The 121896-nt window shown below is 44.9% G+C and overlaps 3 protein-coding genes, 1 long non-coding RNA gene and 1 pseudogene across 8 annotated transcripts; 2 read left to right on the top strand and 3 right to left on the bottom strand.

Moving 5' to 3' along the window:
- Positions 1 to 7287: 7287 nt before the first annotated feature.
- On the bottom strand, positions 7288 to 15336 carry LOC123926490. The gene is made up of 3 exons (XR_006815278.1): positions 15205 to 15336; positions 13597 to 13712; positions 7288 to 7400 (listed from the first exon to the last, which is right to left on the bottom strand). It is a non-coding gene; the product is annotated as an uncharacterized LOC123926490 (long non-coding RNA).
- Positions 15337 to 15477: 141 nt separating this feature from the next.
- GSS (glutathione synthetase) lies at positions 15478 to 45229 on the top strand. Of its 2 annotated transcripts, none has more exons than XM_045980377.1 (13): positions 15478 to 15544; positions 18606 to 18740; positions 25228 to 25373; positions 28506 to 28581; positions 28871 to 29010; positions 29692 to 29808; positions 35624 to 35704; positions 35806 to 35883; positions 38434 to 38500; positions 41350 to 41544; positions 42023 to 42104; positions 43512 to 43701; positions 44681 to 45229. In XM_045980377.1, exons 2-13 carry the CDS (start codon positions 18612 to 18614, stop codon positions 44802 to 44804), a joined length of 1425 nt encoding a protein of 474 aa, XP_045836333.1. In that variant the 5' UTR covers positions 15478 to 15544; positions 18606 to 18611; the 3' UTR covers positions 44805 to 45229. The 2 variants fall into 2 exon arrangements, with proteins under 2 accessions (XP_045836333.1, XP_045836334.1); XM_045980378.1 differs by lacking the exon at positions 15478 to 15544 and adding an exon at positions 16639 to 16925.
- A 418-nt stretch (positions 45230 to 45647) lies between these two features.
- Positions 45648 to 92253, bottom strand: ACSS2 (acyl-CoA synthetase short chain family member 2). 2 transcript variants are annotated; one of them, XM_045980375.1, is made up of 19 exons: positions 91976 to 92253; positions 86286 to 86481; positions 59070 to 59161; positions 58759 to 58862; positions 58433 to 58505; positions 58081 to 58156; positions 57805 to 57919; positions 56910 to 56948; positions 52836 to 52973; positions 52359 to 52529; positions 51917 to 52050; positions 51589 to 51721; positions 51451 to 51507; positions 51181 to 51261; positions 49709 to 49817; positions 47864 to 47932; positions 47348 to 47524; positions 46675 to 46749; positions 45648 to 46531 (listed from the first exon to the last, which is right to left on the bottom strand). In XM_045980375.1, exons 1-19 carry the CDS (start codon positions 92151 to 92153, stop codon positions 46404 to 46406), a joined length of 2145 nt encoding a protein of 714 aa, XP_045836331.1. In that variant the 5' UTR covers positions 92154 to 92253; the 3' UTR covers positions 45648 to 46403. The 2 variants fall into 2 exon arrangements, with proteins under 2 accessions (XP_045836331.1, XP_045836332.1); XM_045980376.1 differs by lacking the exon at positions 56910 to 56948 and having other exon boundaries at positions 91976 to 92251.
- On the bottom strand, positions 88498 to 91791 carry LOC123927096 (annotated as a pseudogene).
- Positions 92254 to 95620: 3367 nt separating the features above from the next.
- Positions 95621 to 118338, top strand: GGT7 (gamma-glutamyltransferase 7). Of its 3 annotated transcripts, XM_045981269.1 has the most exons (16): positions 95621 to 95959; positions 101937 to 102172; positions 102553 to 102704; positions 103902 to 104019; positions 104862 to 104929; positions 105141 to 105214; positions 105520 to 105716; positions 107985 to 108072; positions 109640 to 109767; positions 109937 to 110025; positions 111917 to 112066; positions 112185 to 112302; positions 112992 to 113129; positions 114271 to 114370; positions 117418 to 117483; positions 117609 to 118338. In XM_045981269.1, the coding sequence occupies exons 1-16, from the start codon at positions 95791 to 95793 to the stop codon at positions 117770 to 117772; spliced, it is 2055 nt and encodes a 684-aa protein (XP_045837225.1). In that variant the 5' UTR covers positions 95621 to 95790; the 3' UTR covers positions 117773 to 118338. The 3 variants fall into 3 exon arrangements, with proteins under 3 accessions (XP_045837225.1, XP_045837227.1, XP_045837226.1); XM_045981271.1 differs by lacking the exon at positions 117418 to 117483 and having other exon boundaries at positions 95723 to 95959; positions 114271 to 114363; positions 117609 to 117671; XM_045981270.1 differs by lacking the exon at positions 117418 to 117483 and having other exon boundaries at positions 95743 to 95959.
- The last annotated feature ends 3558 nt before the right edge of the window (positions 118339 to 121896 follow it).

The raw sequence follows: 121896 nt of genomic DNA, 5'->3' as shown, positions 1-121896 counted from the left end.
TCACAGCTCAGTAGCAGCCAGAACTGGAGGTAGCTACTGAGCTGGGGCCGTCTGGGGGAGATTTCCATGAGCGATGAGCTGAGGGGGCAAAGCCCAAGAGGGACATCGGACCTCGGGCCTCTCTGGCTTCTGTTCTTCTAGCCATTGGGGGTGTGGAGTGTTAGGAAAAGGAAGGGCAGATACGGAGACCGAGAGGATGTGATTTGGGACCCATCCCCAGCCAGAAATGCATCTGTCACCAACGCACCTCAGTGCCTGGAAATCCTTCTTTGATAAAGATATCGAAAGACTGGGTTAAAATGCTACTTCAGCCAATTCGACATGCGTCTGGCAGCTTCTTTTCTGTGTCCAGGATGGGAACACAATCCTCATTGTCCAGGAAAGAAAACACACCCAGAGGAGGTGTCAGAATGAAGGAGTCTGAAGGACAAGGGCAAGTTTGACACCCAGTCGGGCAAGAAGAGGGGCCTTGACAACGAGGCCCCTTCCCTCACAGAGCAGCCGTCGATAAACAAGCAAGTAATGTTTTCCAAGGGAATTAAGGATCCTGACACGTGCTATGAAGGGCCCACGGTACGCAGTGGAGAGTTCGGAGGTACGCGATTCAGGTTGTCAGGAAGAGTCTCTGAAGAGGGGACATTCAAGGTGAGACCTGAAGGATGGGAAAGAGCCAGAGGAGGAATATTCTGAGCAGAAGGAACAGTTACTACAAAAGCTGTGAGGTGGAAAACGACTTGGTGCGTTTGAGGCCCTGTCACCACGCTAGGGTCCCTGGAGCAGGGATGGGGGAGGGTTTTCTAAGGTGAGATGACACAAGTAGTCAGGGGCTGGGTCGCCGAGAGTCCTCTAGGACTTGGAAGGGACTCGGAACCTTCCAGCAAGTACAACGGAAAGCTGTCCGGACAGGAGAGGAAGTGGTTGGAGGCTGAGTGCTGACCGCTCCTGCCGCCGTCTGGAGAATGGACTAGAAGCAGTAAGGAGGCCCTGGCCGTCCGGGTGAGAGGAGGTCACCGAAGGCAGGGGAGAGGGGATGCAGAACAGGAACCCAGACTCCAAGGCCGGGGCAGCCCCACAGGGAGGGCCTGGGCGGACAGAGCAGTTGGGACTAGACTGTGAAGGGCTTCAGAAGCCAGATCAGGGTTTGGCGCTTTCTCCTGCAGGAGCTGGGAAGCCATCAAAGGCATTTGTATCTTGTGTTTCTCATCAAAGAGCTCTGAGCAAGGACATCTGACAGCGTGGTCAGATTTATGTGTCCACAAGATCCCTGTGGCAGCTGGTGCGGAGGATGGACTGAAGGGGCGACACCGGTGGCAGGAAGACTGACTTAGGAGGCGGCTGCCATAATGGTCCAAACGCGAAGTGGTGAGGCCCTAAAGAGGGGTCTGGGGTGCCCCTGCTTGTCCAAGGCTTGTCCCCTTCCTGGGGCCCTGGGCAGCTGCAGAGGGCCCGAGTGGGCCCCGGCTCTGTTGCTTGCGCAGAAAATAGGATGAGGGCTGCCAAAAGGCATCAGGGCTGTTTATCCGGAGGAGAGATGCCTCAGCGTGGATTTAGGGCTAAAAGGTTACTGGGGGGGGGGGTGGAGGGGGACCAGCTGTCCCCCATCCTCACAAAGGGCAAACAAAGGAGGGGACTGTGGCTTCAGCTGCACCAGGAGGGAGGGAGGTGAGACACATGAGGGGAAATGTCCTAACAGACATCAGAGGAGGAAAGGACGCTTTAGTCATCACGCAAACCAACTCTCGCATGGAACAGCTAGGGAAACTGAGGCACGGAGGAAGAGACAGATCCTTGTCCAAGGTCACACAGTGAATGAGAGCCAGGACTAGACCCAGCAGCCCAAACTCTCCCTTTCACAGACCCCAGGAGCCTCCCAGATCACTCCCAAGAGGATCTCAGACTGCCCTCAAAGAATCTGGGGTACGGCTGTCGCACAGACAAGTGTACATGTGTAGCCTCCTGGAGATAAAGGGATGGACAGAAAGCCCTGTGCTGGACTGAAGTGGTCTGGGGCTCTGATCTGCCACATCCCTGAGTTCAATCGTTGCCTTAGGCCCTCACTGTCTGGATAGTTCTCCGTCTCTGTCCACACTCCCCATCAGTCTCATTGTTGTGAGCATTTGGTGGGAGTCTCTTGTAGCTCTCAAGGGTCTTGGTGCTTCTGTGTCACTCTGTCTTTCTCTGCCTTCTGAGACTCTATTTCTTTGTCTTGGCCCTCTAGAACTGAGCCGGACTGGGCCAACCTCCCACCCACTCTGGGCCCTCGCTGGTAGAGTGCCCCCATGTAGACAATGCTGGGGCCCAGTGCCCAGGCTGCAACAGGTGACAGCAGCTGTGGGGCTATCTATAGCTCCCTTGCCCTTCAATTGTTCCCAAACTTCAAACAAGCGCTGGGGCCTGGATTATAGGCACCGCCCCCCACCACCAGCCTTGCCGAAATGGATCCCAGGGGGCAGGGGATGAGTGAGGCTCACGAGGGCCACGTCGTGATCCCTTGTGAGTAGCTACCTCTGTCTGGACCTCCACGTTCCACCTGCCGCTCAGAGGCTGTGTGAGTAAAGGACCTGTGGGTAAGGGAGAAGAGTGTGTGCAAACAGCGGACCTGTATGTGGGGATGTGGGTGTGCGTGACAGGTGTGTTTCCCTCTTCCTGCTCTGGGGGACGGACGCTCGTGAGCACGGACTGCCCGTTCCAGAAGGGCAGAGACCTCGTCTTTCTCACGGACGGCTGTCTCCCGGCCGGAAAGGGCCACGGCAAGTGTGCAATGTCCATTTCTTTTCTTTTTTTTTTTTTTTTTAATGTGAGAGAGCGGGCATGAGAGGAAAGAGGTCAGGGAGAAGCAGACTCCCTGCTGAGCAGGTAGCCTGATGTGGGACTCGATCCCAGGACTCCAGGATCAAGACCAGAGCGGAAGGCAGTTGCTTAACCAACTGAGCCACCCAGGCGCCCACAATGTCCATTTCTTACCTTGGTCTTTAGGAAGAGCGAGGGCGTGCCACGTAGTGACAGGATTCAAGGGTGACAGGCAGTCTTGGGAAGTGAGAAGAACACTTTACTTAAAGTCTGACTGCCTGGGATTAAATCCTGGCTCGGCCAGTAACCAGCTAGGAAGTCTTGGGAAATTATTTAACCTCATAGCAATGGGAATTTGTTTAAAAAAAAAAAAGCACCTACCACACAGGATTCTTTGAGCCTGAACATCTGAAGTGCTTAGAACAGTGCATGCCACAGAGCAAAGACTCAATGAGTTAGTTATTTCCAAGATATACCATTAAGTGAAAAAAGTGAGGAGAAGAATGGATGGATGGGATGTGCTATCGCTCACGTCAAAAAGGGGGAAGAGGAGAGTCATATATTTTCGGGCCTCCCTACGGAGGGACCACCTTTGCTGGCAAGCGCGGCTGCCTCTGGAGAAGGGAAGAGGTGGCTGAGGGCTCAGGAAAGGAGAGACTAATTTTTTTTCCTTGTTGACCCTTTTATACCTTTGAGTTCTGAATGAGTCTATGTTACCTATTTCTTAAGGATTTGCTACATGAATAAGGGTCACTTCCAACAGGATCCTTGAAAAAGCAAAGCTCCTATTCTCTCCAGTGGGGAGGGCCTGGGTAAGGGCCGGGCCTCAGGGTGTGGGCTTGTTGCCCTCAGCCCTGGGTCTGCGTCTCTGGGCACCCTCACTTCCCCAGCCCAACAGCAGGCAAGACGCATCCATGCCAACCATCCCAGGACAAAAAGTAGACCAGAGGGAGGCTTCCCAGTTTCCAGGCAAAGCAGCAGCAGAGGTGGAAAAAGGCCCCTGCCCTCTTCCCTGGCCCCAGCCCCCAACTCTTCAACCCAGGCTATTCTTAGAGGCCAGATAATGCCAGCAGTTGTTGCTGCTCATATCAGCTTCCAGAACTGCCCAGTGCCGCCCCCATCCCCTGTGGGCTGTGTTGACCTCCCTGCCAGGTGCAGGCCTCCGGCTGACCTACCCTCTGCACCACACAGGCCGCCCATCTCCTGGCCACCCCAGGTGAGGAAGGGGACTGGGCAGTTGGCTCCTCCGAGACTTCTGTTGCCAGGCAGCTGGGTAGAACAGGAAGGGCCAGAGTGCAGGGTATCCCCCTAGGGGTCACCGTGCAGATAGATACTGGGGCCCAAACCCAGGGTCCAAACTGGGCTTAGACTATGAATGAAAGGGGTGGGGTCTATGGATACAGGCTAGACAGGAGAGTTTGGGTGAGGGGAGGGCAAAATTGGTGGTGGTGGTGGGGGTGCTGGGAGAGCCAGTGTATGGAGGAGGGAAAAAGCCAAAAATAGGTCTGGGGAAGAGACAGCACAAGAGGGTCTGATAGCACCGGCTCTGGAATCCAGCTGTCCAGGTCTGCTTCTACTTGCTATGTGTCTACTTGCTTTTCCTCTGGAGCTTCAAGTTCCAACATAAAATGGGCATAACCTTATTTTATGTGGTTGTTATGCAGAGCCGACAACAGAATGTACACGACGAGCTTAGCCTGTGACTGCCATAGCCGAGCACATCTAGATGTCTGGTGACTTTATCATTAGCTCTGTAAGAGCAGGAATGCTTTCTCAGCTCTGCACCTGCAGGGACTAGACTGGCACACATCAGGCCTACCTCAAATCCTTGCTCTGCCATTCATGAGCTAAGTGACCCTGAACAAGTTACTTAACCTCTCTGAGCTTTGGCTTCCTTCTCTGCAAAATGGATAGAGGAAGACTACCTGCCTTATAATGCTGCTGAGAGAAATCAACAAATTGAAGTGCTTACCCCATGCTTAGAGGTCAGAACAATGTGAACATGGGAACCCTGTGGCTATGGGTATGCCGGGGGCGGGGGGGTAAGCCTTGGGTCTCCTACGCTGGGGATGGAATCTGAAGCAGGGCCCAGGGCAGCCAGCATTCTCAAGAGATATCCTAGAGGGACCACCATGTGGAAACAAAGTCCCAGGATCTCATAAGACCATAGCCATGCTACCCCCAAATTCCTGTGCCACAGCCCAGGCCCCCCCTAGGATCTCAGGATCAGAACAAACTTATCTCAGCCAGGGTCAGCTTCCATTTAGTTGAGTCAACAAACATTCTCTGATGCTCCCCCACCCCGCCACCCCACCCCGCCCAAGACTGGGACTGGTTCTGGTCTTGCGTCTCAGAGCCAGGACTTGGGCGCCTGGGTGGCTCAGTGGGTTAAGCCTCGGCTTTCGGCTCGGGTCATGAACTTAGGGTCCTGAGATCCGGCCTACAATGGGCTCTCTGCTCGGCGGGGAGCCTGCTCCCCCCTCTCTCCCTCTGCCTCTCCCTCTGCCTCTTTGTGATCTCGGTCAAATAAACAAACAAACAAACAAACAAAAATAAGAGTCAGGAGTCTGCCTAGTAGAGGAGACAGGCATGGAGGAGGCACAGTTACTAACAACTGGCACAGGGCATCCCAGGGGAGGGGCACTTAGCCCCACCTGGTGGAGTGGAAAATGAGGAAAGAACATATGTCCTTCTCAAAAGACCAGTTAGAGGGGGAGGGGGAGGGGAAGGTAGGGGTGGGCACGGCTTTACCCTTGCCCTTATAATCCTGGTGGGTGAGCTCAGGAGGTGAAGGGCAGAGAGAGTTAAACTCAGAAACCAACCCAGTGGGTTGACCCTGGTTCTCCTGAGGTGTTTAGGGTCACCACGCACTCCTTCACATCTCCAGAGTATACTGCCCATCTCTCCGTGGAGCTGGACTTGGCTAACACAAGGACAAGAGGCCTCCGTGCACGTGGCCTCTGGAATTTTTAACATGCGTTGAAAATGCTGTTGTTACAAATATCTCTACGGTCCTGCCAATGCTTTGGGACTTAAATTACATACTCACAAGCAATTATAAGAAATAATAGAGCGATCGCCTGTACTGATACTGATACAATCCCCCAAGCTTACTCAAGTTTTCCCAGTTTTATGTACACTTGTGTGTGTGTGTGTGCGTGCATTCAGTCATATACAATTTTATCACCTGTGTAGTTTCACGAATTCACCACCACAGTCAATATTCTGAATAATTCCAACAACAGAAAAGTGTTATCCTTTTATAACTACACTGTCCTCCTTAACCCTGGCAACCGCCAATCCGTTCTCCAATTCTAAAATCGCCAAATATGGGGCACCTGGGTGGTTCAGTGGGTTAAAGCCTCTGCCTTCGGCTCAGGTCATGATCCCAGAGTCCTGGGATCTAGCCCTGCATCGGACTCTCTGCTCAGTGGGGAGCCTGCTTCTCCCTCTCCCTCTGCCTGCTTCTCTGCCTACTTGTGATCTCTGTCTGTCAAATAAATAAATAAATAAATAAAATCTTTAAAATAAATAAATAATAAAATAAAATCACCAATTCAAAAATGTTATAAAAATGGGGGCACCTTGGTGGCTCAGTCAGTTGGGCATCTGCCTTCGGCTCAGGTCATGATCCCAGGGTCCTGGGATCGAGTCCTGCATCGGGCTCCCTGCTCAGTGGGGAGTCTGCTTCCCTCTCCCCTTCTGCCTGCCGCTCCGCTTGCTTGTGCTCTCTCTGTCAAATAAATAAAAATCTTTTTAAAAAAAAGTTATAAAAATGAAATCATAAAGTACATAACTCTTTAAGATTGACTTTTTTCACTCAGCATAATTCCCTGGAGACTAATCCAAGTTGTTGCCAACATCAATAATTTATTCCTTTTTTTTACCGAGTAGTAGTCTGTATTATGGATGTACCATAGTTTGTTTAAACTTTCACCTGTTGTGGGTGGCTCAGTAGGTTAAGCCTCTGCTTTTGGCTCAGGTCATGATCTCAGGGTCCTCGGATCGATCCCCGCATTGGGCTCTCTGCTCAGTGGGGAGTCTGCTTCCCTCTCTGTCTCTGCCAGCTTCTCTGCCTACTTGTGATCTCTCTCTCTGTGTCAAATAAATAAATAAAATCTTTAAAAAAAACCACAAAAAAAGTTCACCTGTTGTAAGATATCTGGACAGCTCTCAGTCTGAAGTGCTTGTCTTATCACCCATGTCCTAGAGGGGTCAGGCCACTCACATCTTCCAAATTCTTGTTCATCTGTCTAGGGACTTCTTGAGACCTGGAGATGGGCAGATCCCACTCTGGAGCCCCAGCAGTCAGTATAGAACTTGGCAGAGAAGAGGGACCTGCCAGAGGGACTGTGTCCACTGGGTGGGGGCACCAGCCTCTCAAGAGCCATCTTCTCCAGGGGCCTCTCACTCTGCCCTGGCTCCCCCCTTCACACCATGACTGTGTCTCTCACCCATCCAAGCCTGGGCAAGCCTCTCCTTGATTTGCTCTCCTGGGTTTAGCTGAGTCTGGCTAACAATACAGTGGAGTGCTTACAAGTTCTGCAGCCAGACAGCTGGAGTGAAAGCCTTCAGTTACTCTGTCTCTTTGATGCCTTGTTTGTCATCACCTGGAAAGTAGGAATAATAATAGCACCTACTCCACTGGAATTAAATGAGACAATACTCATAAAAAAACGGCACAAGGCCTCACACATAATAACGATATAATATACAATCATTACTCTTCTTTTTACTATCCTTATCATCACCCCCAAACTCAGTAGAATAAACAAGAGAAATACATACCACCAATATAAAGACAATGAGAAGGTTCTCAAAAAAGGGCCGTTCCCAAGACTGTGGGACTCCATTCTCATTCTTACAATACTCCCTCCTGGCTTCTCTCCCTCCAGCTCCTTCCCTTCTTGGGGAAAGTTTGGGAGCTGGAAGGGCAAGACTATAGCCTCCTCCTGGAGAGAGGTTCCCATCCCTGGTGTCAAGGTGACAAACACCTTCTCCCATATACAGAGTTGTCAGTCTCACCCAACACCTCCAAGCTCCAGAGTCTTCCCATGAACAGCCCGTACGGTGTAGCCCCAGAGCCCTGCCACCATTCTAGCCACAAGCTAGAGTCACAAGGGTCATTCCTCAAAGACCTGCATCCATTCTGCTTTCACACACCTGCCCACGCAACCATGTAACTATTTACTGAAAAATACACTTTGCTATTAAACCGGGACACTCCAATGAAATATCATGTCACACCCACTAGGCTGGTCAAAACAAAAAAGCCTGACAATAACTGAGCCTTAGTGAGGATGGAATTCTAATCCAACAATCCAGCAATTCTAACATACTGCTGGCAGGCGTGCAAATTTATAAAATCACGTAAAAGAGATATTTTGTATTATCTAGGAAACCTGAACATGCTCATGACCTTCAACACATTGCACAAGGAGGCGCATATTAGTTTACCATTTGTAATCATAAAATACTAGAGACAACCCAACAGACCATTTACAGGAGAGAAGGTAATGAAATGTGGCTTTTATGCAGTGAACCTATAGAGCAGTGAAAACGAATGAACTAGTTACCCTTATCAACATGGATGACACTCCCAACGTAAGGCTGAATGAGAAAACAAGCTGCACAAGAATATATACAATGGCTCAGTCAACATTTGATTCAGGTCATGATCCCAGAGTTCTGGGATCCAGCCCCACATTGGGCTCCCTGATGAGCAGGGCCCTGCTCATCAGGGAGCCTGCTTCTGCCTTTCCCATTCCCTCTGCCTGTGATCCCTCTCTTGCTGTATCTCTCTCTGTCAAATAAATAAATAAAATCTTTTTAAAAAGAGCATATACAATGTTACCAGTTAAGGTCCAAAAAACAGGAAAAATAGCATCAAGTATTTAGAAACACACACCTAGTAAGAGGATTAGGAATGCATAGGAAGGACCTACATCACACCATATACAAAAATTAACTAAAAAGAATCAAAGGGCTACATGTAAGAGTGAAAACTATAAAATTCTAAGAAGACATAGGTATAAATCATGGTTTTGCATTAGGTGATAGTTTCTTAGATGTCACACCCAGACCACAAGCAACCAAAGAAAAAGCAGATGAATCGGATTTCCTCAAAAGTAAAAACATTTGTTCTTCAAAGGACACCTGGGTGGCTCAGTGGATTAAGCCGCTGCCTTCGGCTCGGGTCGTGATCTCAGGGTCCTGGGATCGAGCCCCGCGTCGGGCTCTCTGCTCCGCGGGAAGCCTGCTTCCTCCTCTCTCTCTGCCTGCCTATCTGCCTACTTGTGATCTCTCTGTCAAATAAATAAATAAATAAATCTTTAAAAAAAAAAAAAAGAAAAGAAATCGAAAAGACGACCCATAGAATGGGAGAAACTACTTCAAATCATGTACCCGAGAAGGATCTAATGTCCAGAATATATAAAGATTTCTTACAACTCAACAATAAAAAGACAATGTAATTTTGAAATGGACCCTCTCTTTTATGAATTGAAAGAGAAACCGAGTCAAAGAGTAGTCTGGGAGTAGAATGGTGGTTGCCAAGGGCTGGCTGGAAGTGGAGAATGGGGAATTATTGTTTAAAGGATACAGTTTCAGTGGGAAAGCTAAAATAGTTCCAGAGACAGATGGTGGTGATACTTCTACAACAATGTGAACGTACTTAATGCCGCTGACATGTGCCCTTAAATGGTTAAAATGGCAAATTTTATGTACATTTAGCTAGGATACATTTTTAAAAGATTTTTTTTATTTATTTGACAGAGACAGAGATCACAAGTAGGCAGAGAGGCAGGCAGAGAGAGAGGAGGAAGCAGGCTTCCCGCTGAGCAGAGAGCCCGATGCGGGGCTTGATCCCGGAACCCCGGGATCATGACATGAGCCGAAGGCAGAGGCTTTAACCCACTGAGCCACTCAGGGGCCCCTAGGATACATTTTTTAAGTTAAAAAAAAAAAAATAGGTAAAAGACGGGAATAGGGGGCACCTGGGTGGCTCAGTGGGTTAAAGCCTCTGCCTTTGGATCTCGGGGTCGGGGGACGGAGTCCCGCATCGGGCTCTCTGCTCAGCGAGGAGCCTGCTCCCCGTCCTCTCTCTGCCTGCCTCTCTGCCTACTTGTGATATCTCTGTCAAATAAATAAATAAAAATATTAAAAAGACAAAGACGGGAATAGACAAAGGAAATATACAAACAGCCGAGAAGCACTGCTCAACTTATCAGTCATTAGGCAAATACAAGTTGAAACCAAAACGTGACGCTGTTTCACACCCACTGGGATGGTCATAATTAAACAGGCAGATGAGAACAAGAGCTAAGGATGTAAAAATTGGAAGTCTCAGACATTGCTGGTGGGAATGTAAAATAGTGCAGCCCCTTCGGAAACCAGTCTGGCAGCACCTCCAAAAGTTAAACGCAGAATTACCCTGTGAGCCAGCAAGTCCACGCCGAGGTTTATTCCCAAGAGAATTAAATACATCCACACAAAAACCTGTACACAGAGGTTCACAGCAGCATGATTTATAATAACAAAAAGTAGAAACAACCCAAATGTCCGCTGACAGAGGAACAAAATACGGTGTCTCCACACAACAGAATACCGTGCAGGCATAAAAGGAATGAAATACTGGCACATGGATAAACCTTGAAAACATAAGGCTTAAGTGACAGAAGTCAGACACAAAAGGCCACAAACAGGAGTCCATTTACATTAAATATCCAGAATAGGCAAATCCATAGAGACACGAAGCAAAATTAGTTACTGCCAGGGGCTGGAGAGGGGAATGGGAGGGTGCCCATTATAGGTTTCTTTCGGGATGATGGAACAGTTCTGGAACTAGAGAGTGGTACTGGTTGCGCCATCTTGTGATCATATTAAAAACCATTTAACTGTACACTTAAAAAGGTCAGATTGTATAGCCCATGAACTATACCTCAATAAAAAATTACGTAGAAATAATAAATACCGAATTCAGGAGACTCTTTATCCCTGGGAAAGTGCAATTGTGCAGGGGCACGTGAGGCCTTCAGCTGTATTAGCAATGTTTTATTTTGCAAACTGGGTGATGGGAATATGGGTGTTCGTTATACTAATCTTTATACTCTTCCTGATGTTTTCATAATAAATAAAAATTTTTTTAAAGATTTTATTTATTTATTTGACACAGAGAGAGAGATCACAAGTAGGCAGAGAGGCAGGCAGAGAGAGAGAGGAGGAAGCAGGCTTCCCGCTAAGCAGAGAACCCGATGCGGGGCTCGATCCCAGGACCCTGAGATCATGACCCGAGCCAAAGGCAGCGGCTTAACCCACTGAGCCACCCAGGTGCCCCCATAATAAATAAAATTTAAAAGTATTTGCTGAGCATCAACCTGGTCCAGGCATAGGTCTACCTGGGTATTACAGTGGTGGGTAAAATCAGATCCCATCCTGCCCAAAAGTAAATGGATAAGAAGTAAATGGAAAAGAGGGGCTATAAGTCATCTCTCCTTTCTGGGCTTGTTTCTTCATGGATTATTTTATGTTTTTAAAGTAACCTCTATTCCCAGGGTGCCTAGGTGGCTCAGTTGGTTAAGCATCTGTCTTCAGGTCAAGATCTCAGGGTCCTGGGGTGAGGCCCTGTGTCATCATTGTAGGGCTCCCTGCTCAAGGTGGAGTCTGCTTCTCCCTCTCTCTCTGCCCCTCCCACTGCTCATGCTCTCTCTCTCAAATGGATGAATAAAACCTTAAAAAAAAAAAAAATCTCCACACCCAATGTGGGGCTTGAACTCACAACCCTGAAATCAAAAGGTACGTGCTGTACCAACCGAGCCAGCCAGGCGTCCCTCCTTGTGGATGAAATGAGAGCTGGACTAGAAGTTTGTTAGTAAAATGTCTCTGAGGGTACTGGGGGCGGAGGAGTGTGTCTTCCCTTTATCAGCCCAGAGTTTCAAGAATTCCTTATGCACGATGAGAGTACAGGCCTGGAGTCAGCCCTGGTGCCATCAATCATCACAAGTGGGCCTAACGCAAAGCCCAGCTGAGTCTCTATTTCTTCTCAGTAAAACAGGGACAGTAACTTCTCCCTCCCAGGATTACGGTGGGGGTGTAAATGAGATAACACATATAAAGTGTCTGGGACAGGCCTGGCACACAGTAAATCCCTAACACATGGGAGAGCCCTCACTGTGATTCCACAGGCATTTCCTGAGCCGCTCTGCTGGACCAGGCCTGTGCTAGGAGGCTAGAAGACAGAGGAATTCCACTCAATGGCCAGGCGATGGCCCCCAGCCAGGTGGGGAGACAGCCTCATGAACAACAATACCAGGCAGGTGAGGTCACTGCTAAAAAGAGATAGCAGCCACGTGCACAGATGCAGACCACGGGCACTGCAGACCCCAGGACGACAGAGCTGTCCCAATCAAGAGGCCCAGTACAGGCTTGGCGAGAGGCCCGCACCGGCGTTGGGGCAGACACATACAAAGCAAAGGGACTGGCCTCCATGCACACTGCGAGGTAGCCCTCCTGGTCCTCTTTCACCTAATTCAGATTCAAATGTTCCCACAAACCCCAAGAGCAGAGACTTAAAGGCAACTTTGGGAAGACTGAGCTCGCGGTACCTCCCCAGATGCACATGTGGGAGCACAGTGGCCGACAGTGGGAAGCTGCGTGATCTCTGGCAAGTCAGCACACTTCTGCAAGCCTGCAAATCCTCAGCTATAAAATGGAGATAACAGTACTGATGTCACAGGGGTGTGGTAAAAAGAGAGACAACAACTGTAAAGCCATTAACCAAGTACTGGACACAGATGAATAAAGATTCGTTAGAGTTGGGGGGGGGAAACCAGATTCTATTTTCAATGTGAGGGCAGTGGGATTCAGAGAGGTGAGAAGCCTTGCCCTTAGTCACATGGCCACTTTTGGAGTCAGGATTTGAACCCGGGTCTGACACATCAGAGGCTCACTGCATCATAATCTCCCTCTGCTCCAGAATCTTCAGCAGACTCCCTGTAGTCCACTCAGTGGAATCTATCCTTGCCATGGAGTGGGGAACTAGCAAAGGCGTGAGGCCAGAGAAACCTTGGTCAAGTTCCCTAACCCTGGGTCCCTTGATCTGGGACCCTCAAGTGGGCCCAGGGAGGTCTGTGAATTCCTCCACATGGTTTGCAAAAAGCTTGTGTCTAATGGAAATTCAAAGGAGTCTATCACCTCAAAAGTAACCAACCAGTGACTTGACCTCATCTGGCAACTTTTCTTACCTACCCAAAGGAGACACAGTATCTACCTTAAAAGGCTGTGAGGGGATTAAATGAAGTAGTTTATGAAAAGTACCTGAAACATCCTAAACTGTCACCAAATGTTGATTTCCCCTGCATTCCTCTCCCCAGCTAATTTCTATCATTGAGCAAATGTTATTGAACATCTAGGTGGGCAGATTATCATTCCAGGTGTTGGTGATAAAGTGGTAGACAAGACAGATACTGTGCCTGTTCTCATGGAACTCACAAGGTAGAAACAGACAAAACTAATAATTTCACATACTAATAAGTGCTATGAAGAAAATACATAGAATGTGATACTGAAGGGGAGAGGATGGCATCTGAGGAGGAAACATATGAATGATAAGAAGGAACAAGTTATGCCAAGATTTAGGGGCAAAGCATCAAGGCAGAGGGAACAGGAAAGACAAAGCCTCGCTTAAAAGACCCTTGGCCAAGAGCCTCTCACTCCCAGCTGCACCACAAACTGAGTCCCCTTGAACAAGTCACAGAACTTCTGAGGCTCAGCTGTGACATCTACAAAATGGGAAGAAAAACACCTTACCTGCCACAATGTGAGGGGACTCAACCAAACGGCTGTTAAGGTCTGGGATCTTCCCCAAGTCTCACCAATAGACACCTGATACTCGTCATTTGGCACCCATCCTGGAGGTGGGGAACCTGTACAGGGAACCCTGGGTCATGATTTTTTTACTTTTAATTTCATGCTCCACTAGAAATAGTTTCCTTGGTTCCTGGTTAACACAGTAGACTTCTCCTGCCACTTGGGGCCTATTACAGTAACCACTGCTTCCGACTGTCCCCCAGGCACAAAAGCAGACAAAGGAAGGACATCATGGAAACATGTTATGCCTATAACCAGACTACCTATTGTTCCCCTCCCACCAAAAAGATGGAGGACTCAGTCTGTCCTGTAGACAGAGCATGTACAAGCTGTATTTAAAGGGCTGGAAACATCCTGGCCCCTGGGTTAGGCCACTGATTTATGATCATTTGGAGTTCTCCCTCCTGAACCTTTCTTTAATCTGTCCCCTCCTCTGTCACTGCCTCACACCTTAATGCCCTCTGAGCATGCTCTCTGGGCTTCCAAAGCATTTGCCACACTGTAGCCAGCACCTAACACATAAAATAAACCCTATCTTTCCCCAGCTCAAAACCCGTAGACAGCTCCCCATCACTCCCCGGACATATGCCAACCTCAACGTGGAATCCAAGACTCCCTCTCCAAGACTGAGCTCCTAAGCCTGCTCAACCCCCAGGCCCTCCACAGTATCTGTACCAAACTCCTCAACGTCTCTAAAAAGAGTCTAGCCACGCTAAGAATTATTTGCCTTTGCCATTTCTGTTCTTACTACTTGGAACACGGTCCCCCTTCCTAACTCTTACCTCCACACTTACTTCCTTCACTGCTTACACAGTCCTACCTACCCCTTAAAACCCCAAAAGCCTTCCCTGATTCCCCAGAAAAGCACTGTTTACCAGTCTACCTTCTTCATCAGATGTGAAAGCATGACTCTCTTAGTCATGGTTAACTTCCCCGAGCCTAGACTGATAAATTCAGGTTACTTTAATTAAAATTCATACGAGGTGCTTCACATCGAGAAGATCCTGTCATAACCCAGAAAGACGGAACAGTTAAAAGAACTGGAGGGCTGCCAAGAGCTAAGGTGGAAATAAGGAATCAAGAATCTGCATTCTCAAAAAAAATTGCCCTAGATACTGACATAAATGATCTTAAGACATTTTGAGAAATACTGCGCCACCCTCAAACATTCCCAACTTAAAACTGCTGGAAAAGGGGCACCTGGATGGCTCATTTAGTAGAGCCAGCGGCCCCACGTTTGGTATAGAGAATACTTAAAATATTTTCTTAAATTGCTGGAAAAATGAAAATGCTTTTTTTGGTCTCTACCGCTTCTCTGGCAGTTCTCCTGAGGTTCGAGAAATCAGGTGGTCTTTTCTGGGACTCAGCTGCGTGGAAAACAGAAGCCTGGGTTCCAACACTGGCTCAGTCTAGAACGTTCTAAGTTACCCTGCGCTGGTCTCTGCCCCTCTCTGGATCGCCCTTATCACACATATCACACACACACCCCCACAGTGCGTCCCCGAGGTAGTGACTGTCCCATTCTGGGTATCAGTTTCCCCATCTTACAATGGACTTCATCAGCTCTGACGCCCTACAAGCTCTGCAAACCCTTAACTCCGGGCCGACACAGCTTGATTCCGGCCCTCCTTCCCAAGGTCCTGGCCGTCTGGGTCCAGACGATGAACCCCTAAAGCCAAGGCTGCCCTCACACGGACTGACCCTCGCCGGCCGCCGTCCAGCTCCACAGGCACCGGTCTCCTCCCCCACCCTGCCCTTTATCCTCCCCACCCGCCCCTTACTGGAGCGGTCCGCGCATGCGCATTGGGTCGCACGGAGGCCCCGCCCCCTGGACCGCGGGTGACTACGCGAGGGGCTTGAGTACCGCGGAAGGCAGGACGACGAACTAGTAGGTTGGGGAGCGGCAACGGCGGCCGGCAAGGGCCACGTTTCCTAGGGAGGATAGATGTGAGGGAGGGGTCTAGCCAATGATTGGAACCCTGAAGGCAGAGAGTTGTTGCAACTCAAACTCATCGTGGGGAAGGGGAAACTGGTATCCATTGAGGGGGTTGGGCTGGTGCGTGTTGATCCTATATTTCCCAGATCTTCTTACTCCCGATCGGGCCGGTGTCGGAGACAGGGTACTGGTGAGCCAGAGACGGAGTTTAAAAAAAAAAAAAAAAAAAAAATGGAGGGAACTGGGAGCGATTAGAACCAGACTTTGTCTGGTGTGGGAGCGAACGGGCCTATGAAGTGGGGCAAGCCTGGGCAGGACGGGTGAAGTTGCCCCAGGCCTCACGCAGGCACTGGCCTAGCCCTCGGGATAAAGTCTGACTGAATTTTCTCGTGGGCGTTTCAAGACTTTTGTTGAACTGGTCACAGTCTGTCATTCATTCATCATTCATTCATTTCACATTCACTGAATACAGTAGTAGGCGGGCAAGTAGAGAAGTGATTAAGACACACAACTATTCCTATGGTGCAGGGGAAAGTAGTGGTTTGTAGAAGCCCTGGGTGAAAAGCAGGGACAGCTTCTGACCCTGAGTGATGAAGGATAGTCAAGAGTGGTGGGGAGTGTTCCAAAAAGAGAAGCCTGCAGCACATGCCTAGCTTGGGAGCAGGAGAGAGGCATGTGTATCCTGGTCAGTGAAACTAACCTCAGTCCGAGTCTATTCAGTGTCCAGGGAGGAGATGCTGGTAGCGTGAACGAGGCTCCTGACAGCGGAGGTGGAGAGAAATCAAGGAATTCAAAGCATTCTGTATTTAATAGAAACTACAGAATTTGGGGAGACTGCGATTTGGGAGAGAAGTATGTGTAGGCTTGAGTGCTTCGGTGGGATTCATCAGAGGAGGAGCAGATATGTGGGGAGACAACAACAAATTCTATTCTGGTTCCGCAGAGGCTCCCAGTCAGCGGTAGGTCCTGACAGTTTGGAGGTCAGGAAATCACCAGTGTGAAGGTATAGATTAGAGTGGCCTCAGCAAAACAAATAAAGCCCCAAGGTTGAAACTGTAGAATGAGAAAAACAAAGGGCCCAATCAGTACTTTACTTAGTGGTTATCTTTATGTCTTATCTCTCTGTGTCCTCTGTACCTAGTCTAGGGCCTGGCGTTAGATGCTGTTCAGTGTTTACCAAGTAAACAAGAACCCAATGGCAAACAGAGATGTTGGAATCCCAGAGTTGTGAAGAGATGGGGGCTAATGGAGCGTTCTGTTGCTCTAATGCCAGAATCATAGGTTCTTGTCCCGGCTCTGCCACCAGCCTGCCATGTGACCTTCGGACAAGTGGGTAAAGCCTAAAAAGAAGTTCCCATGTTTAGAGCTCCAAACCCTGCTAAGGAACTACACACAGATTTTTTTTTTTTTTTTCTCATTTAATCCACATGGCGACCTTATTTATGGAGGAAGTAGTATTACTATGGGCTCAAACCCAGATCTGACTGGACCCAGAGCTTTATTATGACTCTATGACTGCCCTTATCTCTGTTGTCAGGACCCTCTTGAAATCACGTAGTCATTTTCTTTCGAAATGTGCTGAGGCCAACAGACTTTCGTAATTGGTTTAGTCCCTGTTCTGCTACAGGGAGGGAGAGGTGGAGCTAAATGTGATGGAGGTTCCTTGTTCTCTAGCTCCCTTTTTGGGGACCACTGAGCTGGATAACCATGTTTTTTTCCTAAAATCCAGTAACAATAGGGCAAAACAAAATGAATGAATGACGGGTGTTTCCAGATTTTTATTCAGATCTTCTTAAATCCTTGAGGCCTACTGCAAAATCAGTGAGTATCAAGGTATGAGTTGGTTCATACCCGGATGTCTCTGGACAGCCTGTTGGACTCCTCCTGCTATTATATTGGGCACTTGGGTTTTCGTTGTTTCTATCCTGCTAATGTGATTTCTCAAAAATATTTTGTCTTGGTGCTGTGATTATAGAGATCCATACAAGCGATGTAGTCATGTCCAGCTAGTGAGTTTGCTTCTGGTTAGTATGAGGGAGGAGTTCACCGTAGCTGCATTTCATATTATTCTACAAAGGGCTCCTCCTACCCACCTCTCCCATTTGAGATCTGCCAACATGGGTTGTGAGCTAGAACGGAAAATTAAAAAAAAAAAAAAAATTTTTTAAAGTAGGCTCCATTCTCAGCATAGAACTCAATGCAGGGCTTTAAATCAAGACCTGGCTGAGATCAAGAATCAGTGAGTATCAAGGTATGAGTTGGTTCATACCCGGATGTCTCTGGACAGCCTGTTGGACTCCTCCTGCTATTATATTGGGCACTTGGGTTTTCGTTGTTTCTATCCTGCTAATGTGATTTCTCAAAAATATTTTGTCTTGGTGCTGTGATTATAGATTACCGACTGAGCCACCCAGGTGCCCCAGATGGGAAATGAATAATCTATTGCATGGTTTTAAATTTGTTAAAAATACAGAGCTACAAAACAAAAACAAAAAAACAAAAAACCTTCCCTCCCCTCAAACCTCTTGCATGAGAATCTCTGAATGAGGCCCAGGAATTTGTATTCTTTACCAGGCTCCCCAGAATATTCAGCCAGGTTTGGAAACCTCTGGTCTACTCTGTAGGCCTGGGAATGCACAGGTAGGGAATCTGCAGATACAAGGGGAAGGAACTTGCCCCAATCACATATCACACTAGTGCCTCTTTTTCCAATGAAAAGCACTGGGCTGGGAGTCCTGAGACCTGGGTTCAAATGCAGGTTTTACTAGCCATTACCTTGGACAAGTCATTTCACCTCTGAGATTCCACTTACTATGAGAATCATGCTGCCCTTGTGTTAGGAACCAAAAGAGAGAGCGACAGTGGAAGTGCTTTGTCAAGCTTTGCATTCTGCATTCATGCAAGTTAAGAGCTGCCATCCAGTGTTCACTCCCCTGTACCACACCGCAGGTTTCATCGGTTGCTGGGGCCCCAGGCATCTATCCCCAAGCCTTCCCCTCTCCTTCTGCTGCAGGTTGGGATGGCCACCGGCTGGGGGAGCCTCTTGCAGGATGAACAGCAGCTGGAGGAGCTGGCGCGGCAGGCTGTGGACAGGGCCCTGGCCGAGGGAGTGTTGCTGAGAACCTCGCAGGAGCCCAGCTCCTCTGATGTAAGCCCCTGACTACTCCCCACAGCACCGACCACACCGCTCTGGAGCCTAAAGCTCATTATCTGGTCCCTGCCAGGCTAAAGGCAGCTCCTTTCTTCCAAGACATCGCTTTTCCTTTGTTTAATTTTTTTCAGTAACGCAGTTGATCTGTAAATATATGTAAAAAGTAGCCTGCCAGGGGAATCAAACTTAAGTCTGGGGTTTTGAGTGTGACTTAGATAAGATAACCTCTCTCAGCTGTGGTTTCTTCAAATAACAAAAAAGGGATAATAATGGGACCTGCCCCATCAAGTTGGTAATACAATAAGATCATTCACATGAAGCACTTTGCCCAGTGAACTATTATTTTGTAAGACCCCCCCAATCACAGTGTGGGGTCTACAGCTCTACAGTTGGTTTGTGTATATTCCTCTCTGTGCATTTATATATATATTTGTGTATATAGAGAAATGACGTGCCTTCCTTTTTTGTGTGTGTGCCTTTTTTTTTTTTAAATATTTTATTTATCTGACAGAGAGAAATCACAACTAGGCAGGCAGAGAGAGAGGAGGAAGCAGGATCCCTGCGGAGCAGAGAGCCCGATGTGGGGCTCGATCCCAGAACCCTGGGATCATGGCCTGAGCCGAAGGCAGAGGCTTTAACCCACTGAGCCACCCAGGCGCCCCTGTGCCTTTCTTTTTTAAGTTTCTTTCTTTCTTTTTTTTTTTTTTTTTAGTAACCTCTATACCCCATGCAGGGCTGAAACCCACAATTCCCAGATCAAGATTGGGTGCCCCAAAATACATGGTTTTCTAAAAAACAAATTGGATCATATAGATTATGCAGATTATTGTTTGATGTGTTTTTTATTTTTTTTTGAAGATTTCTGTTTTTTATTTGTTAGAGAGAGAGAGAGCACAAGTAGGGGAAGCGGCAGGCAGAGGGAGAAGCGGCTCCCCATTGAGCAAGGAGCCTATTGCGGGACTCGATGCCAGGACCCTGGGATCATGACCTGAGCTAAAGGCAGAGGCTCAACCAACTGAGCCACCCAGGTGACTCTAAAAATTTTATTTATTTATTTGAGAGAGAGAGAGCACGAAGGGGTAAGGCTTAGAGGGAGAAGCAGACTCCCCACTGAGAGGAGCCTGATGGGGGACTCGATCCTGGAACTCCGGGATCATGACCTAAACCAAAGACAGTCGCTTAACCAACGAAGCCACCTAGGCACCCTGGGATTTTGTTTTTCATTTAACGATCTGTTTTAGACTCTTTGCAACTCCCTCCAATAGGATTAGCTTCGTTCTAATACATGGTGTTCTAGGTGTGGATGGATCACAGTTCAACTTTTCTCTGTTGATGGCTGTTTAGGTGATTCCTGATGTTTTGTGATTATGAACAGCACTCCAGGAACAGCATCCATGGCTGTTGGGTATCTTGATGAGAGCTTCTCTAGGGCTGATACATAAAAGTAGAAATGCTGAGTCCAAACCACATCTTTTAAAAGTCTCATCCTTTAAAAAAAAAAAAATCTTTTATTTTGTGACTAGGTAAGACGTTTTCATGGTTCAGAGGGCAGAGTTTGCAGTTTAACCCTCCCTCCCACATTCCCTAACCACCTGTTCTATCTGAAGGCAGATTCTTATTTATTTTTTCATATAATTTACTCATAACCAAAAATGTATATATTTCTTTTTCCCACTCTTTACACAAAGAAGTGTCCTAGATAAGCTCTTTGGTGCCTTGGTTTTTTTCTTTTTACTTAGTAGTATGCCCTATGACAGTCCCTGTTAGTAATCAGAGAGCTGCCACCATCTTTCTTTCCCAAGTCACATTCGTTTTTACTTGTGTGTGCCCAGAACCTAGTTAAGGATCTGGTGGAGAGTCCAGATTCTGTAAATGTTTGGTGAGGCCTCAGTGAATGAGAATGGCTGTCACCTAAGGTAGGTTCATACTGTGGAAAGTCTGCCTCTGGCTTTAGGAATGTAATTGCTTGGTTTGTGAACCTTACGTTATGGGAACTGCTTGTCTGAACCCAGTATTGAGCATTTTACCTTCCAAGATTTTTTTTTTCTACTCAATAGGTATTGTGTGAAGGTCTGAACTTGGTCTTTTAGAAGTTAATGGATCCTAGAAGAGGCACAGGCCTCAATGAGAGTCCCAGTTCAGAGAAAAAAGACAGGAAATGTGTGAGAGAGTGAGTGTGTGTGTGTGTGTGTGTGTGTGTGTGTGTGTGTGAAAGAGAGGGAGAGATTTCATTCCAAATCTTTACCAGGTGCCTGTTCTATGCCAGACCATTCTAGGCACTGAGGACACAGAGGCTCTGGCCTCTGAAATTCATGGTCGAGTTGGAGAATGTGCCAGAAAACAACATTAAGTAATGTCAGTTCTATGAGGAAACATAGATAGCCTGCTGCACAACATTAGCTATCATTTATTGAGTATTTACTACATGCCAGGCACTATTCTAAACACTTAGGAATCGCTAACTCATTTAAGTCTTACCACAATAGAGATGAGGAAACCAAGGCCCACAGAAGTTAAGTAATTGGCCCAAGGTCATGTGAATGGTGGGGTAATTGGCAAAGCCAGAATTGAAACCCAAAGAATTTACCTCCTGAGTCCATGCTCTGACCTTCCATTCTTTACTGCCTCTCTCAGGAAATTGTATGGGACACCTAGAAAATGGAGCAACTCCTTAGTTGTATTTGAACAGATCTAGATCTTAAAAAATAAATGGAGGTGGGGTGCCTGGGTAGCTCAGTCGGTTGGGCATCTGCCTTCCACTCCAGTCATGATCCCAGGGTCCTATCAAGGCCTGCATCAGGCTCCCTGCTCAGTGGAGAACCTGCTTCTCCCTTCTCTCCCTCTGCCCTTCACCCCCACTGATGCTCGTGTGCCCATGCTCTCTTTCTCTCTCTCAAATAAATAAATAAAATCTTTAAAAAATAATAAAGGGGAAGAGAACAGCTAGCAGAGGCATGCTTGGCTGACTTAGTCAGTAGGGTATGTGACTCTTGATCTCAGGGTTGTGAGTTCAAGCCCCACGTTGGGCATGGAACCTTTTTAAAATAAATAAAAACATTAAAAAAAAACACAGAACTCAGCATGGCAGAGGCCCCAAATTAGGAAAAGGCAAAAAATGTTCAAGAGTGGGAGAGAAGACAGGCCAAAGTCAGATAACACAGAGGCTTTTTTGATACTGGGTGGAAGAGGAACGTGAACTTTATCCTATAGATCGGGGTGACACACTTGCCCTGTGCGGACTGAATAGTAGGCTCCTGCAGATTTAGGGAGTTAATTAAAAAAAAATTTTTTTTAATTTTATTTATTTCTTTGACAGATAGAGATCACAAGTAGGCAGAGGGCAGGCAGAGAGAAAGGAGGAAGCAGGCTCCCTGCTGAGCAGAGAGCCCGATGTGGGGCTTGATCCTAGGACCCTGGGATCATGACCTGAGCCAAAGGCAGAGGCTTTAACCCACTGAGCCACCCAGGTGCCCCAATTAAAAAAATTTTTTAAAAAAGCACATTAACAGGGTACAAAATTTAAAAGGTATTCAGTGTAGAATAAATCTCCCTCTAGCCACTGTTTCCCTCCCCAGAGGCAAGCATTATTAACAGTTTTTTCACCAGAGTGTCTTTAAAAATTCAGAGCTACTGATTCGGTTTTTGTTTTTGTTTTTAATTATGAAATTAAAACAAAACAAAACAAAACAGAACATTAGATATCCAGCTTATCTGGAAAAGTCAGATCCCCCGACAACCCTTCCCACTTTGCTACGTGGCACCAACTGCTGATTGTGGAGTTCTGGCCCCTTAGGTGAGATGGGAACTCTTCTTCCCATCACTCTTTTTGTTTCTCTGACTCTGAATCAGAGTATTTCTTGTCATGCATGTGCTTTGGCTGTCCTTACTACAGCAGAGGACTATTACTCGGTGTCTGTGTCTCTATAAAAAATGAAAATACCGTTTTAGCCTTTGGCCTATGCACAGCAGGAAATAGCTCTATACCATTGATCCTAAATTCAAGCGGGCATGATGAGTCATGGGGACAGAGGAAGAGGAAAGTCTGGTTTTTAGAAGGAGTGTGAGCACGAGCTGGGAGAGACAGAAAGAGATGGAGAATCTTTTTTTTTTTTAGATGTTATTTATTTATTTATTTGTCAGAGAGAGAGAGAGAAAGAGCACACAAGCAGGAGGAGTGGGAGAGAGAAGCGGGCTCCCTGCTGAGCAAGGAGCCCGATGTGGACTTGATCCCAGGACCCTGGGATCATGACCTGAGCCGAAGGCAGTGGCTTAACCGACTGAGCCACCCAGGTGTCCCGAGAAGGACAATCTTAAGCAGTCTCCATGCCCATACAGAGCCTGATACGGGGTTTGATCTCACAACCCTGAGATTATGACCTGAACCCAAACCAAGAGTTGCACGCTTAACTCTACTGAACCACCCTGGCACCCCAGAGGGAACTCTTATTAGAAAAAATATTTTGAGAGTTTTTCAGGCCAAATGAGGCTTGTTGGAAGAAGCAGAGTTCTGAGTTTTAAAGCTAAGGAAACTGGGTGCCTGGGTGGCTCAGTTGGTTGGGCGTCTGCCTTTGACTCTGGTCATGATCTCTGGGTCCTGAGATCGAGCCCCATGTCGGGCTTCCTGCTCAGCAGGCAGTCTGCTTCTTCTCCCTCTGCCCCTCCAGCCCACTCTTGCTCTCTCTCTCTTTCTCTTTCTCTCTCAAATAAAAAAAATAAAATATTTTAAAATAACAAACAAAGCCTAGGAAACACCCTATAGTTGTCACGCATGCACTCAGGGTATGAGATCATCCCTCCTATAGTTGGCAGTAATTCCCAGTCTAACACATAAGAGCTTCAAGCTGGAAAAAACCTTCCTGTCACAAATATCCTTCCTCAGTTTTGTCTTCTGAGTTTCTGAGAAGGGCAATTTGGGAATTATCTACCAAAATTTTAAGTGGATTTATCCTCATTACCTGCTATTTCCACTTTTTAAATTTACAATTTATGGACTTTCTCACACACAAAAGAACTAGAATATATATTCTAGGATATTGGTTGAAGCATTGATTATAAAGGGGTGGGGGAAGGAAGCCACCTAAATGTTCTTAATAGAAAGCTAGGTTCAATAAATTGTTTTCTATCCAAAGAATGGAATACTGTACAGCCATTAAAAAGAATGAGAGTTCTTTATTTGAGCATATATGGAAATGACCCTGAAATATTTATAAAACAAAGGACAGAACTATATATATATATATTATATATCAATGTATATTTTTATATAATATATAAATATAATATATAATATACAATATGATATTATATATATATATATATCTCATGTGCCTCTGTGTGTATAGAAAAAGGCAAAATATGAATGTATACATACAGTCTAAAGGATATGGGAGACAGTAGTATACCACTTGCCTCTGGGGAGAACTGAGCACTGGGGCCAGAGCAGGAGTGAGATATACTTTTCACTCAGCATGAGTGAAAAGTATATCTTCTGTCTATTTTGACTTTTGTATCATGTGTTTGTATTATCTGTTCAAAATAATATTTCTAAATAAATGTATCATGCCAAGTTCTAATGCCATAAACTTGTACTACCATAATGGCAAACGAATATTAACTCCGGTTAAACTCGGAAATGCTTCATAAAATAAGTCATGAAGTCATCTTATCATCTCTTACCCAAATTCCAGTTCACTTGTTGTTGTGAATCTCAGAAGGCACTAACCCTTCTAGAAGTAGTGTTCCAGATGGCATTTGGGTTTCTTGGTTCTGCCCAAGTCCAAGCTTAACGCCCAGCTTGGCAGCGAGAGTCACCATCTCCAACACTGGGGGGAAACCACTCCTAACTTCTACTCTGGGGGCCGGAGTTCACTTCTGCTGCACACCTACCAGCAGGACTGTCTCTCTCCCCCAGCCAGAAGGCAAGGGGACTGGGGCGTGAGCTCCTGGCATGAAGAGGGTCCTGGGTGTAGATAATCAGCTGGCCTGGAGCTGTGAGTATATGTGTGTGTTGTTTATCAACCACCATAGTTCAAATCTTAGTGCCGTGTAACACATGGCACATTATATCATTTTGGGTATGTTACTCAGTCTTTCTGAGACTCAATTCCCATGTCTATTTATTAAGAATAGATAATGCTAATGTCTGCCTCACAGAGATTAATGATACATCCATGTAAGGTATTTAAAACAGTGCCTTGCACCCAGTAAGTGCTCAGTGATTTCTTATTTATTTTTTGTCTTTGTTTTTTGCTGTTTTGCTTCCCACTCTTTTTTAATGTAAAGAGATGAAATATTACAGAGTCTAAAACTTCCCTTTATACCCCTTCATCATCCTGTTTGCTCCCTCCCTTCCCGGAGGGAACTGCTATTTTGCAGTTTGCTTGTCCTCAATAAATGTTGGCTGCACTTTCCATGGGGTTATGTTTGCAGGAAGACAACCCATTCACGGGTGTTCTACCCCTGCCCACTCTTTCTCCTCGATCAGGTGGTAAGCTATGCCCCATTCACGCTCTTCCCCTCACTGGTCCCCAGTGCCCTGCTGGAGCAGGCCTATGCCGTGCAGATGGATTTCAACGCACTGGTGGATGCCGTCAGCCAGAATGCTGCCTTTCTGGAACAGACGCTCTCCAGGTACTGGGTTCTGGGGCCTTAGGGGCTGGGAACTGCTGGAACCAGGGGACTAGACTGGGGAGCCATGAGGTGTTGCTCTGGCAGCTGACTTGGCTGGGTGGGGGACAGGGACCCCCCCCAGAAGAACAAAAAATAGTAGACTAGAAGTCGGGAGGTCTGGCTTCTAATCCTGGCTCTAATCCTCACTTACATGGCCTCAAGAAAGTCCACTTCTTTCTCTGGGCCTCGGTTTCTTCATCTGTGAAGTGGGGAGATGGGCCCACATCTAAGATCCCTTCCAACACTGACATTCCGTGATTCTCTGATCCAGAGTTCTATTTGGAATTAGGGAAGATCAGTGTAGTTTTAGAGAAAATAAAAGACAGAGAAGATTATTAGGTGTGAAGTCAGATTTCCTACTTCTTTTCCTAAGCATTGACTCTTTCTTTCTTTTTTTTTTTTTTTTTTTTTTAGTATATGTGCTGCCGAAGCGAGCACCTTTTTTTTTTTTAAGATTTTATTTATTTATTTGACAGAGATTACAAGTAGGCAGAGAGGCAGGCAGAGAGAGAGGAAGGGAAGCAGGCTCACCGCTGAGCAGAGAGCCCGATGCGGGGCTCGATCCCAGGACTCTGAGACCATGACCTGAGCCGAAGGCAGAGGCTTCAACCCACTGAGCCACCCAGGTGCCCCGCAGTGACTCTTTCTTGTTACCTCAGGCCCCTTATCTCTGGAAGAGTTGGGGTATAGACTGGGCCACACCCAGGGCACTGAGGCTGTGGAAGCCCTGAATGGCTCATCCCACCCGCCCCTCTCTGTCTCTTCTCCCTTGATCCTTTTTTTCTCTTCAGACCCTGAGGCAAGGGAAATTACTTTAGAATTAAATTCTTTATTTTAGAATTAAATATATATACACGTATGTGTATTTGTGTACATATGTACACATACACATATGTACACATGTGTACATATTGTGTATATATGTAGAGAGAGAGACTAGACATACATACTTGCCTATCTGATTAATTTTCCAAAAGAAAACTATTTATTTCATTACAGACAATTTTTTTAATTTTTTTATTATTTATTTATTTATTAAGATTTTATTTATTTATTTGACAGGCAGAGATCACAGGTAGGCAGAGAGACAGGCAGACAGGAAGGGAAGCAGGCTCCCTGCTGAGCAGAGCCCAATGCGGGGCTCGATCCCAGGACCTTGGGATCATGACCTGAGCCAAAGGCAGAGGCTTTAACCCACTGAGCCACCCAGGCGCCCCCAGACAAATTATTTTAAAAGATTTTATTTTTAACCAATCTCTATATCCAATGTGGGGCTCAAACTCACGGCCCTAACACCAAGAGTTGTGTGCTCCACCGACTGAGCCAGCCAGGTGCCCCAGACACAGTCTTTTAAAAATGTGCACATTGTTGGGGCACGTTGGTGGCTCCATCATTTGAGCGTCCAACTCTTGATTTTGGTTCAGTCATGATCTCAGGGTTGTGAGATCAAGCCCCAGATTGGGCTCCATACTGAGCATGGAGTCTGCTTAAGATTCTTTCTCTCCTCCCTCTGAGGCTCACCCCTTGCTCGTGCTCTCTCTCTTTCCTTTAAAAAAAAAGAAAGTGCCCATTGGTGTGAGGGTGAACATGAGAAGGGATCTTAATGGTAAGAAGTTTGAAAACCATTGACTTGGAGCTAAAAACCCAGTGAGTTTAGAAAAACAAACAAACCATGAGTTATGAATGTCCAAACCCTACCACCACCTTCCCCCCAGATCTTTTTCAGGGTGAGCCTGGCTTTTGTACCTGCGAGCAGCCTGATTTATGACCTGTGCCCTAAAGATGCAATGATAATGGAGACCTTCTCTGCCGCCCTTCTCTGCAACCCTGCATTCCCTATTTCCCTGTCTCTGAAGTACACACAAATCCTAGCTTGTAAGGGTACAGAGCCCCAGGATTACACATGCTAAAATTGCAGCGTTGGGTCTGGGCTTAAAGGGGAGCATTTCTTCAGAAAAGGGAAAATGTATCTTAACTTTCCTGGAGGCTGAAGCCCAGCTGGGGGCTGTCCTCACCAAGGGTTGGAAAAAACCCTTGGGAGAGAACTGGCTGGGGAACAGAGGAACTGCAGGGCAGGCCGGAGCTACATGGGCTCAGTGGGGTCCCTGTAACAAGGTGAGCCTGTGAGTCAGGCTTAAGCAGGCATGCAGAGACTGCCCTGAGTTTTGACAGAAAAGTGTGGTGTTGGTTACTGGTGGGTGTCTCTTCCTGAGGTTCCAGAAAAAAACATAGTAGATAGGCTCCTACATTGTGTCACATGTCCCAGCAGCACACTGAGCCAGGATGATTAGCTGGCACAGACAGACACAGGCAGAGCTGGCTCTACCCTCATGTTTATAGTCAAATAGGAGGAATGACACCGCTCATCACAGAAATCAAATGGAAAATTACAACCTAATCTGTGCTATAAGGGAGAGAGGTCCACAGTGCTCTGAGAGCACACAGCAGGGGGATCTGATCCAGACAGGGAAGGCTACCCTGAGGAAGTCACATTATATGGGGACCCGCTGAAGGAAAAAAAAACAGGATATTTAACATGTATCAGAAGAGTCTTTGGGGCACAGGGCATAACTGCTGTCTTTTAACCTCTGAGAGTTGCTGTGTAAGAGATGGAGAAGACTTGTCCTTGGAGGTCCCAGAATGCAGGAGAAGCTATGAGGAGACTTAATGTTAGGTCAACCAGAAGGCTAACCAACTATCTGCCCTATTCAAAGATGGAATGGTTTTATCACCTTCCATTTTTAGTTTCTTTTGGGGCCAGACACTAGGCTCAGTTCTGTACCTGTCACAGCTCATTTACCCTTCACCACAACTCTATAATTCTTTTCCTGTTAATCTTTCACTTTCATTTTTCACAGATGGGCAAACTGAGACCCAGAAATTTGCCTAGTAGTGAGTGGTAGAGCTGGAATTTGAACCCAGCTCATCTGGCTCTCCAGCTGGGTTCTAAACCACTGTTCTCTACCGGGTTGATGTGCGTGTACAAGTTTGGGTCAGTAGACCCAGAAATTTCACAAGGCAATAGACAAGAGTGGAACTCCTTGACCTTTATGGTCCCATATAGCCTAGAAAATGCTCTATTTCCTTCTCCAGCACCATCAAGAGGGACAATTTCACCGCTCATCTCTTCGACATCCACAAGCAAGTCCTGAAAGAGGGCATTGCCCAGGTAACCAGTCCCCATTCCACCCCAATGCAGGACGTGTCCCTCCCTTTTTTGACCAGAAGAATTTGGCCCAGGCCCTGAGCTCAGGGGAATCTGCCTCTCATTGGTCCCCACTGGGTTTATACATTAGTGACCAATCTTGGGATGACCATAAGAATGATTCCACTGGGTTTTGGAACATTAGCCAGCAACTCTGATCTCGATGTAGAATTCATGTTACCTGTCTGTACCAGGGCTAGGCCCTCAGTCAGGCCCTGGGCAAATGTACTCAGCCTTCAGTTTTCCCCCACAGACTGTGTTCCTGGGCCTGAATCGTTCAGACTACATGTTCCAGCGCAACGCAGATGGTTCTGCAGCCCTGAAACAGATTGAAATCAACACCATCTCTGCCAGCTTTGGGGGCCTGGCCTCCCGCACCCCAGCTGTGCACCGGTGCGTTCCTTGGGCAATACTGGGCACACTGGTGGGGTGAAAGACTGGTAGGCCTACAATTACAGGCGGGGGCAGGGATCTCCAATTCTGACTGTGCCTTCTTGGGACCTGGGCCATATGTTTCCCCTCACAGCAGTTTCCACTTGTAATTAGGTCTTAGTATGTCAAGGAGAGAAGGGACCTCGTGATACATCTAGTCCTGTCCCCTCATTGTACAAGGTAGTATTCCAGGCTGAGGAAATAGTATCTGAGGTGAGAAGGAGCTTTGAAGGCCTGAAAAAAGTTCAGGATCTGTGGCAGAGAGGGATCAGTGACTTCCCATTGGAAGGCGGGACCCTAGCAGCAGCCACTTCTGGCCAGCAGTGATACTCCATGTTGCTGTGATTCCAGATGGTCTGCAGCCAGATTCCAGATAGCAAGCACCTGGGGCTCAGGGAAAGGAGTCCCAGCCCAGTGAGAGGCTGGTATAGAGTAGGAACACAGGGTCTCAGGGCTGTGGGCACGTGCACAGGGCCAGGGTGTGAGTGTCCCAGTCTATTCCAGCCTGAGTACAGTGATAATATGCATTCTTAGTGTTCAGCTAATTCTCAAAAGTGATGTTCCTATCAGTGTCTGTGAGTCACAGGCAGAGCGGTCTTCCAGATCCATCCAATTACTGAACAAACATCTCTTTTCCAACAGACATGTTCTCAATGTCCTGAGTAAGACCAAAGAAGCTGCCAAGATCCTCTCCAATAATCCCAGCAAGGGACTGGCCCTGGGGATCGCCAAAGCCTGGGAGCTCTACGGCTCAGCCAAGTAAGGGGGAGAAAAAGTGGCCATACAATCCTGCTTTAGATTCTGTATTTATGACTGCAGCAACTGCTTCTTTGCCCAACATCATTAGGAAAGAAGGGATTTTTTTCGGGAAATAGAAGCTTACACCTTTAAGCGCCAAGATTGTTTTAATGGGGTTTGGGGGCTTTCTTCTTTTTTTTTTTAATTTCTTTTCAGCATAACAGCATTCATTGTTTTTGCACCACACCCAGTGCTCCATGCAGTACGTGCCCTCCCTATTACCCACTACCTGGTTCCCCAACCTCCCACCCCCCATGCCTTCAAAACCCTCAGGTTGTTTTTCAGAGTCCATAGTCTCTCATGGTTTATCTCCCCTTCCAATTTCCCTCAACTCCCTTCTCCTCTCCATCTCCCCATGTCCTCCATGTTATTTATGCTCCACAAAGAAGTGAAACCATGTGATACTTGACTCTCTCTGCTTGACTTATTTCACTCAGCATAATCTCTTCCAGTCTGGGGGCTTTCTTCTTAAATAAGAGATGCAGACTATAATTGAATCTTCTCTTGTTGGCTAGAGGTTCTCATTATCTGTCAGTGACTGCAGTATCCATCAATTATTGCACCTTGATGTAACAGAAGGCAGAGAAGCTACCTAGACTTAGAGGTGTGGGAGGCTGTTTCCTGCATTAATGGTCTCAACTGTTAGGTTTTATGCTCCTGTTCCTTTTCTTCACAGATTTTTTATTTCTCTACTCTCAGCTCTTCATACAGTATGCTCCCTGTCCCCAGACCTCCTTTCTGATTTGCTGAGGTTTGGGAAAGCAGGTGGTCTGGGTTGTTATGTCATGTCTAATGAGTGTGAGAGCCTCTTGATGAGTAAATGCATGAGCTTTGATTTAGGGATTCTGTAGTGTCTGTTTTAGCTGCTTAGAGGCATTTTTTGCTTCCTTCCTATTTCTCAACCATGCTCCAGGTGTATAAGGATGCCAGGTAAGTGACTTCTGGATAAATGAGGGGCCACTGTACCAACAGTTGTTGCGATGTTTACATAGCTTTAATAGTTAACCCTTAATGAGCACTTCCTAGTGCCACACTTTGTGCTAAGTACTTTACACGGATGATCTCATTAGATCCCCCTGTCAAGCACTTGGAGATAGATACCACCCATCTCCCATTTTACAGATGAGGGAACTGGGGTTCAGAGAAGTGAAATGAATTGTTCAAGGTCAAATGGCGGGTTGGTGGTAGGGGGCAGGGGATGGGTTAAATGAGTGATGGGTATTAAGGAGGGCACTTGTGAGCACTGGGTGTTGAATACTATATTCTACACCTGAAACTAATGTTACACCAAATGTCAGAGTCTATCACCTCTAGAATCTTCATTCTTAATCACTTTATTGCCTCTGAGAGAGCCTTTCTGGGCTTGCTAAGCCTCACTAAGACTCAAGACACGTTGGACTCTGAGTATTTAGAAGGCATCAGATGAATACTTTGTCAAGTAGAGCTTTTAGCTAAGTTGTATTTTAAGAGACGGAAGCCAGGAAGGGGTCAGCCGGGGAACTGCTGATGGACAAATGCTGCAGAGGGTTTCTCCGACTAGGCTGTGAATGACATGCAAAGACTCATGTGCCCAGAGCTGGGCTCTGGTGCACAGGAGCTGTGGGCGCCTGAGCCGGGACTGGCTTCTCTCATTTTGAAAATCAGACAGGCACTCCTGCTGACCCAGCATGTGACCTTCACTAAGTCCATTCTTTCCTCCGAGCAGCAGTTTCCTCATTTGTAAAATGGGGATGATAACAACAATACCTAAAAGAGTGGAAGTGACCACTAAATGAAAGCATGGCTTTGAAAAATGCTCTAAAAAAACTTGGTGAGAAATGGAAAAGTCTCTTTAATAAATGGTATGGGGAAAATTGGACAGCAACATGCAGAAGAATGAAACTGGACCACTTTCTTACACCATTCACAAAAATAAATTCAAAATGGATGAAGGACCTGACTGTGAGACAGGAAACCACCAAAATCCTCGAGGAGGACACAGACAGCAACCTCTTTAACCTCAGCTGTAACAACTTCTTAGTAGTCACGTTGCCTGAGGCAAGGAAACAAAAGCAAAAATGAACTATTGGGACTTCATCAAGATAAAAAAGTTCTGCACAAAAAAAAAAAAAAAGTTCTGCACAGCAGAGGAAACAATCAACAAAACTGAAAGGCGCAACCTTTGGAATGGAGAAGATACTTGCAAATAACATATCTGATAAAGGGTTAGTATCCAAAATATATAAAGAACTTATATAACTCAACACCCAGAAAACAAATAATCTAGTTAAAATGGGCAGAAGATGTGAACAGACATTTTTGCAAAGAAGATATTCAGATGGCCAACAGACACATGAAAAGATGTTCAACATCAGTCATCATCACAGAAATACAAATCAAACTATAATGAGATATCACTTCATACCTGTCCGAATGGCTAAAATTAACACAGGAAACAACAGATATTGGCAAGGATGCAGAGAAAGGGGAACCCTCTTGCACTATTTGTGGGAATGCAAACTGGTGCAGCCACTCTGGAAAATAGTATGGAGTTTCCTCCAAAAGTCAAAAATAGAACTACCGTATGACCCAGCAATTGCACTACTAGGTATTTACCCACATGACAGAAAAATACTGATTCAAAGAGATAAATGCACCCCAATGTTTATAGCAGCATTATCAGTAATAGCCAAATTCTGGAAAGTGCCCAAATGTTCAACAACTCATGAATGAATAAAGAATGAAATCTTGTCATTTGCAACAACATGGATGAAGCTAGCATGTGTTATGCTAAGAGAAATAAGTCAAAGACAAATACCATATGATTTTACTCATATATGTCATTTAAGAAAAAAACAGATAAACATAGTCGGGGAAAGAAAAGAGAGGCAAACCAGAAAACTCTTATTTTTTTGTTTTGTTTTTTAAGATTTTTATTTATTTGAGGGATGGGGAGAACAAGAGTAGGGGGAGGGAGAAGCAGACTCCCTGCTGAGCAGGGAGACTCATGCAGGGCTAGATCCCAGGACGATGGGATCATGACCTTAGCCAAAAGCAGACGCTTAACTGACTGAGCCACCCAGGTGCCCCCAGAAAACAGGCTTTTAACTACAGAGAACAAACTGAGGGTTACTGGAGGGGAGGTGGGTAGGGGATGGGTTAAATGAGTGATGGGTATTAAGGAGGGCACTTGTGAGCACTGGGTGTTGAATACTATATTCTACACCTGAAACTAATGTTACACCAAATGTTAACTAGCTGGAATTTTTTTTTTAAGATTTTATTTATTTATTTGACTGAGAGAGAGATCACAAGTAGGCAGAGAGGCAGGCGGGGGGGTGGGCAGGCTCCCTGCTGAGCAGAGAGACCAATGTGGGGCTCAATCCCAGAACCCTGAGATCATGACCTGAGCTGAAGGCAAAGGCTTAACCCACTGAGCCACCCATGTGCCCCAACTAGCTGGAATTTAAGATTTATTATTTATTTTTTTTATTTCACAGAGAGAGAGATCACAAGTAGGCAGAGAGGCAGGCAGAGAGAGAGTGGGGAAGCAGACTCCCTGCTGAGCAGAGAGCCCGATGTGGGGCTCGATCCCAGGTCATGACCTGAGCCGAAGGCAGAGACTTAACTCACTGACCCACCCATGTGCCCCAACTAGCTGGAATTTAAATAAAAGCTTGAAAGACACAAAAACAAAAACAAACCTTGGTGAGGATCATTTTGTGGTACTTCCAGTAATAGCTGTAGTAGTAGTAGCAGCAGCAGCAGCTACGTTCTAAGAGTACTAGTTTCATTTTACAGAAGAGCAAACTGAGGGCTCAAGAGAAGTGGAATAGCTTGCCCAAAGTCACACAGCTAGTAAGTGTAGAATTCATGTCTGTCTGCCTCTAAAGCCTGCTTTCTACTGCATTGTTCTGCCCCTAAGAGGAATGTTCCCATAGTATGGATTGAAAAACTAAGGCTCAAGCGTTTATAGAGCAGGTGAATTTTCATCAGTTATCTCATAACTTTGGAGAATTTTTTAAAAGAAGCCTGGGTATGAATGTATGATTCCTATTCAGATGATAATTATTCAAACTCTTTCAAAATTTATTAGTGCCTGTGGTTAGAATGAGTAAGGATAAGAAAGGACTCTTGGTATAAAATGCTGGGAGCTGTGATCAGGAGTCCTCACTGCCAGCCAGCACACTGCTGCCACTTTACCTTCCTTAGCTGACAACTTTCCTAGCCCTGCTCCCAAAAGACTGTTCAGAACTGAAGGCAGGAGGAGGTAGAATATGTTTTCTCAGGGTGGCTATGATTATTTGTCAGAGGGCAGGCTCACTTAATCATGGAATGCAGTTCTACTTTAACCTACAGCCTACAGCCTCCCTCCTCCTCCTCTTCTTGGAGGTGGGCCAGCCTGGGCTAGGTGCCACCTTCCCACCCATGAGCGGAGCAAATCAGGCTACAATATGAAAAGCAAGGCCATTGGCCCTTGGGACTCTCTCAGGAGAGGATGGCTTATGAGAGCACCATTTCTAGCTTGTCTCTCAGATACCCAACTCAAAGCCAAGACTCAGCTCAATGTCATGTCTGACCTTAAGAGATTTCAGACAAGCCAAGAGAGGAGGCATACTAGGACCTGTATTTCAGCTAAGTGGAAAGGAATCACACAGAATGTAGTCCAGGAAGCTCAGTGGAGTAGAGAAAAGCAGAAACAAACAGACCACAGGCCAAGTACAGGAGGAAGGAATGCATTGCTTAGATTGCTAGGCCAAAATCTAGCCATCCAAGTTTTCCAGCAAATATCCGTGGGCACCCAGCAAAATGGAGTTTGGTACTCCATTACTGCTGAGTATTGTCCCTCAAGATCATCAGGTCAGAGACTGGACCTGTCTTTGATAACTATAAATAGCCTGATTGATGGCCAGATAGTTCTCTGGCATTAGCTTCTCCCTGAAACCTTGAGCTCCTGCTTCTTTAAGAAGTATGAGGATAAACTCAGGGTTGCTGGAGTGGAGAGGGTTGGGAAGGAGGGGTGGCTGGGTGATGGACTTTGGGGAGGGTATGTGCTATGGTGAGTGCTGTGTATTGTTTAAGACTGATGAATCACGGAGCTGTCCCCCTGAAACAAATAATACATTATATGTTAATGTAAAAAAAAAAAAAGTATGTGGATAGCAGAAAGGAAGAGGTCAGGGAAGCCTCAGTGATCCCATTAGTAACTGTGGAACAAAATGTGTCCGTATGTACATCACAGAAATGTTGGAAGGCACCAAGAGATAATGCTTTTATAGTTGGCTCTCTAGGGTTCTGTAGGATTCCACTGAGCTAGTCTAATGTATCATACAAGAACCATATGCTCTTTTAGTATATACTTTATAATCTGGTAATAGGGTCATTAGCCTCCAGCTCCCAGCATTATTCTTCTATAAAATATTCTTCAGTAATTTCACCTATTTATTCTTTTAGAAACATTTAAAAATCATTATTTTTCAGTTCTTAGAAAAAGTCCTCTTGGGTCTTGGGGATGATTTTAAACCTAAATTTTAATTTGCACAGAAAATTAACATCATTGCAATATTTCATCTACCTAATGGAGAAGGAGCAGAGACATCTCCCATTTCTTCAGGTTTACTAGTTTCAGGAAATAATGTGTTAACAGCCTCACATATCGCCTGAGACCCTCCTGATTTGAGAGAATATCTGCTCTTTCAGGGAAGCTGTGTTCTTATTCTCACTCTTGAAAGACGGTCGGATGGAGGGAGGACAACTTTATAGCCACTTCTGCCAACTGTGTTTACTCTTTCCCCAGGGCTCTGGTGCTACTGATTGCTCAAGAGAAGGAAAGGAACATATTTGACCAGCGTGCTGTAGAGAATGAGCTACTAGCCAGGTAGGTAAAGGAGGGGAGACCTCCAGACATGGCCCCGGGATCATGAAGATCCATTCGGAACAGAGCAGCCATTCCTTCTGACCTTTGTCCAACTTTTCCAGGAATATCCATGTAATCCGTCGAAGGTTTGAGGATGTCTCTGAAAAGGGGTCTCTGGACCAAGACCGAAGGCTGTTTATGTAAGTGTTCAGGGAGCATTCCCCAAGGATCCAGTAGAGGGCTGCTTTGGGAAACTCATCCTGTCAACCATTTCCTCCAGTAATCCTTTCTTCTAGGAGATGTGATGGCTTAACTTTCCTCCTCTGAATTTCAGGGGTAAAATACCCCATTACCTCAGGGAAGTTTGGAGAAGGCTGGTCATGTTCTGCTTCTAAGGGGTCATTTGAGAGGTACTGACTTTCTTGACAAGGGCCTTCTTAAAATAACCTTGGTTCGAGTGCCTGGGTGGGTCAGTTGGTTAAGCATTTGCCTTCAGCTCAGGTCATGAACCCAGGGTCCTAGGATTGAGCCCTTTATCAGGCTCCCTGCCCAAGGGGGAGCCTACTTCTCCCTCCGCCCACCTTGCTTGTGCTCTCTCTTGCTACCTCTCTCAAATAAATAAAATATTTTAAAAAATTAAATAACCTTGGTTTTCATATGCCCCTGGGTTCCTAAAAGTTTTCTTTCCCCTCTTCATAGCTGGTCAGTTCAGGCCAGGGCAGTGGGGCTGGGTAGTCAGGGAGGAAGAGGAATAGCTCTTTCATTCTGTGATTGATCTCAGAGCTGTTCTCTGAGCCCAGGCAAGACCTCAAGGGACCTGGATTTGTGTTCCAAGCCAGCCCCTGTGCTTCTCTCCAGGGGGATTCCACTAAGTGACTTTAGTACCACTTAATTGGGTAGCGTTGCTTGCAACATACATATTTAGACCTGGAACTTTATGGTTTTTTTTTTCATTTGTGATTAAAATTAAGAACCTCCATGAATTTCACAATACTACTTACTATTTTCAAAATATGATTTTATAACAAAGTCATTAATTTACTTTCCAGATATACCAGACAATATTAAAGAAATCAAAGGGAAGATATTAAAAAAGAGTCTGGGAAAAAAAGAAGACAGTTTGTGTCTTTTTTTTTTTTTTAGAATAAAACAAAATTTATTTTACTATAGCACAAGATTTACAGCCGTTTCCAGACAAGCCATACAAAATGGTCAGAAGCTTTTTCTTGAAGGAAGGTTTCTACACTTGACAGCAAAATCACAATGTTACTTATGAGGGCTGTGTGTTTAATATTCCCGTATTGGTTTAGAAAGTCAAACTTGTCCAACTACAGTGTCTAAATAAAGTTAAACTTGGCTAAAGAACTAGTTAGCTGCCTCTAACCAATGCAATTAGATCACCATAAAAAGGGGGAGAGGAGCCCATGAAATTAAAATAAAGCTACTTCTCCCCCTCAAAAGAAGAAAAAGAAAAACACTCACACCCTGACAACTACCTTCATTCACAGTGCTTTATACTTAAACCATGATGGGAGAAATAAATAAAAGCAGAGAGGGGCCACTGTTTTTAAACATTTCACAGCAATCCAGATGGTACTTCTAGTCTCTGCTCATGTTTTACAACATGTCTTGCATCAAGACAAGACATAGATTTGTCTTTTAATCATAGATAATGTGCATTTAATCACCAAAGGACTTAAGATGTCTGGGTTTTTATTCTGTAGTATTTCTAAGACTGTGTCCATTAAATGCAAGCAAAAAAGGAAGAAGCCTTGACAGAACAGAAGGATGCACACTTGATGGTCAGATCGATTTTAAATTTTAGTCTGTGCTCTAGCTCTATGACTTGGGCTTCGTTGGTCTTCTGCCGCTCTGCTACACATTTGCTAATGGATTATCCAGATTGGGAGCACTTAACAAAGCCTGGATTGATAATGGAACTGTGCAGATCTACAGCGCTGGGGTACAGTTATCTTTCAAAATATCTAATGATATTTTTCCCACTTACTTACATTAGGATGATAACCTTTGGTCATGAAACATACTTTAGGGGCTGCCTTCAGGTGTTCTTCTACAAAGAATAGTTCAAGTTTAGAAGTCCCTCCCTCAGAGGGGAAATCCTGGGGGCCAGCAATGACCACATGAAAACCGTGGGCATTGTTCTCATCTGGTTCTGCTTTAATGCCAGGAACTGGTTCTGCCAGCAAACACTGGGTTTCCTTGATAATCCTCGGCAAGCCCGGCCATCTTGTCAGATCCCGAGTTTGGCCTCTGGTCTCCACTCAAGGCAGTTTGTGTCTTGACTAGACTCATAATTTTGCATCTCCACACCCTCACATCCACCGTTTCAAAGAATCGCAACCTAGTTTCAGCTATTTTAAGTAGTATGAGTGTGTTTTGCTAGGCATGGCAATATGATTCCAAGACTCAGTAATTTTGGGCCCTTTTTAAAAATTTATTTATCTGGTTTGATTCTAGTTGCCTTCTTATTTCCCTCTGGCCTTCCTAGAATGACTCTAGATCTGGAATATTCTAAAGCATTCCTTACTGCATATCTTCATGTTTTTACTGGAAGAAGTGGTGGTATGGGTAGCTATTTTCATTGCTTCCAATGAACCCCGGTCTAGGCAAACTATGCGGACTGACTTTGAAAGAAACCAAACTCATTTTGATCCATCTTAAAATACACTGAACTGCTGAACATATCAGTTATAATTTAACACAGCAGCTTTCTCCATCCTGTGTTCTAGGGACGGCCAGGAAGTGGCTGTGGTTTACTTCCGGAATGGCTACATGCCGAGTCAGTACAGTCCACAGGTTGGTATTTTGTTAGACCATTCTCTGCCTCTTAGGACCGACCACGTTCCTTAGAGACTGAGCTCAGGCATCACAACAACCTGGGTTTTTCCCTGAGCCCTGGCCTCAGTGATCCTCAGGGAAATTACTGGTGGAATCTCCTGTTCTCCTGTAAGTTTTTTCCTACCTCTCATTCTCTATAAACACACTGTCTTCTAGAATCTGAATCCTCAGGAATCCATGTTGCCTCAGCCTTTCATACTGTTTCTAGGGATATGCTGGCAAATGTCATGTTTCTCAGGGGGAGAGCCCCAATTTGTAGCATTTAGTGATTTCTGTGGTGTACTCCCATTGTGGCCAATTTCAAGCTAACCAACTTAACATTTCTGGGCAGAGTTAGAAGGAGATGGGTACAATCAGCTCTGGCTAGCTAATGCAAACCAGTTCCACTGTACCACTGAACATTTCCTTCCTGCCAACTCTTACTTCTCTTTTATTTGTGTCAGAAACTTTTTCTGTCCATTCATGTTAATGACAATAATGATATCATCACCTTATCTTGCTATCATACCATGTGGCTTCAAAATTACATTCCACATCCATTATTTCCCTTAATCCTTACAACCACTGTGTGAGGTGTATAATTATCCCCATCATACAGATGGAGAAACTAGGGTTTGGAGAGATGCAGAGGCTTATCTAATATCCCACAGATTCCCAGGCTTTCTGATTCTCAGTCCAGAGGCATTTCCAGTATATCATTATTCTCCTCCTGCCCCAAATCCACAGCATGGAGAAGCTAAGAGGCTCTGCTTTCACTTAGGAGAAGTAAGTTAGAAAATACCATGAGCAGCATGATAGGGATCATGAGACTTTGGCTCTGCCTCTGGAACTATAGGCAGGTTCCAGACCCTTTCTGGGCTCAATTTCTGTAAGTTGAGGAACTCAAAAAATTGAGGGAGCTCCTTCCAGATATCTAATTCTTTGAATATAGGATTCTCCCTAAGGCCTGGTTGTATAGGAAGCAACTCCATAGAGGTGCAAGCTCTGTAGAAGGTCCTTTCCTCTAGAAAGTGGTTAGGAGTGGGGGGAACTTGCCAACTAGAGAAGACAAAAACTGTCCATTGGGAAAATGGATCCAGGCTTCAGGAGAGGGCATAGGGGAAAGGGCCAAAGAAAACTTTAAAAAGAGAGAAGAGGTTGAGCGAACAGGGAAAGGAACTTGAGCATAAGGAGGAAGTCATTTTAAGGGAATTGAGAAACTCAGACCAGGTGTAGAACATGAAGATGAAATCTGCAAGGCTTAGTGACTTGCTAGGTGACCTCAGGAAAGCCCCTGCTCATCTATGAATTTTGCTTCCTTGTTCTTAACATAATGGAGTACTTCTTTGGGTTTATCTCTGATGTTCTGGGCACCTGTAACTCTGCCTGGAACATCAAAGGTGGCTGAGATTATTAGTGAAGACCAGGCGAGGGGGTGGAGGTGGACTGATTGGATCAACGGGAGGACAGTGTGGGTGGGGGTGGGTGTTGTTCCTCAGGCCCTGGCCTTTATCCTACTGTGAGCAGTTTGATGTGGTCTGGAGTTGGGGACAGGCTATACCCCACTGTCAGAATGGGGACTACAACTGGAGGCATGGTCCTCTGCTGTTGAACTGCCTCTTTTTGTTTTGTTTTGTTTTTAGATTTTATTTATTTATTTGACAGACAGAAATCACAAGTAGGCAGAGAGGCAGGCAGAGAGAGAGAGGGAAGCAGACTCCCCGCTAAGCAGAAAGCCCGATGTGGGGCTCGATCCCAGAACCCTGGGATCATGACCTGAGCTGAAGGCAGAGGCTTTAACCTGCTGAGCCACCCAGGCGCCCCTGTTAACCTGCCTCTTAAACCCCAAACTCCTAGGAGCCTCAGAGCTTCTTACCTGCCTCTCATGCCCCAAATTCCACAGCACATATAGCCTATGATTATGCACCTGCAGGCCTTTACTCTTATTATTCTGCTAATCTGAGTACGCCTCCCCATTGAGTCTGATCTGCCTACCTGACTACTTAGCTTTCACTTCGGTAAACAATAACAAAAAATTGTTGAGCATTTACAAAGCTCCAAGCACTGTGTTTTAGACACTGTGGATACAATAGGAAATAAGACAGACAACAAGGGCCAGAGCTCACATTTTGGTCGGGGAGATAGTCATCAGAAAGTAAGCAAAAATAGAAAAATAATTTTTCTAGTTGAGGGGAACTCTTTGAATAAAACAGTAGGGTGAAAAGATAGAGAATTATGGGGAAGCCCACATTAAATAGGGTAGTTTCAGCTGAGACTTAAGGATGAGAAGGATCCAGCCATCCACTGGAAAAGCCAAAAGGAAAAGAATTCCATGCAGAAGGAAAAGCAACAAATGCAGAGGTGGAAATGGTATTTGTGTGTTTGGCCTGTGTGACTGGACTACGAGAATGGGATGGAAGGATGTCAAGAAACTGACATGGTTGAAAGGGGGCAGGAGGCAGATCCCGAAGGTTCTTATAGTCTGTGGTAAGGAATTTGGATTTTATTTGGAGTACATTAGGAAGCTAAATTCATACACAAGTGTCCCCCCTCTTTCAAACCTCTTCATCCATTTTTCTATACCCTTATCCCTTTTGTTACTTCCCTTTTAATAGTCACGCACCATTGTGCTAAACTGTGAGCTCCCAGAAGGCAAGAATCCTACATATTGGAAGAATCCACATCTGTCTCCCAAAGATGTTGTGGTGACCCTGGGAGATAATGAATGTGAAAAAAGAAAGCATGATACCTGGCACCTGACAGATGCTCAACAAAGGTCAGCCAAAGTAAAATAAAGTAGAATTCCTTTTGTTTTCTTCCCTTTGCAGAACTGGGAAGCACGCTTGCTACTGGAGAGGTCACGTGCTGTCAAATGCCCAGATATTGCCACCCAGCTGGCTGGGACAAAGAAGGTGCAGCAGGAGCTGAGCAGAATGGGCATACTGGAGATGCTGCTCCCTGGCCAGCCTGAGACTGTGGCTCGCCTCCGTGCCACCTTTGCTGGTCTCTACTCACTGGACATGGTGTGTGGGTAGCCTCTTTCTCCTACCACAGGCTTCCCAGGTGGCAGGAACCCAGAACCCAATGTGTTGGAGAGGCTGGAGCTGGTAGTGGGCTAGACTTGGGTTAGTGATGCTGTGTGAGAACCCCTAGAGCCCTGGGGAGGGGGGCTGGAATCCATCGTGAGCTCATCAGCAAAGGGGAAATGGGGTAGGAGGTGGAAAGGGGAAGGAGCTGGGCTGGACAGCAAGATTTGGGGAGTGTCTATATGGGCTTTCCAGGCCTCCTGCTGCGGAACCATGAACTATCACCAGAGGAAGCTTGTTCTCATTATACTTGCTGCTTTAGGGGTCTTGTTGGGGGGTCACATCCAGACGGTAGCATCTAGTTGGAAGGGGATATCACTCTTCCCTTTCCTGCTCTTCCTCTGATGCTGCTCTGCATAACCAGGACTGCCTCTGGCCTAAAACTGCTGGTGATTGCTCTGTTGTCTCCTGCCAGGGTGAAGAAGGGGACCAGGCCATTGCTGAAGCCCTTGCTGCCCCTAGTCAGTTCGTGCTAAAGCCCCAGAGAGAGGGCGGAGGTAAGTGCTTTCACCTTTGTAGTGCTGCTCAGTGGAAAGGGGGCTAGCAGGCTGTTACAAATGCCAATTGGCACTTGCTATGGACAAAGTCCCAGACTCTGGGGGACACAGGAAGAACTGACACAGGCTCTCATCTTGGACGGTGTCCCAGGAGACCCTGTGATCAAGTGCTATTGAGCACAGGGAAACCTAACCATAATGGGAGGGTTTGGACAAATTTGGTCTGAGATGCCTGTGGCTAGATGGTGGGGAAGTGGGATAGGGCAAATCAGGAGGTTGGATGTCTTCCTGCCTGGTCTGAACTCCTTGAGGGCAGGGATCATGGCTGCCTCACACACCCAGAGAAGATGAGTTCTGATCTTGGTCTTAAAGGATAAGGAGGAGTTGACCAGGTGCGGAAGGAAGGAGAGCATTCCATACAGAAGGAGCAGCCTCAAGCAGAGGCACTGGTCCATGGAAGTGTATGTTTGGGGATTGATGAGTAACTGGTAAGGCTGGGGTGTAGCATAAGAGATGGGAGGAGGCAGAGACTTGGGCTAGGAAAAAATGTTTTGAGACATCGTTATAAAGGATATTGAAAATATATAAGAATTTGGATTTCATCCTGAGGGTGCTGGGAGTCCATTAGAGAGTTTTAAGGAGGGAAGGGACACATGATTGATAGAGGATCCATGTTTCATCCATAGTGGAGCTTATCCTGGATGAGGGGAGACCTTGGTAACAGAGACCACAGAGGAGTATAATTGTCCAGAAGTGAAATGCAGAGGCCTGGGCGAGGGCTATGACATTGTGGAGTACAGACTAAAGAGACATGTCTGAGCTAGTGACATGTAGTGGAGAGGGAGGAGTTAATATGACTCAGGAATGCCTTTCACCTGATTGGCAGTAGGAAGATTCAAGAGGGGGCAGGTTCAGGCAGAAGTAATGAGTTCTATTTGGACACATTGAGTTTGTTTTGGGAGCCCATGGGATATCCGTGCAATGTCTAGAACAGTGAACTTAAGTTAAACATTTGGGAGTTAACAAGTCATTGAATAATAGATGGAGCCTTAGAAGAGATCGTAAAAAAAAAAATATATATATATATATATGTACGTAGAGGAGAAAACAAGGGTGGCAGATGGATTCCTTGGAAATCCCAACAGTTAAGAGGAGCAGGAGTCAGTCAGTTAAGGAAAGCCATAAGCAGGTAGGAAGAGAACTAGGGGAGGATGGTGTGGTGGAAGGTGTGTTTGCTTGTGTAAGGACTCGCCTGTTAAAGTGACATTCCCTCCTTGGGAACCAGGCCTGCCCTGCTTCACTGAGCTGGTGTCAGGAACTAAGGCTGCTGCCTTGACCACAGAAGTGGGGACACAGAGTGGAGAAGGTAGGCAGAGGCTCCAGGGTGACTGGCCAGTGCCATTGCAGGTAACAACCTATACGGAGAGGAGATGGTACAGGTCCTGGAACGGCTGAAGGACAGCGAGGAGAGGGCCTCCTATATCCTCATGGAAAAGATTGAACCTGAGCCTTTTGGAAATTGCCTTCTGCGGCCTGGTAGCCCTGTCCGGGTGGTCCAGTGCATCTCAGAGCTCGGCATCTTTGGGGTCTATGTCAGGTAAGCCAATCAAGAGGGTCCCCTCCTTGTCAGAGGGTCAGCCAAGCGAGCCTAGAGGAAGCAAAGGACAGGGAACAGGAATCCTGGGCTTCAGTCCCAGCTCTGCCAGTCCCTCACCATGTTACCCGTTTCCTTAACTAATAAATGAAGCCAAGCACCCAAGACCAGCCCACATCACAGGGCTATCAAATGGAGCCCAGATGAGAAGTGTTTTGTAACTATAAAAGAAATTGTAAGTAGTATCAAGATGGATGAGAAAGTAGCCTTGGACTAGAAGGAGACCCCAGGGAAGAAGAGAATTTGGGTCCAGTTTCCAGGCCACCAGGGATTCTGGGGAAAGGTAGGTGGGGCCAGCTAGAAGATAATCAGTGCCTTTGAAAGGCTGAGTGGCCTCTGGGTTTGGATTTGAGCACTAAAGAATCAGGAAGCAAAGACTGCTTGGGAATTTGTAAGGAATAGTTCCTGGTCCCTTAAACCACTTCCTGCAAAGTTTGTCCTTCAAGATAAAGCAATGTAGGAATAGCAGATCCTACCATGCTATTGACCATAGCTTTCTCTCTATAATCTTTCCCTCTAACCACTTATAGCAGCTCTGCCCACCACTTCCCCCCAAACCTACCACCACAGCCATCTTAAGAGAGAGGTAGAGAAGGAAACTTACAGCTACAGAACATGAAATGTGAGCCTGGGACCATGCTAAGTGCTTTTCCTGCTTTATTTAATCCTTGCAAAGTGAGAGGTTTTAACTCTATTTTAAATTGAGGAAATTGATATTTAGAAGGGCTGAATGACTTGCTCAAAGTCACAGAGCTAGTAATTTCCCAGCAAGGACACAAATCCAAATCCAATTCTAAAATCCTAGCACTTCCTTGGGTGTAGTCTGTCACTCATACACTGCTCATGTGGGACCAGGGAAGGTTTTGGGTGTGTGGGCTATCTTGGTAATGGAGTTGTGTGTCTCCTGCCCCCATTTCTATAGACAGGGAAAGACACTTGTGATGAACAAGCACGTGGGACATCTGCTTCGAACCAAAGCCATTGAGCATGCAGATGGTGGTGTGGCAGCAGGAGTGGCAGTCCTGGACAACCCATACCCTGTATGAGGGCACAGCCAGGCCTGCCCAGACTTGACTTCACTCAAGAGACCATCTATCCCTTGTATTTGTCATTCCTCTCCTAGCCCCTCTGAGGGGCTTTCCTCCCTGCACCTTGGGAAGGCTGGTCTCTTTAGTTCACAGAAGGGTGAATGCTGAGTACCTTCCCCCAGCTTTCCCATCTGAGGACTAGAAAAGCTGTGTTTCCCTTAGGTGAAATCTAGAGGCTCCTAAATCCTGAGAGTGTGGGTATAGCTGAAAGGAAGCTGATTTGAGGTAAGGGTACATAACCCTGCCACCCTCCTCTCAACCCCTCACCAGCCTTTCCAGCAGGTTCCAGTGTTTGATCTAGAATAGGACTGAGAGGAAGGAGGAGGGCAGCGAAGGGGCATAGACTTTCCCCACTTCTGCCTTAAATAAAAGTACATTGCTGATTCTGTGATTCCTTGGTTTATACATTTGGTGGGGTCGGCACACTTAGAGTGGATTAGAGCAGGAGAAATGATCTGGCTATCATCAGAGTCTCCCTAGACCCAGACTGTAGGATAGAACCCTGAAGTTCCAATCCTCAGTCACTCACTAATGCTCCCACAGGATCATAGAAAATAATGCAGCTGTGATGAGACATCACAGGCATGAACTGGCTTCATTTGCTTTCCTGCTTAGTTCAGGAGCTTGCCAAAGGGCCAATGAATGAAGCCCCCTGCCTGCAGATGCCTAAATCAAAAGTTCTGGAAGGAGGATATTGGGAGTATTCCTGAGGAAAATCACTCCCCTTCCCATCCGCCACACAATTCAGAGCAGCTAGTAAGTATACAGTCTGTAAGATACCTAAGAAAACAAGTTACCACCTTTTTAAGGTCATAGACTTTATTCCTACAATCAGAGCCTGGGCATGACTGGGGCACAAAAAGAAGAGTTTCGTCTGAGAGTATCTCTTATGGGCAGGACTGTTCATGGAAGGGTGGGAATAGAGGACAAGGAAGACAAGTTCTTCTGGCCCTAGGAACAAAACACATTTATTCCAGCAAAGAAGCAGGTAATCTGAAAACCGTCTGGAAACAGCCTGTCTGCACATCCCCTGAAGCAAATGGGTAGACAAACACTGCCATCTGGCACAAAAGAGAATTCGGATCTAGAACAGAAGCAGCAAAGTATTTTAAAAAATAATAATTGTTTTGGGACACACAGACAGGTGTTTTGAAGGGCAAATGCATACCCAAGATAAGTACTGGTGCTTCCTGAGAGAGCTGATGTAGGATTACAGAGCTGCCTCCTTGCTTCAGTCTAGACCTTCACTTGCCCTCTGCATACTTAACTTGGGTAAGGGACATGACCTTCAGGTTCCTGTTCTGGGCTCCAAGGGCTCTTGCAGTTTAGGGGCACAGCAATCTGAGGCTAAGCTGGGCCACATCTCATCTGTCTAGGAGCCACAGGAAGTTGCCTCCACCCAAGGACAAAGCTGGTCCTCGGTCCCAGACGGCTGGTCAAGGGAGATGGTATGGGTTAGCACTGGCCCTCAGCACTCCTGGGCGGGGGCAAGGGGAAGGCGGGCAACACTTTGGAAAGCCAAGCAGGGAGAAGCCTGGGTAAAGGGCAAGGTCTCGTTTACTGGATGGTCAGGCAGCGGTGGTTGAAGAGCTGGCAGATGACAGTTGGGTCAGCCACAGTAGAGGTGTCCCCCAGGTCGTGGTCATTCTGAGCAATCTTCCGAAGCACCCGCCTCATGATTTTCCCTGGGGGACCACAGACTTCTGGTTACCTGGTAATAGCACCGACCCACTCCAGCCCTGCCAAAAAGGCTTCCATCCACACACACTGCACTACCACTAGGCCTTGGCCAATCCCAAACCCAATCCCTTGAGGCCTCTGAACATACCTGAGCGGGTTTTAGGCAAGCCAGGTGCATTCTGGATATAATCCGGAGTGGCGATGGGGCCAATCTTTTCTCTAACTGTAACCAAGAAATCATTAAGCATTTCCTCAGTACCCTTAGCTAGGCTCCCAAAACCAAGGTAGAGATGGTTTTGTTCCCCACCTATTTCCTCTTCAAGGCCCTGCCCACAGAGTAATTTTTACAATCACTGCCTTCCTCTCTTTTTAACACATTGTCTTTTACTATCCCATTTTATTTTAATCTACCTTCATGGAACTCAGACTCTAAGAATCAGCCTGCTAGAGTTTAAAATCCCACTTTACTAGCAGTGTGGCCTTGGGCAAATGATTGAACTTCTCTGAGCCTCAATTTCTTCATCTTTAGGATGAGAGTAACAATTGGATCTATTTCACAGCGCTGATTATAGGGATTCAGTGGATTCATGCATTTAAAGTACTTCGCCCAGTGGTAGCACAGAGAATTCTATAAATGTCAGCCATTAGTATCCTAGTAGAGAGACTAGGGGAGACTGAGTGGGAAGAGGACAATCAGCCCCTAAGGCCCCCTGGGATCCGTTTATAGTTTGCAGCTTGCTCTAGCCTCTCTCCAACACCTTGCTGTGGTAACTGGGTCGTCAGGTCAGACCCTACAGTTCCTGCTTAGGGATGCTCCTCACTCTGCTTCTTGAGCTCCTCGGTGAGGGTGGGGCTGAAGGTGTAGCCATCGCACAGGGTGACAAAGCAGTAGAGGCATTCGCCCTTCACAGGATGAGGGTGGCCGACCACAGCTGCCTCTGCAATAGCCTCATGTTCCACAAGTGCTGATTCCACCTCTGCTGTGCTCAGCAGATGTCCTTGTCAAGGGAAAGCAAGTGCCATGAGAGAGATCCCAGCCTCTACCCCAGCCCCCCGACCCATCTATGCCTCCAGGGCAGTCTTGGTCTGGTCAGATGGGGAAGCCCCTTCATTCGTTCCTCACATGACCTGCTTCAGCAGTCCCACCAACCCAGTTCCCCTCCTCTAGGCACATTCCAGTGTTTATCACTCCTCCTCCAAATCCTGTATCCAGAACTGAATGCTGCTCTCCAAGCACGATCTGTCTAGAGGACATCCTGGCTGGCTCGGAATGCTTTGGCTGGGACTTGCTGGGAGAGTAGTTTTAACAAGAAGAAAAAATGGTCCCTGGTCCTCACCAGATACATTTAGCATGTCATCAATCCTGCCAGTGATCCAGTAATAGCCATCCTGGTCCCGCCGGCAGCCTGGAAAGAGAAGAAATGCACAATGTAATAAATATCCCACAGTAGGATACATGACCCACATCACCAAACTGCTATACTAATAGCCCCCTAACAAGTCTTCCTGCTTCTGAACTTGCCAATGTGGTAGCCAGTTTCCAAGAGAGCTACACAGATTTCCACTTTCTGATATTCGGACTCCTTTGTAGTCCTCTTTCTCATTGTACTAGGGTTAGTCTGTGTAATCAATAGAATTTGGCAGAAGTGATGGTATGTCGTTTCTTAAATTAGATTCTAGAAGACACTGTGGTATTCTCTCATTCTCTCAGATGATCTACTCTGGGGGAAGTCAGCTGCCATGTCATGAGTAGCCCTATGGAGAGGCCCATGTAGTGAAGAACTGAGGGTTCCTGCCAACATCCACATAAGTGAGCTTGGAAGTGTATCCTCCAGGCTCAGTCAAACCTTCAAGTGACTGTAGCCTCAACCAACAGCTTCACTGTAATCCATGAGAGACTCTGCATGAGAACAACTGGCAAAGCCACTCACAAATTCCTGATCCTCAGAAACTGTACGAGATAATATTTGTTGTTTTAAGCTGCCAAGTTTTGGGGTGATTTTTTCCATGGCAATAGATAATTAATACACCCACCTAAAGTCTGTTCTCTATAAATCAAAGTTATTTTCTAAACAATACATCAGTTCTTATCACTTCTCTGCTTACAAGCCCTAAAGATCTCCCCCACTGTACACAGGATAAAATCCAAAGTCCTCCCCGTGACCCACAAGGCCCCACATTATCTACCTCTCCAACTTCATGTAACATTCCTCCCTTTGCTCGCTACACGTCAGCCACACAGGCTTTCAGTCTTTCCTCAGACATTTCAAGCTCGTGTCTCTGCACAGAACACTCACTCACAGATTTTCGCATGCCTGGCCTCCTTCTCACCCTGGAGGTCTCTGGTCAAATATCACTTAAGTGAAGACACCTTCTCTCACCATCCCATGTATGGTAGCCATTCCTTCAGACATTCTTTATCCTGTTACCTATTTGTTTTTCTTCATAGCACTTGTCAGCAAGATAAGCTTATTCACTTGTTTGCTGAATTTATTGTCTGTCTCCCTTTACTAGAATATAAGCCCCATGGGAACAGAGACCTTGCCTACCTTATTCATGGTAATATCCCCTGAACTTAAATCAGTGCCTAGACACAGTACATGCTCAATGAAAAGCTATGGATGAATGGATTGGTGGACAGGGGCGCCTGGGTGGCTCAGTGGGTTAGAGCCTCTGCCTTCGGCTCGGGTCATGGTCCCAGGGTCCTGGGATTGAGCCCCAGGTCGGGCTCTCTCATTGGTGGGGAGCCTGCTTCCCTCTCTCTCTCTGCCTGCCTCTCTGCCTACTTGTGATCTCTGTCTGTCAAATAAATAAATAAAATCTTTAAAAAAAAAAGAATGAATGGATTGGTGGACAGTCATGAGCAAACATGGGCTCCACACACGAGGATGCATTTGACACAGTAATACATGTTGCTACATGCCCCATTTCTTTGAGCACAGGAATGGTGGAAAGAAGAACCTCTTTCCTCATATATCACATCAGGTTGCACCATGGTGAGAGCCTCCATGCAACACTCATTCCTGCTTTTATAGTCTTCTCTATAGCACTCCCTGGATATTAGACACTGACACACAGAATATGTTCCTGTTTTTCTTCCCACCAACCAATTCTTCCTGAAAATGGAAGGGTAAGGTACATGTCAAGGCGGGAGATATGGGAAAGGGATAGCCAAGACTCACCATCTCCTGTCACGTAGTAACCAGGGAACTTCTTAAAGTAGGTGGCCTCAAAGCGTTCATGGTTCCCATAGACCGTGCGCATGATTCCTGGCCAGGGCTGCTTGAACACCTAAGGAGTGGGAAAGGCATAGTAGTACATTGGCTATACTGTCTTAGTTTAAGACTGGAGACACTGTCATACTCACAGGCTGGACAACCACAGTTTTGCCCAACCTGAGGAGAAATGGCCTGAATGTCCTTCCTGAGAAGTAGGACAAAGCACAGACTTTGGAGATAAATAATCCAGACTGAAATCCTCGATCTGCTACTTACTAACTGTGTGACCTCGGGTTAGTAACTTTACCTCTCTAAGCTTCAGATCTTCTGTAAATCACAGAAAATAATCTCAGCCTCCCAAAGCTATTGTGAGGATTGGATTAATGGTATGTGGAAATTGCCTAGTACAATGTTCTGTTAGTGATAAGCATTTAGTAAATTTGAGTCTCCTCAGGAAACCAAGTCCAGTTTGATAAAAATGAAAATAGTCATATAAATGTGAAAATGTGAAAAATGAGGCACCTGGTGGCTCATTTGTTAAGCATCTGCCTTTGGCTCAGGTCATGGGATAGAGCCCTGCATCAGGCTCCCTGCTCAGCAGGAAGCCTGCTTCTCCCTCTCCCACTCCCCCTGCTTGTGTTCCCTCTCTTGTTGCCTGTCAAATAAATAAATGAAATCTTTAAAAAGTGAATAATTATTGCCCCAATCAATAATGTCCTGTGGTAGTAGATTGGAGAGATGGATGACATTCTAAGCTAAGGTCAGAAAGCGTGGATTTAACTCCTGTCCTTGTTACTAACTTGCTCTTAGTAAAAGTAAAGTGGGATAGAAGTGGAAGGTGGGGGCTGATAATCTTCCTACAAGTACTAACATAAAAATCACAACAGCTAACGTTTGTTAAACACTAACTGTTAGGTTCTATGCTAAATCCTTCAAATGGATTATCTAATTTAATCAATCCAGCAACTTGAGAAGACAAAGGTACTATATAGCCCTATTTTACAAATGAAACTTAGGTTGAAAGGGGTTGGTCAACCTATCTGAGGTCACAGAAGAGGCAGATCTAGGATTTGAACCCAACCAGCCTGACTCTGGAGCCTGTATGATTTTCTACTATGTTATGAAGACTCCTTTCACGCTAGAATGTTTGTCAAAGGAAGAATTAGCACTAAGTCTTCCAGACCCAAAAAGGCATCACCAGGAATCTTTGAGCAGAGCCCTTAAGAGCCAAAGTGGGCCAAAAGGTAGAGAGGCAGGCTAAATAGCCAGAAGATTTCCTCCAGGGTCTCACAGAGGATAAACCCTCAACCATGGAGCTTAAGCCACAAGCACCTACCAGTAGAAATTAGGTTCTAAACTCTGAAGCAAAGTACAGCATCCCTTGCTGTACTCTTTCCTCCCAACTCCTCAAAGACATCCAAGGGTCAGGACCTCACCAGGTAGCCTTCAGCTTCACCTTCCAACTCTTCCCCAGACTCATTCAAAATTGCAGGAGCTACACCAAAGAACGGGAAGGTCTAGAAACAAACAGGAGACAGGATTCAAGGAGAGGAATGAGGCAACTGTGACTCAGCTCTTTACCTCTCCCAGGGACCCTCAGAGCCCCAGGTTCCTCAAACATATCAGTCTAGTCCCCTACCCTCTACCTAGGCCCCGAGACTCTTACTCCTGTCTAGCCCAGGACCAGCCAAGGGAACCTCACTCACAGCAGAACCAGGCTTCATGGGTGTGGCACCAGGGAGGGGGGTCAGCATATGGCCACCCTGTGGAAGTCAGAAATCAGGGGTTTGAGTCAGTCTTCCCACACTGTCCCTCAGTCCCAGCCTTCTGAATCCTTTACTCACTGTCTCTGTCTGCCAGAAGGTGTCCACGATGGAACAGCGCTGGGCACCTACCACCCGGTGGTACCACAGCCAGGCCTCAGGGTTAATGGGTTCACCCACTGTGCCTAACACCTGTAAGGATGCCCGGCTATGCCTTGGGCAGGGGAGTGGGAAGAAAGGAAGGCTCTGAGTACCACTGGGAACCAGGAAGACATGCCCCAGGCTCTTCTGCCCCTTCCCCTATTCTAGGCCAAGGAGTTGAACAATGGAATGGAAAAGACTGTACACAAAGGCCAGCGCCTAGATCTGAGGGACACCCATGGGGCAGCAGCTGGGGAGGGGGTCTCACCGGTTGACAGGCTCATCTCCAAACTTCATAAGTAGGCGGATAGCCGTGGGTGCTGTGTAGAACTTGGTCACCTTGTACTTGTCCACGATGCTCCACAGGCGGCTCACATCCGGGTATGTGGGAATCCCCTCAAACTGACCCCAGTGAAGGCTGGTCATCATTCCCAGTCCTTCCCCAAAGTCCCTCACTTCCTCTGTCATAGCCCCAGGCTCAGTATTTTGCCCTTTCTGATACACCTATGTTTTCATTCCCTTACAGACAAGCCAACAGACCTTCCCAGTCAGTATATACAACCCCTCAGAATTCCTCTTTCTCCAGGGAATAGGTCATTGTGTAAGTCCCTGTGTCCCTAGACCAAGTGGTCTTGGGAGACTGTCACCCAGGATCATCTTGTCCTCCCCTAAGTAGGCCAACCAGCCATGGGTCCCAGCTCCCTTCTCACCAAAACACTGGTGGCACCATTGGCCAGTGGCCCATAGGTGACGTAGGAATGGCCGGTGATCCAGCCAATGTCTGCTGTGCACCAGAACACATCCTCCGCGTGGAAGTCAAACACGTACTTGAAGGTCGTAGCCACATAGAGCATGTAGCCTCCAACAGTATGTACCACACCCTGCAGGAAGAATAGGGCCTTAGCTTGGGGACTTGGGCTCACCCCCACAGACCACCAAATGTAGGCTGGGCAGAGCTACAGGACGATCCTCCTCAGGGATTCTGGCCCTGCCAGCCCCCCTTTTATAGCATCCATCTCCTATCCCCTTTTCTCCATGTTCCCATCTCACACACCATACACATGCAAAGTCATCATTCATATCCACACCCTAAGATGGTATTTCTGAGCCACCTGAAATACTCTCATACACACGAACAGAAATTCACTTCTAAACGCTACACAGTACACACACACATGCACACTTGCCTTGGGTTTGCCTGTGGAGCCACTGGTGTATAGGATGAAGAGTGGGTCCTCAGCGTCACACCATTCAGGCTCGCACTCATCCTCTGCCTCTTGCATGAGTTCATGCCACCACAAGTCAACCCCTTGGTTCCAGGAGATCTGCAGGGTTAGGAAGACAGGAATGGGCAGGGAAGAACCGCGAACAGCTCGAGACAGGAGCCCAGATACACCTACCTGGCACCAGGAGTGGAGAAGTACTGCCAGGTGGAGGTGCTGGGAGGCGGAGGAGAAATGTGAGGGTGAATGTGACAGAGAACAGGGGCAGAACAGCAGGCTTCCTGGGTACTCCTCACACTGGGCTCCAGATCTCCCCTTATGTAGCCTCAGGTTGGTCCCTTCTCATCCTTTAGTTCTTAGCTTAAATGTCACCTTCATTGAAGGGCTTTCCCTGAATAGTATCTGGTAGATTCCTAAACCCGCCCTCACCCTTGCTATTATTCTTGACCATTACACCCTATTTTCTTCCTACACGGTACATATTTCTAGTCATTTAGTTGTTTGCTTAATTACTATCTCCCCAACTAGATAGTGGGGAGTCTTTTCCGTTCTTTCATTTTTTTCTTTATCCCCAACACCTAGCAAAATGCCTGGCACTCAATACACACTCTAAATTTTGGGGGGGGTGAATGAATATGCACGCACAGGCCTACATACAAACGTATGTACTTATGGCACTAGTGGCTTATCAGCAGGGATGCGGACACCACCCAATTCAGAAATGCAAAATTAGTCAGAGCCTGTAGCTGAAGCGGCCACCTAGCCCTGTTAGTATTGAGAAAAGTCAAAAGCTTTTGGTCCAAGCACCGTTTCCTGAATGTCTAGACCTCATCCATATCTGCAGGTTCCCACCCTAACTCTGCCCCTACTTTCACACCACTGGTACCAATTGGTTTCCCACAGAAATATTTGCTTAAAGTTCCATTCAGCAGAAACCCTGCTTTAGGGTGGTGGAAAAAGACCAATATGGACTTCTTCTCCCAGCAGAGGGAGGCCCCCCTATACTAGAGTATCTTTGATAACTACTTTTATATCTATCATCCTGAAATTTTTCTAACCTCTCCTTGAAACTATTTTACTTTCCTAGTTATATCACCTTTTTGAACAGGCAGTTTTCAGAGTCTACTCTGTGCTGAGGGAAGATGGGATTCCCTGAATGTCTCAAAAAATTGTGCTGGATCTCAATCCCAGTTCTGCCACTTTCTACCTGTGTAGGTCCTTGGGCAAGGCACTTTACCTCAAATTGGTTGTTTTAAAAATGAGGATAGTCAATCTTTCCTTAATGGTCTCATAGTATTTGGAGAACATCAAAAGAAAAAGGCATTACCTGAAAAATATCATACCTCAAATTGTCCTGTGGGGTGGGAAAGACTGATGAATGACAGAAAGGACAGAATTTAGTTCGGTTCCACTGAACTCCTCTGGGAAATAAATTCAAGGGTGGAGAAATAGGAACTGTCTGGGTTTGCTTTAGCTGTTACAAAGCCCTTTATATTCATTAGCTTCAATGGCCCTGGCTGGCAGGTAGACAGAATAATGTAAGAGAAACACCCTACTCCCATTATATGGCTATATACTCATTTATTGGGTAGATATTTGGTTAAAGAGCCCCAAAGTGTTAAACACATACCTTGATAAGTTACAAAATGACTCTCCAACCACTCTCCTCTTTCTGTACTATCTGCCCCTTACTTTAGAGAATCTGAAGTATCTGGCACATAAACATCGTAAAAATGACAAGCCCAGGGGAGCCTGGGTGGCTAAGTTGGTTAAGCGTTGGACTCTTGGTTTTGCCTCAGGTCATCACCTCATGGGTTGAGGGATCGAGATTGAGCCCCATGTCGGGCTCAGCGTGGAGCCTGCTTGAAGATTCTCCCCCTCTGCCAACTCCCCCCCCCCACCGCCCACTTACGGGCTCTTTCTCTCTCTAAAATAAATAAATAAGTCTTTAAAAAAAAAAAAATACAAGTCCAAACCAAGTGTGGGCACTATTTAAAAAAAAGAAGAAAAAGAAAGGAGAGAAAGAGAAAACACTAAAACATACCCTATTTTTTTAGTGGAATAGCCATATGGGTCTACGCATACATTGACACAGGGATACTTTTTTTTTTCCTGCCAAATGATCTACTTGAGATGAGGGCCTTAATGTATTTAAGCAGAAGAGTGTCAATATTGCTTTGGGCAAATGGTCTGCAGTACTGGTTTGAATTGTCACAGAAAAGGCACTAGGTACATATAAGGGCAAAGCATAGTTATATGTGGCAATGAGGGGATTCTTGTAATCTCATAAAATTGTTTCCTTTGTGAGTATGTGGGTGAGAAGGGCCAGTATCCCAGGTGTGAAACTGATAACCTGCACCAGAAAGCAGGGTGAGTTCAATTAGTGGTACAGACATTGGTTATGAATTGGTTGTGTGTCTATGAGGGCCCACAGCTTTGAACCAGGAAGATTTTAATTTACTGAAATAAGAATTGATTTGGCCTTTGTCTTTGGACCAGGACACCTCAGGGAGGGCAACTGCCAGGTGTGAGATAATGAGGAAGCCCACAGGTGACATGATGGAGAAGAGTACCTTCAAATTGTGCCAGGCCCTACCTTAAAGAATGCTTAAGAATGATGGGATGTGAAGCTCTCTCAAGATTTCTGTAGCTTTGACAGCAATTATCAGACAAACCTGGACTTTGTAAGCCTATTCTTACGGTCTTTGGTTTTTTGATAACTGATTATTTTCACCTCCAAGAAACAAAAATCCAGGAGTCTGTGGCCTATAATTAATAATTATAGGAGTTTATTTCTTTCTGGTTTCCCTTTTAGAAATGCCAGGCTGCCTGCTATGTTAAAAGCAATAAAAGCTAACATTTATAGAGTAGTTACCACATGACAAAAACGTTATATATACTGATAAAACCCTATCAGGTAGGTACAGTTATTATCCTTATTCTACAGATGAGGAAACTGAGGCAAGAGAGCTTAAGTAGCTTGTCCAAGCTTCCACAGTAGCAGGTGACAGAGCTAGGATTTGAACCCAGGTAGTCTGGCTCTGGAGTCTACACTCTTGCTTGTTACATCTTTCAAGAGAAATGTCTTAGGTCTCTGCCTGACTTTTTTTTTTTTTTTTTTCTGCCTGACTTTTAAAAGGAAAATTATGTCCCCTGGGAATCAGAGCTGTCTCCACCATACTATGAGAATACAGAAAAAAGATTATATTTACCATTAACTGAAGAGATTAACCATAGAAGATTTAGAGTAAGACAGCCTATGAAAATGGTAAAATTCAGAGGAACAATGGGTTTTACGTTTTGTTTTAATAAAGTGGTTTCCTTTTTTAAGCATGTATTATCACCTCTCCACTGCTGATAAGGTAACTGAAATTCAGAGAGGAGAAATAACTTATTCGAGGACATACAGCTAAAAATCATTCTCTGGACTCCAAGCCCAGCCTTTTGCTAGTCTAATCTGAGTCCCCACTTAGAAATCTCACATCTTAGAAACACCTACAAAGTAAATTTTATTCAATCTAGCACTTAATTATATCAGAGTTTATGTGCAGTTTATAAATCCCAAAGTAATATATAAATGTATTTAGGAATCTTCTCTGTTGTCCTATATAAAACTGAGGTTTTTCATTTGTAATACATATATAACTCCCCAACTTGATGGTGAATTCCCAAGGTCCAAGTTCGGCCCTCCTCTACTTACTCTCCTCCTATCTCCTAGGGCTCTGCCCCAGCTAAATTCATAGTAAAAACTTTCTGACAAGTCACTTGGTCCTCTCTCCCACAAAGGTTCTGAACGGCAGGAGTGCAATGGGATGCCTGTTTCTACCTCTCTGAGATCCATGCTCTATGCCAGTTCGGAGGGGAGAAACACGCATTTTGTTTCATGACCCTTCAGAGTAACTTAGATGGCAGTGGACCCAGGGGCAGAAAGAAGTTAGGTCTGGCAGCCACCTCAGTGGGGAAAACAGGCAAAGAGCAGATGGAAACACAGACAAGCACGCAGAGAAGCAGTACCCAAGGCAATACAGAGGTGGATACCTGGGGCCAGATGCGCTTGGGTTTCTCTTTCAGCTTACCCTGTTAAGAGCCCATGGAAAGGGTGGTGAGCAGGGTCTGAGTATAAGGGAGTGGGAGGGAAGGGTCAGCATGTCCCAAGCATCTGCTGCCTCCTTTATTTTAGGCTTCCCCGCCAGCCTACATTTTCCTGATCTTGTCCCCAACCTCTATACGCTCAGAACCCCTAATGCTGAGTGGGGTCTCCACAACCTCCCTAGGCTAGACTATAGCCTCTCTACCTCTGTGACTCCTCAGGGCCCCTCAAGTCACAAACCTCAGGAACCTTTGTCCTTCTGGACCCTGGAGCTTTCATTCTTCATGCCTCTTAGACCTTTGGGCTTTCCACCATTTCCACTAAAGTGCTGGATCCGAAGTTAATAAGGGCCATATCTTGAGGGCCAAATCCTGATCCTTCCATGGTGGGCCCATATAGGTAGCCCACCCCAAGATAGTGACCAGTACACAAATCATCCCACAGTACACACAGTCACCCAAATCATCCCATTTCTTTCTTTTTTTCCTTCCTTTCTTTCTTTTTTAATTAAAGTATAGTTGACTAAGTCAGCCCATTGCTAACCTAAGCCCAAGCCGTGGGGGTCCCTTGTACCCATCAGGACATCCCAACAAGCACAGAGTCTCCCTTACAGTCTAAGGGAGACTCATACTAAGTTCCCAAGATACAGGGGGCTCCCTAATGACATTCAAGGTCAAAGTCCCCCAGCTCCCTACCAGCCCTGCCAGAGGAAGCATTCCTAGGATTGCTCCCAGATCCTCTAAGCATTATGATAAGGAAGCAAAGAAGCACATCAAGAACCTCCTGGGCAGGAAGAGGGAGACAATCTGAGCCCAGAGGAAAGCACAGCAGTACCAGACTCACCTGCACATCTGGGCATGGCCTCTTAATGGGGGGGGATTGGCTGGGAGAGTCACCTGTGCTCAGCTCTGCCCGCCCCAGGTGCTTGACCACAATGCAGCATTTCACTTGGAAACCCCTAGAAGAAGGAAAAACCTGAAGTGGTAGGCTGTTTGGCTCAAAAGAGAATTTGGCAGAACCCACCCATGTCCATCTAAGATAGAGGGGACAAAGGGAATCTGGTACTGGGGAAAAGCCCAGCTGACCCAGAGCAGTAGCCAATCAGCCAAACACACTTACTTCTCCCGACACTTCTCCAGGGCCTCATCAGCCAGCTCCTTCAGGTTCACAAGCTTTTCCCCCCTGTAGAAGGCATCTTTGGGGAGCAATAGACATTCCAGGCCTTAGGAAGGCACCACACTCCCAGCCCCTTATCCCTAGTGAGGGCAATGTTGAGCCCTTCCTGAGGTAGGCCTCTTGGCTCTAGCTCTTCCAGTTGCTTTGAGCTGACAGAGGGCCAGGTGAGGTGGAATCAGGAGTAAGGGTAAGCAGTCCCTACTCTATATGCTGAGCGGTCGCAAATACCAACTAGCCGATGAGAGACCAAAACTTTGGGTATGGCGGTTTTGGGAAAGGAGTGAGAATTAGTCACCTGTAGTGATAAGAAGGCTGCAACTGGAATCCAGGATCCGTTCACATAGAGACTCTGCAGAGAAGCCTGCAAACTAGGAAAAGGAAGAAAGACTGAGGGAGAGGATGGCCTAGGAATTAAGTAAATAAGGAAAGGAGACACTCATAAAACCTTCAGGATTTCTAAGCTATGGTCCTAGAAGAAACTGGATAGCTGATATAGAACCAATGACCCAAACATTCTAAACTCCTTAGTCTGATTCTTAAGATCCTCCATCATCCAGGCCTAACCTACTTCTCCAGAGCCCTACTCCCCACTAGGTCTCTTTTTCCAGTCTAAATTCCTACCACAATGGAGTGCAGAGCCCCAAGGCGGGCACACGCCAGCATGGCCACGACAAGCTCCGGTATCATAGGCATGTAGATGGCCACTCGGTCACCCTTCCGAATGCCTGCAAATAAAGGACACAGATCATGGATCATGGACCCTTCCTGCTGCTCTTTGCTCCTTCTCATTAAGCTATTGCCCCACCCCCCCACGGCTGACCTTTTCTGTTCCCCTATACCATATCCCTTCCATTCCTTGTCTACTTCCCCCAAGTCCTCAGATACCCCAAGGCAGGACCCTGCAGTCCCCTTCTTATACTCCCGACACTCACCCTGTTTTTGGAGAACATTGCTGAATCGACACACTTGGACCAGAAGCTCACGATATGTGATCTGGGTGGTCTCCTCTGGCTCATTGCCCTCCCTGAGATATATCAGAAAGAATCAGTCATTAGGGAATATAACATCTTACCCCAAGCAAAAAAATAGGAACAGTCATAATAGACATTTAGGAACACCAAAGCTCCTTATGAATGTCCTGTGAGGGTGAGCTGTCTGCCGTCACACCTTGAACTGACTGGTCAGACACTCTGGTCTTTTAAATTTTTTTTATATACAAGCTATGTGTCATTGGAAGATGCAGTGTCCATCTGTGAGCCTCATTAGGTTTGTAAAATGGGATGATGGTCCCTTCTCTTCCATCATAGGGATGTATTAAGGAGAAATGATATCACAGATGTGTTTCTTCCTGAGCACAGTGTAAAGACTGCATTGGTGTTATTCAAAGTGGGGGCTCCGGATCACTTGCACCCAAGGGAACTTATTAAAATGTAGATTCCTGAGCCCTAACTCAGACCTACTGAATCAGAATCACGGAGTCCAAGAATCTACCTCTTTATTACAAGTTGGTATAAAGATTCAGTTGGTGATTTTTTTTAAAGATTTATTTATCTATTTTAGAGACAGAGAGAGAGAAAGAGCATGAGCAGGGCGAGGGGTAGAGGGAGAGCAAATCTCAAGCAGACTCTGCACTTATTGTGGAGCCAACGCAGGGCTTGATCTCATAACCCTGAGCTCACAACCTGAGCCAAAACTAAGAGTCAGATGATCAACTGACGGGCACCATCCAGGTGCCCCTCAGTTGGTGATTCTGATACAAATTTAAAGGTTCAGTGGTGACTGGGTGGCTCAGTCGGTTAAACGTCTAATTCTTGATTTCTACTCAGGTCATAATCTCCTGGTTGTGAGACTGACCCCTATGTTATCGGGTTCCATGCCAGGCAGGAAGCCTGCCCAAGATTCTTTCTTTCCCTCTCCCCCAACCCCTTCCTTCTTCCCTTCTCTAAAAAAGTCCCAGAATCACTACACTTTTATCATCTTATTTCTGTCTACCTCCTCAGCTTTCCCTCCCATTCCTTCCTAGGTTTCAGCCTAGTTTCCTCCACATTGGCTTACTCAACAACTACTATGTGCTATATACATGTATAGAAATAAGGCACCAATGAACAAAACAAGCAAGATCCCTGACAACATGGAGTTTATATTCCAATGACAGTACAAAAATTATACAAGTAACAAATATAGCCAAGATAATTTCAGATGATAAGCATTATGAAGGATATAATGAATGATAGAATGAGTGACTAATTAGAAATACTTTATTATTTTTTTATTAAAGATTTTTTTTATTTGACAGAGAAAGAGATCACAAGTAGGCAGAGAGCCAGGCAGAGAGGGAGGGGGAAGCAGACTCCCCACTGAGTAGAGAGCCTGATGTGAGGCTCAATCCCAGGACCTTGAGACCATGACCTGAGCCAAAGGCAGAGGCTTAACCCACTAAGCCACCCAGGCACCCCTGAAAATACTTTTTAAAAAGACATTTTAAGGAACTTTCTTGACTATATGTGAATATTTAATAACCCCTGGTTTTTTTTTAATTTTATGATTATATATAATATATATACTACATATATACAAATGGTACCACAACAAAAGATATGTAAGAGAAGTGTCCCTCCCACCCCTACTCCCCAATCACCCTGCCAATTGGCAACCACTGTTCATTCTATATTGTGTAACTTTCCAGAAACAGTCAATATGCAGACAGGACCACTCCTAATAGGTTGGAGGGTGTAAAGCAACTGAACTAATGTGGACTGACCAAGATAATCACTTTGGAAGAAGATTACACCGTTAGCATCTTTCATAAGATCCTTCGGATATCACTGAAGATGGAAATTTAAAAACCAAATTTAAAAAACTGAATTTTAGGGGCGCCTGAGTGGCTCAGTGGGTTAAAGCCTCTGCCTTCAGCTCAGGTCATGATCCCAGAGTCCTAGGATCGAGCCCTGCATCGGGCTCTCTGCTCGGCGGGGAGCCTGCTTCTCTCTCTCTCTGCCTGCCTCTCTGCCTACTTGTGATCTCTGTCTGTCAAATAAATAAATAAAAAATCTTAAAAAAAAAAAAAAGAAAAACTTTATTTAAAGAAGCATTACATATATGTATTTATGGTTACATATTCTTGGTTTTTCTATACAAATGATGGTATACAATATACACCATTGTGTATAGTGTTTTTTTATTGAGTAAAATGTACATCCAATAAACTATATGAATCTTAAGTATAGAGCTCAGTCATCTTGCTTTTTAAAAAATTTAATATACCTTGATATAATTCTTCATTAAGCCTTATAGTGCTGTTTCTTTTTCTTTGTCATCTGCATAATGTTCCACAGTGTGTATGTGCCATAGTTTATCTAACAAATAAATGCTTCAATGAATATCTTTATTCAAATGTCATTTTACTCACTTGCAAATATATCTGTAGGATGAATTACAAGAAATAAAACTGTTGGGTCAAAGGATATGTACATTTTAAATATTAATAAACATTAGAGGATAACTACTTTAAATAATGGTCCCAGAAGGCCTCCCCCCGGGGAAGTGATGCTTGAGCTAAAAGACCCAAGTAGGGGTGCCTGGGTGGCTCAGTGGGTTAAAGCCTCTGCCTTCAGCTCAGGTCGTGATCTCAGGGTCCTGGGATTGAGCCCCGCATCCAGCTCTCTGCTCAACGGGGAGCCTGCTTCCTCCTCTCTCTCTGCCTGCCTCTCTGTCTACTTGTGATCTCTGTCTGTCAAATAAATAAATAAATAAAATCTTTAAAAAATACTAAAAATAAAAAATAAAAGACCCAAGTAATGAGAAGTAGTCCATCATATGAATTCTTGAGAAGGGCATCCTGGGCAGAAATTTGGAAAGGCAATGAGGCAGTAAAGAGTTTGGCCTATTCAAAGATCAGTAAGGAAGCCAGCATGGCTGGAGCATAGTGAACAAGAAGAAAGGTAAGAATGAGAGTTAAGTAGCAGCCAGATCACATAGGGCCTTGTAGTATTGGTAAGAAGCTTGAATTTTATTTTAAGTGGGTTCCTCCTGGTTTCCTACACACTTCTGATCATGCCATTGCCCCTGCTCAGTATCCTTTCCCCTTACCTTCTGGCACCAAAACCACATAGCCCTCCCTAAATACTGCAGGCCATTGCTCTCCCTCTCTTTCCTTACTACCCAGAGTACTCAAGAAAGAGGTAACTAAAACCCAGAAAGATGTAGTAGGTTGGCCAAGGTCAAATAATAAGTGGAAGACCCAAGAATAGATCTTCACAGGTCTTCTCATTTCAAGGCACAACTCTTTTGCCTCACAGTGTGAAGGACAGGGACTAGCAGGGAAACCCGGCCTTGGAGGTTACACAGAAGATTATCAGCCTCTTTCCAGCTCCTAGCTTGATGAGTCAGTTACTATCCTCTCGTTGGCTTAGCCTCCTAGGGCTAAGAGGAGCCAAGCACAGAGAGCTCTCTAAAATGAGAAGGAACACAGAGAGAGGAAGCTGGCAAATGGCCCTGAATGCCAGAGGCAAAAAGCCATTTCCTTAACTGGCCCACTGATAAGTGCCACAGAAACTTCAGAACATCTCGTTACAGCTAAATGCCAACATATACTACATACCCCTGCACACATATCCCCATATGTGTACCACATACTAGCTCACCTATGTGCACTTGTATGCATAAAATCACATATACTAATATACAAAAACTGTACACATAAAAGCTGCCCATTTGTACACAGAGGCAAATGAGAAATATATGGACCTAAGACTCAAACATGGGCCTGCATCTGCATCTGCAAGTACATGCACCATACTTATGTACCCACCTATGTGCACAGCTTGCCCCTCCCAAAACACTAGCAAATCTTTGTTTTATTTGCTTCATTTCCATTATTTGAAATTATCTCATGTGTTTTATTAGCTTATATATTACCTGTGTCTTTTATTAGAATACAAGCTCCATGGTATTAGAGAATTGTCTGTCTTGTTCACTACTAATACATCCCTAGAACCTAGAATAGAGCCTGGTACAGAAGGTATACAGGAACAGATAAGCATAAACCTATTTAAGAACTGCTTACTTGAGCCCACTTCTAGTTACACACACACACGCACACCCCACAGTGTACATTCCTCTCCCAGGCTCTGGGCTCAAGCTATGCATTATTGATATAGGCACCTTACTTCTTCCAGTGTCTTCTTTCTCCGACATACACACCAAGCTGGGGCCCCTGGCTCATTAGGAGAAGGAGGTAAACAGAATACTAGCCTACTACAAGCTCCCAAGCCCTCTAGGATTTTAAGAAAATTTTTTAAAAGATTTTATTTATTTATTTGCCAGAGAGAAAGCTCATGTGAGAGAGCGAGAGTACAAGAAGGGGGAGCGGCAGGCAGAGGGAGAAGCAGGCTCCCTGCTGAGTATCAGGACCCTGGGATCATGACCTGAGCCGAAGGCAGGCACTTAACAGACTGAGCCACCCAAGTGCCCTGGATGTATGTTAAGAATTTTTAAAAGAAAAAAAAAAAAAAAAAGAATTTTTAAAAGAACATTCAGTTTAGTTTCTTAACTCCAAAGAGATCCAAAGAGGCCATTTAAGGTGCTCAAGGTCACATGGTGGGTTGTAGCACAGAAGATCTCACTTTCCTTATGATCAATCAGTACTACCTTTTTTACATTTATTGTGGCTTTATATTTCCCATTACACCTTGGGTTCTTGGAGGCAGGATCATGTCCTCTTCCTCTCAATCTCCTCCAAGTTCAGTTGGCACAATAAGTACTCTAAAGTACTCATGGTTCATTTCTATGATTCTATAAAGTACTCATGGTTCATTTCTATGATTCATGGTTGAGTCATAGAAAACCTAATAACTGATTAATGACTGAGAAGACTGGGACTCCCCTTTTCTATGAAGGACAGTCACTATATTGGAGATATTAGTTCCCTAGACTAGCAGAGAAGTAAAGCATAGGACAGGAGGAAAGAGCTGGGGGGGAAATAGGTGGGAAAAGCTAGTTTCTTCATAGAAACAGAGGGCAGGATCTAACCTGGTGGGTCAGGCCTTCTAGAGGAGAAAAACCCAGATGAGGAAGCAGTCAAACCTATTATGACAGAACACATTGAACTGAGCTGTTTAGCCTGGAGAAGAGAAGATACTGAGATATGTGACAGCAAGTCTCAGTATCTGTATCTTTGTTGCTTCCACTCTGGTTCAGGCCACCTTCATCTCTTGTTTGGATGACAACAATGGTCCCAAACTGGTCTCCCACTTCATTCTTACCCTCTTCCAATCCATACATCATCTGGAATAATCTATTAAAAATCGTACCACCTCCTGCTTAAAATCCTTTAGTGGTTTTCATTACATGTAGAAGGAAATCCAAACTTCTCCTATGCCTTGTATCTTCTCCAGCTCATCTTGTTCTGTTGTCCCATTTTGCTCAACAGACTCCAAACACATTATTAGCCTTCCTATTGATAGAATATGCCATGTTCTTCCCCAATTTTTTCAAATGGTTTGCTCTATGTCATGCTTCAGATCACTCTAAGTAGCATTAGCCCTTCCTTTTATTCTTCATCACAACACTGTTTATTTTTTTTAAGATTTTATTTATTTATTAGAGAGAGAAAGAGAGAGAGGGAGAGGGAGAGTGCACAAGCAGGTGGAGTAGGAGAGGGAGAAGCAGGCCTCCCACTGAGCAGGGAGCCAATGCGGGGCTCGATCTCAGGACCCGGGATCACGACCTGAGCTGAAGGCAGACGCTTAACAACTGAGCCACCCAGGTGCCCCTGTTTATTTTTTTCATAGCATTTTTCTCAAACTATAATTGTATTATTATTTATTTTTCTAATTGTCCATCTCTCCTACTAGACTATGTTTTGCACAGACCAAATTGGTATTGTTCATTGCTGAATCCCCAATGCCTTGCAAAGAAACCTGTATATAGTCAGTGCTCAGTAAATATTTGCTGAATAAATGAATGAACCTTAACAATTATTATGGGAAAGAAGAAGACCAGTGTTACATAACTATAAATCAAAGAGGTGGGTCAATTAGGAGATTTCAGTATAAGGAAAGTCTTTCTGTCAGAACTGTCCAATGATAGAAGGTATTCCTTCAGGAGCTTCCTAACTCTGGAGATACATAGAATCTGGGATTTCCAGGGATACTAAAGAGCAGACTCCAAGACATGACTGGGACCACCAAGCAAGGCCAATATGTCTCAAAGCATGATCACACAGTCTTAATAATGCAAACTCCCCCGAAGAGTTGCTGAATAGGATTGTACAGACTGGGCCAGGGAAACCCTGATACCTACTAGATCCTTCTCCAGGGAATGGGGACCTTAGAATTCTCATTTTATAAGCAACCCATGTGATTCATGTTTTCGGAAGTTTGAGATCACCTTTAAGGCTCTACCAACTTTGAGATTCTTTGATTATGTAAAATTAAAAAAAATGTGAAATAATGTGTTCTATGAATCGTAAAGCGCTGCACAAATGTAAGGCACTCAGATGTAGGTATGCCCTCAAGTCACTTTCCCTTTCACCAAGGGAAGAGGGAGTGGGAGCAACATAACTTTACCAAGTAGCAGACTAATGTTCCCTCTGGGTACTCCTGCCCTAGTCACAGCAAAGAGGGAAAAGGGCTGGAGGAGGAGGTAAGAGGAGGCACACCCCAAAGACTAAATCATAAATCACTTAGAATGCCAGAGGAGGACAGGGCTTTCAATGACCACTACCCTTATTTACAGATGAGAAACCTAATACACAGATGGGAAGTGATGGCCTCAAGGTTACTTAACACATTAGTAGCTCCATTATTCTAAAGCAGTGCTATCTAACATAGTAGCCACAAGCTACATATAGCTATTGAACACTTGAAATATGGCAGAAGAACTAAATGTTTATTTAATTTTAATTATTTTAAATATTAGTAGTCACCTGTGTCTAGTCATACTATCTAAATGTCTAGTCTAGGCAGTCTCCTCCTAAATGACATGGCCTCCAAAAGGAGGATTTTTTTTCCCCAAAGCCAGAATTAGCAAGGAAGAAAATCAAAGTGCAGGTGTCCTGAGAACTATAGAGTTGAAGTCCACCAAGGACGGATTTTAGTATACTTGTAGTCACCCAAGAGAATTAAAAACATATACACCTACAAAAGCTTGTACACAAATGTTCATAGCAGCATTATTCATGATATTAAAAAGAGAAAACAATCCAGATATCCATCAACTAAAGAATGGATAAATAAAATGTGGTATATCTATACCCTGGAATATTATCTAGCATAAAAAGGAATGAAACACTAAGTCAATCAGAGAAAGACAATTATCATATGATGTTACTGATATGTGGAATTTGAGAAACAAGGCAGAGGATCACAGGGGAAGAGAGGAAAAAATGAAACAAATGAAACCAGAGAGAGAGAGATAAACCATAAGAGATTCTTAATCTCAGGAAACAAACAGGGCTGCTGGAGTGGAGGGAGATGGGAGGGAAGAGGTGGCTGGGTGATGGGCACTGGAGAGGTGTGTGTTATGGTGAGTGCTATGTATTGTATAAGACTGATGAATCACAGACCTGTACCTCTGAACAAGTAATACATATGTTAGTGAAAAATCTATTTTAAAAAATAATAAATAGGGGCGCCTGGGTGGCTCAGTGGGTTAAAGCCTCTGTCTTCGGCTCAGGTCATGATCCCAGGGTCCTGGGATCGAGCCCCGCATCGGGCCCTCTGCTCAGAGGGAAGCCTGCTTCCTCCTCTCTCTCTGCCTACTTGTGATCTCCGTCTGTCAAATAAATAAAAAAGTCTTTTAAAAAAATAAATTAAAAAATTTAAAAAGGAAAGGAATGAAGTAGGGGCACCTGGGTGGCTCAGTCATTAAGCATCTGTCTTCAGCTCAGGTCATGATCCCAGGGTCCTGGGATCAAGCCTGCATCAGGCTCCCTGCTCAACGGAAAGCCTGCTTCTCCCTCTCCCACTCCCCCTGCTTGTGTTCCCTCTCTCGCTGTCTCTCTCTGTCAAATAAATAAAGTCTTTAAAAAATAATAATATAAAATAAAAAATAAAAAAAGGAATGAAGAACTAATACATGCTATGGCACTTGTTGAACCTTTAAAAGATTATGGTAAGTAAAAAAACCTAGAAAAAAAGGCCACATCTTGTATGATTCCACTTATATGGAATGTCCAGAATAGTCAAAGCCATAAGACAGAAAATAGATTAGTGGTTGCCCAGGGCTACAGTGGGCAAAGTTGGAGGAAAATGAGGAGTGACTGCTAATGAATATGGGGTTTCTTTTTCGGTGGTGAAAATGTTCTAAAATTGGATGTGACAAGGGTGCCTGCATGGCTCAGTCTAGGGAACCTGCCTTCGGCTCTGGTCACGATCCCAAGGTCCTGGGATCGAGCTTCGTGTCAAGCCCTCTACTCAGCAGAAGCCTGCTACTCCCTCTCCCTACTTGTAATTTCTCTCTGTGTCAAATAAATAAAGAAAATCTTTAAAAAATAAATAAAATAAAATAGGTCACGATGGTGATTGCACAACTCTGTGACTATACCAAAAATCATTAACTTTTACACTTAAATTGGGTAGGATGCATGGTATGAATTATATCTCAAATTTTAAAATTTTGTGATTTTGATTAGAATTGCAATAACATACAGATTAATCTGGAAAAACAGACATCTGTACAAATCTTCCTTTCCAGAAGTTTGCCTCTTAGCACTATTCATTTATTCATTCATTCATACTGTTCATTCATTCATTCATTCTCTTTCTATTTGCCTAAATATTTGGCACTTACTTATTTTAATGTTATAGTCATATGTATGCATCTGTTTACTTCACTGGACTATAAGTTCCTTAAAGGCAGACAAGACATATTTTTATCTTTTTCCTCCTCAGTGCTTAGCACATAATTTGACACACAGTGGGTACTTAATATACAATTGTGAAATAAATGGGTACAAGAATGAATGAATGAATGAATGAGGTTCTCTGCTCATATGACCAGCCAGATCCAGGCTAATCAGAGTGAGGAAACATGAAAAGAAAGGGGATTATAGAGGATACAAACAAAGTAGATAGATGCTAGACAGGCAGGGGGAAATGGCAGACACAGAGGGAGATGAGGGAGAAGAATGTAAAACTCACAGAATGGGATTTGGAAAAATATCAAGAAAAATTTCTTGAGCCCCTGCACTGGGCTCAGTTCTGGACTCTGCCATGGGAGAGATAGCAATAAGCCTCTAGAGTTAAGGTTCAGGTTGTGGGACTTGTGCATTGCAATCTAGGCTATTATTGCATCCTGTCCTCATGCCAGCTGTTTTCAGGCTTTGATCCAGGAACCTTGTGCCTGTTCCCCTTGGCCTAGGTGGCTTTGGTGCCAGTTGGATTCTGCAACTCTTCTCTGTTGACAAGGCAGACCTAGGTCAGTATAGAAGGTAACCCTTTCCCACTGCTTACATACCTACTTCCAGGAGGGAAATCATATACACTCATTCCTTCCATACTATGCCCCTTGCTAGCCTTACCCAAAACAAGTGAATGAGGGCAATCCTCTCAGATCCTTTATTATCACAGCATTTGGAACATTGCCTAAAACAGAAATATGCCTAGAGCAGAAAAAGAAAGTGGAAGGAACAGCCAAGGGCACTGTTTTATATGTACATCAGGTGTCTCAATTTTGACACATGCAAAAATATTTATTACAATGGTTCTTTGTTATTTAGGTAAATAGCATGGTTGAAATCATTAGTTTTCATGGTAGGGTACTCTATTCCTATGGGTAGTCGAGCAGGAAAAGTTTTAAAACTGTCCAGATTCTCAACTTCGATATGTAATCTTTCCTAACACTGATCTGTCTGCGTTGGTTCTCCTTTCTCACTTTCTCCTTCACAAATATACTTCTCCCATGTTATTAAAAAAAAAAAAAAATGGGGCGCCTGGTGGGCCTTTGGCTCAGGTCACGATCCTGGGGTCCTGGGATTGAGCCTCGAGCCCCACCTTGGACTACCTGCTCAGCAAGGAGTCATCTTCTCCCTACCCCTCCCACTGCCTGTGCACTCTCTCTCTCTCCCTCAAATAAATAAATAAAATCTTTAAAAAATAAAAATAAAAAAATTTTAAAATGCCATCTCTCTCTCATCCCAAACATTTTATCTATACCACACCAAGAAACAAACAAAAAAACACCCCTCCAGAGTGCCAAAGGGACAATTTGAGAACTGTAACCTCAGAGGAAAAGGCTTCCAAGAGAGCAAATCAGAGATCTTTCTTAAGAAATCTATGCTGGGGGCGCCTGGGTGGCTCAGTGGGTTAAAGCCCCTGCCTTCGGCTTAGGTCAGGATCCCAGGGTCCTGGGATCGAGCCCCGCATCGAGCCCCGCATCGAGCCCCACATCGAGCCCCGCATTGGGCTCTCTGCTCAACAGGGAGCCTACTTCTTCCTCTCTCTCTCTGCCTACTTGTGATCTTTGTCTGTCAAATAAATGAATAAAATCTTTTAAAAAAAAAAAAAGAAATCTATGCTGAAAGGAGTAACATTTTAATTTACCCAGGTGACAAACTCATGGTAACACTACTTGCCTTACTTGTCTTAGAATTATAATTCAGAAGTTAAATCGTTATCATATTTATTTTACTTGAAAAAGAAGTTGGGCATTTTCTAACAAAGTAAATCTCATTTGGCTGATTGTTAGTGAGAATTTGCTATGCAAATTAGGTTATATGGTGGACATTTTCTATAGATAATATGAGCTAAATTTGCCGTTCTAAGCTTTCAAGAAAGATATATGAAATATATATATATGTATACAATATAAAACACATTGGAAATTAGATTTTTTGCAGTTATTACTTTTTTAAAGATTTATTTGAGAGAGAGAGCATGCATGCATTCGAGTGCATGCACACGAGCTCAGGAGAGGGGCAGAGAGAGAGAAAGAAGCAGGCTTCCTGCTGAGCAAGGAGCCGGAGATGGGGCTTGATTCCAGGACCCTGGGATCTTGACCAGAGTTGAAAGGAGACACTTAACCAATTAAGCCACCCAGGTGCCCCATTTTTTTTTTGCAATTATTTTATCTTATGATAATGTTTAGATGTGTAAAATGTGTAAAGAGTTAAAAAAAAAAAAGAGTTAAGTAATTTTTCAAAACTCTTTTAGTTTTTCTCTTTATATAATTTTTAAAGTTGAAGACCACTAATCTACAAAATTATTTTTCTGGAGCACCTGGGTGGCACAGTTAGTTAAGCATCCAACTCTTGGTTATGGCTTAGGTTGTGATCTCAAGGTCATGAGATCAAGCCCCATGTTGAACTCCATGGGCTCCTCACTCACCATGGAGTCTGCTTGAGATTCTCTCTCCCTCTCCTCTTCCCCTCCTGCTCATGCTCTCTCTCTAAAATAAAACAAAACAAACAAATAAACAAACAAATATTTTTAAAGGTATGCTGCCACTGCCCACCACATCTGAAGAGGATATAAAAATACAAGTCGGAAGTCTTATCCTTTGGAGATTCTGATTTGATAGGCTGGTAGGGTCCAGGAATCTGGATTATTAACAAGGATCCTCAGATAATTATTTGGAGTCACCAGACCTAGATTTATTGTTTACCCCTAATTCAATGTATGAATTTACACAAAATTTCCCCTTTCTCTGAGCCTCAGTTTCCTTCTCCATAAAGTATTAGAGGGGAGGAGGGAGAAGACTGGTATTAGACTGGATAATTTCTAATGTATCTTGGACTCCTTGATTCTCATTACTTCCTTTCAGAGACAGGAGAACGGACCCTAAAAGGCAGTTGCAGAGAAAAGAGGTTTAAGTTACATAGCAGGCAGGGGGCAGTGGAGAGAACAAACTTAGCTGAGATAGAGACAAATAGAAGTAAATAAAATAAAAGTAAGGGGCACCTGGGTGGCTCGGGTCATGATCTCAGGATTATGGGATCAAGCCCCACATTGGGGTCTGCATTCAGCATGGAGTCTGGTTGAGATCACCTCTCCCTTCCCTCTACCTCTCCCCCTGCTCGTGCTTGCGTGCATGGGTGCGCGCGTTTTCTCTCTCTCTCTCTCTCTCTCTCTCTCTCTCTCTCTGTCTTAAATAAATAAATAAATAAAGTCTTTTTTAAAAAAAGTAATAAAACCTGACCTGCCTGTCTCACATGGTATCTCTGTAGCTCAAATAAGAATTCAGCTAATTCCTTACACGAGTATGGAATAAAACTACATTAGAGGATAATTCTTTACCTGATCCTGACAGCTACTTTAGCAATACTTAGAGCACGTATAATTATCCCCACTTTAAAGATCCAAGAAATCCAGAGGAACTGGCTTGCCAAGGCTAACAGTGGGATTAAGGAAAATCTATAACTAGGTTCCAGGTTTCTGACTTCCAGGCTAGTGTTGGTTCAACTACACCAATTTGGAGTGTATCGAAATGGACATTGAGAAGACTCTTTTCTTTTTTTTTTAAATTTTTTTATTTGACAGACAGAGATCACAAGTAGGCAAAGAGGTGGGGGTGGAGGGGGGAGGGGAGTGGGGGGGTTGGGCAGGGGAAGCAGGCTCTCTGCTGAGCAAAGAGCTTGATGTGGGGCTCGATCCCAGGACCCTGGGATCATGACCTGAGCCGAAGGCAGAAGCTTTAACCCACTGAGCCACCCAGGCATCCCAAGAAGCCTCTTTTCTAAGAATCTCCAGGAACACTATGAGAAGGAGTGAAGGAGACTCTCATCCACTTTGAGCTTTAGCCCGTGGTCAAGATCATGCATACCACAGTCTCTTCAATATCCTGAGAACTTCCTCAAAGACCTAAAACCTCTGGCAAGGATGCCTACATATGTCTACCTTCATAATCTTTGGCAGTGCTCAAGTGTCACAGAAGGACTTGTACAGTCATTTGTTCTTAGAGACATGATCCCCATTCGCAGAAATAAGGCAAAATACACTGTCTCCAACATTTTCTTCCTGAATAAAATTCCAGTTCACTGGCAAAAATCTTGCCCCACCCTCCCAGAGTGTGAGCTCCATGAGGATAAGGACCAGATCTCTTTTGTTTATTGCTATGTCCAAGCACCTAATATATGCCTGGCTCATATAATAAATATCTATACATTAATTTTTTAAGAGCCTGCTGCTAGGAGCACCTGAGTGCCTCAGTGGGTTGAGCCTCTGCCTTCAACTCAAGTCATGATCTCAAGGTCCTGGGATCAGGCTAGGCATCTGGCTCACTGCTCAGCAGGGAGCCTGCTTCCCCCTCTCTCTCTACCTGCCTCTCTGCCTGCTTGTGATTTTTCTATCTGTCAAATAAATAAATAAAATCTTAGAAAAAAGAAAAACCTGCTGCTAGAAGCTAGTAGACTGTCCATGGAGCATAGCTATCTGTAAGTTGGATCCTTACCTAACAGCAGTGAATCAAGGACCTAAGTTTAATACCTAAAACAATGAAATTCTTAGAAGAAAACATAAGACAAAAATTTCACGACACTGGATTTGGCAATGATTTCTCAGCTATGACCCCATAAACACAGAAAACAAAAGAAAAAATAGACATTGGACTTGATAAATTTTTAAAATTTTGTGTATCAAAAAACACTATCCCCATGGTAAAAAGGCAACTCCTAGCATGGGAGAAAAGATTGGCAAATCATGTATCTCATAAGGGATTAATATCCAAAGTATATAAATAACTCCTAAAGATCAGTAACAACAAAAACAACACAATTAAAAAATGGGCAGAGGGCTTGAATAGACAATTCCCCAAAGAAGACATACACATTGCCAATAAGCACATGAAACATCACTAATTATTAGAGAAATGCCAACCAAAACTACAATGAGATACCTGTATTAACAAGTGAATAAGGGCAGCGCTCTCAGATCCTTTATTATCACAAGCTCCCTAATGCATAAAGTTCATACTGTTCAGCCATATCCTGGGTTCCTCCAGGGTCTGGCCCAATTTTAAGTGATCAAATTCAGCCATGCTCTTTCTTTTAGGCCCATCTTCAGCTCCAGATGAAGCTCTCTCAGCCCCTGGGCAGGAATACTTCAATGACAGGGAAATGAATGGACAGGGCAAGAGCTCAGGAAAACTGGGTTTCAAGTCAAGCTTTGCTACTTCTTTTTTTTTTTTTTTAAGATTTTATTTATTTATTTGAAAGATCGAGATCACAGGTAGGCAGATAGAGAGGAAGGGAAGCAGGCTCCCTGCTGAGCAGAGAGCCTAGATGTGGGGCTCAATCCCAGAACCCTGGGATCACAACCTGAGCCGAAGGTAGAGGCTTTAACCCACAGAGCCACCCAGGTGCCCCAAGCTTTGCTCCTTCTTAAAACATGAAACCTTTTACAAATTATTTTACTTCTCTGGGCCTTAGGTGCTTCAACTGTAAATGAGGGAACTATTTCAGTAAATGTGCTTTCTAGATATAGGTTTTATTATTCATTCTGGCTGAGAAGAGGAAATAGGGTTGGAAAGTGAGAACTGGGAAAACCTTCACAGAGAAGATGGCATTTCAGATGGTTATGAAAGAATAAGCAGGATTTAGACTGGTTCAGATAAGGAACAGACCAATTCAGGGAGATGGGAACAACATTAATTAGCTTAGATACGGAAGTGGAAAAGCACAGACCAGTCTACAGGCCAATACCAATCCCAAGTAATATTTTCAAGTACTGCTGGTGTTTTTTCATAAAGTTACACATATTTGATATAAAGGACTATATTTTGTGCTACATATTCTGCCTATTCTCATGCAGTTAAATTATCTTTATTCTTACTTGAGTGATAGTCATATTTGCAAAAAAATTCTTACTTCATAAAAATTTTAAACTACAAACTCTTTAGGAGGTCCCTGCTGAAATATTTGTGAAATTTTTAAAAATCTCCATCATTTGATATAAAATTAAATAGCAAACCAATTCAGTTTAGTCCTTAAGCTAATTTGGTGGGCTACAAGACTGAAAAGATAGAATGTTAAGGTCCTGAAAGTCAAATAAAGATGACTCTAGATTGAAGGACCTTTATCTTGCCCTCATCCAGCATCTGGATACAGATGAATTGTTGCAGCAAGTGTTACCTTCAAATAGAGATGTGCATAAGCAGCTCCTAGGCAGCTTTATGGATCTTGGCCAGAGTCAAGTTAACCCTTCAGACCTCACATTTGTTCCAGAGCCCACACTTGCTAATCAGTTTCAGCTCTTGATTGAGGGGATTTCCTAGAGGGTCTCCATGGAGCCACATAGGTTTTGTGACAAACCCAGTTCCTGACCACTATTGAGTTGGCTCTACTCTCCCATCGGTACCTAAGCATGGGTCCCAGTGACTGAGAAAGAGCTGTACTTGTAACTTTTTTATAAATTTAGGTACATTTCAAAACTTTAAAGATTGATAATATAGACTAGGGAGGGATCATAGATTGAATCCCAAATGCTGAGTTTAAGTTTTATTCTGCAAAGAAAAGCCGGAAAGTCCACTAGATTAAAGGTCCCTCCTCCATGTCAAAACTTTTTACCTACTAAATCCCAAGCCATGAAGGAATGGAAATGATCTTTGCCAGAGTGGTCACCTGACAATTGGTGGCTACTGCTTGTCATATCACAAATGAAATGGAATGAGAAGCTAGTCCTCACTTTCATAAGCTTAAAATCCTTTAACTAGAGAGATCCAAACCACCCACCATCTAAGGCCAGTCTTGGGGGACAGTGATCAAGGAAAACAAGAGAATGCCATTGCAGGAAAACATCAAAGGAATGCAAAAAGAAGTAAGTATGGTCAATCATCATTCCCTAGAATTGGTGGATTTTGGGCTAAGTTTGAGAAAAGAGTGAGAAAAGAGGCTAAGTGTGCATGAGAGGAAAGAAGGGCATTTCAGAAAGGATAGAAAAGTGATTGTGTGGCTGCTAGTCTTGAATCTCTCTGCCTAACAACGCCCTTGGACATGTGTGATATGTATGAGTATTAGCACCACTGCATAGTAATAAATCTTTACAGCATGTTTTCTTATCTTCCATCTAAGCTAATCCTCATGTTAATTTTTTGAGATAGGCAGGACAAGATTTGCTATCCCATTTGAAAGGTCTCGAAACTGAGGCTCAGAAGGGTGACATAATTTGCCAAAGGGCACAAAGCAATGGTTAGGACCTCTGCCTGCACATCCTCAGGCTAGCTCTCTTTTTTTTTTTTTAAGATATATATGATCAAGAGATTGATCTTTTCAAAATGTCTGATATGTCATACTTCTAACTGAAATTCTTTATTGGCTCCTTAGCACTTGTCAAAGCTGCAATTTTATATCTCTGTGTATGAAATACAAATTCTTAATCCTCCCCAAATCTTCTCCTCCCAGTCTTCTTCATTCTCCAATTCAAACTAATGAAAATTCCATTTTTCCAGATGCTCAGACAAAAAAATCTTTGAGATATTATTTTTTTTAAAAAGATCTGTTTATTTGAGAGAGAGCAGCAGAGGGAGAGAATCTCAAGCAGACCCCCACTGAGCACGAAGCCTAATGTAGGCCCCATGATCCATGAGATCACAACCTGAGCCGAAACTAAGAGTCGGACACTTTACTGACTGAGCCACCAGGCACCTTTGAGTCACCAGGCACCAAAAAAACCTTTGAGATATTCTCAACTCCATTCTCTTCTAGTCCACATCAAGTTCATCAGCAAATCCTACTGGCTCTGCCTTCAAAATATTCCAAAATCTAACCACTTTTCATAACCTCTACCCTTATCTCCATTTTTATATTTTTCTTGAACTACTGTCGGTGCCTGCTTACTGTCCCTTTGCCTTCACCCCACGCTCCTCATCCACTACTCTCAAGGTAGTGTGCAGACTACATATGGTATATATCCAGTAGAAAATTGTTTGGTGAGTGGATAAATGAGCACATCTCAGCTGATGAAAGGATGTTATTTCTTTGAGGTTTGCCCTTTAATGTCTTTAGCCTTATAAATTATAAAAAGTAGTCAACATTTCTAAAGCTATCCCTAAAACCTCAAAATAAACTACTGGTTAGACAAATGGCAAATTGAGGCCTGACTCACCACAAGTGGAAATCTGTCAAAGAAGCAAAGGCTATGTAAATAAGCATAGTGTCTACAACAGAGAATATAAGTGTTCTGTCCAGAACAAGTTACAATTGCAATGTGACTGGCCATATCACTTCCACTCTCTAAGCCTCAAGTTCCTCATCTGTTAAACAGTGTTGTAAACCATACCAGGGTTCAAAAAAAAAAAAAAAAAAGGAACGAACATATAAGTACAGTATAAAGGAGACAGTTTATCATTAGAATAAATAGAAAAATCTTAGGTATTGTAGGACATTGTAAGTTGGATGGTAGAATATGGCTGTCAATGGGGCTAATGTAATCTTAGATTGTAAAGTTAGAATAAAGAAGGGTAATAGTTCCCTGCCCAAGGCAGACCATAGCTAGAATACTTCATTAGAGATATTGACCAACTACAGTGTATCCAGAGGAGACTGACATGGTTGATAAAGGAGTTGTTCAGGAAACCGTATCATATAAGAAATCTGGGAATGTGGACTCAGTATTATCTCATCCATAAAATAAGAACACTAGACCAGATTAGGGGTTTTCAAACAGAGCTTTACAAATCACTAGATGTCCCACATATATAGCTTACAGGGACCTCAGTGACAGTGAAAGCGACCTGGTGAAGAAGCCAAAAGAATGTGGTTCTGGTCTTTTCATTCATGCTTCAACCAGATTAACTCTGCTCTCACCTTTTTCAGGTGATAATATTTCTTGGTAATAATGATAAAAATAGCTAACACACTGTTTACCAAGCAGTAAGCCCTTTACACAGATTATTCCAACTATTCTTCACAACAATCTATGTCATAGAAACTGCTATTATTCCCATTTATAGATAGGAAAATAACAGAGGTTTAAAGAGGCGAGGCAGAGCACTTGGGTGGCTCAGTCGGTTGGGCAGCTGCCTTTGGCTCAGGTCATAATCCCAGGGTCCTGGGATACAGTCCCATGTTGGGCTCCCTGCTCAGTGGAGAGTCTGCTTCCTTCTCCCTCTGCTCTTCCCCCTGCTCATGTGCTCTCTCTCTCAAATAAATAGTCTTTAAAAAATAAAAAATTAAAAGGGAAGCAACTTGCCTAACTAAGAAGTATTAGATAAAATAAGGATTGAAATCCAGGCAGAGTCCAGAGTCTACTGTTGTTAATCACTATACATACAATTTTTATTTGAATGAAAGGATTCTAATGCTTTAAAAACATTGAAAACTACTGAATTAGATGATCTTCAAGCCATCTTCTAGATTTAAAATTTTATAATTCCATATTTAGCCTAGCAAAGGGATATAATAACTGCCCTCAAATATCACGAAATAGGATTATTCTATGTAGCCCTAGAAAACAGAGGGAAAACCAAAGGAAGAGGATTGAATGGAGAAAAAGTTATAGGGAGGGAATATATCTAAGAACTTTGTAGCAGAGATGTCCAACAATGGGACAGATAGTGAATGAACTCTGTGGTCTTGGTTGTGTTCCAAAATCAGAATGATCATCCATGGAGATTGTTGGGGATGGAGATGTTGAGGCTACAATTCCTGCTTTGTTTAGGAAGTAGACTAAATGACCTCAAAGGAGGGGCACACTTGGGTGACTCAATCGGTTAAGCATCCGCCTTTGGCTTGAGTCATGATCCTGGAATCCCAGGATCAAGCCCTATGTGGGGTTCCCTGCTCAGGGGGGAGTCTCCTTTTCCCTTTCCCTCTGCTCCTCCCCGCTTGTGTTCACTCTCTCTCAAATAAATAAGTAAAATCTTTTAAGAGATAAAAAAATAAATAAATGACCTCAAAGGATTAGAACTGAGAATCTCAAATTCTCAGAGGTTTAAGGTATCAGACACTGAGGATCATTATCAGTGCCCAGTTTCTCTCAAACCAAAACCAAAAAGGAAGGTCCATCCTCATCTCCATGCCTTCTGTACTTAGAGTTTGTACCCTAAAGCAAGAGCCCATGCTCCCACCTGACTACCTGCTACCTTTAAGAGACAAGAAGTCACCACTGGGCTCCTACCCTACCTCCAACTTCTCCCAGTTGCCCTGTCACTGCAGTTCCCTACATATGGGAGAGCAATTCTAAAGATCAGTGCTAGAAGTAACTTTCACAAGTATCCATTCATCCCCTACAGTTTACAGGTGGGAAAAAGAAAGCTCAGAGAAGGGCATTACCTAAAGCCATTCTCCTCATTGTTTACTAAACATACTGGTATAAGAATTCAGGCTCAGACACAAACTGAAGAAAGTTGACAGGAGCTCAGGACACTGAATCAGGCTTCAAGACAGTTTCCATTTATTACATTCTTAGTACCACATATGTTAGCATTTATAATAATATATTAATCTAAAACAAATGATAATACACATCTATTATTCATATCCTACCTACTTCTAAAAAGTGACCAGTGACTTGGACAATACAGCCTACTTGTCTCATTTTCACCACTTCAGAGAAGAATTCTTTAAGGCATCAAGGGTCATGAAACTCAGGGAGAAGTGAAAGAGACAGATTAGAGATTCACCCTAAACATGAAATCCTGCTGCCCTCCTCCACAATCTGCCTACCGGATTAAAACTGGAGAAAGCCTGTTCCCAGCAACAGATTTCCTCACATACCTCCACTGGCAGAAAGTGTATGCTACCAACACTAGTAGGGCCCCCAGGCAAGGGGTACAGACTCTCTACCTCAGCCCTTTCACCCGCAACCTTCTGAAATCCTGCCTTTATTTCACCATCTCAAACAGAAACCCAGCCCACCTACTGAGTCACCATAAAGTTCCTATAGGTTGCATCAGAACTTCTAAAAACCACTTCCTCTTCAGAAACAATCATAGACTCCTGAACTATAAGAGGCAGAAGAAGGACCTTGCAGAGTATCTATATAGTTAATCCTCCACCACTCCCAAAAAGGGAAGGCCCAGAGAAGGGAAGAGATGGTCTGAGGCCATCTTCTTTCTTAAGTGTTTTTCCATACCATGTATATTTTAATTAGTAAATATACCATTGTGAAACCAGTGAAGACATAGAGGGAGGACAAAAAAGTCCTTCCCTTCCCATTATCACTGAAAGGAATTCCAGGACAAGGACTGAGGTAATTAACAGAGCCCTTCTATATGAATGCTAGGACAGTACACACTTTAGGGTCTGGTTTTCCGTATCACCTTGACAATCTTCTCCCTGTCAGAACATGGGCTTATCTCACTTTCCCACCTTCTCAAAGACACATACACATACCTCACAGGTATCTGGAGAATTCTAAATATCACACTCTGGAATTCATACTTGGGAGCACACAGGGATTCTAAGAGCAGAGTTTCTGTCCAAAGGTCACTCCTAAAGTCACCTGCCTCTCAGAAGCTCTTGTTTCTAAGGAAGAATTAATAATAGCCTGAGGCTATAGCGCAATGATTCAGTGGAGGATGAGAAGTAAGAAGGCACAGAGATGATGACAGCCAGAGGCAACTGAAAATAAACAGTGGAAGGAACAGACTATACTAAATTTCATGTGTTTTGAAGACTGGGGTCCTCTTCTGGAATAACCTAGAGATTTAACAGTTAGTATAAATTGCCAGAGTAATAGCCATCGACCACTCTTTCCCCCTTTCCCCACAAACCCTTTAATTAATCCTCTAAATCTTCTACGATCCCCTAGTGTCTCTTCAACTAGCCAGTCCTTACTCCTTGAACTACCCCTAACATCCCTCACTGACTGTCTCTCCCTGAATGTCTATTCCAGTAACTTTTGTCACTGATCACCTTCTCACACAAATGCATTAAGCCCCTACTAACATAACACCTCTAAGGCCACACTAGGAGGAAGAAAGTACAAGAGAGGTTGAAATCACTTATTTGGAGGGCAAATTTAGCTTTTGGATCAGATGAGCGTTTGTCTTTTTTTTTTTTTAATATTTTATTTATTTGACAGAGAGAAATCACAAGCAGGCAGAGAGGCAGGCAGAAAGAGAGGAGGAAGCAGGCTCCCCGAGGAGCAGAGAGCCCGATGCGGGGCTCGATCCCAGGACCCTAAGATCATGACCTGAGCCGAAGGCAGAGGCTTTAACCCACTGAGCCACCCAGGCGCCCCGAGTGTGTGTCTTTGAAAAACGTAAAATGTTATATAGAGTAAAGGGAATGTTGACTCTTCTCAACTTTGTCTCTCCACCAACTCATGAAGTTACCTATATTTTTTCTTTTCTCTAAATTACTTTAAAATTTCATCTTTCCATTCCATTCCCATCAGCAGTAACCCAGTTCAGGTACCTCTATCCTGGACGATAAACTCCCAGCAATATGGCTTCACACTCCCATTTTCATATGTATCCAGATTAATCTTCTTAAACCCAGTTATGACCACATCATTCTCCTGCATATAATCCTTTCACAGGTCTCCAAAAAATGGTCAAGATCTCCCATTCCTGGACCTCATCCACTGTTGAAGATAACCTTGACTCCTCTTTGTCTCACTCCCCACATCCAATCCAAGTCAGCAAATTCCATGGGCTCCTCACTCAAAATAGATCCAGATTTTGACCACTTCTAACCATCTTCAAGATACTACTATAGTCTAAATCACCAACATTTGCTCATCTGATTTCCATAATAGCTTCCTAATTGTCCTCTCTGCTTCTACTCTTGCCTTCTGTCTATTCTCAACACAAAAGACAGAAAGATTCTAAATACATCAAATCATCATTTTTGTGCTCAGTGCAGTGGTTCCTTATTTCACTATAAATAAAACCCAAAAGTCTATATTGACTTTCAAGCTTCTACATGATCTAGTGTCCTGCTGACCTTATTCCTAATATTCTCTCTTTTTCTAGTTCACACTGCTTCAGCTCCACTAACTTCCTAGCTAGTCTTCAGCCAAGCAGCAGCACATTCCTACCTCAGGGCTTTTGCACTTGCTCTTCCATGTACTTGGAATATTTCTCCTTCCCAACCCAACTACCCACATGGCAGACTCCATTTCCTTCCTAAATGTCTGCTCAAATGTCACCTTTACCAGACAGTTCTTCCCTTATCAACTCCCACTCTTTGTTGCCATTCCCTTTTCCTTTATGCCAGGCTGTAGTTTTCTATAGCACTTATCACTACTTGTTATATACTTACTGGCTTGTTTGTTTATTGTCTCTCTCCTCAAGATGAAATATAACCTCCATGAAGGCATGGATATTGTTCAGAATAGTTCCTGGTATGTAGCAGGTTCACAAAAGTATTTATTGAACGAATAAATTGTTCCCTCTATGAACTCTTTACTCCAGACAAATTTGGTCTTCTCACTGTCCCAATATAATAGTAATGATGGCTAATATTTTTTGAGTGCTTTCAATGTGCCAGGAATTGGACACATCAGTTTGTTATGCTATTCAATCAATAATTCTATGAAATGGAAACTTTCATCCACATTTTACAGTTGAGGCTCAAAGAGATTAAATAATTTATACAAAATCATACAGCTATTTAGAGGCAGAAACAGGACTCAGGTTAGCCGGACACCAAAACTTATTCTCCTATTATCATACTGCCTCCTTACATGCTTTCTCCCATCTGTGAACTTTTTGTGTAAGTGGCTCTTTGCAATTTGGGCCCCATAATTGCTTTGCAGCTGATTTATATAGGCCCATTTGGTGTTCCAAAGAGACTGTCAATTCCATGACACCAAGATCTGGGCCATTAACACGTGATAACACATTTTATCTCATATTTGTAAACAAATGAACTTAAAGTTAATTCAAAATTAATTTGACTAATATGCAAATTACTCTTTTCAACTGTCACAGCCTAGTGTTGGACAACTTGAATAATGAAGTAGGATCATACGGTGAAAAGAATAGCTGACTAGGAGTGAGGATATCTGGAGATTGGTCTCAGCTCTGTCTCCAATCAGGTATATAACTAACCCTTAAGCAAATCACTTAGCCATCCTGGTGTTTAATCTATCCATCTGTAAAAAGATTTGGCCTAGATGGAGTCTAAATGGTCACTTCAAGTTCTAAAAATACTATTATTCCATGAACATCTACAATGTGTCAAGCCAAAAGTAAAAGGCCAAATTCTTCCTTAATATAGTTCTAAGAGCACTGTTTCCTCTGTGCATTATTTCAGAGCATGCCCCAAAACAAGCAATGAGCTATAAATGTGGTTTGCTAATGCCACTAGAGCTATATAAATGACATAGTTTAGTTTGAAAAGAAAGTCATATTGTGGGACCATAAGAAGTTTATCAACTGGAGTAAATTATGGAAAAGATGTCATTTTAAAAAGCATTAATAAGGGGCGCCTGGGTGGCTCAGTGGGTTAAAGCCTCTGCCTTCAGCTCGGGTCCTGGGTCCTGGATCTCAGGGTCCTGGGATTGAGCCCACATCGGGCTCTCTGCTCAGCGGAGAGCCTGTTTCCCCCTCTCTCTCTACCTGCCTCTCTGCCTACTTGTGATCTCTGTCAAATAAACAAATAAAATATTTAAAAATAAATAAATAAATAAAATAAAAAGCATTAATAAGGGTGCCTAAGTGGCTCAGTCGGTTAAACAGATGACTCGATTTTGGATCAGGTCATGATCTCAGAGTTCTGGGATCAAGCCCCATATCTGGGCTCTGCGCTTCGGGATTCTCCCTCTCCCTCTGCCCCTCCCCTCGCTGTGCATGCAGGCACTCTCTCTCTCTCTCTCTCTCAAATAAATAAATAAAACTTTTTTTTAAAAGGGCATTAATAAAAATTTGAGCAGGAAGAAGGCAGACTCCAAAGCAAAAGATTTTAGAAGAAATCAAAGAATAATGATATGATAGAGAGTTTGAAAAGTATTGAGAACATGATAAAGGCAAATGCAAGAAAAAAAATGGCAGGCAATTTTAAACTTCAGAGAAAACAAAAAAGGAAATGCATATAAGGAAATGCTATCATAATATATTACTCTTATGTAAACACTGGTTTTAAATTAATGAAAAAACAGAGCTAGGTACATGAGAGAAAGAAGTGGGAGTAATATATAAGAAGGAAATTCTCATCTATCATAACAGGAAGTCATGCTTTCTAAAGTATGCAGTATAAACATATTATTTAAAATGTGGAGGTAAAAAAAGGGAAATAAATATCTGGCCTATTTGTGCTTTACTTTTTTATAACAAATGTGGTTTATTTGTAGCTTGGTTTTACTTTATCATTAACATAAAATAACTGAATAATAATGTCCCATGTGGTACTTGCCTCATGCTCCTCTACCCCTATTTCCATAATACCTAATATATGACTGACCATCCAAGATCTTTAAAAATTCTTGTTGGTTGACCAATGTAAAAATGGGTCTGAATATATCTTGTTGTGAGTTATAGAATTTTGCACTAGAGGCGAATTTAGAAATTTTATAGTTCAGTGCTTCCCAAATTGGTGTCCATGGAATACTGCTTTTTATAGTATTAATAGAATGCTGCAAAAAGTGTTTGGAGCTCAAATAAATTTGAGTAATCCCATGTTTAAAAAAATTAATCAGGTATCTTCACTGTAGGAATTCTTGGAAGCTTTACTATTAATATACAATGGGAATCCCACAAAAGCAATTTATCAAATAGTGTTTCTCAGACTCATTTGTTTCATGAATTAAACCCCTGCTATTATCTCTAGTAATGAGTAGTTTCTGAAGCATTCTTTAGAAAACACTGATCTAGTCTACTACCCTCATTTTACAAATGGGGAAAGAGAAGCTCTCTAGATCCTGTTCAGGTTTAGACAGTGGGGGAACTAGAAAGAAGGGCTTCAGGATTCCGGAGCAATCTCCAATACCTGAACAAGTCTGGCCTATGTTTTCTCAGCCTTTCATCACATACCTGAATTACTTCAAACCAGGAAACATCAGACACAAGCATCTCTTTTACATATCTTTAAAGATTTTCTGATACCTAAGGAACTTAGGAGGTGAACCAAGTATCAGCGGGAGCTCAAGCCATAAAGTCCCAGAACAGGAGCTAAAGAAAGTCCCGACAGACATTAAAGACTGAGTTTCGTTGGCAAAGTAACCCCAAACTGAGCAATGGCAATGTGAACAGACCACTCACATTTGTACAGTGTTTTCCAATAAGTAAATAAATGCTTTCACAACATCATCTCATTTGATTTTCATAACAATCTAATGAGAAAGGACAAAGGTGAAATTATTATCCCTGTTTTATGGAAGAGGAAATGGACTCTCAGAGAGTTAAATGCCTTGCCTGTGTTATACAGCAAATGAATAGCAGAGTTGAGCTCACATTAGAGCTCTTATCAATATGTCAAACAAACTGGGCAAATTTTGACTGAATACCAATTAACTCTCCCATGAAACATCGAAGCTGCTCCTACTGGCTCACTTAAAGAGAAACAGATCAATTCTCAAAGTATTCAGGGATGGAGGCAGAAACAACACCCCAATTACTGGAATTTCAAGGTTATATTTGGGTTCAGTATAGTAATACCACCTATAAGCTATGTTGCTGGAAGAAGGAGGTCTTGAAAAGTTCCCATTGTGGGGGGGTGGGGGGGAGGAGACACCTGGGTGCATAGATAGGTTAAGCAGCTGACTCTTGATCTCAGGTCTTGGGTCTTCAGGTCGTGAGTTCAAGCCCCATGTTAGGCTCTGCTAGTGTAAAGGCCACATGTGTAGAGCCCACAAAAAAAAAAAAAGTTGGGGCACCTGGGTGACTCAGTCAGTGCAGCAACTGACTCTTGGTTTCAGCTCAGGTCATGATCTCAGGGTTGTGAGATGGAGCCCTGCATCAGACTCCATGCTCAGCATGGAATCTCCCTCTATCTCTGCCCAGCCCGCCCCCCTCCAACCCCGTGCTTGTGCACTCTCTCTCCCTCAAATAAGTAAGTAAATCTTAAAAAAAAAAGTTCCCACTGGGAAGGCAGCATAAGCTAGTGTTACCAACAAGAAGCCACACAGACTTGGGTTTGAATCCCAGCTCTACCACTTACTTACCCTATGACTTTTTTCATCGTTTTAACTCTCTGTGCCTCAATTTTTCACCTATATTGCAAAGCTACTGAAAAGCTAATGTTAAGAATTAGAGGGATAACAGTGTCACAGTTGTGAGTGTAAACTCTGTAACTGTACTACCTGGGTTTGAATGTCAATCCTACTTCTAACTAGCTGTATGGCTTCAGATAAGTCACTTAACATCTTAGAATCTGTTTTCACACCTGGAAACTGAGGAAAACAGTGCATTCTTGGTTTTGTGAGTATCAAATGAGATATTTGTTAAGCATTTGAGCATAGTGCCTGACAATACTGGGGAATGTCATTGAAAAGATGTGAACGCTGATTTACCTGACTGACCCATGAGTTGGACCTTGGCACTTGGAGACTTCTTACCCCCTTCCATGTCCTTGGAATGTGGGTTCCACTTGCCTTTCACGCTCCCAGAGTCTACTGCAAGGACACAGCCTTGCACTGTAGTATTGGAAATACCTGCACAGTACCAAGTCCACTTAGGACCTCTTTACAAACTTTTAAGATTTGGAGGGCAAGTGCAGTGATCCATTCATCTTGCTGCTGCCCCAAACAAGCTTAGTATGTAAGTTCTCTTTGCTTATTAAAACTGCCACCTACCAACCCGGAGTGGCCTGCCTCTTTCTTCAGTCTACCCCTGCCCTCTGTTAATGGGAGCCAGTTTCACATTACACCAGGGAAACTCCAGAAAGGACTATGAACCAACAGGTACTATAGCTCACTCAGAGATAATGATGACAACAGTGGTCCCAGTAGCGAAAAACTCAATATCCATTTTATCCCAAAGCAAAATGAGAAAGAATGATACTCAGTCCTGTTTGCTTCCATATACCCTCTACCCTCTTTTCTCTCCCAGTACAAGCCAAGAATACTAGACTAGAAATCAGGACACTTGGTTCTGAATGTCAGTTCAGTCACATACTAGTTAAGTGATTTTTGGGGATGTCATTTAACTCACTTGAGGTATTTTTCCTCATCTGAAATTAAATTAATGATACTTTACTTACTCTGCTGGGTTGTTGCAAGCATCAAATGAATTAATAGATTTTAAAGTACTCTCTGAATTATGAAACACTATATAAATGTGAGGGGTAACTCTCTATCTGTCACAGACTTCAAGATAGATGTTTTTACCAGTAAAAAGCCACTTTATCTCCAAGTTTTTTCTCATGGACAATTCGATCCAGTACGTTGTAGCAGATGTTAGTGGTTGCTCCTTTCATCCACTCAATGAAGATTTTTCCTTTAGTTACATCAAAATTGTACTGGAGGAATGGGCCAGGACATGAGGTCTTCCAGTAAAATTCCTTGGCAATGTCTCCCCAAAACTCTGCAACAGAAAGGAAAGCCCAGACATCACTAAGATTCTCGGACATATTTATTCTCAGATGGTTTACCAGTCTATGAACAATTACAACTTCTCTGCCCTGTACTCTAGTACCCACTGTCTAGATCCCTCATCTACCTGTCTAATCTTATCTCCAATACTTTCCTAACCCACCTATTCCCATGACTTAATTTTGACACACATACCTTCCTTCTCGCCTCAAAACTGCCATTCCATTTTTCATCATTTATTCAAATCATAGCCACCCAGTACTATCACAATGCTTAGCATATTGTGGTTAACCAGTAAATTTTTTAACAAATTAATTAGTGAAAGGAAGAAATCTTTTACCTACAGAGTCTTCTGATATACATAATATCTTTCTTTTAATTTGTTCCTTCACTCTTGGCAATGATTTAATGAGTACCTCTTTCTCCTACTTTATCTTGCCCATGTGTTACTTGCTATGTGCCAAATGTCACTTTCAACTCTTGACATATATATTATCTTATTTAGTCTTTACCACAGCCATGAGAGGTACACTTCATTTTCATTCTCATTTCATTGATTTAAAAACCAAGGCTAAGAGGAGTTAAATAACTTGCCCTAGGTTATACAGTTACTAAATCAAGATGTGAATTGCCCCAAGGAAAACATTTTTGCTAAAATTTAAAAGATGAGTAAGAGTTTTTCTCTACTTCCCTGCCAGGAACAGAGGTCCATGGGATAGAAAGGAACCAAGGGTATTGGTTCAGAGGAACTCCTTGAAGCTGAAGCTCTTAGAATAAGAGAAAGAATAGCAGGAACTGGTGCATAAAATGGGCAGATCATGCAATCCTTCTGGGCATGATAAGGAATTTTATATTTATCCTAAGAGGAATGGAAAGCCATTGTAGGATTACAAGGAGGGCGACATGATAAGATTAATAATCTTAAAATATTCCCCTGGCTATTCCAGAGAAAACGTATTCAACAAGTAAAACATGTAATTGCAGAGCACTTAGGATATTGTCAGTACAGGATCAGGAGCTAGAAGGGAAGGGAGAGACACTCTTAGAATTATAACAATGAAAGGAACACTTTAGAGATTATCACCTCTTCATTTCACCAGTAACAAACCAAATTCATAAAGGTAAAATGACTTGCTCAAGGTTACATGATTCACTTTATACAATCTAATTGGAAAGGTAAGACGAACATATGAAATACTTTTGAACATGCAAGACAGAATATAGTTGAAAGCTAAATCTTGTGATGTACAACTTGCAATCAATTCAAGAAATCCAAATTAAGTCACACCCAAGGTGCCATTATGTACCTATAAAACTAACAAAGACTAAAAAATAAAAAGACAAACCCAGTGCCAGACTGGCACTGTAAAAGAGATACTCTTATATGATAATGGCATTGTAAGAAATTGTCATAATCTTACTGGACACCAGGGCGATGACTGACAAGAGACATAAAATTTTTTATACCCTTTCATCTGCTAACTCAATTTTGGGGAACACACTATAAGAAAAAAATGCCAAAGAAAAAATGAAGTGATTGTTAAGACATGTTTATAGTAACACTATTTATAACAGTGAAATTGGAAACAACCCAAGAGCCCAACAGTTTAAAAAAAAAAACAACCCTGATGAAAACTAGTAGTACTGGTAGTAATATAACAGAATACTAAATGGCCACTAAAGGGAGCAAATGGGAGGTGGTAGTTTAGTGAATGCCATTCCTGTACTGGGCACTGGGCTAATCTCACTGAATCTTTTTGTCAAAAAGATTTTCTTTTTAAGGAATCTCTACATGCAAGGTGAGTCTTAAATTCAAAACCCCAAGATCAAGAGTCACAGGCTCTATTGACTGAGTCAGCCATGTTCCCCTCATTGAATCTTTTTTTCTTTTAAAGCATTCATAATTGAAGTATTTTTATTTTATGTAAATGAGTTAGCATTAAAATAGGTATTCTGGATATCTGCAGTTAAGGTAGGTATCTTGGATGACCCATTCAAAGAAGCTTACTTAATCCAACTTAATGAAGACTATATCTTCGTGAATTGATGGAAACACTGGCAGTCCATATTGAGGCTGTGTTGCCCAATCAGACCATGATGTTTTGAGCATAGGCAGCAAGGAGAACCCTGACCAACTTCCTAAGATGGCTCCAGGAGAGCTGCTGGTACCCATCTTGCTCTCTTGGATACAATAAGGCAAAAGGCCTCATTAAATTTTTATATGGCCCTAAAATAAACATTAGTACACATTATCCTAATTTTATAGATAAGAAAACCAAAGCTCAGGAAACAGAGGAAACTCTCCCAAGGACCACACAGCTAGAAACCAGTATACAAAATCAGATCTGGTGTTAAAACTACATCAAGTATATGTATATACTCAAAAATATTTTTAAGTGATAAGAGTAGGCACAGATTATGTAAAACTATGAACCACATTTACGTGCATCAATAAGGATGAAGAAAACTGAGTTTTACGATCACTTTTGTTTTGTTAGCGGTGTTGAAATCTGGAAGTTTTGACACAAATTCTAAGTACAGAAGAAGTTCAAAAGATTAAAAGATGAGCATGGACTGGATGATCAGGGAATGCTGCATGGAATTGGTGGAGTTTGACTAGGTAGACAGGAGCAGAAAGAAATGGGCAAAGGCAAGGAAATGGGAAAGAAGCCTTTGTGTATCCAGTATATCAATGAGAATGACTTGTTTAGAATAAAGGGTGTGGTAGGGAATAGCGGGAGTTAAGAATAGAGAGGTGAGGGGCACCTGAATGGCTCAGTGGGCTAAAGCCTCTGCCTTCGGCTCCAGTCATGATCCCAGGGTCCTGGGATCGAGCCCCTCATCAGGCTCTCTGCTCAGCGGGGAGCCTGTTTCCTCCTCTCTGCCTGCTTGTGATCTCTGCCTGTCAAATAAATGAATAAAATCTTAAAAAAAAAAAAAAAAAGAATAGAGAGGTAGGTGGAGCTAGTTATTCAGACCTTGAAAGAAAAGCAGAATTTTAATTTGAAATTGGAGGAAATAGAGATCGAAGATGGGTGAGACTAAGGAACAGGAGAACCAATTAGGTGGCTGCTTCCTTGAATTAAAAGGTTCTGTGGCAATGGAAGAAAAGGTAATCAGAGACATTTTAAAAGAGTATTTAATAATTTTTTGAAGATTTTTAAAAATTTATTTATTTGATGGATAGAGCACAAGTAGGCAGAGCAACAGTAGAGGGAGAGGGAGAAGCAGACTCTTCGCTGAGCAAGAAGTCCGATGAGGGGGCTTGAAGCCAGGAACCTGGGATCATGACCTGAGCTGAAGGCAGACGCTTCACTGAGCCACCCAGGTGTCCCTTGAAAGAGTATTTAACAGAATTTGGTGAAAGGCAGACTGTGGGGTCAGGGAAGAGGAAGGGTATAGCTATCAGGAGTATAGGTTCTGTAGTCAAGACCACCTTAGTTCAAATCCCAGATCCACTGCTTTGTAGCTTTTGTGACCTTGTACAAGTTAGTTAACCTCCCTACATTTCAGTTTTCTTCTTTATTTTATAATGGGGATAACAGTTTCTATATCAAATCAAACAGGATTTATGCTCAGTAAGCAATAAATAATTTTGAATGAGATATATAGATAGAAAAGATATATGGTTGACAGATCTTATTAGAGGAGAGGATAATGAAAGAGATTTAGTTTGGAATACTGCCATTGACAGGGAGAAGAAAATTAAGGGGAGAGTAGGTTTGGGAGGGAAAATTGGTAAATCCCACTCACAGTCATGTTACATATGGTATAATATCAATGTGTGTGAATAAAATGGTCTATAGACCTATGAGATTTGGAACCAGGGGGTAAGTGGGATCTTGGGCCCAGGGCTAAATATACAGACATTATTATTGTAGAAATAGATGTAAAACAGAGGAACTCATGATGGGGAAAAAATATAGAGAAGGAAGGGATAGGAAAATAGGTCTGAAGATTCAAACTTGGACACTGCCTGTAACAATGAACCACTCTACACTTGATTCAATCCTGTCTTGCATTACTCAGTAATCGCTTTGTCCATGTTATTTTTATTGTTATCAAACTAACCACCATTTATTGAATGCCTATTGTGCATCAGGGACTCTACAATGCATACTTATCGCCCGCTTTAGACCTTAAACAAACCTAGAAGCAAGTACTATTAGCTGTATCTTACAGATGAAGAAAAGTAATCTCAGACAGGTTTAAAACTTTGCTTAAGATCAGGCAGTGAGGGGGCGCCTGGGTGGTCAGTGGGTTAAGCCTCTGCCTTTGGCTCAGGTCATGATCTCAGGGTCCTGGGATGGAGTCCCCTGTTGGGCTCTGTGCTCAGCAGGGAGCCTGCTTCCTCCTCTCTCTCTCTCTCTCTCTCTCTCTCTGCCTGCTTGTGATCTCTCTCTGCCAAATAAATAAAGAAAATCTTAAAAAAAAAAAAAAAAGATCATGCAGTGAGGTGGCACCTGGGTGGCTCAGTTGGTTAAGTAACTGCCTCCAGCTCAGGTCATGATCTCGGAGTCCCCGGATCCAGCCCCACATAGGGCTCCCAGCTCTGTAGGGAATCTGCTTCTCCCTCTGACCTTCTCCCTTCTCATGCCCTCTCTCACTCTCTCTAAAATAAATAAATAAAACCTTTTTTTAAAAAAAAAAAGATCTAAATCTGGATTTTTGTGGGTTTGATTCATTGCCCATGCTTATCCCACTGCCAAACATAATTCTGCCTCCTAACTCAGGTACAGTTTTGACACCTTAAGCAGATTGAGGGCAAGAGCAAAGAATTTTCCCTACACATTACTAAAGATATGTCTATCTTTATTTCTTATCAGAATTTCTGAGTTATTACAATCCCAGCCTTAAAAAAAAAAAAGTGGCATTTTAGTGACTTGTTCAGTCTTACATTGTGTAATTTCCACTGGGATTTCTGAAACATGAAAAACAGATCTGGGACTCCGTTACTAATTTGGAGGGGTCCCAGGATGGGAACCAGACCGGTTACTGTCCCTCAACAGTGGAGACTAAGTCACAGGGTAAAAGGTGTCAGGGGGCAACCGTTGACTTGGCGCGAAAGGGAGCAAAGTTCTGTGGCTCTCCTCCCCTCAAGGTGCCCCTTCACCTCCCGAGAACCCATCCTTTCACGTGAGAACTCTCCTTTTCTCATGGAACTTTCACTATCTTTAAGGAAGCCCCATCTCCTCACGAAACCCCCCAAGGAATTCTCCAACTCTTAGGGAACCCTCATCTCCACACGGAACCCTCCTTCTCCCCATAGAACCCCCATATACTCCCGGAACTCCTTTTCCATCTCCACTCCTCATCTCTTCACGGACCCTTCAACCTCCCAAGGGAAACTCCAACTCCGCCAAGGAACCCCGATCTCCTCACGAAATCCTCATTCCCCACGCCACGCGCACAATTTTTCACTCATCTGGAAACCCCCACTTCTCTGCTCGCTGACCCCTCCCAGGGCCTCCCGGGCCGGGCCTCACCTCGCGGTTGCTCCACTGAGCGCCGGTGCAGCTCGCGGTAGCGTTGCAGCGACGGGACGTGCGCGGAACGGCTGACCTCCGGAGGCGGAGACCAACTCCGCACCCGGTTCCGGGCTCCAGCCTCTTCTCGCTCCGCGCTCCCGCTACCGCAACGGCCCCGCTCCTCCGGAAGTCCCATCGCGTCAAGTTCTGAGCGCCTGAGTAGCCTTCACTGTCGCTCCCGGCGCCCAGGCGGGGAAAACAGGCTGACCGAGGGGCGGGGCCTTACGGGAGGAGGAGAGACAGGGCGGGAGGAGGCGTGGCGCAGGCAGAATGGGCGGAGAACGGCCCGGAGGGGCGGAGCCACGCCCGATGGAGGCGGGACCAGGGTTAGCAAAGGCAGAGGGAAAAGTCGAGTATTGCCTGAGGGTTGGGGGCGGAGCTGACTGCGGAAGGGGTGGGCCCGCAGAGTGAGAGCAGAAGGGGCGGGGCCGGGCGTGATCAAAGAGAATGGAATCTTAGAGGGGAGGAGCCAGGCGTGACAGTTGAGGAGGTGGGCCCTCTTCTGTCACCGAGCGACTGGGAGTGACGAGGTTGGATACGACAGAAGAGGAGGCTGATCGAAGTGACCGTGGTCGGGTGGGGTCCTGGAGTGACAGATGAGAAGTTGGGTTAGGGCGGGGCTCGAGCGGGAAAGAACTGGGCAACCGAGAAGAGTTGGATCAGGCCCACAATGGAGCCGCCCCGTGATCTGATTGCACAAGCCTGTCACCCCACCGATTTGGAAAGCTAGGTGGAGTAGGGTCCTTTGTGGATGACACACTTCCCCTCAGAACTATTCCCCAGTTCTGAGTAAACCCCTCCCTTCTGTCCCCAGGAAAAACTCCTCCCACGACGCTGAGGGCACAGCCTGGGGACGGGATGCCCTCCCTGCTAACCTTGGGACCAGCTCAGATTTTCTCCCACCCCTGAAGATATGTCTTCACTCTCCCTACCTCCACAAATTTCCATCCAGATCTAAAGTACAAGATTGAAGTGAAGACTAGGAGGTGCTCCAGGTCTTTGTTAATAAACCCACCTCCTCATTACACAAATGGTAAACTCAGGAAAAGGAAAGAATCTGTGCAAGGTCACAGAGCAAACAACCAGGTTAGGGCCAAACTTATGTCTCCTGACTCCCCCTCCTCATCAGGCTGAAGGTAACATCTGTAAAATACTAAAGTCTATGCAAAATAGGAAAAATTGCTCACACCCTTCTTTCCCTCTCAATCTCTTGATTTCCTTCTCTTCTGCCAAAACCAGGTTCAATTACTTCTGGCTTCCCTCCAACTCTTCCACTCCAGAAAGGAGAGGCCAGGAAGGACACTCTATCTCCCCTTAAACTCACTACCAAGAAGATCCCCTCCATCAGTTCACAGAATAGATTATCAAAGCAGGAAATCTCCTTAGATAAACTCCAAGGGTGATTCTGAGGGTCAAAGCAGGCAATCCCCACCTTCTGAAACCTACACAGGGCTCGTGACCCCATCTGGCCCAGACTTTCTTCCCACCTTCTCTCTTGTTCTTTGTACTGCTAACCACAAGCCCAGCACACCCTAAACTGAAAACAAAAACAAAAACAAAAAAACACCTCTCCTAGGTCAGATCTATTACCCAGAGCCTTCCCAATTCTGAAAGGAGAGTCTCAGGGCTCCAAAGGAGTCCAGACCTCATGGACTGGGCAGATATTTCACTGAGAAGGCATTAACTGCACTGACGGCACACACACTATACTGAAGGCACTCCGTTAAGAGAGAGCAGATCTTGCTGAGAGAACTCAGATTTCAATGAAGACCTCTGGACCCTGCTAATAGGACATAAATGACATTGAAGTTCTCTGATTCTACTGAGGGGACATGGACTTCCTCCTAGGAGTTACAGAAAATATTGACTTTACTAAAGAGACATGGACCCCACTGAGAGAACTAAAACCCCCAAGGGGCCTCTCACTACACTGAGGAAATGGACACCACTGAAGGAGCACTGACCTCACTTAGCGGAGACAGCCCCATGCGTGTGCGTGGGAGGGGGTCAGTCTTCACTGAAGCATAACAAGCCTTACAGACCTCACTGAGGAGACGGGAACCTCTCTGTAGGGAGGAAGGCACAGGCAATGGGCACACAGTCTTAGTATAGATAGTCATTCTCTTCTGCTTCCTCCCCTCCTCAGACCCCAGCTCTGGGCAGCCCTCTCCTATTCTTCCCCCTTTTCTCCCCAAGCCCTTCTTCTAAGTCCTAAAGCTGTTCTCAATACACTGCTGCCTCCTACTGTCTACAGGTGGCACTGCAGCTGCTGAGCCCATAGTAGATTTTCAAACGGTCCTGGTTATTACGTCTGAGCCTGGCTCCTGGGTTTGGGGAAGGAGAGAATGTGTGCCCAGGGTCTTAATCAGACCCCTCCCTCTGCCTGTGCACTGTGCAATAGAAATTTGGGCAAGAGGCCTCACAAGAGAGGGAGCCCCCCCCCATCCTTAGAGATGGAGTAGTAACGCAAACTATAGTGTAGTTGGAATTCCTCAGGGTGGGAAGAGAACGGATTGCTTTCAATGAAATGAGAATTCACAAGATTAAGGAAATAATGATGATAATGATAATAATAATAATGACATTTATTAAGTAGGTGCCACATACTATACTAAGCACTTTCCAACATTTTGTTTAATCTTTGCAACTATCTAAAATGAATACTATTATTTTCTCATTTTACAGATGAGGAAACTGATACTCAAGGAGATTAAATGTCTTGCCTAATATCGCACCGTTCGTAAGTGGTAGAAGAGGGACTGGAATCCAGACACCTAGACTACAGAGACCCAATCCTCTCCCATTGATCACCCCCCCCCAACACACACACAAACTCCACCCCACTCCTGCCATACCTCAACACCGTTATTTCTCTCTCCAAGTGTCCTTTCCGGAACCACATCTAAACCTCTTAAAATGATGATAAATATCCAGATTCCAGAAACCTCATCCCAGCCTACAAATCATGATCTCTAGGGTGGAATCTGGGGATCTGATTTTAAAGATTCTAACACAAACTCCAGTTTGGACTCACCGTCCTAGGTTGATAGGAGGTCAGGGGTCCCAGAAAGGGTTGCCTGAAAGAGGAATCTGAGAAGTGCTGGAGGTCGGGGGATAGATCTGATGTCTGAGTAGAGACACCCTAGGAGGTATCTCTAAGTGAAGCAGCAGTCTGGGGATGAAGCAGGGTGGGGGCTGAGGTTGCGCGTGAAGGCGGGGTCTCTTGAAAGAGGGGCCTCGGGTCAGAGGAGGAGTCTGAGATCAGAGTAGGATCTAGGAGTCCGAAGAGGGGTCTGGGGTCCGAGGCCAAGTTTGTGGTCCGAGTTTGGGATCAGAGACAAGATCGGGGGTCGAGGCCAGATCTGCCTTCAGTGGAAGGATCTGGGGGTTGAGGAGAGAGTCTGGGGTCTGAGGCGAATTCTAGCTCAATCTGGAAGGAGGAAGGGGTTTGGCCCCCGGGCTGCATAGTGTCCCAAGCCACTAAGGTCGCGCTTGCAGCGTTCTTCTCCATCCCTCCCCCACAGCCTCAGCGCTTTCTCCAGGGCCCGCAGCCCTTCAAGTTCTCGGTCCACACGGCACTCCGCCCACCTGCCAGTCCACTGCAGGCGGACGCGCTACCCGGAGGGGTGTTCAAGCAGAACCCGACGCCGGCGGGGATGTGGTGAGGCGCCCCCTCCTGGCCGCCCAGGAGCTCAGGTCCCGCCTTCCACCCGCCCCCGCCCCCGCCGCACCACTTCCGGCAGGCGCTGCGTTGCTGGGGGGCGCGGGCGAGGATGGCGGCGGAGAACGAGGCCAGTCAGGAGAGCGCCCTGGGCGCCTACTCGCCGGTGGACTACATGAGCATCACCAGCTTCCCGAGGCTGCCGGAGGACGAGCCGGCGCCCGCGGCCCCCCTGAGGGGCCGCAAGGACGAGGACGCCTTCCTGGGAGACCCCGATACCGGTGAGGCCCGCTGGCCCCGTCCCTGCCCCCTGGGACGTCCCCGCTCCTCCCTCATCTACGCGGAGCATCACCGCCAGCTTCCATCTCCCTGATTCATCCCCTTCCTCCTGGACCTCTCCCTCCTCCCTTGTTTCCGTTAGTTATCTAGTGGGGATGGAGATGCATTTCTGCCTTGGAGGCTTAGGATGCGCCAAGGGTGAATGATGCCAGGAACTGCAGCAGCAGGGTTTGGGGTTGCCTCTCGGGAAGAACCAACTAATACGGAAGGAAGGTTGGAGGGGAGATGCTAAGGAACAGCTGTGATCACCCAGAAGAGGCCGTCCCTTAGTCACAAAGAATAGGGTAGAAGAAACCAAGTCAGACTGCAGCAGGATGGGTAAGGCTAGGTCTTGAGAAGAACTTCCCCACAGCCAAGGGTTGTGGGAAGGAGAGACCTTAGCTGAGAATCTCTTCACATGCCCCGAGGGGTAAGGAAAATATGATTACATCTCTCTGTAAGCGGTGAATATTGGGAGACAGGGGGATGGACTGCATGACCTCTCAGAGTCCTTGGGGACCAGAGTGCCTTCGTTGCCCTGTGGATTACCTCACCCCTCCCGGAGCCATGGATCAGGCCAGGGTGTTAGTAAGGTACCCTGCCCCCTATGAAGCAGGCTCTAGAATTTTGCTGTGTTCTCAGCCTTTGAAGGGACTGCAAAGAGTGGGAGTAGGGAGTGGGGCACAGGGATTGGGGCAGACCTAAGGGCCAAGAGCTCTCTGAGCATTTCTTCCCTAGGCCTCTCCCTCCTATCCATGTGCCCCAGCTCTATCCTCTTCTCCATTTTTCAACCTCCATCCCCCATCCCTCTTTCCCTCAACGTCACTTCCTGGCATTAGAGCATCCCTGTGCTTCACTCTTCCTCCCGGTGCCTGCACTTGAGCCCTCTCCCTTACCAGCCTGGCTGATCCTGCTTCTCTGACCCAGCCTTCTCTAACCTGGCCCTTCTGTAGCTATTCTCAGCCTGACAGCCCCAAATTCTTTCCCCCTTCACAATTTTCCAGTCATCTGGCCCTTACTAGCAGCCCTTGCCAACCTAACTAGACTGTACCCTACCTGGAGGGAAGAGTAGGGAAGGCTGGGGAGGCTTATGGGCATCAGATAACCAAGCTGCAGGTCAAAACTTCTTTTCCAGAGAGAATAACCCTGGAATAGGGAAAGTAGTGGAAAGATGTGTCCTGGTGGATAACAGCCTGAAAACAGGACCTTTTTTCCAGGGGTCAGGAATGCTACTTCTGGTCCCAGCACTGCCTTGACTCACTGTATGACAGTGGGCACATCTACCCTGACCTGGGGGCCTTACGTTCCTCTTCCAGCTCTACTGGGAATGCCTATCTCTCCTAACCTAGAGATTGGAAGCTCCTGACATGTTTTCTTTCTCCTGGCTCCCTATGAATGTCCTAGCAATTATCAAGTCTGTGATTATTTGAGCAATCATGTGGTTACTCCATGTCTCTAAGCCCTTTGAAGACAGGATTGTGACTGTTTTTTCACCATCCTTTCTCCAATGTCCAGCACAGTGCTAAGTGCTCAATAAAAATTGTTGAATAAATAAATGAATGAGAGAGATCTCAGGATGAAAGAATAGCAGGGGAGGGAGTTCTCAAGCCTCAGGGAGTACCTTGGAGCATTACAGCATTACAGGTTCTGCTCTCATCTCTACAAAAATCCAGCAGAGACCCCTGTCGCCTGAGTTTCTGGGAATCTGCACCTTATGCCACGGTTGTGCACTAATGTTCCAAGGACCCTTACCATCATATCTATGTAGTCATTTCAAAGCTATGTCTCAGACCACTACTTCTAAGCCCCAAGGTTCCTTTAACCAGCTGGACTAGCCTGTTGACTGACATGATCTCCCATGTTCTCAACCGGGAGGTTCTACTTACTAATGCTGCCCCATCCTCTTACCCAGTACCTTGGTTGTGCCCAGCTAGCCTCCAGCCTGCCACTCCCCAGAACCAAATGCCAGCTACCCCACAGCAGACCCTCTGGAAAATGGTGACCACCTCAAAGTTGGGGAGATTCTTGACTCTCTTCTGAGCTCCAGGTCCATGAGTTCCTCTCTGTCCCAGGCATTGGCCTCTAGATGTCCTACAAGTGCCTCACCTTCAGGATGTACTATGCTGAATTCATCTCATCCCCAACCCTGCCCTTCCCCCAATGTCATTCTCAGTTAATAACACTGCTGTTCATCCAATCTCCAAGGTAGAAGCCCAGGAGCTACCCATGACTTCCTTCCTTCCTCTTACTTCCCAAAGTGATCAGATGCTCTCTGTCCTCCTAAGTATCTTGCAATCCATCTCATCATCCCTGCCATCACCACTGGAGACTAAGCCCCCATCCTCTCTTACCTGTATTACCCATAGGCTTCTAGCTACTCCCTGCCCCCTCCCTGCCCCCTGCCCCACCAACCCCAATCTATCCGCCACCCTGAACTTCTGGTCATGTTATTCCTTGGTTCAAAAAAGTCTTTAATGATTCCGCCCTTAAAGGAATAAGCAAGCCACGGATGACCTCCGTTTCCAACCAAGATCTCTCTCCTTATCTCTAGAATTGCCAAGTCAACTCTGTTCAGGATTCTTCTGTCATAAACTCAGTTAAAACTGACCTAATCTTAAAAGAGAATTTTATTGTGTAGCATAACTGAAAAATTCAGGGATGTGGGGCCTGAGGCATAGCTAGATCAAGGTACCTAAAGAGGAATTGGGTTTTGTCTTTTGCTTTGCCTTCCTTTCTATGGTCTTCATCTTCAGACAGCCTCTCATTCTGTAGGGGCAAGATGCTCCCCGTAGCAGCAGGTTTACACCTTACCATTTTAATAATCTAAACAGAAGGAAAGAATTTCTCTTTCCCAATAGAACTAAGTTTGAGTCTCATAGACCTGGTGCTGATCACGTACCTGTCGCTGAACCAGTCACTGTAGAGAGGTACCTGTTATGGGCTAAGCCTAGGTCATATACTCACTCTGGTCAGGAATGAGAGAATAAGAAATGAGAGAGAGGAGATGGTGTTTTGAAATGGAAAATTGATTGGAAATGGCATCTAATCAAATAAAAATCAGATGCATACTAGGCCAGTTGCTTCCAGGCAACTTCTATTGGTGTCCCACAAATTTAGAATTACCAAAATTAAACTCATCGTCTTTCTCCCAAAAGACTTGTTTCTTCTGATTCCAAACTCACCTTTTCCCAGTGTCCTGCTGTTGCTTTTACACACCAGTAAAATCAATGGTATTATTGCCCTAGTGCTTACACAGTAGAGTACTCAGTAAATATTTTTGTTGAATAAATGAATAACTTAATGATTGACTGATGGGATAAAAAGTCTTGAATAGGTCCAACTCTGATGGAGCCATATCACTTCCCCTCTTGGTCCCTCATAGCTGATTAGAGAAAACAGATTTAAGGACAAGTACCTGGAAGCATCAGCTAGAATTAGCTTGTAAGGTTGGTTTTTGAACATGGAAATGACTCCTGATACGTTGTGGAGCAATGGAAAACAGGTTTTGAGTTACTTTTGCTTCTTCCATTTATTCATTTTATGACATTAAATGGGCAAGATCGCCTTTTCCAGCCTTAAATTTCCTCATCTGTAAAATGGAGAGAATAGGCCTATTTCAACAAGTTATGGGAGTGCTTCAATGAGGGGAATGTATGGAAAGTGCTTGGAATATAGTCACCATCAATAAATGTAAGTTCGAAGCCATTTTCTGCACTTCTTTTGAAACCTCTAGGGACCAAGGAAGATTCTTTGCCTGCAGTAGGTATTTAACATGTTTGTTGAATGAATTCCAGTTTTTTTATAGACTGTGTGGTGCTGAGGGGTAGAGGCAAGCATGATCAGCTGAGGGAGGTTTCCAGAAGACAAGTTTCTTTTTTTAAATAAAAAATTTAAAATAAATTACATGTTTATGGTCCAAAGGAAAAAAAGGGAGAGAGAGAGAGAGAGAGAGAGAGAATACAATGAGGAAAAGTAGAAGTCCTCTTCATTTCCTATCTGTGTGCAATTTTTCCTCTTTATTTAAAAATATGTGTGTTAATTTAGGAGCACCTGGCCGGCTCAATCTGTGTAGAGTACAACTCTTGATCTCAGGGTTGTGAGTTTGAGCCCCATGTTGGGTGTAGAGATTACTTAAAAAAAATAAAATAAAATTTTATATATGTATTGATTTGGAAAAAAAAAAAGAAATATATATGTACTAAAAATTTCAAAGAAAAAAATTCTCCTATCCCATCTCATTCCCACCTTCAGTATCTTTCCCCAAAAGTAACCACCATAAATATTTTCTAAAAGTTCTCTATATATGTATGTGGCTTCTTATTTACACAAAAGAAGAGAGTGTGGATTATAGAGGGCCTTGAATGCCAGGTCAAGGAGCTTGGATTTTTATCATGTTGGTATTGATGAACCATGATAATATTTCAAACAGGAAAATCTAATAGTTTTCAGCGTCATCCCACAGACTTTTTATAGGGGTTATACTCCTAGTGCATAGTAGCAAGTGCTCAAAAAATATTTATTGAATGAATGGACTTTTTAAAACACATTGTGCATACAGCAAGGGTATTAAGGTCAAGGTACCAGGCGATTTCTTTACTTTTCACAAATAAACAGGACCTTTAGAGAACTGGTTTCAAGGCTGATATAACCCAGAGGAGGGAAACTATGGGAGGGAAGAGGGTCTCAGCCCTGGCCAAGGTGGAAAAGGAATGGAAATAACTGGAGGGTGCTGGTAGATATTGTCTCATTGAATCCTTAACACCCATTTGGCCAGTTAGGGATTAGCTCCAGTATTAGGATGAGGAAAGTGAGGCTCATGACTTGAAGTGACTCATTCATAGTCACCCAACAAGTAAGGGGCTTTGAGGTCTCCCCTGTCTCCACTCTTACTGTCCTTAGACTCATTCTGCAGAGAGCAGCCAGAGGGATCTTTTTAAAATACAAAACAGATGGCTTCTGGTTCTTGCTTAAAACTCTGAAATATCCTTCCATAGTTCCTAGGATTAAATCCAAGCTTCTCACCAGGCCCACAAGGCCCTGTGCACCTGGCCTAGCCTCCACCATACTATTCTTTCCCCTTGTTCACTACACCAGAGCCACCAGGCCTCGGTTTTGTTTGTTTTTTTCCTATTGCACCAAGCTTATTCCTACCTTAGGGCCCTTTGCACCTACTGCTCCTTCTTTCTGGAACACTCTACACACTCACTTCTTGGTCTACGTATGGCTAGCTCCTCATCCCTTAGTTCTCAGCTTAAAAGTCACCTCCACTGAGAAGCCTTGCCAAATCCCTGCTAAGCAGCCCCCAACACACACCCATTATTTTCTATCGTTCCATCCTTCTTTTTCTTCATAGCACTTGCTGCAAGCTGTAATGATATACTCCTTTGTTTACGTGTTTCTTTTCTTTTCTTCTACTGGTCTGTGAACCTCATGAGGGCAGAAACTGTCTATTCCTTTCCCCTAGGAGCTAGCATAGAGAGAGACCCATAGCAGGCCCTCCATATTTGTTGAGTGAGTGAATGGACAAGCCAAGCAAGATTGGAAGCCAGGGTCTGTCCATTCAGTTTATGTAGCTACTTCCTTGCCACAGCAGGCTGGGCCCCAGCTGGAGCAGGATCTGGTTTCTAGGGAGGGCCCAAACCCCTCCATTCCAGGAAGTGTTTGTCCTAGGTCCTGAGTGGGTCTCAGGTCTCAGAAAGTTTGGCATAGGGGCCAGCCATCCATCCCCCTGCCTCGCAGCTGAGGGCTCCTGTCTCTACTCAGCCAGGACTGCCCCTGTCCTGTTCTGGGGTGCGTTGGGGAGACACCAAAGGGCGAGCAGTACTGTCTAGTGGGGTTTGCTTAACGGGGACGGGGAGAGGGGGGAAGCCAAACAGCGGGGGGGGGGGGGGGGGACAGGGTCAGGTAAGGTGCCCAGACCCACCTGGTTGCTGCCGGCAGACCCGGACTCCTTCCTGAAGTCAGCGAGGCTGCAGCGGCTGCCATCCACGTCGTCGGAGATGGGCAGCCAGGACGGGTCCCCACTGCGGGAGACGCGCAAGGACCCTTTCTCCGCGGCAGCGGCTGAGTGCTCTTGCCGCCAGGATGGACTCACAGTCATTGTCACAGCCTGCCTCACTTTTGCCACGGGTGTCACTGTGGCGCTCGTCATGCAGATTTACTTCGGAGACCCTCAGGTAAGGGGGTTGGGGCGGGCGGAAGGGAGAAGGAAACTGGAGAAGAGGGAGGGGGAAAGCTCTTGAGGAGACCGTGGGAATTGAATTGCTTGAATTGCAGACTGGCTGAGTGGGGGAGGGAGCCAGCAAATGTTAAGGAGAGAGGGCAATGGGACAGGAGAGGAAGGTCCCAAAGGGAGGAGCTCAGGGTATGAGTGAGACAGAGCAAGGAAGGGATGTGATCATGTAAGAGGCACTGGAGGTGATCTAGGTAGAGTTGTAAGGGACAAGAAGGCGGGACTCCCACCCCCGACATCAGTGGAGGTTCTGGGGTTGGTGGAGGTGCCTTAAGGAGGCAGAGGTCTCCTACTGCCCCCACCTCATCCACTTTCCCTTCCCAGATCTTTCACCAGGGTGCTGTGGTGACTGATGCTGCCCATTGCACATCGCTGGGCATCGAGGTGCTCAGTAAACAGGGATCTTCTGTGGATGCCGCTGTGGCAGCAGCCTTGTGTTTGGGGATCGTGGCTCCGCACAGTTCTGGCCTAGGAGGGTAAGGCGCTCCCAGCTGTGGAGGTTGGGGTCCCCCAGACCTACTTCTGTGTCCTGGTCTGTAGGCCTCATGTGGGGGTCTTTGGGTTTGACCAGAGGGGTAGCTGGGCCCTAACTCCTTGCATTTTGTCTTTCTACACCCAATTTTACCCCCTTCTGCTTACGCTTGTTGTTTGTTTGTTTGTTTTTCCTTAACTCTGTGAAGGCTTTTATAAACTATAAAGTAAGGTGCAGGGGGGGGGATACTGTCACTAATTAAGGCTTTTAGGGTTTACAAATCCTTAAAACAAATCCTGTGAGCATGATGACAGCTATGGACCCTCCATCCTCCAAAAATATACCACAGGCTGAGAACTCTTAAAACAGATTATAAACTGGCCACCCATGGACCATACCTACCGCACAGATCAGTTTGGTTTCCACACTTACAATTATTAAAAATTTGTTTACTATTGTTAAAAAGTTGAGAATTTTCATAAAAATGCAGATTTTCAATATTCTGGAACCATCTGAAGACCTGGTAACACTGGGCCTGTATTCCCACATGGCTACAATTATCTGGAGCTGAATAGCATGACGACTTGTGCTATCTAATTGGCCATAGTTCCTACCACTCCCTATTGTTTATCTGTCCTGCCTTCCTTATTATGTTACTTGGCCTCAGGCCAACCATCTCAGATGCAGCTCCCATCTTAGATGGAAACAAGCCACAGAAAAGGGACAAGCTGACAAAGTGCGTATCTTGGCTCCTGCAAGACCAGCCCTGCAGGACCTACCAAAGAAGGTCCCCTTTTGGTTGTATACAGTCCATCCTTACATAATTCAGTCCTGGGAGAGGGAACCGGGGCATATGGTGGAGGCAGGTGCAGGAAGCTGGCCAGGGTCCAGCTGTGGCCTAGGGTGGGGACAGGAGGTAGAACATCCTGCTCTTCCAGTCTCTGGGTTTTCCCTAATCAGGGATTAAAGTCTCCAGTAACAGGCCAGAGGAGGTCCATGGTCTCTGGGCCCCCAACCCCCTTGATTTCATTCCCTACCCTCATACAGTAGCTAAGTCTCCAAATCCCTGCTAGAAGGGGCTCAGACATCTGACTCCTGTGACAAACAGCCTACAGCCATCACCACTGGGGATGAAAGAGTATCAGGTTAATTGTTTCGAGGGGTAGTACCTTATCAACCTCCTCTTCTGTGTCTCTCCCAGTGGGGGCGTGATGCTGGTCCACGACATCAGAAGAAATGAGAGCCACCTAATTGATTTCCGGGAGTCTGCACCAGGGGCCCTCAGGGAAGAGGCCCTGCAGAGATCCTGGGAAACCAAGGTGGGGACCCTGGTGAGAAGAGAGAGTCTAGGGGTGGTCTCCCTTCACTAGCCCTTCTGCTAACCCAAACATTACTTTGCTGAGTAATTATTATGGAAGTGAGGAAAAGAGTGAAGCAAGACACTCTTAAGGCTATGAAGGAGATAGGCAGTCCCCAGATAAAATAATGAACCAAAAGATCTGTATGGTTGATAACGGGCAATACAGTAGCACCTTACTTCCCTGGCAACCTGGCCTATCAGGAAGCCTGAGCAGCCCGAGAGTTTGCAAAGTTCCTGCACTATAACTCACACATTTCATTCGAAACCTGTTGACCATAACTTTCCCAGCACACAGCATATTAGAAGATTAAGGAGGAACTGCAAAAGGCAAACCCACTATCCAGAAGAAATAGAATAACTTGGAAAAATAGATATTTGGTGCAGTGGCAAAAGCCAAACACATGCCTGAGTTATCACAGCTGAGTAATGGTGATGTGATCATGGAAAGGTCAAATGAAAGTCCCTTGTCTATTATTTTAAAAGGTAGGAGTAGATATAATCCAATGTAGACAGGTTTCCATCTAAATTGGTCACATCTTGGCTCTTAAAAGGGTTTGCTTAATTTATAAATCGCTCAACTATGATAGATAAAAGAAGCCTTTCTGCATTTGCTGATAGTAAGTCAGGGAAATGGGAGGGATGCCTGCTTGGGGAGAGCTTGTCCCTCCTCTGGGATACTTGGCCTGTGTCTTTCCCCTGTGCCAGCCCCCATCCCTGGCTTGGGGCTCTTCGGAGTTCAGCCCAGCCCCCCCCTTCCAGTGACCTGGTCTCCTCTCTCCCTCGCCTGCCCGCCTCGCCCAGCCTGGGCTCTTGGTGGGGGTCCCCGGAATGGTGAAGGGGCTACATGAAGCTCACCAGCTCTATGGCAGGTAAAGACCCTCCCCCTGGGGACCAGGGGCCTCTGCCTGCATTTCTCCTTGGGTGGCCTTTTCCTACCATCCTGGATTCTTTCCTTCCCAACTCCCCCTCCTAATATCCCCTTCCCTTGCCAGGACTCTCCTTCCCAGGAACCCCCTTTCCCCCAGGACCCCTCCTCCTCCCCCCAGGATCTCCTCCACCCCTGCTCTCCGGCCCCCCCAGGCTGCCATGGTCCCAAGTCCTGGCCTTCGCAGCAGCTGTGGCCCAAGATGGCTTCAACGTGACCCATGATCTAGGTCAGTGGGGCCTGGGGGTGGGGGAAAGGCATGAGGTTGATGGGAAGGGGAAGGGGAACCTCTAAGATTTGGGCCCAAGCCAAAAAGCACCTCTCTTCCATTTGCTCCTTTAGCTCCCTCCCCACCCATCCTACCCTCATAAGGATACAGCCTCAAATGAGGGGATCTGAGAAGGGCCCATATACACCCCCCACCTCCCCCATAACATGCTCCTGGGGGGGCTGGAGCTCTTAGGGCCAGCCACTCAGCCACCTCACCTGTGGCACATCTCAGCCCCCTGCCCAGCTTCCTGTCCTTGCTTACAGCCCGTGCCCTGGCCGAACAGCCTCCGCCCAACGCATCTGAGCGTTTCCGTGAGACATTCCTGCCATTGGGCCACCCGCCACTACCGGGCTCACTGCTGCGTCGGCCTGACCTGGCCGCAGTGCTGGATGTGCTGGGCACCTCCGGCCCCGCCGCCTTCTACGCAGGAGGCAATCTCACACTGGAGATGGTGGCCGAGGTGAGCACTTGGGGAGCCCCCTGTCCTGAAGGACCCCACTGCAGGGACATCTTCTTCCCTTTCCTTCTCTCTCTGTCTTTCTACATACTGATGATTCCATTTACTTAAGATTCTCTAATGGACAAAACTAACTTTTGGTGGCAGGAATCAGATCAGTGGTTGTTTGGGGTGGGAGCAGTTGACAGGATGTAGCACAAAGGACCCCAGGGATGATAGAGCTGTTCTATCTTTTTTTTTTTTTTTTTTTAAAGATTTTATTTATTTATTTGACAGAGAGAGATCACAAGTAGGCAGAGAGGCAGGCAGAGAGAGTGAGAGGGAAGCAGGCTCCCTGCCGAGCAGAGAGCCCGATGTGGGACTCGATCCCAGGACCCTGAGATCATGACCTGAGCCGAAGGCAGCGGCTTAAACCACTGAGCCACCCAGGCGCCCCGAGCTGTTCTATCTTGACTGAGAGAGGTGTCCTTGGGTCCCCCAGGGCTGGTGCCAACCTGTGCAGAGCCTTCACCTGTCCCTCCCAGGCCTGGCAGAGACCCAGGATCAGCCTCAGCTTTCCAAGCCCACAATCCCACCCTGCTCTTGGGTTCACTAGGGACTGAGGGAAACCTTCCTTCACTGGTCACTATCGGGACTGGAGATATTGACACAAGGGCTTACCAAACAACCCCAAAGACTCTTAATCTGAGGTAATAATGGGTTCTGAGAACTGTTGTCAGTAATTCAAAACTCCAAATGTAAAATTACTTTCAAGGTAAGGATACCAACTCTGTGATTCTCTCATCTGTACCATTGGGGTGATTATATGTTTCTCTGCCATATGGTTGTGGGAATTGAGTTGGTCCACCATTCATTCTACATTCACAGAGTGCTGTTCTATGTCAGAACCTATGCTGAGTCCTAGAGGTATGGCTCTGTGATAAATGCCCATCTCAAATGGACTTAACTGAGAAGTCCAGCAGAGTACTGGCTGTAGGTCTGCTGGGTCCAGAGCTCCATCCACATTGCCAGGCTGTGGTCTGTCTCTCTCTCTTTCTGCCACGACTCTACTTTCTTCTGTTTGAATTCACTCTCTATCAGATCCTCTCCACACCTTCTCCCCACCAGCCATCCTTCCAGCAAACCGTCCCAGAGAAAGAACATTTCTCATTCCAGTAGTTACAGCAAAAGCCTCCAGGTTATGTCTCGTCAGCCTGTTTGTTATAGGTCTTGTGACTATTCCCAAACTTCCCAATAGGTCTCATGACTATTCCCAAATCACTGGCATGGAAAAGGAATGTTCTGATTAGCCATACCTGGATCTTCTGGAGAAGGGGAAGAAGACTCAAATACTATATAAACTTAAAAGGAAAAAAACAAGCAAACAAAAACAATCAATCGCAAGTTGAACACATGCGAGCCAAGAAATTCAGTGTGTAGTTCGCTGCAGGTAGATTAGAAGTCAGGGGTTTCAAGTACTAAAAAATAAAAAAAAAATTTTAAAAGAGAGAGAAAGAGAGAAGATTTCTAGTGGTTATGCTAATTTAGAAATGAAAATTACCATGCTGGAAATGATGAGCCCATTGATTTGTACAAAATTGGTTCATTGGTCGGTAGAGTGCTTAGTTACATTCAATGAGGGTCATTCCTACAACGATCATTCAGAGTTCATGGTTTGGGAGTGGATTTAGTTAATTGTAATGAAATGAAGAATCCAATTTTGATATCTTATAAGCAAATTCTGCTGTAAGTAGAAAATGTTCCTTTTTTTTTTTTTTCAAGTAATCTCCACGCCCAGTGTGGGCCTCGAAATCAGGACTGCAAGATCAAGAGTTGCATGCTCTACCAACTGACCCAGCCAGGCATCCCAGAAAATGTTCCTTTTACATAGGCAGAGAAGGTAGTATGTTCAAGGCCATGGAGTCATGTGTTCAGAAACTGTAGGTCACTCCAGGTGGCTGTACAGAGCTCGCCGGGGAATAGCAGGACATGAAGTGGGAGAGGTGGTGGGGGCCAGATCACAAAGGGCCTTGGATGCTAACCTAAGGAGGTCGTTCAAAGAATGTCTGATACATAGCAGGTGCTCAGTGTTTGTGCTTTTTCCCCTTCCTTTTTCCCGGAGTACTCAGGGCTAGCGGGATCCTTAAAGGCCATGATGGAAATTGCAGAAAGCACAAAAATTACAAACATCAAGTCTGTCTTTGATTCAAACATATACCATAGGCCAAGCCCACATGCCCACGGTTTTGGTGTGTGGCTCACAGCTGTGGTGGGTCATTCTCGCCCCTGCAGGCCCAGCACGCAGGGGGTGTCATAACTGAGGACGACTTCAGCAACTACAGTGCCCTCGTGGAGAATCCTGTGTGTGGCGTGTACAGAGGTGACCTCTCTCTCAGCTACCAGGGTCCCTGCTCAGGAGAAGCCTCCCAGTCCATGGCCACCTCCTTTTGGCCTAGAGACTCCTCCCCATTGTTCAGGAGAGAAACTGAGGCAGTGAGCTTGCCTGGGCAGCCAATTGTTGAAGCAAGCCAGAGCCAGCCCACCTTCTAAAATAGTTGTGGGGTCAGTTACCCCAAGTATTTAGGATATGGGGTGGGAGGTCTAGTCAAAGGCTCAGGTCTAAGGGTTGGGGTTCTGGTCATAGGTTTTCTTGATTTGGGCTCTGTGTTGCCTCAGCCCCACTCTCAGTGCCCTGTACTTCCTAAGAAGAATTCATGAGTCCATCTAGCTTTGTATTGAACAAACTTTTCAAGACAATTATAAACCTGTCTCTTCATTGTTTCAAAAGGAAACTGAGGCCAAGGGATAGAATGGAATTTAACCTAGCAATTTCAAACCAGCGAGGAGTCCAGAAAGCTAAGCTTTTGACATGTCCATGTTTGCTGAACCCAAAGTGGTGGGTTCCTGGGTCCCTCAGAAGGTTCCCAGGTTCTCAGATTCTCTCCTCTCTAGGAGATCTGGATCACTTCAAGCCCCAGAAAAGTTCCCCTCTGAGTTCAGGTTTCCAGGCCTCAACCTCTAGCCTGATTATTCTACCAGAGGTGAGGGTATATGGAACAGAGGAAGAGCATAGCTTTGGAGCCAGGAAGACCTGGGTTTGAGTACCAGCTATCCCGTTCACCTTGAATAAGTCACTTTCCACTCTGAGCCATGGTTCCCTCCTGAAAATGGAGATAATAGTGGTGCCTACCTCTCAGGGCCCCCATGAAGATTTGAGGAGATGATGTTGAAAGCTGCCCTGATCAGAGTGGATACTGAATGCTTATTTGATTTTACGTTTCTCCTCCCCAGCCTGGGTTCTCTTGGCAATGCCAGTACCTTGAGTGCTCTGGGTTCCCTTTGTCTCCTGTAAACTTGGACCAGCTGCATCTCTGTGCCTCACTTTCCTCACCTGTAAAATGAGGATGATAACATTATCCATTGTGAGGATTAAATGAGTTAATCAGTTAACATTATGCGTCAGGTATTATCATTATTACTTCAATGTCCGAACATCAAATAATAGGAGCCTCAAATAGGAAGAGGAGGTTGTCACCCCCAAGAAGTTTTGGGCGTCATGGGACCATAAGAGGCCCTGAATAGTATTCTGGCCTGTCGGGGGAGCTAAAAGGAGACACATGATAGGCCAGGAATTTAGACATCTGGACACCTGTCCCTGTTCTGGCTACAGTGTGACTCTGGGCAGACTATAGTCCTCTTGGACTTTAGTTTCCTTGTGCAGAAGAGGAAACTGAAGGCCAGTGTTCTAGGTTGGAGTCCTGGCCCTGCCCTTGACTTACTGAGAGAACTTGTATGGGTCCCTTTGCTTCTCCGTGCTTTGCCTCTCAAGGCAGGTTTCTTGCCTGATGAGGGGCCAGTGCAGTAGTCTCAGTCTACGTGATGGTGGAATGTGGAGATGCTTTGACCCCTCCCCTGCCATCCAGTCATTTCTTTGTTTTTTCCTCCAGGCCACCTGGTTCTCAGTCCCCCACCCCCGCATACGGGTCCTGCCCTCATCAGTGCTCTCAACATCCTTGAAGGCTTCAATCTCACCACGCTGGTCTCCCGGGAACAGGCTCTTCACTGGGTGGCAGAGGCAAGGCCGACCCCTCCACCCTGCCCTGGGTCTTGGTACACTGGGAGTTGGGGGGATGGGCTACTGCCATGGGACAGGCCTAACCTCCAAGTTTTCTCACATGGGGATCATTAGCATGGGTGCTGGGAGGAGCCTGGCAGCCTCTTCCACATTCCTGTTACATTTTTAGACCCTGAAGATCGCTTTAGCCCTGGCCAGCAGACTGGGAGATCCTGTCTACGATTCTACCATCACTGAGAGCATGGATGACATGCTCAGGTGGGTCCCAGGGCTGGACCCTCAGGGTGGCAGAGGTGGTCGTGGGTGTGAGGAAAGGATCAGATGAAAAGCAGCTGGTACAGCAATAAGACCTGGAGTCCCATGTCAATTTCAGCTCAGTTACACCTCACTGTGACACTGGTTGCCTCTCACAGCACTTACCTCAGTTTCCCCATTCGTATGATGAGTTAGTATGCATCACTTGGCTCTTAAAACTTTCTGACCCTAGCAGGGCACATATCTGGGCCCATCTGGGCCCCCTTTTTAGTAGAAAAAGAAAGCTTAAAAACAATGAAAAGTCTCCAAGCAAATACCTGAGGTGATGAGGATTTTTACCATAATGTCTCCACATTAGCAGCATAACACTGTAGTAAGATTGTGGGCTGTGGTCAGACTGACTGAATTCAGATCCCAGCTTCACAATCCACTAGCTAAGCAGCATTGGGCAAGTCACTTAAATTCTGTCTCAGTTTATACAAGGAGGCCTGACAATAATGGTGCCAACCTCATGAGGTTGTGGTAAGGACAAAATAAGGTCTACATGCAAAACACATTGTGTGGCACATAATAAATATTCAATAAATAGTATTAGTAATTGGCAATATGGGTGGGTAAGAATGGCTGCTATTTGATTGCTACTCCGACTGAAAGACTAGCTAAGGGAAAAAATCAGAACCCAAAAATATAGTTAGCATAAATTTGTAGTATTACTCAAACAACTCTATGAATAAGTTGAAAACAATGAAACTAAAATGAATAGGTTATAATTAAAAAGCAAAAAAAGCAACAACCAAAAATAGTAAGCAGTTCAAGGTCACAAGGATAAGGGCTAAAAGCAAAGCCTCTGTCCCCCCCACCCAATCCGCTTGAAACAAAGCCCTCTGTACCACTTCTGCATGGCCTCCACAAAATTTGTGGTTGAAAACAGAATGAAAGTCTTCAGTAATCCTTGGTAACTTGTCACTCTAATGAACTAGAATCACCAAACTAACAGTCATTAAGTAAGAAACCGTCATCCAAAATTTAAAAAGTCTGGAGAATTACATGGTGTTTTCAGCCTAGCTCTAACACACACACACACACACACACACACACACACACACACACACACACACACACACACACACCTATATTAAATTAACCCAAGTAATTCTTCCAATAGTTATTAAGAGTTTACTGTATGTCAAGTCTTCTGTGTCTTGAAAAAGAATTCTAATAGTAGATAAGATCCCCGTATACAAAACCCTCCTCTGACTAAACTCTTCATAAAACTTCAGTTCGAGGGGCACCTGGGTGGCTCAGTTGTTAAGTGTCTGCCTTCAGCTTAGGTCATGATCTCAGGGTCCTGGGATTGAGCCTCACATCGGGCTCTCTGCTCAGCGGGGAGCCTGCTTCTCCCTCTCCCTCTGCCTGCCACTCTGCCTACTTGTGCACTTTCTATTTCTCTGTCAAACAAATAAATAAAATCTTAAAAAAAAACACAACAACTTTAGTTCGAAACTACAAACATTAGGTTAAATAAATTCTGTTTGTTCATTCAAAACAAATATTATCTGAGAATCCACTATGCCCCAGGTACTTTCAGAGAGAAGATTGAGTAAATAAAGTCAAGTAACTAAAAGACTCTCGATTTAAGCCCTAAATAAAAGTTGGCTCTAAAAGAGAATCCAGATAACACCTAAACGAATCCAGTCAGTTCAACAATGATTTCCTGGATGTTTCCCATGTGCTCAGAATGAGAGATTTTGGTCTCACAGACCCAGTAGTTCTGGGCGGGGTGGTGGTGGGGGAGACATTAATCAAATAATTGCACAAACAGACATCACAGTGTGGTAGGTGAGGTGTAATGAGAGCCTGCTGTGTATTAATCTCCTACCCCTTGTCTTTTCAGCAAGGTAGAAGCCGCCTACCTCCGGGGCCACATCAATGACTCCCAGGCGGCCCCTGCTCCACTCCTGCCCGTCTACGAGTTGGACGGGGCTCCCACAGCTGCTCAGGTGCTGATCATGGGCCCTGATGACTTCATTGTGGCCATGGTCAGGTATGCCAGCTCAGACACAGAATCCGGCACTGGAGATCATCTGGACCAGGAAGAGGTGGGAGCCAGATGGGAATGAGGGTGACGTCAGGGCTTACCTGGCTCCAATCTCTATCCCCAGCTCCCTGAACCGCCCTTTTGGCAGTGGCCTCATCACCCCCTCGGGGATCCTGCTCAACAGCCAGATGCTAGACTTCTCGTGGCCCAACAGGACTGCTAACCACTCTGCGCCCAGCCTGGTAGGGCCTTGCATCCCTCCTCCCCTGGGGACCTTGAGGCTAGGTAGGAGGTATAGCAGTATGGCTGCCCCTCCCTCCCTACTTCCTCTAGGAACTTCTAGTATAAAGAAAAGGAGCCTAAACAAAGTGTCTGCTTCACCTGCAACCCAAGTCTGGGGCTTGGGCCTGAAGAAACCCTGTCCCATTCTGTCCCTGTCTCACTGTGTGACCTGGGGAAAGTTTGCCCCCCTCTCTTGGCCTCAGTTCCTTTATCTGTACAATAAGGATATTAGCGTTCATCTGATGCTTTGGCACTTTTCAGTGCAGTGGTCTACAATTTTGTGATGGTGAGCTGATTGGCCTCAGCCCTCTTGTTAGTCAAGGGAGGAAGGAGATAGGAATTCTGGTCTAGTTGGAGGCCAGTACTCTTACTCTCAGGGCATGCTGGGGCCCTGCCAGGACAATGAGAGATAGGGATGACCAGGGTGGAAATCATCCTCTTCTTCCCTTTAGCCATTTGTCTTGGCTTGGTACCCTCCCCTCACACCCATGGTAGCCCCATAACAACTCAGTGGGTCCACACCCACCCCAATTATCCAGGGACCCTGCCTGTTTCATAGACAGCAAACTGTGGCCTGGGAAGGGACCAGTCTCCCATGAAAAGCTGCCCCACCTGTTATCTCCCTATGGTCTCGGTGCTCTGACAACAGGAGAATTCGGTGCAGCCAGGGAAGCGACCACTGTCTTTCCTGCTGCCCACCGTGGTCCGGCCAGCAGAGGGGCTCTGTGGGACCTACCTCGCCCTGGGGGCCAATGGAGCTGCCCGGGGCCTCAGCGGACTGACCCAGGTGAGGTTTCCTCCATGGTAGGCACTTTGTGGCCAGCAGCCAACCTGTGGTCTAAACTGTAGGTGCCCTCGTATCTCTGGCTTGGTCTCTTCCCTAGCTCAACAAACATAGGCGGAGGCTGCTGTGACAGGCCCATCCTGGGTACTGAGGGCATAGGCTGTGCTGAGTTTCTTAGCCAAATTGGAGCCCTGAAGCTCCCTGTCTTCTAGATTGGATGGGCAATCATGGGTCAGTGGAACTGAGAGGTGATTCAGCACCTGGGCTGCCTAGGTCTGTCAACCTCAAGTCCCATGATGCTCCTGCTCAGCATCTGAAGAGACAAGCAGCGCTCTTTAGAGTCTGATTTTGAAAGGAAGTGTCTACTCTCCAGAATGTCTCACAATAGTTACATGAATGTTTTGAGCACCTGATATATGTGCCAGGCACTTACATTGGCAGGTGGTGAGTTAAGTAACCTGAGCTTTGGAATCAGACAGTCCTGGGCCCCAACCCAAGTGCTGCCAATTTCCAAGTGCATGATGGGGCATTCGCTTAACCTCTCTGACCCTCAGTCTCCTCATCTGTAAAATGGATGCAGTAACAACAGCTAACCTCTATGGAGTTCTACTAAGCACCAGGCATGGTGTTACATGTGCTTGCTCTTTTAGCCTTCCCAACATTGGGAGAAATCCTTATTTCCATTTTGTATATGAGGAAGCTAAAGCCCAAAGAGGTTAAGAAGTTAGATCCAGTTGAGTAAGAATGGGCAGAGAGTTTGTTTTGAGAGCATAACCACTCTCCTAACCTCTAAGCTAAAAGTACCGATGCTGTGCCCTAGACTACTCTAGCTGTTAACCCTGCCCTGGCCAGGGAGAAGGGAGGAGAGCCCCGGGCCAGACACAAGAAACTGACTGCCAGTGGTATCTCTTCCTTGGCTCTCTCTGAGCTCTAAAGTGAATTACTTTCCCTTTCTGGCCCTCATTTTATCCCTATATGAAATGGGGACAGTCATTATAGGCCTGCCTGTCTTGAGGCTGTTCAGATAATACTCCTAGAATAAGGGTTCCAAAGAGTAAGAAGTCTGGCCCAGGGGTGAGATCTGGGGAATCCTGAGTCCCCATCCCTGGGGCAGCCCTGACTTCTACTCCTTGGCTGCCCACAGGTTTTACTGAATGTTCTGACCTTGAACCGGAACCTGAGTGACAGCCTGGCCCATGGCCGTCTGCATCCAGACCTGCAGTCCAATCTCCTGCAGGTGGACAGTGAGTGCAGAGCAGAGATCCCCATGGGGTGGGCAAAAAGCCGGGTAGAGAAAGGGGCTCCTCCCAAGGGTGTCCCTGCCTCCACCAGCACAACTGCTGCCAGTGGATCTTCGGGCTCTTCCAACTAACCATTCTGGGACAGTGAAAGATCTGGGGACTGGAACCAGATCTGTCATTTACTGGTTGTGTGACCTTGGGAAATTCATGTCTCCACTCTGAGCCTCAGTTTTCTCATTTGTAAAATAAGATACGGTTTTCATTCTGCAAACCATCCATTTATCAGTTTGTATAGAATACTTACACTGTGTGCCAGGCATTATCTTAGGTGCTGAGGATATGGCGTTTACAGACAGACAGGAAAATAAATAATCAAAGCAATATAAGAAAGTAAAATAAGTGTTCTGCAAGCTGACATAGAGACTGACTCAGTGACTAGGGAAGTCTTCTCTTTGGTGACATTTAAGCTGAGACCTGAAGAGTAGGAGGGAACCCACCGTGCAAAGAATTGGGGCAGGTTTTGTAGGCGAAGGGAACAGATGCAAAGAATTCAGGGCAGAAATGGGCTTGGCATGTTTTAGGAGTAAAAAGTAGACCAGGGTGAGTGAGAGTGAGATGAGGCCAGAGAGGCAGGTAGGGGCCAGGTCATGGACCTTGTAGATTACAGTGAGAAAATAGACTTCCCTCTTAAGAAAGGTGCCTAATTTTAGACACAACTTAATTTTGTAAATGGGAAAGTATGTACGGCTTTGAGGAATTTTTATTACAACAGACGATGTATTATGCAAGTTCAAAAGGGATAGAACATTGAATGAGACATGGTTCTTGCCTAGTTGGTATTATCATTCGCATTTTACAAAGAAACTGATATGCACAGAGGTTAAAAATCAGTCAGTGAGTGGCAGAATTGAGATTAGAACATATACATAGCTGATACCAAAGACTCAGTTTTTTACCACGTGTCTCCTAGACTGAAGCACGTTAGAAGTCACAGACCTAAATCCTCAGCAGTCACACCCTGTGATCTGGCTGGTAGCACTCTGGATCTGGCATGATGATAATGAGGCTATCCCAACTGATAACTTCTGATCTCTCCTGGATGTGAGGCTCTATGCTAAGTTACTTGGGCCAGAGTAGTGGGGGAGGGTTGGATTTGGTTCATCCTAGCCTCCCTTAAGGAGCTCACAGTCTGAGACAGAAACTCGAGTAGAGGCTTAGCGAAGGGAAAGTTCATCCACTAAGGGCTATGGGCTGGGTCTTGAAGTATGATTAGGTATTTGGCATGTCCAGAACGCAGAACATTCTGGACAAATTGTCAAAAGCCAGAAAGAATGGCTCAGAAAGCAGCCAGGAGGCCTGCTGGCTCCTAGAGACATTGTTTCCTAAACTTCAGAATTTATCCAGCACCTTCATGAATTTTGCCACATTTACACACCATCTGAGCCATTATTTACATATGTACCTCTATAAATGGACTTCCTTTTCAGTGTAAGTGTATTTTATTTATTTTTTGTTTTTTATTTTTTTAAAGATTTTATTCATTTATTTGACAAACAGAGATCACAAGCAGGCAGAGGGGCAAGCAGAGAGAGGGGGGAAGCAGGCTCCCCCCGAGCAGAGAGCCTGATGTGGGGCTCGATCCCAGGACCCTGGGATTATGACCTGAGCCAAAGGCAGAGGCTTTAACCCACTGAGCCACCCAGGTGCCCTGTAAGTATATTTTAAAGGTAAATCCAATATCATAATCACACATGGAAAAGTAGCATCATTTGCCACAAATAAAAGATAAATAGCTACTACAAGGCAACTGTTTGCAGATCTTCCGTGAATATGGTGCCCACAGAAGGCTCTGAGCCCTGCTCTCTCTATTGAAGAAGGAGGTTAGAAATGTTAGGGTCCAGACTAAAACTTAGTCCTTGCCATCATCTAAAGGATTGAAAATGAACTGTAAAGGAAATACATGTTTGACTTGGTGATTCACCGCCATTCAGTGTTACATCTTTACCTCAAGAACTACCCTGAATTATCCCACCTGCAGAAATAAGAAGGCCAGATCTTTATTGAGGAGCAGTAAGAGGTGAGGTTACAGGGCTTATCCTGGAGGTTCTTGGTAAGAAGCATGGACTTTATCCACTTGACTGAAGGTGGGATAGACCTGAAATGTTTTATTTAGGGGAAATGGATTGAAGGGGAGAGAATTTAAGTTGGGGAAACAGAGACAATTAGGATAAAGGACCAAGCAAGAAATGGTGAGGGTCTGAACTTACGTTAAGAGGGTGGGGATTTCTTCATTTATCCATGTAAAGGCAATGAGGATCAATGGCCAACATCCTTGCCTTCAAAACACTTATAATCTAATGGAGAGGACATAGTAAATAAATTCATAAGTAAACAAGTAGCAATAAGTACTTGGAAAGAAAACAAAGCAAGGTGAGGTTGACAGGGCTGCCATTTTAGATAGCGGTCAGGGAAGTCCTCCTCAAAGACTGGAATGAAGTAAGGAAGCCGGTTTTGTGACTATCTAGGAGGAGAGCATTCCAAATAGAATTTGTGCAAAGCCCTGAGGCAGGAGCATATTTGGCCCACTCGGGGGACGGCAAGGAGGCTAAAGCAGAATTAAGGGAGAGAATGGAAGGAAGTGAGGAGAAGAGTTTAGGGAGGTAGTGAAGTCCCAGATGATGTTGTGCCTTAGACATCTTGGTAAGGACTTTGGATTTTCTTCTAAGAGTCATCAAAGAAGTTGGAAGTTTTTGAGAAGAGGAAGTGAGTGGTCTGACTAATGGCTTAAGAGGATCCCTTTGGCTCTGTGTGACTAGGCTGTAAGGAAGCAGGACTCGAACCAGAAAGACCAGTCAGTGGGCTATGCAGTAATGGCTGCATTTTGGCTATCCTGGCAAGTAATGGTGGCAGCTTGGCCTAGGCATGTGGCGATGAAGAGCCCATAGCCCTTTCTTTCAGTATTAAGAATGAAAATATATTATTGATTACGTACTATATGCAGCATTCTGATCTCTGTGCTTTCTGTATTTTATCTCTTTAAATCCCTACAACAACTTCATGTCATAGGTTCTCACATAATTCCCATTTTCTGCATGAGGAGGCTGAGGCTCAGAGAGGTAAAGCAGTTTGCCCAAGGTCATACAGTGGGCATCCAGGACCAAGACTCAGGTCTGACCATGGGACTCCTGAGCCAGTGCTCTGAACACTCTGAATGTGTATATGTTGGGGGGATGGTTTTCAGGTGAGTTCACAGAGGAAGAGATTGAGTTCCTGGAAGCCAGGGGTCACCATGTGGAGAAAGTAGATGTCTTATCCTGGGTCCACGGCAGCCGGAGAACCAACAACTTCATCATTGGTGTGAAGGACCCTCGGAGCCCAGACGCAGCTGGAGCCACCATCCTGTAGAGCAGCGGGGTGGGGCGGGGGTCTCTGTTCCCCCGCTTTGCATGTTCCTAGAGTCCCTCCTTCTCCCAGGTTTGGTCTCAGGGGGACCCCAGGGATGCCCTAGATCATGGGCCAGAGGGGATACTTAACAAACCCTATCCCAGAGTAACTTGAAAATTCTCTAACCAGAAGCCTGTGGTGGTGGTGATGGTGGTGGTGGTGGTGGTAGTGGTGGTGAGTGTTAGTGTCCACAGCCGGGCAGACAGTTCCTTGAGGAGTCAGGCTGTCTGTCTCCTTTCCCTCAGCCATGCTGGCCCTGAACTTAGGGATGTGCTTGTAAACCCTTCTCAAGGGTCCTCACAATCCCAACATCTCCAGTCTGGCCTGACCTGGACCAGCTCCCTTCTCCTGTCCCCAGCCTCATTTCTTAAATGACTAGGATTTTTTTGATGGACCGTCCTGGGAAGAGGGTGCTCCTCTCTTCCTCCGACCAAGTTGAAGTGGGGCCTTGCATCTGGGGCGGGGGCAGGTTGTGGGTACGGGTGGGGGTGGGGACCAGCTCAGGGGCTTCCATTTGCAAAGGGGAATTAAAGAAAGACTATTGCTTAACCACGGCTCTGGATTGATTTATGTTTGGCTGTGTTGGGAGTGGGAGCAAGTGAGGTGGTGCAAAAGCAGCCAAAGCCATTTGTTTATTATTTATTTCTTAAATTGGATATTTTGGGTATTTCCTTCATGTTTTGATTAAGATATGAAGCTTTCTGATTTGAAAACTTACTACGGGGGTGCTGGCTGTCTTAGTTGGTACAGCCTGCAATCTTGATCTTGGGGTCATGAGTTCAAGCCCCACATTGGGGATGAAGCCTATTAAAAATAAGTAAATAAAAACAAATGTTTATTAAAAAGTGGAAAAAAATAAACATTTAAATCAAAGTTACAGTATTTAGAAACAGTTTGGTACTGGCATGAAGCTGAACATACCAATGGAATAGAATTGAGAGTCCAGAAATAAACCTAGATATCTATGATCAATTGAATTTTGACAATGCTGCCAAGATCATTCAATGGAGAAAGAATAGTCTTTTCAACAGATAGTGCTGGTACAATTGAATATCCACATGAAAAAGAACAAAGTTTGACCTTTACCCCATATCACGTACAAATAGTAACTCACAATGAATCAAAGACCTAAATATAAGAACTAAAACTATACAAGTCTTAGAAACGTAAGAGGAAATCTTCATGACTTGGATTTGGCATTGGTTCTTAGATACGACACCAGAAACATAAGCAACGGAAGAAAAAATAGATAAGTTGAAATGCATCAAAACTAAACACTTCTGAGCATTAAAGGGCACTATCAAGAGGGTGAAAAGACAACCCCCCAAATGAGAGAAATATTTGCAACCATGTATCTGATAAGGGTCTAGTACCCAGGCCCTTATCAGGGGTGTGCTTATAAAGCACACTTCAGTTCAACAACCCAGTTAAAAGTTGGGCAAAGAATTTGACTACACATTTCTCTAAAGATATTCAAATGACCAATAAGTCCATGATAAGATGCTCAATATCATAAGTCAATAGGGAAATTCAGGTCAAAACTACAATGAAATAAATACCACCTCACACTCACTAGGTTGGCTATAATAATATTATTTTAAAAATCATTTTTAAAGGAAATACGTGTTGGTGAAGATTTGGAGAAATTGGAACCCTCATTAATTGCTAGTGGGAATATAAGGCTGCAGCTGCTGTGGAAAACAGTTTGACATTTAGTGATTAGAATTATCTTATGACCCAACAGTTCCACTTCAAGTTATATACCCCCAAAGAATTGAAAACAGGTGTTCAAAACAAAACTTGTACACGAAAAATATTCCTAGCAGCACTCTTCACAAAAGGCAAAAGGTGAAAACAACCCAAATGTCCATCAGTGAATGAATGGATAAGCAAGACGTGGTATATTCATACAATGGAATGTTATTTAGCCATAAAAAAGTAACGAAGTACCGATACACGGTACAACAGGAGTGAACCTTGAAAACATTATGCTAAGTGAAAGAAGCCAGACACAAAATGTCACATATTGTATGATTCCATTCATATATGAAATATCCAGAACATGCGAATTGTAGAGACAGAAGGTAAATTAGTGGTTGATTAGGGATTGGGGAATGAGGGATTGGGAGGAAGGCGATGTCTAAAAGGTACAGGTTTTCTTTTTGAAGTGAATTGGCTGTGGTGGTGGTTGCACCTGTGATTATACTAAAAAGCAGAATTATGTGCTTTAAATAAGTGAATTGTATAGTCAGTGAATTCTATCTCAGTAAAGCAGTTTGTAAAAGACAGGATTTGGGACACCTAGATGGCTCAGTTGGTTAAACCACTGCCTTCAGCTCAGGTCATGATCCCAGGGTCCTGGAACTGAGTCCCAAATCAGCCTCCTTGCTCAGTGGGGAACCTGCTTCTCTCTCTGCCTCTGCCTGCCACTTTGCCTGCTTGTGCTCTCTCTCTCTCTCTCTGACAAATAAATAAATAAAATCTTTACAAAAAAATAAAAGACAGGATTTGGCAATATCCACTAGAGCTGAACACATGCAAATTCTATGACCCAGCAATCCTGGTCCTAGGTTTGTGTGTGTGTATATATATATATATATATATATATCGATTGATCTCCAGCAATATCTCCAGCAGAAAACTATACAGATGTTCATCCAAAGACATACAAGAATAAAGAATATTCATTGTAGCACTTTAAGAAATTGAGCTAAAGTGGAAATTCACCATCAGTAGAGTGGATAAATTGCAATATATTCAATTAATAAAATGTTAGGCAGCTATGAAAAGAACAAACTACAACTATATGTTAACAATGTAGATGACTCTCAAAAACATAAAACTAAGCAAAAGGAGCCAGACTCAAAGAGTACACTCTCTGTGGTTCCATTTGTATAAAGTTTAATGTCTGGCATGCCTAATCTATGGAGTTAGAAGTCAGGATATTGTTTACCCTTAGAGGTGTGAGTAATGACTGTTAAGGGAGCACTAAGGGGCATTTGTGAAGTTGGCAATGTTCTATTTCTCAATTTAGGCATAGATAAGCATTGTACATTTTATGAAAATTCATCAGGAATTACACTTAGGACTTGTGTATCTTTATGTCTTTATGTTATACTCTAATAAAAAAAGTTGTAAAATTTCAGAATATTTTTGAAAACAGTTTTTTAAAAAAAGATTTTATTTACTTATTTATTTATTTGAGAGAGAGAGAGAGCATGAGCAGGGAGGAGGGGTAGGGGAAAAGGGAGAAGTAGGCTCCCCGCTGAGCTAGGAGCCAGATGAAGGACTCGATTCCAGGACCTGGGATCATGACCTGAGCCAAAAGCAGCCACTTAGCTGCCTGAGCCACCTGGGCACCTGAAGACAGGTTTTTAAGTACTAAAAATATTTCTCCTTTTTTTTTTTCGGCTACTTCTTTTAAATTCTGTAGTTATCACTCTTTTCTATTTTTCAGTATTTTTTTGTCCTAACAGTGAGCCATTACTTGCCCATATCAAGCCCTTAGGCAAAGTAGAAGTGACTCCTCTTCAAGGCACCTTTATTTCTTGCTGTCTGAAATTGTTGTGCTGATTTTGTAATAACAAGGTACTTTACTGCCATCTACTGGTAAATTATCACAATAAAATTATAAATTACAGTGTTTACCAGTAAATAGTTCCCACTTAGATGTGCTGTCCTCTTGCAAGACACAACTCGCCCAAGTAATGTGGTATACTTGTTGTTTGGCACGTTTGTGATGGACCCTGTAGACAGTAGAACATTGACACTCTCTAGATGGTTTTCTTCTTTCTTTTTATTCCTGTTTGATATTGTTCTTTTTGTTTCAGTATTTATAATTAATGTATTGCTCAAAGTGGAGGTAATACGTGTCAGGACTGAAAAATTAACAAAACACATACGGGGAGGGGCAATATTTTAAGAACTTTAAAATGAACTGCAGCCATTTCCTAGGCAACTCCTGGTTTATCATCTCTAGCAAAGATGCTTTCATTCATTCCTAAATTTAGAAGTTGGTTATAGGGCCACCTGGATGGCTCAGTCAGTTAAGAGTCTGACTTATGGGGTGCCTGGGTGGCTCAGTG

This window comes from Meles meles, chromosome 16 (assembly GCF_922984935.1).
Source record: "Meles meles chromosome 16, mMelMel3.1 paternal haplotype, whole genome shotgun sequence".
NCBI lineage: Eukaryota > Metazoa > Chordata > Mammalia > Carnivora > Mustelidae > Meles > Meles meles.
The sequence above is the reverse complement of the archived record's forward strand: the minus strand, read 5'-3'. Positions and strand labels throughout refer to the sequence as shown.

What these genes read in the sequence shown, in the direction of transcription:
- GSS (XM_045980377.1), top strand. Translation starts at nt 18,612, where the DNA reads ATGGCCACCGGCTGGGGGAGCCTCTTGCAGGATGAACAGCAGCTGGAG. An exon ending in CTGGAACAGACGCTCTCCAG is followed by an intron (nt 25,374 to 28,505) that starts GTACTGGGTTCT and finishes TTCCTTCTCCAG; the next exon opens with CACCATCAAGAGGGACAATT. An exon ending in CGAGTCAGTACAGTCCACAG is followed by an intron (nt 38,501 to 41,349) that starts GTTGGTATTTTG and finishes TTCCCTTTGCAG; the next exon opens with AACTGGGAAGCACGCTTGCT.
- ACSS2 (XM_045980375.1), bottom strand. Translation starts at nt 92,153, where the DNA reads ATGGGACTTCCGGAGGAGCGGGGCCGTTGCGGTAGCGGGAGCGCGGAG. An exon ending in CTGGAGAAGTGTCGGGAGAA is followed by an intron (nt 57,920 to 58,080) that starts GTAAGTGTGTTT and finishes TCCTTCTTCTAG; the next exon opens with GGGTTTCCAAGTGAAATGCT. An exon ending in CCATGAAGCCTGGTTCTGCT is followed by an intron (nt 51,262 to 51,450) that starts GTGAGTGAGGTT and finishes GTTTGTTTCTAG; the next exon opens with ACCTTCCCGTTCTTTGGTGT.
- GGT7 (XM_045981269.1), top strand. Translation starts at nt 95,791, where the DNA reads ATGGCGGCGGAGAACGAGGCCAGTCAGGAGAGCGCCCTGGGCGCCTAC. An exon ending in CAATCTCCTGCAGGTGGACA is followed by an intron (nt 114,371 to 117,417) that starts GTGAGTGCAGAG and finishes AAATCCCTACAA; the next exon opens with CAACTTCATGTCATAGGTTC. An exon ending in GGAGGCTGAGGCTCAGAGAG is followed by an intron (nt 117,484 to 117,608) that starts GTAAAGCAGTTT and finishes GATGGTTTTCAG; the next exon opens with GTGAGTTCACAGAGGAAGAG.